Source organism: Cryptomeria japonica, chromosome 4 (assembly GCF_030272615.1).
Source record: "Cryptomeria japonica chromosome 4, Sugi_1.0, whole genome shotgun sequence".
Taxonomy (NCBI): Eukaryota; Viridiplantae; Streptophyta; class Pinopsida; order Cupressales; family Cupressaceae; genus Cryptomeria; species Cryptomeria japonica.
In genome coordinates, this window is record NC_081408.1 from 379,189,033 (window position 1) to 379,333,211 (window position 144,179).

At 38.0% G+C, this 144,179-nt stretch overlaps 1 protein-coding gene across 1 annotated transcript; it reads left to right on the forward strand.

Moving 5' to 3' along the window:
• Nucleotides 1-31,487: 31,487 nt before the first annotated feature.
• LOC131047594 (ornithine aminotransferase, mitochondrial) lies at nt 31,488-110,884 on the forward strand. Its single transcript, XM_057981400.2, has 10 exons — nt 31,488-31,813; nt 75,329-75,437; nt 75,553-75,783; nt 99,265-99,424; nt 99,595-99,650; nt 103,252-103,404; nt 103,511-103,608; nt 103,887-103,967; nt 104,127-104,360; nt 110,423-110,884. Exons 1-10 carry the CDS (start codon nt 31,659-31,661, stop codon nt 110,562-110,564), a joined length of 1,419 nt encoding a protein of 472 aa, XP_057837383.1. The 5' UTR covers nt 31,488-31,658; the 3' UTR covers nt 110,565-110,884.
• Nucleotides 110,885-144,179: the final 33,295 nt, after the last annotated feature.

The following is a 144,179-nucleotide window of genomic DNA, read 5'->3' on the forward strand; positions in this document are numbered from 1 at the left end:
ACTAAGTTGTTATTGTACCTTGGATTAGTGTAAAGTTAGCAGGTAGGTAGAATAGAAAATAATTGCAGTAGAGAGGGGGAGCCTTCCCTTATAATTAGGAGGGGTTATATCTTGCCTTTTGAGAGAATCATCCCATGTGTAGTCGTGAACCACACATTTTGTGAACCTTCATTAGTTTACAAAATTTTCACCCAACAAGTTCAAAAACATGTAGTGGTGTGATCAAATCCTTGTCAATAACCTACATACATTGTGGAAAGAAAGCATTATTTTCAAATGTAAATTCAACTTTTGTTTCACTAAAAGATTGGTTTTTATTAAGAACAAACTAAAGGTCCAGAATAAAGAATGTTTCAGAAATATTTTTATCGAAAAAGAATTGGAGGCATTAAATGATAAAATCATTCAAAAGGGTATGCTTGTTGAAGATGATTTTAAGGAGAAAGGACTGAAGAAATTACATAATGAAGTTCTTGCTAGAGAAGAGGTAAACTAGAGAGACAAATCTAGAGAAAATTGGCTTTGGGCAGGTGACACTAACATAAAGTATTCCCATTCATCTACCAAGGCCCGATGGGATAGGGGTAGAATTGCATCAATCACTCTACATGATAGATCTATCACCCACAAGCGAGAAATCATTAAGAGGAAGGTGGTTTGTTATTTCAATTCGTTGTTGGTTGCACATAACATAAAACATGATGGTCATGATGATGGTATCTAATACACATTCCAACATGTATTGAAGATGATAATAAGAATATGTTAGTGATGTATTCTCGGTAGAAGAGATTAAGAATGCCACTTTTCAATTAAGTTTAGAGAAGACTCCGGGCCCAAACAAGTTCCCTACAAAATTTAATCAGGTTTGTTTGGGGATTCATTGGTATGGATGTGTGGCAATTAGTAAAAGACTTTAGGAAACATAAATAGTTTTTCAGGAATATAAACAATACAATGATCACCCTCATCCCAAAAAAATTATTGTGTGCATCCTTTACATACTTTTGTCCCATATCTCTATGTTACATGATCTACAAGATAATTACTAAAGCCTTAGCTAACAAATTAAAGAAAATTTTGGTAAAAATTATCTCTGAGGAACATAACAAGTTTACTCTTGGTAGATAAATCAAAGATAACATTATTGTTGCTTCGAAGATGGTACACATGATTACTACGTAGAATCTTAGAGGTATGTGTTGGCATTGTGTTGTCATTGATGTCAACCGGTATAGCATGGAAACCGGTATGGGAGATTGATGTGTGTTGTTGTCATTGGTGTATACTGGTAATGGTGTCATTGATGTCAACTAGTATAGCTTGTCACCAGTAAGAAGAGGATGTCAACCAACATTATGGTCATTGGAGTCACCGGTACACAAGTTAGTGTTGGCTTGTGTTGAAGACATAAGTATTGGAGACCGGTATGGTATGACAACCGGTAAGTGATATGTTGGTAGTGCGTTGTTGCCAACTAGCAAGCATATGACTAGTAATAAAGCCAGGAGGATCCAATGAAGAAGTGTAGAACCAGTATGCAATTGGATGGCAATCAATAGGACTCCCACCAGATGAATAGGCTATCATAGGATGCTGATAGGACCTGTTGGTTCCCAAAATCACAGATTGGAAAACCAAAAGACTTGCCAAATCCTCAAGTAATCCAATCAGCCTTGGCCAACGAACAGGGATAGTCAAGGACTAGATCCCTCTGCACTTTAGGCTCCACTGAACCTAGGTGGGTATGCCTCTTCCTCTCAAGCACAAAAGAGGTTATTTATAGTGGATTTAAACCTTTTAGCAAGTTTACACAACTGGCAAATTATCGTTCTGTAACTATGCTTTATTATGTGCTTTAATTGAATGCTTTGAAAAGAAATGATTGTGAATGTATATTAAAAATGAGATTGCTTTCAAGACTTGAATGAAATTTGCATAGATCAGTTCATATGGAATTTGGGAAGAATGTTTCTCTATCAAGGACCTTGAATGCATACAGATCAAACCCTTAAAAGATCAATAACAGACCAGTGCCTATATCCAGGGATATATATGACACTTTATGGACAAGATATCTTATCAACTCAAGAGACAATTTCTCATCAACTATGAAGGTTCAGTACGTGTTACACAAACAATAAGAACTTAATCTTTCACTTAATGCAACGGCATGTGATTCACATCATAGAAAATCTATAAACAGATTTATCAAGAGGACAAAGATAATCATCAACACAAAAGTGTACACAATATTTGGAAAAAGAAACAATGAACCTTGTATATTAATCTTTAGGAAATAATTGCATACATAAGTTGCACTTGCAAATACTCTATTACAGATTGCTTGCACAAAATGATACTTCTTCTTCCTATAGACTTCTCTAATACAAAATGATATTCAATCCTTACAGCAGTATCTTGTTCTTATTATTCTTCTTCCCTTTTACATATAAGAATGACTCCCTATAAGTATGTAAATCAAAAGGCACATATGAAAGGACACACCCTTTCATACACAAAAGGGAGTTACAGAAAGTTTCCTTCCAAAGGACACACCCTTTGGTTTAATAAATAAATACAAATGAGAATCCTTAAAAATACTAAATAATACTTAAATCATATGTCTTTTATTCTCCGTCTTGATAAAATTCCTTAGCAAATATCCATCATCTTCTCATTATCTCATACACACAAAATAAGCCAATCAAATTCCTTGATTTGAAAATTAAACACATTCCACCTTAGCTTTTGGTTTGGAAGCCAATAATCTTTATATTTCCTTATACTTGTTTAAAATAATTCATTTAAATCAAAGTATTTCCATCTTTAAGAAAATAATTTTGTGAACATAACATCCATTTATATAAAATAATGTTTTATCCTAAAATATATATTCAAAGCACTTATTTAGGATTGATATACATAAATTTCATCTTTAACGCACATTCAAATAATAGATAAGGCAGTGTGATACGATAACAAATACTTCCCTTTTATTATTCTTTCGGCCAAACTTCCTCCCTCAGCGAGCTGTTCTCATGTCCTATCAATTCTGTAGTTTCATCGATACCTTTTATTTTCGATGGGACCACTTCTGATTTCTTCGATGAACTTCATGTCGATGAAACTGCTACTTTCGATGAGTCCTTTTAGAGATCCATCACAGTTAAGGTTTGTTTGATAAGTCATTTTTTGATGACATGCCACCTGACTGCCACTTCAGTTGCTAACTCATTTTGCCTGGACCCACCATTTCACTTTGGTTCCTCTTTGTCGTTGATCCGCGATAGATATTGATCGTGCAACTTTCCATAGCAGAATAGCGACAGTCGTTGGGTCTCTTTCAACTTGCACGGTTGTTATCACACCTGGGCTGCCCACCTCATCTGTCAGGCCCACCACGTGTCATCTCTGGATTGGCTCTGGGTCTCTATCCTGCCACCTTAGCATGGCCTCACTAACCGTCGGAATGAAGCTCTCCCTTGTCGCCTAGCTGCGATGAATATTCATTGTGTATCTCTGAATAGCAAATTAGCAAAAACCGTTAGATCTTTTCCAACTTGCTCGCACATTAGCTCCTCCGAACTGCTTCCTTAGCAGACCCCACCACTCGGTCGCCATGTCGCGGTAAATAAACATCACACATCTTCCGATCGCGGTATAGCGACCACCGTCGGATCGAATCGGCCGACCGTTCGATCTTCCTTATCTACTCAGCATTTAACCTTGCCTGAGCGGCTCTCTTTTCTCTTTATCCATCTATGTCGCGTGTCAATCTTTGGTTCGCCCACGGATCCACCTACCCACCACTTGGACCTGGGTTCTTCTTCTGCGCTTCGCCACGTGGCACATCCTGATTTGCTTGCAGATCCATCGGGACGACACCTCATCTGCCACCTTGGCGGCCGCTATGTTGCAACGGATATAGGTCATGCAACTTCCTATTGTGGTATAGAGACCGTCGTTGGATCATCCGCTCGATTATTAGATCTGCCTGACTTGCTCGATCTTTAGCCTCCATCCTCGCCAGTCTATCACAAAACTTTAGTTGCCTCGAGATGTGTGTCCGCATGCGGATCCACTGGGTCGCTGAGCTAGCTTCTTGTCAAAAGCCTTTAATCTTTGACACTATGGATGTGTGTGACTTTGCATTTAAATATAAAAAATATCCTCTCTACAACCAACGTGGGATAAATGGTTTTATGCCTCCCCTGCTATTGCATGTGTTCTATGCCTGAGCCTTTGTTTTAAAACTTCTGAGCCTAGTCTACAGCCACACGACCCCTGGCAACTACATTTGCTTGGAAGTTTCTAATGTCTGGTCTACTACTCCATCTGCGCACGCTCAGAGGACTGGCAACACCATTCATGAGGCATTTGATCTTTTGGACAACTCCATTTTCTTCAGTTATGCTCCTGCAAAACGATTTACTAACATCCGACTGGCTTGATTCCGGAATTTGTGAAACATATACATACCTCGAGTTGACCTCTTAATGGATGCATCAGACCCGGTCTCTGCAAGTTAGAATTGAACGAACTTACTTGATTATAGATGTTACACATGATTGAGCATAGAAATCTGCTTTTTGGCATAAATCTGGAACTCTAAAATTTGAAAATTTTAGGGTTCCAACGATAGAGTTTGGACTGTTGCAAGTTAGTATGGTAGACAAAGGGGATGTCTACTAGGTTATGTACCTAGTTGAAGATGTGTCTTCTCAAATAGGGAAATTATATTAGTGCAACACCGAAAGAAGACTGAGCGCAATGTAATGAGAACTAGTTCACACCAATCATTTGTCAACAGGGGACAAGGATCTACTTCCATTGGTAAGTGGTAATTCAGAGCTTATCCCCCAGTATGCATGGAATGCATTATAACCTTTTGGGACAAGACAAAAGAGTAGAAGGCAGGTGATTGAAGGCTCACACTAGATGAATAAGTGAAGCACAAGGATGCCTCAGGTGTGTGAAACCAGAGATGTGCATTTGATCAACAAGAGTTGGCATGTTGAGCTACCGGGACAAAGAATGAAGAGTAAAGAAGTGATGAGTTTGTCACTTTGACGAACCGGTTGAGATGATGTCCGGGTTGATGAAGATGAAGGTAAGGTTGAGCAGCTGCAGACATGGACTCACATCAGAATGCAGATGGAGATGGTTGAATATTGATGGCATGGTGTCATCAAGGTGGTTACCGGTAAGTATGTCAACCGGTAAGCGAGCAAAGTGCAGAAGTGAAAGCCTCCTATCCGATGAAAATGAGCATGTGGTGGATTGGTATGTTTGGTAACCGGTTAATGTGTTCCATCACCAGAACAACAAAGTGCAGGCTTGAAGGTTGACCAGTTAGGGTATAACCGACAGGGTTAGTGAACCGGTAGATAAACATCAGCTGTGTGTTGTGGTTGGTGACAGAGTCTAAACCGACATGGTGACTAAGTTGAGGTGCATGCCAATAGAGATGCCACGTGGGCTCCAGGTTTCAAACAAATGGATCGTGCAGTGTCGGTGAGGTTGTTGGTGATTGGTCGATATTAATGTTGATGGCGTAAATTACAGGTCGAGAGTAGAAGTATGCGGCTTGAGACTAATTAGAGGACAAAGATCTGATTCGTTGGCATCATGATTGATGCAGTGTGTCTAGGTGTTGATCGGGGTAGGTGAAGCTAACTACGTGATCGCTTCATTGTGATTGACAAGTGCAGACCGACAAAGAGGCCGTGTTTGCTAAAATATGGCAAACGTGTTTTGGAAGCAACATGAATGGTGGTGATGGGTGATCGATTGTAGGTTGACTATCTCAAAGAAGAGATCCAATCTGGTTAGATACGACTCATGGTTGATGAAGGAACCCTAGCGCGCCAAAGGTTTGAATGTCAATCATGGGGAGAAAACTCACATATAAATATGCTCACTAAAGACCAAAGATGATTGATGATGCTGCCAGATGATTAGGTGTCAGATATTGAAGAGCAAAGAGTGAAAGTGCAGCAAAGAGCCAACCAGTCAGAGACTTCATTGAAGATCCTCGAGACTGAGTGTTGGAAGTGCAACTGGGGAGAGGGCTTAGCAGAGGTTTAACCGGTAAGTTTAGAGTGACTAGTATACTACAAAGTGTATTGTAGCCATGTGAACCGGTGGTGCTAGAACCTATAGAAAGGCAGTAGAAGGTGTGGTAGTGCAGTGGAAGTGTCGGTGAAGATCCGACAAGGAAAGATCAGAGCAGGGCCTAACCGGTAAGCTGAGAACCAGTAGAGATCAAAGTGGACAAAACCGACAAAGTGAAGAGAATCGGCGGTGACAAGCAACAGTATGTTCGAGTGAGAAGAGAACCGACAAAGAGTAGAGAAGAGGAAGATCGGTTGAGAAGAGTAGAACTGGAAGAGAGATTGCAGAGGTTACATAGCTCATTTGTAACTGGGAGATTAGTTTTGCATTGTTTACAAAATTTGTAATCACTGAGTTAGAGCTCGGTGTAGGGGTTGGTGCCCTAAACTTTGTAATACAATGTTTATTGTGAGGATGGATTGGAGTAGTAGACTCCATCAACATAAATCACTGAGGTTTTTCCTATGTTGGGTTTTCCTTGTACATTCGGTGTTATGTGATGTTCCTTTTGTGTGTGCTTGCATTTGAGTCATTTCCCTATCTCACCGATATATCCACCTTGTGTTAGATCTGCTAACCGGTACACACACACTTAGGATTAAAAGGGTTAAGTTTAGAAACCACTGATTTACCCCCCTCTCAATGGCATCTTGTGTTTAACAATTGGTATCAGAGTCTAGGTTTCCACTTAGATAAGTTTTCTCCAGCTTGGGTAGATTCTGGTTTTGAGAACATAATGGTTTGTTTTGTGTCATCCCCTACTTCGGTGTTTGATGGATCAAACTTTTCTATTTGGAGTTATAGGATGGAAGTCTTCCTGTCCTCTTTAGGGTATGATGTTTGGATGTCGATTGTAAATGGCTTCTCTAGTTCTGTTAGTCCTCCCACTGGTCCTGAAGCAAAAAGAAGAAATGGATGTAATGTTGAAGCAATGAAGGCTATACTCAGTGGTCTTCCTGGTGATGTTTCTTCACACATGCACAGATGCAAGTCAACAAAGAGTCTGTGTGATAGACTGGAGAAGCTCTATGGAAATGAGCCTACCATTGCAGAACCGGTTTATGAGAACAAGAAGAGAAATGTGTCACATGAGTCTGCAGATGAAGATAGATCAGTTAGCAGTAGAAGCAATGAAGAAAAAGGAACTCACCTCTTCATGACTCAAGAGACAAAAGGTGAGATGCACACATCATAAAGTGATCATGCAAATCAATCCTACTGGCAAGATGTGTTTGGCAGGGATGATGAAGAAGAAGATGAAGCAGAGGTAGATCTTGAAGGAGCACTGGTGAGTGCTCTTGATGAACTCAACAGAGTATGAAAAGAATATAAGATGTTCAAGAATGTTGTTGTTGTGGAACAAAATTGGTTGATCAAATGTTTTGAAGAATCTAAGGAATGTATCTCAGAGTTGAAGACTCAACTAGAAGACACCAAGAAGTGCAGGTGCAAAGATCTAGAGTCTGAGCTAGACGCCAAGGACAAAGAATGTCATACTCTAATAATTGAAATGGAGAATATTCTAAATGACCTTGAGAAATGTCAGGATGAGCTCAAGGTGAGGATCCGGTTTGATGGCAGTAGTGATGCCTTGGAAAAAATTTTGAGTAAACAAAAACATTCCAAGGATACTGGAGGATTAGGATGTGGTGTTGGTGAATGCTCCACCAACAAATATGTCTTCCCCAAGGAAATTTTGTTTGCCTCCACAAATGGAAACAACAAGGGACAAACCTTCACTATCCGAAATACTCCCAGGAAGAAGGTTGATCTAACCACAACCAGTGAAGATATGAGGATGAAGACCGTTGTTGCTACAAGAAGGAAAAATAATGTTGATCCCAAAGGAAAAGGGAAGTTGAGAGAAGGTAGCTTCAGTAGAGGTAAGAAATTGAGAGGACAACCAAGAAGACCTCTTGTCGGTGGAAGACAAAGAGATGTTGTTGATCCCAAGAACAGTCCCTGGAGAAGCAGAAATGGAGAAGCCAAACCGGTAGGTTCCCCTCATGTTTGGCAGAAAAAATTTGTAAGTTATGAGCCCCCTTTCTCCAGTTATTGTTTTGCATGCAAAGATTATGGTCATAGGACATATGAATGCAAAAAGAGGTCTAGGAATAAACAAAGTGTTTTTCCTAGATATAACAATCCTGCCTGTCAAAGATGTAATGGTTTTGGCCATAGAAGTCATGATTGCAAAAAGAAGAACCTGTTGTCATATGACATCTAGTATAAAAACTATGCTCAATATGGAAGTGGTCATAAAGCACATGAAAATCAAAGACCTGCATGAAACCAAAGGAGAAATGCCCCTGCGGGATCAAGGAATAAACTGATACCAGTAGCTGGTTACAATAGCATGACCAGAAGAAGATGGTCTAAACAATTTGGCAGAAGATCCTCCAATCATGTGTTTGGTATGAACACAGTCTTCTTCTACAACAATGCTTCTGGTCATCCTGCAAAATTTGGTAGAGAAAGGACAAATCAGCAGAAGAAGGTAAGACCTGCTCCAAAGACTGCAAATGAGAAGAGAAGTGAGACCAAGCAGGTATAGAAGAAGAAGGAAGAAAGTAGAACCATGGATCGACATTGTGCATTCAATGCATAGTTGATATCTCCTAAGGCTTAAAGGAGATGTAGGACCTTAGGGGGAGTTACTTATTGACCATATTATTCACCCCCTTAGTGAAAAGGACAAATGGAAGAACAAGTTGCTGTCGGTATAAAGGAAGAAGATGAGATGGCAGTGTGTGTAGTTGTTGCTTTGGCTACACATCTACCTATGAGAGATGGATTGATTCCACATATGTCAATAGGATGGTTAAATTCCCACTGGGATCAGAGGCACTTGACACAAGAAGACAAAGTTTAGAGGAAGGTGCTCCGGTGGAGATGCTGATCCAAATTAGTAAACCAATATGTGCAGTATGTTAACCGATATGGATATTAACCAGTATTGTAGGTTATGTAAGTCAATGAGTTCCGGGATCATTGCAGTAACTCTGGTAGCATGGATTGTGGTGATTATGTCTCAGGTGATATTAAAAAAGACCTAAATGACATGTGTTGGCCCGGTAGTAGATCATATATGCATGCATCATTTTGATGTAACCAGTTTGATATTTGCCATGATAGTGATGTGATGTGGCATTATGTTCAAGGTCATGTCATAAGTTGTGATGGATGTCATGGAACTGGAAGATCACCAGTTGATAACTTATTCACTCAGCTCAACTGGTGTAAGGTGCAGATTGGAGCATCGGTTTAGGACTTGACAAACAATGAAGACCTAAGATCTATGATTCAGGGGGAGTTCACAGCCATATTTTATGATTTGTATCATACATGTTGGACACAAGGGGAGAGCAAGTGTCTATGGCTATAGCAGTATGATTGAGACTTTGGGATGTGTTCATCGGTCCATGTTTGTGAGGTCTTTCAATGTCTACTCGATTTGTACTTAATAGAAATCACAACTGGACCACTGGGAGAGTTGCCTACAAAGAGGGAGAGTTACCTGGATAGGGGGAGAACATACATTTGGTATCGGAGAGGATACAAGTGATATCAAATTGGTGTCAGTGTCAGTTTCAACACTTGGTATCAGCAAATTGGGGTCAAAATAACTTTTTGCATATCAAAGTGGAGATGATGTAGTCTGACCAACAGGTAAGTGAAATTCACTGACACATTTTTCCTACAATTGGTATCCAACTTGTATATACAATTCGTATCTGGTTTGTATATATATTTAGTATCTAAGCAATTGGTGTCAGTTGGTGTTTGAGCCCTCCATCTCAAGTGTTGTTGGATGAGAGGATGCAGAGTAAATGGTCAAAAGAGGGAGAAGCAACCGGTAGAGAAAAGGGGGAGAGAAACTTTGTCAGTTCCCTTTACCATTGTTGTCAAAGGGGGAGAGATAATCTGTAGTATACCGGATACTACAAGTGTTGACATCAATGCCAAAGGGGGAGATTGTTGGCATTGTGTTGTCATTGATGTCAACCGGTATGGGAGATTGATGTGTATTATTGTCATTGGTGTATATCGGTAATGGTGTCATTGATATCAACTAGTATAGCTTGTCATCGGTAAGAAGAGGATGCCAACCAACATTGTGGTCATTGGATTCATCGGTACACAAGTTAGTGGTGGCTTGTTTTGAAGACATAAGTATTGGAGATGGATATGGTATGACATTCGGTAAGTGATATGTTGGCAATGCGTTGTTGCCAATCGGCAAGCATGTGACCAGTAAGAAAGGAAAGAGGATCCAATGAAGAAGTGCAAAACTGGTATGCAATTGGATGTCAATCAGCAAGACTCCCACTAGATGAAGAGGCTATCACAGGATGTTAATAGGATCGACAGAGTTCAGACTACTGCAAATTAGTATGGTAGACAAAGGGGATGTCTACCGGGTTATGTACCTCGTTGAAGTTGTGTTTTCTCAAACAGGGAAATTGTATTGATGCAACACCAGAAGTAGACTGAGCACAATGTAATGACAACTAGTTCACACTAGTCATTCGTCAGCAGGTGACAAGGATCTACTTCCACCGGTAAGTGGTAATTCTGAGCTTATCTCCCAATATGCATGGAATGCATCATAACCTTCTGGGACAAGACAAAAGAGTAGAAGGTGGGTGATTAAAGGCTCACACCGGATGAACAAGTGAAACACAAGGATGCCTCAGGTGTGTGAAACCAGAGATGTGCATATAATCAGAAAGAGTTGGCATGTTGAGCTATCAGGACAGAGAAGGAAGAGTAAAGAAGTGATGGGTTTGTCACTTTGACAAACTGGTTGAGATGATGTCTAGGTTGATGAAGATGAAGGTAAGGTTGAGAAGCTACAGATATGGACTCACGCGGGAATGCAGATAGAGATGGTTGAAGATTGATGACATGGTGTCATCAAGGTGGTTACTGGTAAGTATGTCAACCGGTAAGCGAGCAAAGTGCAGAAGTGAAAGCCTCCTATCCAATGAAAATGAGCATGTGGTGGATTGGTATGTTTGGTGATCGGTTAAGGTGTTCCTCTAACATAACAATAAAGTGCAGGCTTGAAGGTTGACCAGTTAGGTTATAATCGGCAGGGTTAGTGAACCAGTAGATAAACACCGGTTTTGTGTTGTGGTCGGTGACATAGTCTAAATCAACATGGTGACTGAGCTGAGGTGCATGTTGAAAGAGACGCCACGTGGGGTCTAGGTGTCAAACAAATGGACCGTGCATTTTTGGTGAGGTTGTTGGTGATTGGTCGACATTAATGTCGATGACGTAAATCACGGATCGAGAGAAGAAGAATACGACTCGAGACTAATCAGAGGACAACGATTTGATTCATTGGCATCATGATCGATGCAGTATGTCTAGGTGTTGATCAGGGTAGGCAAAGCTAACTGCATGATCACTTCATTGTGATTGACAAGTGCAGATCGACAAAGAGGTTGTGTGTGCTAAAATATGGCAAACATGTTTTGGAAGCAACGTGAATGGCGGTGATGGGTGATCGGTTGTAGGTTGACTATCTTAGAGAAGAGATCTGATCTGATTTGATACGCCTCATGGTTGATGAAGGAACCCTAGCGCGCCAAAGGTTTGAATGTTGGTCATGGTAGGAAAAATCACATATAAATATGTTGACTAAAGACCAAAGATGATTGATGATGCTACCAGATGATTAGGTGTTGGATATTGAAGAGCAGAAAGTGAAAGTGCAGCAGAGAGCCAACCAATCAGAGACTTCATCGAAGATCATAGAGACTGCGTGTTGGAGGTGCAACTAGGGAGAGGGCTTAGCAGAGGTTTAATCGGTAAGGTTAGAGTGATTGATATACTGCAAAGTGTGTTGCAGTCGTGTGAGCCGGTGGTGCTAGAACCTGTAGAAAGGCAGTAGAAGGTGTAGCAGTGCAGTGGAAGTGTCAGTGAAGATTTGACAAGGCAAGATCAAAGAAGGGCTTAACCAATAAGCTGAGAACCGATAGAGATCAGAGTGGACATAACCGACATAGTGAAGAGTACTGGTGGTGGCAAGCAGCAGTGTGTTCGAGTGAGCAGAGAATCGACAAAGAGCAGAGCAAAGGAAGACCAGTCAAGAAGAGTAGAACCGGAAGAGAGACTGCAGAGGTTACATAACTCATTTGTAACCGGGAGATTACTTTTGCATTGTTTACATTCTTTGTAATCACTAAGTTGGAGCTCGATGTAGGGGTTGGTGCTCCTTGGGTTGGTGTCCTAAACTTTGTAATACAATATTTATTGTGAGGCTGGATTGGAGCAATAGATTCCAACAACATTTCTCACCAAGGTTTTTCCCATCTTGGGTTTTCCTCGTACATCCGGTGTTATGTGATGTTCCTTTTGTGTGTTATTCTATTTAAGTCATTTCCCTATCTCACAAGTATATCCACTTTGTGTTAGATCTGCTAATCGGTACACACACACTTAGGATTAAAAGGGTTAAGTTTGGAAACCATTGATTCACCCCCCTCTTAGTGGCATCTTGTGTTCAACAGTATGCTCATGAAATTGGATGTTAGTAAAGCCTATAACAAAGCGCGATGGGATTTACTATTAGTTGTCGTGATAAAATTTGGTTTCAATAAAAAGTGGTTGGCATTATTTTTGCATGCATTTCAAAACCACGATATTCAATTATTGTCAATGGTTCAATGTGTGGATTCTTTGAAGCTAATAATGGTTTTAGGTAGGGAGACCCTCTATCTCCTTTCCTATTTGTAATCATGGCGGAAGCAATGGGACACTACTTTAAAAATTTAAGGACAACTAGATGATGGAAAGGAATTCGGTCGATGGGTGGTTTGGAAGCTATCTCTCATATTCAATTTGTGAATGACACTATGTTGTTTAGGTATGCCTCTCTTAGGGAGGCCAGAATAATAAAGTATGTGATTAGTTACTATTCAAATGCCTTTAGACAAATTCTAAATAAGGAGAAATTAGAGATTTACTTTTTCAACACAATGAAAATGGTACAAAAAAAGATAGTAAAGGAACTGTGGTTCTTGATTGGTAAACTCCCTTCCAAGTATCTCAATGTGTCACTTTTATTCGAGCTTGTAGAACATCACACTGGGAAGAAGTGATCAACAACTGTAGGAACAAAGCTAGTGGTTGTAAAAGAAAGTGATTGTCATGGTTGGAAGGGTTAATGATTAAGATGGTTTTTGCAACAGTTCCAATATATATTATGTCGTGTTTCAAGATGACATCAAAAGCCAATAATAGTTTGGAAGGATGTCTCAAATGTTCCTATGGGAAGGTGCCAAAGAAGAGAAGAGGATCCCATTATTAAGCTAGGACACTGTGTGTAGACCAAAAGATCCAGGTGGTGTAGGGCTTAGGAGGATGGAACCACAAAACACCACTCTAGGAGCTAAACTTTCTTAGAAAATGCTCCAAGTCCTTTAACAAGCAGTGGTGTTGAATAATGCAATACAAATACCTCAACTGTGAAGACCCTAATCGAATCATTACACAAGAAAGTTTAATTGGCGGCTCTCTAATATGGCATTTTGTATGGGATTGTAGGAAATTGATAACTGAACATATATCATGGAAAATAGGGAATGGAAGGAAATAAATTTTTTGGATTGATTCCTAGAATGAGGAGATCCCAATAATCGATTTATTAGTGAATACATGTTATCTACCATCAATAATATTTACGGACAATGAAATTGTTACTGATTACATTATTAGTGGAGGTTTTGGGCTCAGAGAAGAGTATGGTTGGATTTCATTTAGCAATGTACCAATTTCTAGCATAAACATAAATAAACTAAAAGAAAGATTAGCCAAGAGAAGATATATGTTGATAAATATGGATGACAAGATAATATGGTTAGGTTCCAAATTTGAAAATTATTTCTTCAATCTCAATTTTGAAATCCAGCATGCCCAAGTCTTGGAGAATACCTGGCTGAAAAATCTTTGTTGGAATAATAGTTTGCTTCCTAAGGTTGAGGCCTTTTTGTGGACAATTGTTACACCGCCGAATCCTTACTAGTGATAGGTTGTGCACTATTAATTTTGAAGGCCCAAATATATGTTCTATTGTATGTAAAATAAGGAAAGCATGAATAGTTTACTTTTAAAATGTTGGGTTGCCTCCTAATGCTAGGACTAGTTCATGAAAGAGGTTGGTTGGGTCTCGACTAGGCAAAATGACCTTTTCCAATTTTTGCAAAGTTGTCCTTCTCTAGGTAATCATGGCACCTAGGGTGATGTATGGACTATTGTGCCATTTATGATCATATGGTAGATCTAGAAATAATGTAATAGAATGATATATAAGGAACAATGATCGGAGTCTGTAGAACTAATTAGAAGAATTGAGGAAGGTATATGTGAAAAAGCTAATGCAAATAAGCTAAATAGAAAGTTCATCACTCGTCCGACTGGGATAATATTTATTTTTTTTAAATGGGGTAGGCTACAAGTTCCATTCAACAACATCTCATCCAAAACAAATAAGAGGAGAGAGGCAAAACAACTGGGCTAGAGGTAGATTGAAGCTGAACTTTGACAGGGTGGTGAAGGGCAACTAGGGCCCTGTCTATGCAGGATGCATAATCAGGAATGAGAAGGGTGATTGTGTCTGGGCATACTCTCAAAAATTGATGCGTGCCATTAATAATGAAACCTAACTTGAGGCGCTTGTTAGGGGACTATGGTTATGTATCAAATAAAATTTTATTAATATCGACATCAAAGGAGATTCACAAGTATAAATAAGTGTCATTTGCAAGGATCACACTCAGAATTGGAAATTGAAAATACAGATATCAAAAATTCGATTGAGCCTTGATAAAATTAGAGATTATACAATCTCCCATGTGTATCAAGAAGATAATTGAGAAACGGATCTGCTTGCCAACAAAGGGGTGTCTCAAGAATAACTGGAGAAAATTCATATTTTTTCTAGGTTGGATTTAAAAATTAAAAACAGATCATGAAGGACAAGAATTACTAGGACATGGAAGAAAATGATATGGAATAATATGATTTGATATAATCCTATCACAAGGTTAATTGGGATTTCTAATGCTATCGCTTGCATGTTTAGTAGTATTTGACTGAACTAATTAGCATCACGCCCTCTGCAAAACCTAGAAATGGATCGACTTCTCAATGTGATAAAAAAGGTCATACCATGATAGATGGTTGTTGTTGGATACTTCCTTACGGAACAATACACATATTGTCACATTAATGGTAGTAGTGTCTATCAGTTCATATTTGGGGCCTTAGAGAGAAGGAATATGTTAGGTAGCATCACATGTTTGACGTGTGACTATTGGGCATGATTGCATGACCCTGCATAAGTAGATTATAATCTTGTGAGCAGTCTACCACGTGAAGGAGGAGTGGAATATCTTTTTACCATATGAAGTGGTGGGGTGGTGTGCAATTACTTTCTAGGGGCTTAACTACTATTCTTTGTTCTAACATTTGCTGCACATCTTCTGGCCAACTAAGGTGTGATCTAGGGCAATTTTCTATTATTGTTGAGTATGGCCCTCTTAGTATCTGCTCTAGAAGCACTACCAAAATTATGTTTGGGGATGATGCATTTTGGTGTGACTTGTAATTGTATGAATGAGGACTTGGGTCAACGACTCAAAAAACTATTCAAAATGGAAAGAGGCAGATATTAACAGTGTTGTTAGACAAATCATCAATATCAATATGATGTTTCAACACGATGGTCATGGGCATGATGGAGTACTATTTGAATCTTTCTTCACAAATGTGATACAAGCAACTGGTTGGTATGACCGTGGGGCAAGGTTTTCTTACGGGGTCGTGAAAGAATACTACTATCAAAAAGTCTGGGTTTATTGTTGGAATCTTTGATGCTAATGCAACTGGTAATAATAAAAAAGTGGATGAAGTGTTGAACTATTTAGGGAAGGATTGTAAATGTATAACATGACATCATTTGTAAATTATGTCAGTATTTATGGATATATGTTCTTTGTTGCGCAACTAGACCACATTAATGTACTTGCAGATGGGATCAATACCATCTCACGCGCCATGTAACTTTTTTTCTTTGATTTTCAATATAGGGAACTACCCTCTTTGGTAGCACTTATCTTTAAAAAAATTGTTTTAATTATAATTGATAAAATATGCATTTTTAATAACTAAATGAAAAATAAATTAAATTTATGATTAAAAAATAAATTATTTTGTATATATTAAAATGATAGTAAAGAAAAATATGATTTTCAAAAAGTATTAACAAATAGAATGATGTCAAATTTTTTTTATACAAAATTATAATTATAAAGAATACATACAATAATTGATTTTTTTTACTAGAAATATTTGTTGTGTAATGCTTGTAATGAAATGGTTTAATTTAGGGATGACCCGAAAACGTAGTGGTTAGCTGCGAGCCTCCTACATGGGAGGTCTTGGGTTCGAGTCTACTTGAGGTCCATGTGTACCACACACAGGTAATGGAGAGATTAGGTGATGCCTGGGCATGTAAGACAGGACGACACAAGGAGATATAAGGGTGTTATTGCTGAACAAACATGAGGATGAGGCCCCTCAAAAATGTGGTCTCACTGGTTAATAGCTCCAGTCAAAAGTGAATACCACTTCCGCTATGATTGATAAAAAAATGAAATGGTTTAATTTTTTATTTAACTTAATTTAAATAGTATGAATCATATCCTTATAAAATAGAAAAATCACTTTATTTATAATATTATAAATAAAACTAAAAAAATAAATTAAATAGACATTTCAATCCAAGAAAACCTAAAAGATCTACCATTCCTAAAAATGTGCTTGTATACCATCATTTTTTTTAAACCAATCATAGTGTAGATAATTAATTTATACAGTATATTAAGTTTAAAAATATAAATATCAACTTTATAAAAATCAAGTTTATTTTGAAAAGAAAAATAATAATCGCTTTTGATTAGTGCAAACAACTGATTAATTGGTATATTTAATTCTACTCTCCTTGCTAAGCAAGTATGGAGAACTTTTGGTTGCAAATGAGAATGGAACACTTTGTGGCATACACAAGCACCTTCAATTGCAACTACCAGTTGGATCTCATCTTTGGAATAATATCATCAAGGCTATGGAGGTTGCTTTACTGGGGTCCTGTTGGAAGTTGGGAAATGGTAGGAGCATTCTCTTTTGGGATGATTGTTGGATTGGTAAGACTTCGCTAGCCTTATATCCTGTTTTTGGTGTTTTCAAAGAGGAGTATTGCCTTATTTGGCTTGAGAGTGGCAGATTATTGTGTTGATGGGGGGTGGGTTAATCTATCCTTGGTTAGTTCCGCCCTTGGCCCTCTGCAGTCATCTTTGAATTTCTTTTCTCTGGAGGATGTTAACTCTGAGGATGCTCTGGTGTGGAGTTCTTCTTCTTCTGGGTCTTTCTCAATTGCCTCAGTGGTGTGTCAGTCTATTAACTCATCTCCTTCTCCATGGTGGTCCAAAATATGGATCAAACATTTGATACCAAAAATCAATATATTTTTTTGGCTTCTTTACCTGAACAAGATTCTTACCACAAATAATATCTGCAAGAGAGGTTTTTCTATTCCTAATAGGAGTTATCTCTGCATTAAAGATGATGAATCTGTTGATCACTTGTTTTTGCACTTCCCTTTCACTGCTGATGTTTGGAATCAAGTCTTTCAGTGATGGGAATTATGCTGGATCTTTCCTAAATTGGTTAAGGATCTTATTTTCCAATGGAAGGAGCCTACTAAGAACCATACCTTACAAATTTTGTGGTCTTTTGTGTTTCCTCATATATCATGGGGTATTTGGAAAGAGCACAACAACCGTATTTTTAGGGACTGTTACCTTCAACCTAATATTGTCTTCAGAAAAATCAACCGAGCCAACAATGACAACATTTCTATTGTGAACACCTGGTCGAATTTCAATAGTAGATTGGTCTGCAATGACTATGAGCTTAGAGTTGCCAAGGCCTGGGAGGTGCAAGTGGATATCTTTGTGGCCTTGAAATCTAATCCCAAATGCAAAATTGTTAAAGCCTGGAGCAGGCCCCCTCAGGATTGGGTCAAGATTAATTTTGATGGGGCGGCCAAAGGTAACCTTGGGCCAACTGGATGTGGGGTAGTGTTAAGAGATCATAATGGTATGCTCCTCTCAGCAGTGGAACTCCCCTTGGGAAACCAGTCCAACCACCTCATTGAAGCCATTGGGACTTTCCAAGGCCTAAATCTTGCTAAGCAACATAATTTCAAAAATGCTTTGATAGAGGGAGATTCCAAGAATACAATACATTATCTCAAAGGTATTTCTAAGTCGTCATGGAATGTGGAAGGATGGATAAATAAGGCTAGAGATATCATTAAATCTTTCGAGAAATGTTTTATTTCCCATATTTATAGGCAATCAAATGTTGTGGATGATTACCTTGCTAATAAAGGTGTTGGGGGTACGAGATAAGTGACATGGACCAAGGAAGATAGGGTGGAAACTGAATTTAACATGCTAATTTTCCATGATAGAATTTGAGGCGAGATTATTTCCTTTAAGGAAAATGAGTAAGGAGGCATTTATTACAAGAATTGATTCTAGAAAGATCGTCCTCCTTTTCTACTTGGCACACACTAGTAGAGGGCCGATTAATTATTGGCCAAAGTTTGACACACGTCCATTTCACCTGCTTGGGCCTTTCTCCTCATTTTATTTGCTACTAATTTTCTGAGCTCCAGGGTTAATTTCAGAATGGGGGGCGTTAGAAAGCGGGTTGAGCTTTCAAATTGTGAGCATCTGAAGAAAAATCAGGACATCTGGAAGCTACTCGAGAAAAGGGGTATTGTCCCTTACATTAAAAGATTGCAGGGAGTTAACAAAGATGTCACTGGGTATTTTGAAACGCATTGGAGGGATGGGACCATTATCTTGCATGTGCGCAAGGTGACAGTGGATGAAAATTTTATTGCGGAAGTCACTAGCCTTTCTTCTGATGGTATGAAGTACTATAGGGACAGGAACTACACTGATACTGTGGTGCATAAATTTGTGAAAACTAAGAAGTAAAGGGAGAAGATGCCGAAGAAGACTTCCAATTATTATGACATTGGTGTTCTCAAAGACATATGGGCTCAACTCCTTAAGACTGTTGATGCGATAAAAATTATGGTGAATAATCTTGATAGTGCTCAACATGACAAGATGTTGGTTAACCTAGAGGAGGATAAAGACAAGAATCAAGTGGATTCTAACCCTTGTAAGAGGACCAGGGGGAATATGAAGAGGAAAGCTGCCTCCTAGACTGTGTATTATCGAGAGTTAAGATTTGTTGCTAATAAAATGAGTCAACTGGAGGCTGAGGTTGTAGAGACCTTAAAGAGCCTCATGTAGTTTTTGTTCTTGTTCAAGGTTTTGTCTCTGTCTCAATGTTGGTTCCTGGTTCGTGGTCGGTGGTTTTTGGTGCTTTTTTGGATTTTTGCTGGTTTTTTTGTTGCAGTTTGTACTGTTCCATCTTCAACAACCTATTTTGTCTTGTTTTTCTATTTTGTGTTTAATGCTTTGATTCTAAACCTTTTAGAATCATCTTTGTAAAGGGTTTTAAGGTCCCCTCAAAACCTGTTTTTGCCTTAATCCAAAATAATTGATTAATTGGTTAAAACATAACAATATAGCAACATTACAAAATTATTAACTGCCCATTTCCCATTAGAGTTGGAAAAGTATGAGGAAGGGCCTAATGGATTGACATCTCCCTCATAAGTACTCCATGGATTACCCCCAAAATTAATTTCCAAAGAAGTGTTTGCAAAGAAAAAGAACATACAATTAGAACATTGTTCAAATAATCTAACAATGAGCGGGTTGAGCGGGAATGGAAATTCAAACAGTAGCAAGGATGGTGATAGCGAATCGAATCCTGAAGATGATGATGATGTGTTACTAGAGGATGTTTTGGTCCTTTTTGGTGCAGAAGGAGGTTTTCGTTGGGGATCTCATACTTCTAGTGTAGGTAGAATTGGGAGGAACTTGTTGTTCTCCTTGCCTACCTGTGGTATTCAGATCGAGCCCTTTTCCTCTGCCCAGGTTGTTTGGTTGTCTGGGTATCTGTTTGGATTTTTTGGAAGCTATGTTGTGACAACTATTTCTTTACCCCTGTCGGTATTCGTGGCTCCCATTGCATTCTCTAGCAGGTGGTTTAGCTTTGGTTGTGTCCGGGGACTGGTTGTGGTTCCCACTATCTCAGTGGTGTTGGATTTTCCCTCGTAGGCTAGTTTGACCCTTTCTAGGCTCGTTTTGAGCGTTGGTTTTGGGACTTCTAGGGGTGGTGCTATTCGATCTAGTAATGTTTGGGTTTGAGCTCACCTCGTTGCTCGTCTTTTGGGGAGATGTTGATGTTCTTGTTGGTTGGTGTTTCCTATTATCTATCCCTTTGTCTGGGGGATTTTTGTGCACACCTTTGGTGCTAAGGGACATGGACTTGGCTCCTATCCTTGTGTGACCCACTTGGAGCTGGTTGCAGGTGCCCATTGGGAGTTTTTTGGGGTCTTCTCTCCTCCTCTTAGAGTATTTGGCCCTTGAGGTTCATCTATGGGCCCTTTTTCTGCTACAAGTTTGGGTGTGGATAGCTCTGGTGATTGGGGTGGCAGTAACGAACAGTCTGTTACTATGCAAGCTCCTAAGAATGGGTATCTACTACATGGGCATCTCAGGATTGTTATTATGTTCGGGTGTAGTTGCTGGACTCGCTTGTTGTTGTGTACAGTATTGTTTGTGTTCAGGTGTATGTCTTTTGGCCTCTCTTACTTGAAGGTATTCCTATGGTGCTGTTGTGGTTTTTTTGGACCCTCACTAAAGATAGCAAGGTGGGGTGTTTGTGGCTCTACCTTCAGTGTCATTCTCAAGAGCTCACTTGTTGTGGAGGACTGTTTGCCTGGCTCTTGTTGGTGGTTGAGGTTTGTAGTTATGGTCTTACCCTATTTTTGGGAACCAATGATGTGATGGATTGTGGTAGTGACATGTTCTATATTGAGCTAACTAGACCCTATTGGTGGCTCAGGGTGCACACTGAAGATGAGGTTTGGTATCCCCAAGTGTTCTCTCAGTCTGTCTAATGATGGTGATTGTTCCTGATTCGAGTGGTAGGTTATATACCCCTTGGGGTTGGATTGTGGTGGATGTTGCCATCACTATTGGCTTGTTTTGTGTTGTTTCGATTAGACTGTCCTTTTTTGGTTGGTTGGGCAATTGTCTTGCTTTCTCTGATGGCTGGGCATTTGCTGAGAATTTTCAAGGGCACACCCTTGCCTATGATTGTTTTTGGTTATGGATTCACACTCGGATCAAGATTGTGCTCGCTTCTCATATTCTTTTGGCCATGGTGAGAGTTTGGCCCTTTATGTTCCTTTCTTCTTCCTTCATGGTTCTTATGGAGGTGGGAGCGTCCCCTATGGAGGTGGTGACTTGCTTCACAATTAAGGATGATTGTAACTCTTTGGGGTCTTCTCTTTTCAGTGGTTGTTGCATCTCTATGTGGTCTTCTCTCCTCAATGGCTACTTGGCTATGATTTGGGTTCACAGTTGGTTCCCTAGTTTGATGATCTTCTCCTTTTCTACTCCTTTTGAGGTGGGCTTCTTTTCTATTGAGGTGGAAAGGGGTTTTGTTGAAGGGGGGTTGACTCTTTACTAGGATATTGTTGTTGTGATCTTTTGGTGGGCTTAGGGAGCCTCTCATATGCCCCTTGTAAGGTTTCCCCACTCTTGTGGGTGGTTTGCTCATTGTTTTGTTCTGCAAGGAGTCCTTTGACCTTGTGTTGTTTTTGGCCTTGTTGGCCTTTGGGCTGCATGCCTCCTTGTGGTCTCTTATTCCTTCTGCAACCTTTTGGTTGTTGTTGTTAATGACCGTTTGGGCCTATGTGTTATGAGTGCCCTCTCGTGGCCTCTTTGGGGCGAGCACCCCTGTTTTTTCATATAAGGGTCAAGGTCTTGTAATCCCCACTTTCCTAATAAAAAAACAATACTATTATCTTAATAATAATTTAATATTAATTACAATATAATAATGTAACAACTTTTAAGTGGAATAATGAACAAATATAATATCTTTTTGCATACTTTACCTATATTCTTTTAAAGACAGGTATAAATGTTACATATTAATATAATTACTTAAAATTTTAGCTATGGTAATTATCAAGTTACCTAAATTTATATTCAATTTGACCTTTGTCCACAATAATCATTAGAAATATTATCTAATCACATATATACATTAAATATATATAAATATTAAATAATTATTATAATGGTCTGAGTGAGTTAACAAAAACTCTTTACATTTTATCTTAAAGTTGATATGAATTGCTAAATCAAAATATTAATATTTGATGATAAAAATAATATTTTCAAAATAAACACCAATCAAAAAAATATTTTCAAAATAAGTAGCACATAAAATTTATGTCAACCTATATATAAATACAATATTCTTAAAATAAAACAAAATGATTTTTAAGTAAATAAAATAACTCCAACTTAATATCCTTTATCAATTATATGATAAAATTGAAGATATTAAAAATATTTAAACTTAAATTACATAAAATAATAATTACGTCAAAAAATTCTAAACTATTAATCGAGACAAATTGATATTATAAATCAACAACAAAGAGATAAGAGAATATATAACGTGGGTCCCACAAACTATTTGAACCCATAGACATTCGTTGGTTCATTCAATGTTTCCACCAGACGTTTTTTTTTATTCACAAGCATCGGGGAACATTCACTCAGTGCGTACACAGTAAACGGTCCCATTACCTTTGTTTTTTGTTAAGGAAATCTTGTCGTGTACGTAACACAAACTTAGTCTTGCCAAAACACCATGCAGCCGCTCGTTTTTGCATTCCAAGAAATTTTTTTGACATTTACTGATAAAGACAAAAATCTCGCGTGGGTATCTAAGTATTTTAAGTCATATTCAAAATTCGATGAAATAAACAATGTCTCTTATTCTAAACTAAATCACATGAATAATTTATTGTAAAAAAAATTATTTTAAAATCAAATCAAACCAAGTACATTGAATTAATTTTACTTTTAAATAAGTTTTCGTTTTTTATTTTTAATTATTTGTAATTTTAAATATAAAAACTAGAATTTAAATTTTAACAATATTAATAGTTTTTTTTTAATATTTTATTAGAAGTATGGTTTTTTATTTTTAAAATCTAATTTATTTAAGAATGTAATTGGACTTATATGTTCAATTTTATGAAAAAAAAAAATATTTATTATTATCGAGTTTATCTTTTAATATTGCTTGTAATATATTAATTATACTTTTTTACATAATTTAATAATATTTCAATTTTAATAAATTAATTTTATTTTTAATTTAACTATTTATTAGTTTAATAGATTTATTATTTATTATTATTTTTTTGAAATTATTAATTTTATTAATATTTAGATTTTGATATATTTTGACTTTGTATTTAGTTTATTCTATTTTAATTTTTAATTTAGATTTATCTTTGAATTTTTTTTACTATTTGTGTCTTTTTATGAAATTACAAATAAACCATTAAAAGTTATTAAATTAATTTAATTCATAATTATTTGTCTTGTAGTATAATTATATTTTGAATTTTAAATTTTATTTATACAATATAAAATATAATGATAATAATAATTTTATTGAATTTTGATTTTTTATTTATACATGATAAAAAACATAATAATAATTAATATAATATTTGAATAACAATATTTTTACAATAAAAATTGAAATACTTACAAATATTTATACTGTAAAAGATCATTATCAATGCAGTTATTTTTGGATTCGATTGTGTAAACAATTTTTTATATCAACGTTTTCATCAGGATGAAAAAAGAGAGCAAAAGGATGTGAGTTGAAGATCATTATTATTATTTTGTTTTTGATTAATAAAGCAGTGAGAACAAGGGCACTGACCCTTTACATAGCAAAACTATTAAAAATCATAGTGCAAAAACAACACTATAACAACAATTAACAACAACTATCAACAAAAAGGAACCAAGTCTTTAGAAATCAGAAACAATAGCAGAAAACAAAAAACAAACTACAGGGTGCCTTGTGCACCCGGTGGCATCCATAGCACTATTCCATTCATTGGACATGAACTTGTAGAGGTCCCTAGCCTCCTGCTTGTCCTCCTTAGTGTCCGCAAAATGTTCCCTCAGCAGAGAGAGGGTGAGCACGGAGCTATGTAAAACCTGCACATGGAATTTGTTAAGGCCCACCATTTGGGCTTCCCAAGCCTCCATCTTGTTCTTGAGCCAGTTGACATCGTCCTTCATAGTCTGCAAATCAAGCACAGGGTTGAGGTTTTCAATTCTCTACGTGATGTCCAGCACATTCGTGCTTAGCTTTTCCATTTGTTGGAGAGTAGGGACCTCTTGGGGGTTCTCAACAGTCATGTCATCCGTAGTTTCTTCAGTCTTTTTGGGCACACCACCAACAAGGGAGTTATCACTATCATTAACCAGGCCCATCAAAGGGATAGAATGCATCACCTGATCAGCCATTTTTAATTTCGGGTCCAAATTACCAAATTCCAGGGCTTTGCTATCAGAGATTTCCACGCCCATAAGACCCTCAGTGCCCCTGTTCATAGGGGTCGTATCCTTAACATTAATGGGGTCCTGGGTTTGTATTTCAGAGATACTCATGTCATCGACACCAACAGTGGTCAGAACCATGGGGTCCCCAGTCGTATTCGCATCCACAACATCCCCATCAGGACCCCCATAGTGGTGTTAGGGCCCTCTTCCTCCTTGTCCCTCCTCCTCGGAGTCCAGATTCTCGATCACCAGGGCCTTCTTTTTGCGGCTTTTGGAAGCAAGTCTGGAGGATCTCGTTTTAACCTTAGAATCAGGGGAAGGATTGTCGTTCTTAGCATCCTCAGAGGAAGAATTGTCATCAAAGACAATGTGTTTGTGTTTAGCGGGGGTTTTGCCTTTGCCCTTGGACATGGAGCGGGAAGCACTGGGAGAGGCAGATAGAGTTAAACTAGGGGAGATCGTCGATAAGGAAACAACTAAGGCATAAGCAGGCAGGCACATGGTGGCCATAGCAAAGCCCTCATGGGGATATTGGAAGAATCTAGGGAAAGCCATAGACAGGGCCGCAAGCTGCTGGGGAGTCGACATGGGGGGCTGAGAGAGCGAAATATTTTGGGGGTGGCAGAGAGCCTCATAGAATTTATACAACATGTAAATGAGGCCCTAGTGGAGGAGGTAGGGTGGCTTATCCCCATGCTTGGGGTCCATGGTGTCTTTAACAGAACTCTCTATAGAGTGCAGTAAATAAAATGACAGACAAAGCAAATCATTGTTACGGAAGTGATTGAGGAGGGGAAAATGATAGTAGTAGAATACCTTATGCCTGCCTTCGAGAGTGAAGTACTTCATGATCATGAGGCAGATCATGTTCCACGGGTGCTTGAGCTCCTCCCGAGCAAACCCACCTTGCAGCTTGACGGGTTCTTCGCGGTTACGAAAGAACCATTTCAAACTTTCGCTGTTTGCAACATGGCTGGTATGCTTCCAACGGCGGCCATCAAGGGTCAGCTTCGTAGCTTGGGCAATAGTCTCCTTAGAAACATCAAAGACAATGTCGCCAACTGAGACCCACCTCTCAGACCAGGAGGAGGCAAAAGCAGCAGAGAGTTGCTCATCATGGCCCTTCAGGCAATCCAAAAAATCGGCAACCCCACCTTCAACACATAAGTTCCAGACCAGGGGGTCATTTTTAAAATCATCTAGATTATCTGGTTCATATCTAACTTTGTCGCCCCCATGTCCTCCGCCAACAGAGCTTCTTTAGTCATGAAAAAATTAGCACACAGAAAGTTGCAGAGACCCTTCGAGAAGCAAGCCAAGAAGAGATAATGGGAAGTGTGCGAGCCCGACGTCAATAAATGAGAAATGAAGTTGGGTGCATGGGAAAAAATGAAGTCACTTTTAGATATGATTTCTTGGTTACGAGGCATTAAGAGCCATCAAATACCGACGACAACCACCACGTTTCCAATCCAATCGTACCTCATCATGACTCTGCAAGCCCAAGGGAATTGCCAACACAACAATACGTGTGTCATCACCAACCTAGCCGAACAAGTCACCACCACATCAGAAGGGATCAGAGGGATATTCCCAAAATTTGAAATAATGAAACCACCACCTCCAGACTGCCCCGACAGAAGAGAGGAGGGTAAGGGAAGCACTTGGCAGCCGCTCAATCATTAGTAAAGATTTTGGATTTCTCTTCCAAGAGAAGGAAGTTAACATGGTCCGGGAGGGAATTGTGACTCCTCCAACATCTCAAACCTGAGAGGTTTAGGCCAATGGCTGCCATGGCATCCGCCACACTGTTGCCTTCCCTGAAGATATGCATAATTTTGAATGAGTCAAGCCCGAAGATGAGCCTCATGGTGTCCCTGATGGTTCCCTCAATTGTCCAATTAAGCTTATTCCGCCTTTTGACAACATCAATGATAAGCTTGGAGTGCCCCTTAATGTCCATAATATCGATTCCCATGGAGAGGGCAATGCATATTCCCCAGTCTAAGGCCATTTCTTCAGCCTGATTAGAGGAATTCCCATTCAGGTTACCCACATAAGCAGCAACAAGGGCCCCCAGATGGGTTCTAATAACCCCTCCACCAGCAGTTAGGCCCCCTGGTAGCCCCATCAAAATTGAGTTTAAAATTTGTAGTCGGGGGGGACCAAACCGTGCTTTGTCTTAGTAGTCTCTTAGAGAAGTCAACAAGAGAGAATGAGGGGGGAAGGTTCCAGCATCTAGTAATTTCCTAGTCCCAGGTAGAGGGGGGCTTGGACGCCATCCGGGTTTTAGAAATAGAGATATTCTCTGGAACCAATTTAAGGAATCGAGCAAACACAGTTTCCACAGAGGCCTCTTTGTCTCTAAATATCTTGTCATTCCTTTCCTTCCAGATACACCAGCTCACGCGGGGGGATGGATAAAGGGGTTGGAAGAGGGGCCCCTTCCAACTCCTGAGACAGATTTAACAAATTATCATTCATTATCCAACATATATTAAGCTTACTGTAGACCATCCCCCATAGCTCCCGAGCGAAGGCACAATGGAGGAAGAGATGGGTAGGACTTTCTTTATCATTTTTGCACAGGATGCATCTGTTAGGGAATTGGAATCCCTGCTTGACCAAGCTGACTTGGGTCAAAAATTTGTTGAGGAGAGCAGTCCACCAGAAGAAATTAACCTTGGGGAGGAGTTGGGGATTGCAGACCTCTTTCTAGATAGAGGAGTAAATAGGTTCTCTAAGTAAGTTGGTGTAGGCAATTCTGACAGAGAAGTCTCCAGAGGGGTCCCACTTCCAAATTCTATCCTCCCTAGGAAAGAGGGGGAGGGATATACCGGCCAAAAGCTTCTGGAGCTCTCTAGCAGCAGGGAGGAGGAAGGGATGGTCAATGCAATAGTCCTCCAAGGCCCTCCAAGTGGGGTTGTTGAAGTAATCACTAACCCTTTCACCAAAGAAGCCTTTGGTGGCATCCTGGAGTCGTCTCAGGGATGGGGAAGAAGTAAGGGGTCTCTCTCTTAACCAGCAATCTTCCCATAAGAGAATTTTCCTGCCATTTCCAATAAGCCACCTCAAACCATGAGATAAAGGGTCCTTGTAGCTCAAGATGTTATTCCAAATTTTGGAACCCCTGGGAAGGCCCTCCTCTTTTAGAACAGAAGAAAAGTCCCCATTACCCAGGTACATGGCCCTAATGATCTCACTCCAATCCGTATCCTTATTCAATAGCTTCCAGGCAATTTTAGTCATAAGGGCCTTATTGAACCTTGAGATCTTACGGGTTCCCAAGCCGCCCATGGCCTTGGGAAGACAAACTTTGTCCTAGCCCACCAAGGCGAGCCTCTTCTTTTCTTCCATTCCCGTCCAGAGGAAAGTCTTTTGGATGTTTTCCAGCTTAGCAGTCATAGCCGCATATATCTTGAAGAGGGAGAGAAAGTAAACAAGGATCCTTTGGAGGGAGGAGGAGAGCAGCTGCAATTTCCCAACACTACTCAGGAATCTACCTTTCCAACCAACCAGTTTCTTCTGCATTCTTTCAAGGATGGAGATCCATAAGGAATTAGAGACATCTTTAACAGTCAAGGGGAGGCCCGGGTAGGTGCTAAGGAGGGAGGCCTTTTAACAACCAAGGATTCTGCAGACTTTATCTTGGAGTTGGACATTAGTGTGAAAGAAGTAAATGCTGCTCTTTTCATAGTTAATGTGTTCGCCAGATGCCAGAACATAGGCATTGAGAAAGGATTTCTAAGCCTTAGCTTCCCAAACAGAGGAGATAAAAAAAAGAATAGTGTCGTCAACGAACTGCTGTAGAACATTAGGGGGTGCTATAGAGGCAGGTTTGATGCCCAAAAGAGCGCCCCTGCAAACCATAGAGTTCAAGTTAGAGGCCAACACTTCAGCAAGGATGATGAAGAGGTAAGGGGATAAAGGATCCCCTTGTCACAACCCTTTGGAGGCCCTGAACTTCTCTAGGGGGCTCCCGTTTAGCAGCACAACGTAGGTGACAATAGATATGCATTCCCCAATAAGTTTGATGAGTTTGTCTCCAAACCCCATAGCTTTGAGAACTTTTAAAAGGAAGTTCCAACTGACCCTGTCATAAGCCTTGGAGATGTCAAGCCTGAGTACCATCCCGACTGGTGACACTTATCCATGGAGTGAATAATCTCATGAGTAGAGATGACTGCATCAAGAATCTGTCTACCTGGAACAAAACCCTTATGGGAGGGGCTAATCAAAGGATCCAAGAAAGGTTTGAGCCTATTGACAAGAACTTTGCTAAAGATTTTATAAATAGTGTTGCAGAGGCTGATAGGGCAGAAGTCCTTAAGAGTAGATGCCTCCTGAGTTTTAAGGACAAGGGCAATGAAGGTGTGATTGAGTTTGTTAAGGAGCCTTCCCGATCTGAAAAAATCTCTAGTAGCCAGAACAACATCAGGGCCCACCACATCCCATAAATCTTGAAAAAATGTCAAGGGGAAACCATCAGGACCCGAGGCTTTGGAGGGGCCCATAGAAAAAACAACAAACTTGATTTCCTCCTCAGAAACAGGGGCCAAAATAAGGTTGTTATCTTCCACCGAGAGGGGTGGTGGGAGGCAGTTGAGAAGATCCTCCCCAGCAAGGCCCCCCAGGTCACCATCGTCCCTAAATAAAGTGGCAAAATAGTTGGTAGTCAGTCTGCTCAAACTATCAACATCGTTGACCACCTGATTGTTGTCATCCATGAGGGGGGAGATGTGGTTTCTACGCTTGTGGATAATAGTAGATCTGTGGAAGAAAGTTGTATTCTTATCACCCTCTTTGAGCCATTGAACCCTGGATTACTACTTCCAGTAGAGTTCCTCTTTGTGGGAGTTTTCCTTCCATTTTCTTCGGAGGGTAGCCTCCTCCATATGGGTGGCTTCAAGGGAGTCACCTTGGTCAATACGCTCTTGGATAACAGTCAGTTTACTGTTGAGCTCCTTTTTTTTGCTTGAAGATATCCCCAAAGGTGTATTTGTTCTAGTCCCAGACGTTTCTTTTGACCAAGTCGAGCTTCTGGGAAATCTTGAACATAGGAGTACCAGGTATGTTGGTGCTCCACCATCTTTTAATGCAATCCTTGAACTCCGGATGAGAATTCCACATAATTTCATATCGAAAAGGATGATTCGTCCTTGCAAAATTTGTGGTATTCCAAAGGAGCAGGGGGTTGTGGTTAGAGACTGTTCTGGGGAGGGCAGTGAGCTTCAAGGCGGGACCAATTCCCCAGTTGCTCGAGATGAGAAATCTATCAAGTCTGACCTGAATAAGATCCTTTCCCTTCCTAAGATTGGACCAAGTAAATTTTTGCCCCAGTAAATCCACATCCATCAACCCGTTCCTACTAATGAAGTTGGCAAGATCAGTCATATTGTCAGAGTACTCTGGAAGGCCTCCCAACTTCTCAGAGGGGATCAAAGGAGAGTTGTAATCACTCGCAATCAACCAGTGGGCATTGGCATTATTTTGTATTAGAGTAGTTATGTCGTTCCAGAGATTTAATCTACTAGGTCTGACATTGGGGGCATAAACATAAAGAAGAATGCAGGAGTCCATCAGGGAAGAGAGTTCAGAGACCAAAAGGTTGGCCGAGGAGGAGAGAAGACTGCCAGAAAAATGGGAGGGGTCCCACATGGTGACCAAGCCACCAGAGACTCCAGTAGCATCACTAATAACAAACTTAGCACCAAGCCAATTTTTCCCAGCAACAAGGGAAAAGGAAGACATAGACATCTTAACTTCTTGGAGAAGAAGGACCATAATTTTATTTTCAAAAATACACTTCTTAAAAGCATATTGCTTTTGGGGGATTGTTAAGGCCCCTCATGTTCCAGGAGAGGACCTTCATTTCTTACCTTTTATGGACGTCTCCAAGGTCCGCTGCCTGCCATTAGCAATATCCCTTGCTGCTTCCTTTTGTCTTGATAGTCTCTGCGATGGCCGACCCACTTTGAGGTCCGTCCCCACATCAGGCTTTGCATTCCTGGTCTTGCGTCTTTGAGTAATCAAACCCTCATCAACAGGAATCATGCAACCATTGGATGACGTACCAGGAGCACTAGGTGAGAGGATGCCCTGGTTCGAGGTGGGAAACATCAACGGGGAGCGAGCTGTCTCCGAGGCGAGAGAGGGGTCCCTTGCAATCTCACCATCTTCCAGTTGATCAACCAGTGACACCGAGCTGACCATTGGGGAGATGCACTGTTCCTTCCAGGCCGAATTAGAGGCTTCCTCCACATTCTTTGCAGGAGATTTGAGAAGGTTGTTAATACTCTCAGCAAAGGGGTATTCTTCCATAACCGGGTCCTCGACTGCTAAGGGAGGCAAGCCCGGGCCAGGAGTAGGAGTCCCAACAGGCCCCACAACCAGGTCTTGATGAATAATAGGAGCAATTGACACATAATCTTCCACCAGGCCTGAGCCCTTAAGCTTGGGAGGCAGGGGGGCCAGAGCCTTGCATTGGGAAATAACATGCCCAAATTTGCGGCATTTTTGGCAGAAGAGGGTGGCATTTTCATAAACTAAGGCTTGAGTCCAGCTACCAAGCCTGTTAAACTAGACTTATATTATAAAAAAAATATAAACTTTTTACTAATTAAAAATAATAACTATTTAAAATCATCATTACAAGAGTGAGTTACCCGAAGAAAAATAGGAACATGTGAAACGGATTCCGTGTGTAAAACGGACTCCGTGTTTTTCATTTGCCCTAACACAGGTAAAAACGTATGCGGCCTAGTTATCGGAGGCGGGGGATACCTACAAATTGTACGTTGGAGGAGATAAAGAGGAGCCACAAGGGAGGCGGAAGAGATTAAAGATAAACAAAGGAAGTGTTCAACTCATATGTAGTATACATTTCGAGGCAAGGCAAGGCAAGGCAAGGCCACAATGAACAACATGACAATGGCGATGAGGAGGCGACCTGAAATCCTTCGATTGTTGTGTCGCACTATAATGTCAGCGTCTTCCTCTTCTGAGCAGATCGTTAAGTCTTGCTCTTCCGATGAGATGATAAAGTATGAACAAGAGTACAGTGCTCATAAGTAAGTCCCTCCTTTCTTCATTGCCAACACTGCTCAGGGTCACCTTCAAAAATTGAATGGAACCATTTAGAGAAGATATCGTTTTTTTCCTACTGTTGAAGTAAAAATGACACAAATTTGTGTTACTTTCAAATGATGCATTTGTAATCGATGTAAAGTGTTGAGTGTTTGTTTGTAGTGGGAATATAACTTTTGATCCCGAAGTTGTTGATATCTGTTTTTGAAATTACTGGAAGATCTACGTCCATCGTATGTAGTTGAAGTCACTCATGCTTCATAACGAACTACTTTTCTAAAACTTGTGAACGATTTGAGGATTTGAGCTAAACATCTGAATAGTTCCTCAAAATCTACTTGTAAATTATGATACGGCGACACTGATAACTAAAATTACTATTTAAAAATTTTAATCTGAAGGGACAGACTTGCCTGGGGAAGGAAATCCTAGTTCCTTATTAGAGGTTATGGTCTTGATAACGTCTTGTCTGGAAAGGCATCAGTGGGTTGGTCACTCCAGAAAGATCACGCATGGGTAGCAGTACTCTTTGTCTCAAAGGTCAAAGTAGTTATAGATAGTAATTGCAACTCCGGAGATATGAAAGGTCCGCACTTACGCAACCAGAAATCGAGCAAGCATACACAGGGAAAAATACTTAGCAACTTTCAATCATTTAATACGTCTAGTAGAGATTTGCGACAATCCACCACTGCAAAATTTAATTATAATTGTTGTTGACTAACCAACAATATGTTAGCATTCTGATTAATGTAGTGACAGTAAACTACTCAAACCTTAAGTTTGTATTCTAATTTGCAATAAAAAAATGATGTAAGCATTGACAATACTTATGTATAATAGATTTAAAAGCTTCAAAGAAGAGATAAAAATATAGATATACTTTAAAAGATTGTTTTAGAAACCTTCTTATTATTTTTCTAATGTGCTATTTTTTGGCTGCGATTGTCGACAGATGGAGTAGCACCTAGATTAACTCAGGAGGCTCTGAATGCTAGTCATACTTTGACCCTTACCTTAAGGTTTAGTAGGATTTTAAACCCAAATGCTCATATTGAGGATTCAGTAATACTAAATACATGATCCTGAGTCCGTTGAGGATTCCAAGAGCATGCATAATCTTACTAAAGACATGCTTATACACATGTTTGTGTGTGCGCTTTTTCACTTTTCACCATGTTCTTATGCAGGTGTAGAGAAGGTTTGTAATAGTACTTGCATATGTGCTTCCTAGCAACGTATCACATCAAGATTTATATTTCAAATTTATTTATTGCATATAGGAATCAACTAGAATTCTATATGCAAGTGAAACTCAAAGTTTTAGTAGTAAGTTGCATTATGTGATGCCTCATGATTTGTTGGATTTTATAGACTAGAATTTCTCCACTTGTTATTTTTAGGTTCGCTTCTCTTCTTTTGATTTGATTAGATGATTATGTGTCGACGATGACTTAATAGTGACAAGACAAGTATAAATATTGAAGTTTTTATTTTATTACGAGGGCAATCAAATAGTGCTACATTTTGTTGCACATTTCAATTGCCAAAGAGGCTGATATCTGTCATGCTATCCACATAGACCCTTTGGATTATTCCACGTGTCACATAAAATGGTCACTTTAAAGAACCCCAACCACACAAGGAATGAAGTTGGTAGGATTTGTGTCAAAGAACTCCCCCTCCAAGGTGAAAGGTGCTACTAATTGGGGTGTATGTTTGACCAATAATGTTGCATGTAGGCATACAACTGAATAGGGGACAAGGCCCATTCTATTAACGTTACCATGAAATCATTAAGTGAAGTGTCATTCCACCACTTAGCTCCACTACAAAAGAATCAGTGGTTATTGCTTTGATAGTCATGCCATTCATTTGTTTGTGCTCCTCTCTCCTTTGGTCAGTATGTTATGTCACTTGTAGTTGTGAGAGGTTCCATCCAAAATTTAAAGCTGGGGGAAACTTGAACTAGTAAATTAGAGGTCAAATCAAGGAAACTTTCTATATGTAAAATGCTAACCTTTGCTATTTTTTGCAAGGAACTCCCTCTTTTAAAATGGTTATGCCACTTGTAGTTGCTATTTTATTTATGTAAAAATGGTGTTCCGCTAGGAACTCCCTCTTTAAAAAAAGGGCTGATTTGGGGATGGAGATTGAGAAGAAATGCCTCCTTGCTACCTCCTCCTGCCTACCTCATCCCCATCGCCATCTACAAGTGGAGATTTTTGTGTGCAGCCTTTTGCAAGGGATGTTGGGGGGGGGGGGGAGGGGCTCCTTGATGCCCGTAGAACTGTCAAAGAATGCTTAGATGTTCCTTAGGAGTTCCCATGAGAGTGGAAGTTTCTCTATATCATGATAATGATTTTAATTTGTGTCAAAGGTTTGAACAAATAAACAATGTGATGGCTTGCACAAATGGTTACCTTGGAAGAAAGAGGGAATACTTACATGTTGTTGGAGCAAAATAGGGCCTAGGCTAATAAAGTTGAGCAAAACCAAAAGGTGAGATCCTCTATTCACACTATTGGTTCTTTAGTTTGGAACGTGGTTCAAAGCTTTAGGAAAAAGAATAGGGTCTAAAATCTAGTTAAAGATGTTGGACAGATTGGGTCATTTGGAAAGCACATCTCAAGATTTGTGACTAGAAAACTCTTTTTGTTGAAAAACCAATGTATTATGATGCATGGTAGTGTGTAAATTGGACTACAAGGTAGCATGGATGGTTTGGAACATCTTTGTTGCCTTTCATTTAAGTTGCAAACATCATCGTGAGGTCGAAAAGGCATTTTTCCAAATTCATTGCTTCTAGTAGATGATGAACACACTAAACGTCACAATGAATGGTTAGTTGTTGTGGCAAATAGTCAATCCTAGTGGTAGGCTTGTTTTGATATAGCCAATGAGTGGAATTTGAAGAGGTTTTGCAATTGAATTGATACATTTCACATTCTTTTCACCTTTTTGGTGCAATGGAAGGGTGGAGAAACACTATGGTTGTTGTATTCTTGAATTCCCAAGGTTTGGCTCAATCAGATAACCTTCTATTGATGTTTAGTTCATGTTTGCAAGTGGAAGAGCAAAGTTTATAGGGTGTAATGCCCCCTTGCATAATCAATTTGTGAACAATTAGCTATTTTTCAAATTTTCTCGTAGGAAAATTGATGGACAAGGGAGAACTCCAACTTTTTTGTTGATTTTATGATCAGACTGATAACAAAGAACATAAAACAATAAACGCAATACACATAACACAGTAGTACCCTGGGAAAACCTCCCTCTTGGAGGTGAAAAACCCAGCAACAATTATCTCAGTTTATATTAGATCAAACACAGTAGCACAATTACAACATTCCCATGCTAGGACAGACTTATCTGAAATGCTATGACCTTGACAATCCTTCAAATGCAGATCGCTGTCACTGTAACTTCATTTGGCAGCACTGAAGGATGTTCGCTCAGCTTGGAATACAAGTTCGCCAGCCTTTAGACAGATTCAGGAACCCTTCGTGATTTGCTGATTTGCAGAGATAGGAAATTTGCTGATTGTATTGATGTTAGAATGATCACAAATCCTCTTGTATATATATGAATTAATGCCTCCAATAGATCATAGTTGGCCTTGTAGTTTTGGCGCCAAGAATAGGATCAGACCTTTAATTACAAGTTACATATAGGTCGGCCCTAATTACAAGTTACACATAGGTCGGCCCTAATTACAAGTTACATAATTGCACAAGGGGTTCGCCCATTAGGGTCAGACCTAAATGCTTTACAAGTTACACAAATTACATGCTGCCACCCATGATTACATAAATAACTTAATCTAGAATCCGATTCTAGCTACATATTTCAACATTTTTTGGAGAGCACATTATTGATCAAGCATTGGTTTGGTTCATGGTATTGAGTTTAGGTGATCTTGGTGAGCCTCATGATGCTTTTAGAATGCAATTCCATCCTTTTGGGAGCTCTCCAAACTTCTTGGAGAAGTATGCCATTTTTTAGATTGACACCAAGTTGCTTTAGTTCATTGTACTAAGTCCTCAATGACATATTGGTATGGTCAGAATTTCATATTTATCATTTTGATGGTTTCCACATCTTGGGTGATTTATTAATTTATAAAATAGTTATAATTTAAGTTGCCCTAAGAATAAAATCAACTAAGTTATAATTATTTATAAAAAATGTGTTTAAAGTTGTGCTTTAGGGGGGGCACCTAGGCAAAAGGGAGACTTTGCTCTCTTAAAAGGTTTATTATTTAATTTGAAACAAAGGAGTTTTTGGAGGGAAAAGAGGTATTTATTATTTAATTTCTTCCAGAATGTTATAAAAGGAGGATGAGATCTCATTGCTGAGGTTAGACATGTTATCTTATTGCTTTTGTATTTGAGAGAATTTGTGTTCATCTCTGATTTTTTTGAGGACAAAAACCCTCTTGAAAATACTAGTTTTGGGGACCAACCCCCCACCTTCCTGGAGGTTTTAGTGGTTTCATATAGGAGACATTGCTGCGCTTGCAAGAGAAGTATTTTTAGTTATTTTTGAAAATGGATGATTTTGACGTGTTTTGATTTCCTGAAGGTATATTGTTGTTTGCTTAAATTTTTTAGAGGTTTTGGAGTGTTGTTGGGCAATTATTTGGAGGTCTTGTTGCTGGCTGTACGCTCTCCATTTCTGGCTATACCTCTTGGGAATCAACTTGTTGGGTATATACTTCATTCTCCATGATGTTATAAGTTGTTGCTTATGACATAATTGCAGGATGTACAGCTTTACAGAAAAATATTGCTGAATTTTATGAGCCGTGCTTATTCTAAGGCGATTGTACCACAAGGAGAGGGGCGTGTGGGTTTAGTAGCTAAATCACCCCAATTTCTATGCTCAAAATGCTTTGTTAGAAGGCATCTGAGCTAATTAAATTGCTGCGTCAACTTTTCAGGGTGGACTTTGATGGTAATGACAAGTCATGATGATTTTAGTGTTTGCTGGGCTAGCAGTAGAATACCCTGTTTCAGATCCACAAGCATCTGTGAATGTCTAACAGTCTAGTTTGAGATGTTGCACCGTGTGTTGGGGAGTGTTTGTCAACATTTTGGAGTGACTCTTGGTGAATATTTACTGTAGTGGTTGTTGTATCAACATTCTGAGGTGTTGGCTAAGCATCGCCAGTTATAGCAGACCTGATTTGACCATGTTATCAGCAAATTAAAGAGTTACTAGACTGGTACTAGCAACATACTTCATTCTTATGAGGTATACCTGTTTGTTGGTTCTTGAATACATTGTTTACCCATTTATATTGCTTCAGTTTGGATAACAGTCTAGTTTGAGATGTTGCACCGTGTGTTGGGGAGTGTTTGTCAACATTTTGGAGTGACTCTTGGTGAATATTTACTGTAGTGGTTGTTGTATCAACATTCTGAGGTGTTGGCTAAGCATCGCCAGTTATAGCAGACCTGATTTGACCATGTTATCAGCAAATTAAAGAGTTACTAGACTGGTACTAGCAACATACTTCATTCTTATGAGGTATACCTGTTTGTTGGTTCTTGAATACATTGTTTACCCATTTATATTGCTTCAGTTTGGATGTTTAGCAGTTAAGTGTGTGATCAAACTTTATATCAGCATAGCTCAGCAAGTTTATATTCTCTAATTTTGATTTGTAATGCATTTCATATTATTCTGCAGTACCCGGGATGGTAGTTTCGTTAGTGACTTCATCTTTCACTTTATTGTATTTGCACACCCCATTGAATATGTGGAAGTAGCTGTGCCTGTTGTAATTGCACTCCGCTGAGTAAGTGGGAAGTGACTGTGTTGCGCACTCCACTGAATAAGCAAGAAGTGACTGTGCTGTATAATGGCACTTTGCTGAATAAGTGAGAAATGTCTGTGCTCATTGTAATTGCACACTCTGCTGAATAAGTGTAGAAGTGTTTTCCTTTCAGTTCTTCCATAGCATACTCCATTGAAGTGAAGATTTGGCCGGCTCTGCTGCCTAGTGTGTTTCTTTTGATGTTGCTGCATTATAGATAGTTTGGTGTGGTCCTATACACCATATGCTCTCACCTGTTTTTTATTGGGAATTGGGTGATCAGAAAGTGATAAGGACATTGCATTGTAGCTTTAAATAAGTTGAAAAAAAATTAGAAAAAAATTGGGGTGGTTATCACACAGTTGCAAGGTGGGAGAGTGAAGAAACTACAAAATGTTGTTAAAGTTTTGATGATTCTAAATGGCAATGTAACACTTGTGTTTGATGTTTGACATAGTGATTAAGATGCCTTTAAAATACTCTTCTGGTTTTCACCCAAATTAGGTTTTTTCTAGAGGAAAACTTTGTTTTTTGTGTCTATCTTGCATGTTAGATCTCTATCTGCATATTGTTATTTGATCTCTATTTTTGCCTTTTCCTTGTTTTAAATTGTTGAATATGTTATTGCTGCATGGCAAACATATTGAAGTGACTAACAATAGTGTTTGAGGGCTACATTGTTGAGTTGCATTGAAATCTGTTGTTGGTAAGCACTTGATGCGTAACCTCAATGTCTCATGGATTAAGTGGTGTTAGAGCCATATCATGTGTTCTAATTGATGTGGCGAATGTGGTATGCCATTTACTAGGTCTAGTGGAAGTGGAAATCTTAGTCCATATAAACTTAATATTGGCCCAAGAGAGTGGACAAGAGCTAGAAGAGAAATGGCACCAAATGAGTATAGTGGTGAGGCTTGTTTCTAGTGGTTAGAGGATGATGTTCCTAGAAATGCGAATTCGCTTAGCAAGATATATAGGTTGGAGAACATCATGCGTGCTCTAACTAAGAAACTTGGTACAAGAAGGTTCCATGAGGAAGAAAGAGATTTGGAAAAGTCCGAAACCAAACAAGGGGAGTCATCTAGAGGGATATTTTCAAGGTTGATGTGAAGATATACATAAAACCCTATGATGGAGAGATAAATGTTGAGAAACTTGATTAGTGGATCTCCTATATGGAGGTTTACTTTAGGCTTACAAACTCACACCCCTTAAAAAGTATCATTTGCTAGGCTCAAACTAGCTAATCATTTATGGACATGGTATAGAAGCTATACAATGTCCTTGGAATGTTGGAAAGTACCTCCATATCTTGTTGGAAAGGCTTCAAAGGGCTACTTAAAAACCAATTCTATCCTATTTTCTACGAGGAGGAGCATGTGATTGCAATGCACTTTTTCTTGCAAATAAAATGTCAAAGTGTGCAAGAGTACACAAGTGAGTTCCACAAAACTGGTTCAATTAGGGAAGGACACCATGGACAAAGAAGTTTTGATAAAGCACATAAGAGGGCTGTTTGGGTACCTCAAGAGGCCTGCTCTTATAGTGAAGCCTCAAGATATTGATGAAGCGTGTATTCAAGCACACTATCTAGAGCTTGGTAAGAAAAAAAGTTTTCTTTATTCAAGCTAAAGAACAAGGAGAGGACAGCAGCAAGGATGGCTAAAATAAGGACAAAGATAATAGAAAGTCCAAAAAATGGCCAATACTTAAGTTGAAAAGAAGGAATAAGGGGAGGAGAAGAGCAAATTCCAATGTTCACATTGTGATAAGTATAGTCATTTGGATGAAAGGTGTTGGAAACTACATTTGGTGTTGGCACCTTTAGGGAGGAACAAGAAGGAGACAGACATCACCTTCTAACAAAGACAAGGAAATCAGCAGGGTGTTTGATTTAGATGACAAGATTTCCTGTGGTGTGGAGAGAGATTTGTTTAGTTGGTAAGAGCTCCAAAGCTAAAGAAGAGGAACTCACAGAATTGTTTCATATCAAAATCCAGTTAAAGGACAAGAAGGTAGATTCACTGTTTGGTACTTCCTTTTGTGCAAATCTTATTTCTCAAAGACCAATTGGTGAGTTGAGGTTGCAAACCATGGATCATCCCCAACCCTATTCACTTGGATGGCTCAAGCAAGGAGTGGTTATCTCTGTCAAAAAGCAATGGAAGTTGTCATTTTGCATAGGGGCTGATTACAAGGATGCAATTTTGGTTGATGTTATTCCTCTTGATGCATGTGGGGTTATCTTTGGAAGCCCATATTTGTACATGAGGGAGGCAATCTACTTTTGTAGGCCTAATCAATATCGGCTTGTGTTGGATGGGGTTCCATAGAATGTTTCAGAAAATAAGGTCAAAATTGCCATGTTAAGTGCATCTTAAGCCAAACGGTTGATTATTACTAGTGGGAAATTCACACTTTTGTTGTTAAGAGGAAATGGGAAGCATAAAAGGGCTGAAGTATAGAGGCTTTATGGGTTGCACACTCACCAAGAGCATCAATAAATAAGTTAGTGAAGAAGTTTTCAGATTTGTTCTTGAAGGCTACAAAGGGCTGCCTCCAAAGTGTGCCATTGAGTATAAAGTTCCAACTTTTATTGGATTGTCCTTTGCACAAAATTGGCCTAAATTGTCAGAGTGTGATATAGGCTAAGGAAGTCAAAGATCAGCTAAAGAAACTTTTGGAATAAAGGGTAATGAGACCCAACACATTCTTTTGTGGTTCTTTGATAGTGATTGTGCCTAAAAGGGATGGGAGTTGACATTTGTGGATTATAGGGGCATGAGTAAAATTACCATAAAAATTGAGTATCCGCTACCCTGTATAGATGGTTTACTTCAGCTCTAGCATGCTAGATTCTTCACCAAATTGGACCTCAAATCATAGTATTATCAAGTTAGGATTAGAGGAAGACATATGGCAAACTATTGTCCTCATTTTTGTTTCCAAAAATGAAGGACCACTATGATGAAATTTTTGTGAAAAAATGAAAATTTTTACTCTATGGCACGCTTCCCGAGGCAGAATTTTGACTAATCCTTGGACTGGCTTAATCCTCAGTCCATTGTCGAACTACGTTTCGAATTTCGTCCAATTCTGGGTTCGTTTGCTATGCCTTTCCTTCAATTTCGGGTTTTAAAACCTAGACTGCAGGTGGAGAATTTTCTTCAAACTGCAAGTTTTAATGATATTCATTGTTATGGTCTTTGTAGGGGAATTTTTGATCAATTACATGTGCACTTTTGTTTAAAATATGTCACTTGTAATTTATTTTAAGTTTCCCCTTTAATGTTTTTATCTTTTTATTGTTTTTTGGTCATTTTTAATTAAAATAGGGGTTTTTTGGCTCAACTGCAAGTAAACTTGCATTTTGTTCAAAAAACCCCTACTTTAATGGTTTTCGCATGTAATAGGGATTTTAAATCCCCATTACATATGTGCAAGTGTTTTTTACTTGTTGTAGGGATTTTATTTCCCCCTTACAAGTATTTTTAAACTTGCAGTTTGTCTTTTAAAACCCGATTTTGACATAAAAGTGCATTTTTGACAATTTTAAACTTGTCATTTGTCTTTTAAAACCCGATTTTGGTTTGATGAGTGAAAAAGTGAAAAATTAAACTTGTCATTTGTCTTTTAAAACCCGATTTTGGCATGAAAGAGGGAAAAGCGAAAATCGAACTTGTTGTTTTCTATCTAAAACCCGATTTGCTTCATTTTGAACAAATCGAACTTGTCTTTTGTTCCCAAAAACCCGAAATGCAAGGGAAAAACGATTTTTGACCATTTCAAGGCGAATTTTGTGGAGAAATTGTTGGAGGAAGGAGGCGTTTTGGTTTGCGTCCTATCTTCATGCATTGTTGGACATTTCTCATGCCATTTGGAGGATACATTTGCTGGTTTTTACCCTAAATCAGCAACCACGCTCTTCTTTAATGCCATGTTTTGAGGGGTTAAATCTTTAACAACTTGCAATCTCCTAAGGCGTTTTGCCCTCTCTCACCTAGGCGTGGAGTATGGGATAGGTTTCAAGACATTTAATGATCCATTGAATTTGCATTGAATACCACGTTTTTTGCAAAAACGTGATTTCCTTTGGCTGCGTTTTTAACCTTTGGCGTCATTGCCTCCAACAAATACCTTTGGCGTCAATGCTCCAACAAATACCTTAGGCGTTTTGCTCCAATAAACTTGAAATGCACACTTCCATTGGCATTTTGCTCCTCCAAGTTTAAGATTGCTGCCATATTTGGGGCATTTTTACAAAAAACGTGTTAAGGGTTTGATAGTCCGGTTTTGCTTCTTCATCTCAAGAAGTATTGCATTGTTGGAGAAGCATTTTGCATTTCTAATAAAGGTATGTTCTTCCTTTCTTCTCTTCTTTTTATTATTTTCTTGTTTTCTTCTTTTTTCGTTATTTGTTGCATTTTTTTTTTTTTGGCATGTGATGTTCTTCCCCTAAAAATTGGTTTTCGTGAAAGAAATCTTCCCTTTGAAATGCAATTGTTAAATTGCATTATTCTTCTCAAAATTCCATCTTAGCTTGTATTCGGGATTTTTAATCTTGATTGCAAGTTCGCTGGAAATTCTTGTTTTTCCCCTACGGTTAAGGAATTTAATCATTTTTGGTTAAAATTCCAAGCTTGAAAAGTGTGAAATACCCCTCTCTTGCAAATTCGGGTTTTGAAAACCGGTTTACATTTTGAAAAGATCTTCCCATTTTCATGAAAATGACTATCCCGAATATTCCCGTTTCTATCCATTCACGTTTCCCATATCCGTACTTTCCATTTCCATCATTTCCCGCAAGTCAAAATCCCATTTTTCATCCATTTCTCCATTTTCGAATTTACAAGTGTACTTGTATTCGGGTTTTAAAACCCCGATTGCATGTATGTACTTTCCAACTTGTATACTTACGAAAATTCTCCCAAGATCCGAAATTGGTCAAAGTCAAGATTTTCCCATTTCTACATATCTCCCCTCTTCCTCTCACAAAACCTTGAAATTCAGAGATCAAAGTTTTACCCATTTGAAAAAGAAAGAATGATATTTGCAGCTGATTATGATGTGGCCTTAACTCTTTTAAGTCTTCATCACAGCATTCCAGGTTCACAATCAATGTCAGATTTGCCGGCATCGCCTACTCCAAAGAAAATGAAATACAAATATGACAAATACCAGAATGAGGTTACACCTTCCCAGGTATCTTCTCCATTGGATCGCATCAGGGACACAAAAATAGGGCACGTTGATATGGCAGAATTCATTCACAGGGTAGAATATCCACAGGATAACAACTTGCAGCGGCTGTTGGACAGCCATATCCATCATGCATCTTCTTTCCCAGTGGCTGCCCTAGAACCTGAGTTTGTTCTCGCATGCGCCCATCATTTTGACAAAGAGTCGAGAGTCATAAAAAATGATGATGGTGAAGCCATAATTCGTCTTGATGCGGATACAATTGAGAAAGTCTTCAAAATACCTCCTGCACCTGTTTATATGGAAATTACCAAAGAAAGTGCAGCAGAGTATTATGTGAAAAGAGAAAAAGATTGCAAGCGTCACATCAATAGGTGGATTCATGAGCCACGTCCTTCCTTCTCAAGATGGGCAAAGTTGTACCGTTGTGATTTCAAGTGGGAGATAGGAGACACCATCACTCTTCTTAGCAGAATGTTGGGCCTTGAGCACTCCAATGTCTTTGAGCCATGGATGTATCAATTCATCATGTTCATACGGCAGTCGCATCACATTTCATGGGGTGAAATCATCAGCGATGCTTTGTGCGAACAACTTGCAGCGGTTCCTACCACTATGACCTTCTTCATGAATTCTTATTTGGTATATTTAGCAGCATCACTTAGACACTTTCCAGGTCTTTCTACCAAGGGTGATCGCTCGCTTATACCAGTTTGGGAATATTATGACCAGTTGCCTTTGAAACCTAGCAGACTGCATTTCAGAAGAGTCCAAGATGCATTCTTTGGATATTTCATGTGTCAGTTTGACATGGATCTCAAAAATAAAAGAGTATCAGATGAGGCATGGGTCAAGGTGTCTGAGTATGGGTGTTTATTCCTGCAATTTCCCACTTTCACCTACATGAGGATTGGGTGCTATGATGGACAGCCATACATGCTTCCAAGATACCCAACCGATAAGATAATTCTTATGGAGTTGGGAAGACAGATTATGGCCGTTCACACTCTTCAGTCTGCTAGACACAAGGTTGGAATGGGGATCTCCAGCACAAATCCATTGAAAATTGGTCGATACTCCCTTGTCACATCTGTGAAGGCTAAGGCCATGGAGGTTGAATTGCAGGAAATCAAGCTTAAGAGGTTCAAACCTAGAGCTGATTTTGATTATAGAGGTATGAAGGAAAAGATCAAGAAATCCTTTGTACATGTTCATCGCATTGAAGACATCTGGGCAGATCTCCGCACAGAAGTCGAAGTTCTGAAGATGGATTACTGCAGGCTCACTGTTGAGCAAATTGTTGACTTGAACTTGGCAGATATCCCACAAGGGATGATCGATGACGGGCATATACTTGATCCTGAATACACTTCACGAAGGGTTGAGGAAGCTCCACTTCTTTTGATCCAATGGTCACACAAGGAGTGCGTCTCCATTCTTGACAGATTTCAGCCTATCTTGGCCAACACTAACGCATGGCTGAAAAGTAATGCTGTTAGACTTATCAAAATCAAGGTTGGTAAAGAAGATGATTCTACAGGGCCTCTTGGATGGAAGTCTGAGATTCAGATTGATAATAAGGAGGGTGCTTCATCTTCAGGCACAAGGATCAAGTTACGAGTTAGTCGTGCAGTAGTGCTTCCTCTTGAGGAGACAACTACTCGTGGGAAGGAGAAATCATGGTTCCATGTTCAGGTGATCGATCTGGATAATCCAGAAGAGGGGCAGCAATCTGATGATGCGCCTAAGTCTCCATTTTCAGACACGCCTCACGAGGTCATTCCTCCGGTTTCCATTGAGACGCCTCTTTCTCCTCCTGATTTGCTCATTGATGAGTCTCCTCAGAATGCAGTTCCCATTTCAGCATACGAGCCTTCTCCTGATCAACAACGAGAAAGCATGTTGAAAGTTCCTGAAGATATTCCCACTTGCATTCAGTTATCAGAAATTGATACTTCCACTTCTGGTTTTGAAGAATTCATGAGGCAATCTTCATGTCCATTGGTAATTGAGCAAACCGTGGTCGCTATTCAAACAGATATTCCTCCCAGGGTGACCACGGTAATTCAAACAGAAACTGCTTCTCCTTTGCCTACGGCTGCTACTGGAAGTGAGTTGATGACTTTGCCTCCATGGCTTAGTTCTTTCACCCCGAAAAGAAAGAAGCAAGAGATCTCACCTGATGCCTTTGACTACCAGCAACTCAAATAGTCCAGATCAAAAGTTGCTAAGAAGGCAAAGACTATCTCTAGGGTAACTGTTAATAGCAACAAGATGAAAGTAGCTGAAATTGTGGAACCTATTGCAGATAAACCACTTGATGAAATGTCAGCTGCTGATTATAAGGTTACAAGGGTAGAATTGGGCAAGCAAACACATGAGGTCATTAAACATGATGCTCAGTTTTCTGTTGCTTCACTAGTGCAAAGGTGTGACGATCTTCTTGCAAAGAAAGACAAGCTAGAAGAAGAAAACCGACAGCTCATGGCAGCCATTCATAAAATCACAAAACCTGCTGCTGAAGGGAGTAACTCCATAGGTTCTTCTGGTTCCCAAGAATCGATTCGTGGAGTGGAAAGGGCTGCTCAGAAAGTACAAGCACTGGATTCCTGGGTTGATCAGCTTCATGATCAATGTATTCAAGTGGTAAAAGACATTTTTCAAATAATGTCTAAGTTGGAAACCATTGAGAAAAAACTGGATCAGACTTCTAACACTTTCAAAAAGAATCTGGAAAGTGTTGAGAAAAGTCTGGCAATCTGGCGTACCATGTCCCAACAACAGCTGAGTATTTTGTAGGAGCACGCCATCATCTCTTCCAGGGTCATGTACTTGGAATTTGAGGAACTCATGGAAAACAAAACCCTTGTTCTTAAATCCCTCATTGAGGAGATCAGTGATGCAAGGAGATTCCGGGATGAAGTCTATCGAGGTATTGTCTCACATTGTGAAAGGGCCTCTTGCAATATAGTAAGTCAGGATGGAGAGCTGATTCCAGAAGAAGAAGTTCTTGCTGATTTACAAATGAGGATTCATAATGAATGGAGGAGCGAACAATTCTCGGCAGCTTCGATTCAAGCATTGATGAAACACCAAGCCTTTTTGCATGAGATCCAGCCTATCCTGGATAAAGACAATTCTGCGCTCCTCCGCTGTCACGACACTATTGTGAAGACTATGGTTGTTGCTAAGAACACCCATGAACCAAATCCCGAGGAACTACAAGTGAGCATCAGAAAATTTCAAGGATTCGTGTCTTCACAAAAGGCAACTTAAGTGTTTTTCAACACTTAGTTGAATTTTCCCTCTTTTGTAATCTTTAGTTGTAATTTCGTTTTGACAAGTTACATTAAAAGTAATTTTTGTAAAATACAAGTTACACATTACTTGTACTTTTGTAATTACATGTAAGGCAACTACAAGTTGTGTCCGATTAGGACTGTAGTTGGAATAAGTCTTAGTTAGTTAGAATAACTCTTAGTTAATTAATGAAGTCTCAGTTATTTATTGAATGAGTCTTGGTGGTTGAGAGAATCTCTCAAGTTAGTTAGGATCCTCCCACCTTTTTTTCAAGGCTCCTCTTCTATAAATACTTGAGAGGTCCATTGTAAATATATCTTTTTGAAAGCAAGCAAAAACTCTGCCAAATTTACAGCAAGAAGTCTTTGAGCTTATGTATGTGAATTGAAGGTTTTGAAGAATAAGAAAGAAAGATTACTCAAGTTTTGAGTCTTTGAGCTACATGTTTGGGTTTGAATCTTTTATTTCTTCTATGCAAAGTGTTTCTAAAGGAGCTTAGTCCAATCTGATTTGAAGTCTTTGAGCTGCAAGTAGAGAAGATTAATTAAAATAGGAAACTCTCTTGAAGGAGCAGCAAGTCTTTGAGCTTGCGTCTATTCTTGAGGAAAAATTACTGTTTGACAAGAAATAGCAGCAAGTCTTTGAGCTTGCATTAGTTCTTGTCTTTGTATTAAAAGAATAGATTATTTCAGTCTTTGAGCTGTTATCTTTTATTCGTTGTAAAATTTAGTATAGCAAAGGGTAGATAGGACTTCCAATAGTCAAGTCTTTGAACTTGATATTGCTGTCCCGTCCCGAAGGAAGTGACGGAAGTCTTTGCGCTTTCAGGAAACTTCATTTCCTTTCTCTCATTTCACTTGAAAGTAGTTACTGTTGTTCGTTTTCAATCGCTATCCTTTTCTGTGAAGAGAAAAGGATATTGTCTTTCTTGAAGAAAGAAGGAAGACTGCTGTCCCATCCTGTTTTTATTTCAGTTTTAGTTAGATAGGGGGAGCTTTCCCTTAATTAAGAGAGTTTTTACTCATGTGCTGTGGTTGAAACCACAATTTTGTATATTTCCCCCAAGTGTACAAAATTTTCAACCAACACAAACAATTTTCAAGACAAAGCAATGTCTCTTCTAGTGGTTGGCATTAGCTTTTGGTTTGTGCATTGCCCCAACCACCTTCATGTGCTTTGAGGTATGGGATCTTCAATTAATTCACGTGTCATTGTGTACTTAGATGATATCTTGGTATATAGTAGAACTTATGAAGAACATCTCTCATCTTGAATTTTTTTTTGAAATCCTTTAGGAGAACAAGTTGTTGAATGCTAAAAGTTGTGAGTTTGTAAAGACCTCATTGATGTATCTTAGCCATGTTGTTGGCAATTGAGAGGTGAGAGTAGACCCTCTAAAGTTGAAGCAATTGTGAATTGGCCAAAATCCATCACCGTTTCTAAAACAATGGATTTCGTAGGAGCAATTGAATACCTCCAAAAATTTGTGAAAGCATTTTCCTATGTGGCTGCCCTACTACATGCAATCATGGGAAAGGCGTGAAATTATACTGAGGAAGTAAACAACAATAGGCTTTTGATTATCATAAGCACAAGATAAGTACAACTCGAGTTGTAACACTCACGAATTTTCAACAACCATTCAAATTGGAAATTGATGCTAGTGACCATGCTATAGGTGTGGTGTTGTTCTGAGGAGATAGACCCATTTGTTATCATTGAAAAATGTACATGGGATATTGTAAAACATAACACATATGACAAAGGGTTATTGTGAATCAGGACATATGATAAAGGGCTCTACACCTTAGGTTCAATGTTAAAGAGGTGAAAGCACTATCTCATGGGGAAAGAAATAGTTGTGCTTATTAATTACCAACCTCTGCAATACTTACAATCTCAAACCATATTATAGTCATGCCATTATAAGTTGATGGTATTCTTGCAACAATTCCATTTGGCCATCAAGTTTGAGTAGTGTAACTAACAAATTGGTGGATATGCTCTCTAGACTACCTCTTCTCTTTGTAGTAATCTCTCTTGCAATGTTGGAGCCATTTAGTGAAGAAGTTAATGCTGAATATTGTTTGCATGATGAAGACTTCAATGAGGTATTTAGCCAACAATCAAAGCTAAGCATGATGATTTTGAGCCTCAAATGTATGTATACCTCATAGATGGACTTATTTACGAAGTGGGGAATATTTGGGTGCCTTAAGAAAGGAGGCTCATGCTCATAAGAGAAACACATACATCATGGGTTACTAAAAACTTTGGTGTGACCAAAACGATTGCAATCCTATAGTGGTATGTGTATTACGGTATTTGCCCTACTTACAAGTAGATGCTTACAAGTGGTGTGGTATAAGCAAGTCCAACAAGAAAGGAGGCTTATGCTCATAAGAGAAGCACATAATCATTGGTTACTAGAAACTTTGGTGTGATCAAACTATTGCAAACATTTAGTGGTATGTGTATTGGCCCAGTCTACAAGTTGATGTTTATAAGTGATGTAGTATAAGCAAGTCCAGCAGTAGGAAACTTGGGCCGTACCAATGTTTGCTGGTGCCTAAGAGGCCATGGGAGAGCATCTTGATAGACTTCAAAGGTGGGTTGCTGAAGACAAAGCATGGTATGTTCCATGTCTTGCAAAAAGCACCAGCTGGGTATAATGCAATTGAGCTGTTCCATAAACATGTGTGGATACATTTTGGTCTCCTGCAAAATATCATATCACATAGGAATGCAATGTTTCTAAGCAAGTTCTGGTGCACACTTCAGAGGAGCATGAATATCAAGTTGAAATGGTCTATGACTTTGCATCTCCAAATAGATAGACAAGAGGTAATGAACAGAACATTGGTACAGTCGCAAGCTGCAACCAGTGGTATCCCAAGGGTTGGGATGAACATTTAGAGTACACAACTCTTTTATAACATGGTCATTCACTCGTCAACAAATTTATCTTTGTTTGAGGCTTGTTTAGGCTACTTGCTACCTAGCTCTTTTGATGTTTGTTTGGGGCAGTCAAGGGAGGTGCTGGAAAATGGGATGTATAGAGGTGGAAAAGGCTAACAAACTCATTGATAGGGTTGTACAAATACATCTGTGAATGCAAGAAAAACTTTAGGAGTCTCAAGTGTAGTGTGGAGGACAAGTTCCATGTTGTTGTTAGAGTATGGGTATACTTGTGTAAAGAGAGGCTTCAAGGAACTTCACAGAAGCTCAAACCTTTGAGATATGGTCTTTATGAGATTATAGAATAGGCAGGTCAGAATGCTTTTGAATTAGATTTGTCCAAATACATAAAAATCTTGTCAATCATAATGCCGAGAAATTGAAGTTGTTTGAGCATTCTTTGTTAGATGAAGAAATGATGTTGCTTTGCCCTGTATAGAAGATTTTGCACTTGTGGATACAAAGAACTAGAAAATGAAAATGTTATCCTTGACAAGGTGTAATCTGTCAAGGTGAGCACAAAACATCATTTAAAGGGAAAATACCTACTAAGGTAAAATGTCTTTCCAAAGAAGTGAGAAGAAGGTTCCCACACTTGAGTAGTTCCTAAGATTTTGGGGACCAAATACCTCTTATTGGGGAGAGGAATGATTAAAAAATTCAAACATGTTGGACCAATGAGGTCATTTGGAAAGTACATCTCAAGACTTGTGAGTAGGTGACTCCATCTCTTGCAAAGCCTACTATTTTATGATGCATGTCAATGTGTAATGTGGATTGGAAGGTGGCAAGGATGGTCTAGAACATCTTTCTCATGAGTGCTAAGTGGACCATTCACTATCATGATAGATGGGTTTGTGCGAACCACTACTCATGAGATGTGTCAATGAGTTTGTCTCAAAAAATATGAAGTTGAATCCCAATATATCACATAACTTGACACTTTGTGGAATATGCCTCCTATTTATCAATTGACGAGCTAAAGGGGCTCTATGGTGAATGGTTCATAAGGCACAACTCTTATTGAGGGTTTTGCAAATAGAGCAAGTGGGCTTGATCTTGGGGGAAACTCTATGGTTAAGCACACTTGAGTTTGAGTTCTATTGGGATGGGTGACCTCCTAGGAAGTCCCAATGCTTCACCCTTGTGAGCATCACCTAGATGAAAGTGCTAAGTGGACCATTCATTGTCATGAAAGATTTGTTTATGCAAACCACTACTAATGAAATATGGGTCAATAAATTTGACTCAAAACTACATAGTTGAATCCTGATATAAATATCATGAATTCAATGTAGTCGACAATTCACTTCGTGTAGAAAGAATTTGATTCCTTGTAAGAAGACCCAAACAAAAGTTATAGGAGCACACAATCTTGTTTGCCTTGAAATATAGAGTTTGAAAACGTTCTTTTTGTGTTCCTTTCTTAAAATCTGTTGTGAAATTTATAGGAATTGGAGCCTAGATTCATATCCAATTTGGTATGGCAACGACACCCATAACAATAGAACCTGGTAACTTAGACTATCAACTATTGTATTCTTGCTTTCCCAAGGGCCGGTTCGATTGGGTAATTTTTTACTGATATTCAATACATATTTGCAAGTGGAAGAGCAAGGTTTTCAGAGATGCAAGGTTGGAGAACAGGTGTGAAGGAGCTACAAATTGTCATCAAAGCTTCAACGATCCTGAATGGTGATGTAACACTTGTGTTTGATACTTGAGATAGTGATTTAGATGCTTTTGGCATACCTTTCTTGGAGATTTTCACCTGAATTGGGTTTTCAATAGAGGAAAACTTGGTGTTTTTTAATCTATTGTGCATGTCTGATCTTCGGTATTGCTATTTCCATGTTGTTTTAAGTTGCTGAACATTTTGATAATGCTTTTATAAGCATATGGAATTGAATAACTGTAGTGTTTGAAAATTACATTGTTGAGTTAGCTTTCCAATCCATTGTTGGTAAGTGCTCAGGCACACTCTGTGTTTTATGGATCAAGGGAAGTCTTTGCTCATTCAAGCAAGGAAACAAATAACATATAAACAACTTTTTTGATTACTAAACCTTCGTACACCTTGCAAAGATAGGATCAAAAGCATGGAGATCTTACCTCCTAGGCTCTGATGTCATGTTGGAACATTTATTTAGATGTGTTGGTTAACAAATTTATCACCTAACTCTATATTCTCACGCCCACAAAGGTGACAAATGTAACCACAGTTAAACTAGTCTAACAAACTATTTATTGACCGATTCTCTGCTTATTTTACAAGGTGGCAGCTACCTTCATATGATATTCAATGAATAAAGAATTAACCAAATGCTTTTAACCCGAAAGCAAATAAGGAAAGAGCTTTTAACCAGAAAGCTTTGCAAAGACATGCATAAGATACAAGACACTATTATTAGATTTTTCAGATTTTGAATCAACCAGATTACCACAAAATATCTTTCACAGATAATACTCTTGCAGTAACAAAAAATATGAACCATTCACCATTTCAAATATAAATCCATCCACTGATAACCATTCAAAGAATAAAAAGCATCCCCACACCATAATTCAAAGATTACAAAAATATCTAAAAGCCACCAACAATTTATCTATATTCAAAACAATAAAACAAAATGTGCTTAAAGAAGTTTTTGCTCTTAAGAGTAAAACAAAGTTTGCCCAAAAGATCCAACTAAATCCACTAATAAACTTATTTATAACTATTATCCGAAGACTTTTCCGTTTCAAGAAACGGTTTCTCTAAAGATAACGGTCTTGAATGTGACTGTTCTCAAAACAAAAAAAGATCCACTACGCAACAAAAACACAAAACCACAAGGCTATAAAGTCACCAGACTCAGGGTCCAGCATTGGGTGTCGGGTGTTGTTCTGTAATCCGTTTGTCAATCTTTTCCGCTATTTCCTCTTCTTCAATCAATGTCAAAAGGAGATCTGTAAACTCTTCCTCATCGATTATAGTAGCTTGAAAAAAGTTAGTCAAGTCTACAAGGATATCTTCCTGCAATTCCTCAACATCTGGCTGCACCACAAGGCCTTTCTTAGCTTTAAGCACCATCTCGTTAAACTCAATTATCCGAGTTTCTTCTTGTTGCGAGCTCGTCCTGCAAGCGTTGTTTGTGGTTTTCAGCTTGCTCTACAATCTTTCCTAATATAGCAACGACCTTCCTATATTCACTGAAATCAGTACGTGCTTTCCATGCAAAAGATCGTAATTGTCGGACTATATCCTCCTGTTCTTCCTCTGGCCAATTCAAATCTGGGTTGTGAAATGGCAACCCACTGTCATGAGGCAAAACCATTCTAATGCAGGCGAATCATGACAATCTCCTCTTTGGCTATCTTTAATGTTTTCTGTGAAAATGACAGCATCAAAAGTAGTAACGCATGCTGCCACCTTTTTTCGTGTCCTTAGTTGCTTAATCACCATTAATGATGATACTTTGTATATCTTCCCTTGATTTGTTTCTTAGAAGTAGTGCATGACGTGGTAGCTGATGAGGTCGAAAGAGTAGCGGTGGGAGGCAGTTATTCTTTCGACCTGATAGGTTTATTTAATTTTGGCAGCGCCCAAGCATGACATATCTTTACCATTACTCGTGTTGCCACCCCAATAGGGTACTGAATAAGCTTGAGACTATATCATCAAGAACGTCCTTTTTGAAATTGGAGGTGTCCTTTAAAACTTCAGAGAAGCCTAACCTTTACACAATATAAAAGATATCGGATGATCGGGCAAGTTCACAACCATCGAACTCTTACAAAGACAACCACAAGTCCGACTTTCTAATGGCGCCAACTTCCTGCAGCCTCCCTTAAGCAAGTTGGGTGGTCGGGTAATTCTAAAAGTTAAGGACCCCGCGATAGAGGTTAAGAAACGCAGAAAAGCTGCGACAAGGGGGAAAAGGAGGGGAATCAATAAAGATTTACGACTTACCAGTTTAAAAATTTATAGATAACAAGATGGAATAAAATCAACAAGCTCCATAATGCAATTAAAGAACACAAGACACCAATTTGTTGAGGTGCTAGATAGGCTGGACTACCTTGTACAAAGAATAAAATGATTTCAAATTGAAAGAATAATGAGGTATACAGTCCAATTATATATAATAGATATTTACCAAATCTAGCCTTTTTTACAAGGAGAGATCAGCCACATCACAAATATTAATGGTGGCATAGTCTCAATGTAATGATAAGGTAGGTCCATATCTATGGTAGAAACACAGAGAATGGTACAAACATAGATACATAGGATACTACAACATGCTAACCCTTTGGGTCCTAAAGCAATAGCACCAAGGATTACTACAAACCTTGTAACTTGAGAGGGCTTGTTAAGTTGGGTTTACACCAGTGCATGGTGCTTGCTCTAACACCAACATGAAAAAGTGCATTGCTTACCCCTTCATAAGAGGATGCTAACATTGTTTCATTGCCAAGCATATTAGATTAACCTCTCTGTTACATGTATTTGAGTTAATTCTTTGACTATACCATGTTTCTCCAATGTGGGAAGATATTATGGATTAGCCTTATGAAACCAATAGATATTATATGCTCTAAATGTGGAGTATATAACCTTATTAAACCTCTTCTCCTTTGAAAGACACTAATTTGCACAAAAATTACTTCTAAATTTCCTTGGCTGATAGACATTAGATTTTAAATCATGTGAGGATATATAGAAATGTATTGAATGTGATTTTGTTATCTCCGGCTTGCTTTATCTGAAGTTTGGAACATTTCCACAACCCTCTAAATTTGATCTGCTGTCGCTAAGGTTCACAGTTTTTGACTGATTTGCCTCTAAATTTCCTTGCCTGGTGATTTGAATGATAGCCATTAAATTTGACTCATGTGAGGAATATATAAAACAATCTCAATTGTGATTTTCCTACCTCTAGCTAGTTTGGTCTAAACCTTTCTGTGACCCTCTAAATGTGTTATGCCATCACAGAGGATCACATTTTCTGATTGAGTATTAACTTCAACGAAGGATATAAACCAACTTCAACAAAGGATATAAGCCAACTTCAACAAAGGATGCAAACGAAACCTTCTTGTCATTCACATATTTGTTGCTACCAAAATCAAATAGCTTATAATGCTATTAAGATGCTGAGAAACGAGTCAAATAATGAACTTGAGGTTTTTACAACGGTCATATCAAGGACAATTACTCTTGATGCCTGATTTATTGAGGTGAGGATGAAACCTTAAGCCTCTTGCCGAGCATTTCCACCTCAGGAAATTGCACAAGAATTAACTAGAGTTGTTTGATTTCAGGAAGGAAGTGCAATGGGGAGGCATCTTCTCAGATTGTGGTTCAGACTTAGCATGTATCAGTGTGGAAGGCCAAAAGGTAGTTAGGGAGGTGGTTAGATGGTTAGGTTCTGCCGTCATCATACCCTAACTCAGATCTGACCTATCGTAGATCATTGTGAAGGGTTTTGAAGCACATTGGAGGCTATTTTAGATTTTTTAAACCTGCTACCAGCATACCCTAACAGCAGTTCAGGAGATTGCCTTTTCTGAGGAGTAATCGAATTATTTTTGGCCCTGAAATCCCTTGAAAATCATAGGGTGCACTGGTCAAAGAGGCACACACTCTATAGTTCATTTACCAGCACCAACTGGGGAGGGAGTCAGGTTGGGTATGATTTTATGGATAGAATGAGGGCTGAGTATGTTTCCATGTCATTAACGGTAACCAGAACAGCCTGGTAACCCTTGCATCCCAGCCATAATCACATCTATCAGAAGCTGTATCAGATTTATAGTTATTTTGTGAAATCTGGGTTACTAGTATGTGCACGTAATTGCATCTTTTAACAGTAATGATTCAGACAAATGATTTACAAATTGTTATTTTAGTTAGTTAATGGTATCCAGTTTGGATATCATTTTATATGTCTTTGAGGAACTTATCCGATAATAACACTAAATAGTATCTGTATCAGATTTATAATGATTTTCTGAAATCTGGGTTACTAGTATGTGCAAGTAGTTGCATCTTTTGAGAGTAATGATTCAGAAAAGTGATTTACAAATTGTTATTTCAGTTAGTTAATGGTATCCTCCAGTTTGGTTATCATTTTATATATGCTTTTGAGGAACTTACCCAGCAGCCCTAGGACCTTACAGTCCATGATATAGAATAGCAAGCTTCTAGAAAAGATTGTGCATTTTATTTTTCATCAATATTTTGGATCACAGTCTGTAATCTGTCATTGGGATGAAGAGATAAAATGCACACAGTTGTTTTCAGAAGCTTGTTATTCTAAGGTAGGTGAAATATCCTCTAAGGATTTCGCTCAAAATTTCCAGCTTTTCTCTTCAAGGAATTTTATTAAACAATTCGCATGATATTGAATTGGTGAATACTTTCTGATGGTGTCTTGACAACACGAATATTGCTCAGAATTTTTAGGAAATGCATGGGAACTGAATAACTAGGAATACTGATGCAAGCTGAATTAATAATATCTAGAGTTGGATTGATAATGGTTTGGTGTACAGTTTCAGTTTTGCCAGTAATTCTCAGAATAGCAGAACTTAACAAACAAATAAATTACTAAGACCATATTCTTTCAGGATTGCAAGTTCAGAACTGAATTGCATATATCAACCCTTTCTTTTATTCTGATATTAGTGTTGTTCAGAAAATTACATCAGTAATATTGAATTTAAATATTTTCTGAGTACAAAATATAAGCTTGCACCTTGGATGCTTCTTTCTTCAATATAATGTGCATGTTCAGTAGTGCTATTAACAGCAGCAGTAAAAACAAGTATCATCCATCTCATTTGAACCCCAACATGCCACGCCTTATACCATTGTTGACCCCTGTAGCCGCTTTCTTCTTAACAATATCCCCAGCCAGTAAGGACCACCTCACACCAGAAAGGAAGATCCACATCAGGAATCTGCTTCACGCCATGTCAAGGGATCTCAATGCTAAGGTGAAAGGGGATCATGCTTAGTGTATCCAGCAACAGCTGCACCTGACCAAGAAATACATGCCCAATGAATATGCTTTCATGCCAGAACGGGAAGTCGCACCAAACCCAAACCTATGCTGAAAAAAGGATATGAAGTAGCCAAGACATATGTGCCACGAAGGCTCAAATTTATATTATTTATTCAAAATTCTTGCATCCATCAATACAAAGAATTCCACACACTATAAAAACATTATGACTTCCTCCAAATAAGCCTCACCTCTATATAAATTTTGATTGGCTACCACATGGATTCTTTGATTTGTCTTATTATCTCCCTTCACGCCACTTTGTCTACTATTGCCACCTACTCATATGGTTCCAAAATTGAAGTAAACGGAAAGGATGATATCTGAAACTCTTACACCAAAGGATGCCGTGAATACAAGGATCAATATTTCTTTAATTTTTCCATTCGTCCTCAATAATGCTATTGCCCAGAATAGCCAACCATTCAAGAAACTTTAATTACATTATTTATCTAGACTTCCTAATCCTCAGTGATTAAGGCAAATTAATATCATTTGATGATATTCTTTTCACAACGCCCATAGTCATGCATCCCAAATGCTTTCCTTTAGTTCCCAGGACTCTTGCTTATGAGGGGTGATATATTAACAAACATTGACGCCTCATATTATTCATAAATCTCTGTCTGAAGTCAACAACATATATTGGTAGTAAAAGCAACTGCATATAATCGACCTCAACAATATAATCATCAATCACCCTTTTTAAAAGCTCTCCACACCTAAACAATATAATATAAAAGTTGTTTCATCATAGCCAATATAATATTCAGCAAATAACCTTATATCTATATATCCTTTAAAATCTGCAATTTATTTGAAATTTGTCTTCATAGAAGACTTCACAAATTTCCACTATAAAGCCCAACCGTGAATCCTGATATGAATCCACCCCAAAGATGAATTGAGTTTTTGTCCAATCCACCGAGAAATCCCAAGGGTTTCCATCCTTAGGCTTCTTGAACCGAAAGCTAGAATCTCTTCAAGAGAAAATAACAAAACCAAGCCTATCTGAAATGAGCTTCTCCATACTCTTTTATAGCCAACTGGAGAGACTCTTCAAATTTTCCTTTTAATATCTTTCAAATTTCTCTTTTTTTTCGTTTCATACTTCCCTCTCCTTTTAATTTGAACTTTTAGCTTGGGAAATAAGAAAGTAGCCCTCTTATAATTTTCCATTGAAATAAAAGAGGTCACTTAAAAGCTTAGGAATTAATTATTTTTATGACCTTATTAAATAATTAAAATTAATCATCATAAAATTTACTTATAGTTGACAACATAATTTTAATCATTTAATTATATTCCAAGTTCAAATAAAAGGGGACATTACATAAGGCAAATTTATCTTCATCATCATATTCAAAAAATATTGGCCTAATTATTATTGGGCTTCAAATGTTTCTTCTTTTTTTCATTACAATTTTCTTTCTACAGTTTTTTAAGGTGAGCCATCTAACCACACAGAAGGAACACCTATTATTTTTATAGGTTTGTGGTAGATGCCTCATTCAAATGTTTTTCCTTTTGATACCTGGTGTGCTTCTTTCCCTTTGACATTGGAGACAAAGGCTCTTTCGGAAGAAATACCTTTCTTTTAGAAATTTTCATCTTGTATTTTGGTAATAGTTTGTTACACAACCTATCAAAGGCAATGTTAGAAAATTTGTCATGTGGTGGAACTTTATGTTACTCCTGCCAAGTGGAGATTTCGCTTACTCATGCAAAGCAGAGATTTCACTTACATGTGCCAAGTAGAGATTTTTTTCACTCAAGCCACTCCAAAAGCCTAGGTGGAAACTTCGTGTCATTCACCATCTTTTTGCATCGCTAAGCAGAAAATTTAATAACTTATGCCACTTTTTTGTTAGGCAGAAAATTTTAGTGGCTTTGCTATGCTAAAAGTATGCCTTAGACATATGAAGCAGAATTTGAAGACACTAAAGTTACTTTTGTAAACTTGGGTAGAAAAGTTGGATGACCAAACCATTACTTTAGCCAGGCAAGTTAAGTCATCGTGTCAATTTCATTTGCGTTGTTAGGCAGAATACTTGTCCACTTAAGCCAATTTTATGTTAGGCAGAAATACTATCACTTGTGCAAAGGGGAGCTTCAGAATCAGCTCATTTTGGGCAGAACTTTCTGATGGCTCAACCTTCTCATTTATTTGTTGCTTAAGACATTTTCATGACAATTGACGAAATTTCTAGGCGATTGAACCATGTTGAATGTGTACTTGGGGTGTCTTTGCTAGGCAAAGGGTAGCAAACAATGTGCCATCCATTCCTTAGACATGCTTCTCTTTCTTCATTGATGCCATCAACAACCTTCAAACCTTGTTATTATTTCATATTTAAATAACTACAATCTCCATAATCCTGCAAAAGTTGTTAGTTGAAAAACAAAGGATATGACCCGACAACCTTCCATATTGGCTAGGAAGACCACAAATTGAACTTGGTTGATAGTTCAAGAAGATCGATCTTGACAATAATTGATAGAAAGCAAGTATGAACATTGAGTTTCATTGGGGTGCAATGCAAATGCTCAAATATAGGGATCTATATGTGCCTCAAACAAGACATCGTAAACCATCACGAGCATGTGATCGAAATCATCATCAACATGCATATGCAATGAGAGATGTAGTGATGAGAGAGAATATTATATTAGTGACTTTTGCAATAGATCCAAGTGAACCAAGGCTAAATGAAGCATTATTATCTTTTGGAATAAGACCTTGTAAAGGAGAAAATTTTAGGTGCAAATTCTCTATTGTGGCTTGTTCATCATTAGCCTTAAAGATTGGTTCCTCAACCTTTCTTGAAAATGCTATGCTCTTATCCTATAGCATGTATTGGGATGTGTGATAATAACAAATGTCTCACATAATCCTTAATTAAGTCATTTATGATTCCTAAGTATAATTATAGTATGCTAGGTCTACCTCATTGGGATTAGGGTACTAATATTACCTAACGATGGGTATATATGGGAGGTAGTGAGTAGTAGTTATCATCATATCATGAATTTTGTTCTTTTTGAAGATTTCTAGAAGTTTGCCCCCTCAAAGTGGCCTATTATGTATTTTCATCTTATTTCCTATAATATTATTCTCATCTGCAAGTAATTTCATTAACAAATACATTTCTCTCATTAGAAGATTTATTGCAAGGAAAATGAGACTCACCAAATAGAAGTTGAGACATATTTTTGGCCTCTTGAATATAGACCTCACTTGGAGACTCATCATTGGGGTGCGAGGGGGGAACAGCGGGAGAATCATCAAAACATATACTGAACATGATTTTCTTCATTGCATACAAGAAGTTCATCAAACATGAGCCAAAATAAATTATTCTCATCCAACTTTAGAAATCCTTATACCATTTCCATGCAGCGATCCTCCAAATCTAACCATGCTTCTGTTTCCTTTTTATATGCCCGTTTCAAATCCAAATAAAAACAATTTAGTGGATGGATATCAAATACATTCGTTATTGTTTTCAGTGCTTCCTTCCTAATCTTCTTTGAATGCTACTTGCTCCTTGTGAGATTTTGCCACGATCAAAGGCACAATGAAAAGTATTAAAATAGAGACAAAAGAATGACAAGAACAAACTGTATTCTCATCAATATGAAAATGATCAACTGGATTCACCAATACAATGAATATAGGCCTTCTTATATAGGAAAGGCCATATGGATGTACGAGCACACAATCATGACATGTGGCTCAATGAGAAACAAGAGTAGGTAAGAAATACTAGGGGTAGGTAGGAGAAATAATATAATATTCCACAAGAGGTGGATGACCCACCGAATGTGGAGTGTAATGTGATGTCCCCTTCTAGTTGACATCTGTCAGCTGAGTAGATTAGCCTATCACTGACCCTCGTAGGCTGATGAGGTTGGGTAGAGGGTCCTCCATAGTTTGATTCACCACCTCCAGAGCAAGCACTCCAGGTCTGGTCTTCGTTTGAGGTCTCCAAGACTCCGTTTGAGATACTTTCTATTTTTAGCAGTCCTGCTATTTATAGCCAGTAGGTTGGGCAAGGACAAATTATGGTTTGGCAGTCTCCAATTCAGACGGCAGGCATTTCTGATGAATACTTAGAGAGATATTAATATATAATTATTTTTAATTAAATATTAAATGGCGAACTTTAATGTTTTAAAAAGTCACTTTAAGTTATAACTTAAGTGAGGGTCTATTTCTCATCAGATGGGGTCAGTTTTTATATTAAATGGAAGATGATTTATTTTTGACATTTCAATAGTCAAAAATAAATAATAAAAGTTAAAACATCATTAAAGGCCAAGTCGCACCTTTCTTGGGAATTGCGCCAACCCTAAATGGAGAAGATTAAAGAAGATTTTAGGTCTTCTTTTTCATTATGCTAAGTTTTGATAGTTTTGTTTGGAGCTTTGAGAGGAGTTTTGGCCAAGGGTTTCAATAGAAGATTCTTTTGCAATGATCAGAGGTATCGGTACAGGAAAACGTGGGATTCTTGTGCAACAGCATCAGAGGTTGTGAAATATCAGCTGATCTTGCTCTTTCAGTTGGTTTTATCCAGAAACCAAGATTGGACAGATTGGAAAGGGGTTTATTAATCTTTATGCAAAAGATTGATTGCAGCCGCAGAGTCAGAACATAGGCAGGAATAAGTGTGTGACAGATGGGGGTTTTGTGCATGTACAACTTGCTGATCTGCCGTACCTTTCTTCCTTGAAAGGGTACGATTTTTGCTGAGGAGTCGTCCAAAAATTCCGAAACAAATGCCAGAAGGGACGCTTTGCCAATGTCTTTCCATCGGGCTAACATGCGAGTATTTCGGGTCAGTTTAAAATAAATTGCAGCTTGCTGTCAGAAAATTTGTGCATGACCAACAATAGGAAAATAAGGGTTTTAACAGAATATACTGGTATTTATCAGTTCTTCTCTAGCTGCTTGTTATTTTTATTTGAGTATTAAATAAATGATGAACGGATATAATGAGGGTTTAATCAGTGTTGTTGCATATAAATTGATTTCCAGCAAATACCATTAGTTGCTTTTTGTGCTTAAGATTGTCAAAATTCTATTTGCTGTCATTATTTGCAAAGAACACACTTGAAACGCAATAGGTTCAGCAAAATGTTAGTTGTCTCAGTTGAGGGCCTTTTGAGGTTTTTACAGTGGTATCCGAGCTAAATCCTGCCATCCTAAGGGTTTAGCAATTACATGCAGTCGCAGGAAACGGGTTCACACAGTTATTACACACGCAGCAAAGCCTTTCGTGAAGGAGAACAGAGTTTTAACAGGCAGTCAGATACCATGGGTGAAAGACATACAGGCAGTCCAACCAGAGGTCACAGAGCTGAGGATGAGGAGACAAGAGAATTCTTTAGGACTATGGCCACCGGGCAGCAGCAGGTTGCTCAGGCTTTACAGGCACTCACCACCATGATGGAGCGTATGAATCCTCCAAATCGAAACAATCAAGAACCAAAGGACAATAGGAGTGTAGCCAATATTCCTAGACCTCATAGGGTAGCTACACGCACAGTTGACAGGCCTTCAAGGCCTAATTTTTTGGCAGAAGAACCTGAGGATGTTGCCAGAGCTGAGGCAGAACCTGTCTTTGTTGATAATGTTATGACGGTACATGATGAGTGGAGTCTTCTTCCACCTGATGTGAGGCAGAATCTGAATTTTGATCAGTTCATGAGGTAAAAACGGGAGGTAGAGAGAAACAAGCAAGAGAGGAGGCCTCGTTCCCAACATAGAGATCTTGAGTTTGCCACAAGCAAGCTCACCCTACCTTATTATGATGGCAGCGGTGCAGTTACAGCTAGATTGTGGATCCATAAATTGGATACATACTTCACACTGAGACCCATGGTTGAAAGGGATGCAATTAAGTTTGCAACCTTACACTTGGACGGTACTGCACATGAGTGGTGGCATAATGGACTCATCACTCTCCAACATGATGAGATTACCACCTACCGGGAGTTCGCTGATTTGTTAGTTGAGAGGTTTGATAAGAAAGACCCTGAGTCATACTTCCGGGAGTTAGCACAGCTGAAACAAACAGGGAACTTGGAGGTGTATGTTTCAGAGTTTTTGAAGCTGTCATGCATGGTAAATAACATGTCAAATCAACGATTAGTAGTGTTGTCTATAGAGGGACTCATGGAGCCTTTGAGAGGCTGGGTAAAGGCATTTGATCCCCCAACACTTCTACTCGCCATTAAAAAGGCACGGAGTATGGATGGGACAGCCACTCAAAATAAATTTGGGACAAAAGGATCAACATCTTTCAAAGATAATAGGAATTTCAGCAAAGGGAAAGAAAAATCAGACTTTAGAAATGATTACAAGCCAAAGCCAGCAGCCCCTCCCTTAGATCGGGAGACACTTAACGATTTAAGGCAAAAGAAACTCTGTTTTTATTGCAAAGGTCCATATGATGCCAACCATGACTGTCCTTTGAGGCCTAAGGGCAGGGCAAATAGAGTAATGTGGGCATATTATGAAGTTTCTGAATCTGATCATGAAGGTCAGCTTGCTGGTTATGAGAATTTAGAGGCTGAAGATGACACACAAGGTCCTCCGAGACTCGACAAAATGGATGCAGAAGGTGATGAGCACCTTAAGGAGGCACTTCTCACGAGTATTCAGCAGGAAGGGTCATTTAGAATGAGAGGAGTACTTGCTGGTCAGAAAGTTATTACATTGCTGGATACCGGAGCCACACATAACTTTATTGATGTCAGGTTGGTGGAGAAGAGAGGAATCCAAACAGAGGAGTTTGAGGGCATTCGTGTGAGGGTGGCAGATGGTTACACTTTAAAGTGTAATAGGATGATCACACAACTCCCATTACGTGTAAACAATTATATGAATTCAAGACTGATTTCTACGTGGTTCAGATGGGAGACACGGATTTGGTCCTTGGTATGAAGTGGTTGCATGAACTAGGCAAGTTTACACTTGACTTGCAGGAGATGGAGATGTCTTTCACCATTGATGAGAAAACACATGTGCTAAAAGCGATTAAGGACAGCAATTCCAAAATGATTACACTCAGGCGGATGGAGATGCTTGTACGCCATGATCAGACTGAGTGGCCAGCAGAGTGTATGATCATGCCCATACAGCAGGATGCTCAAAAAGTTGAATATCATCCGGACATTCAGATACTGAGAACCAAACATAGCAAGGTTTTCAGTGACATACCATCAGGGAGGCCACCCGATAGGGGTTTTGAGCACATCATTGAGCTAGAGGAGGGAGCGAAGCCAGTAATGATTACTCCATATAGACATCCGAAGCGCCTAAAAGATGAAATAGAGAAAACCATACAGGAGCTTCTGGCCATGGGACATATTCGGCCTAGTAAGTCCCCCCTTTGCTTCTTTAGTTGTTTTGGTGAAGAAGAAGGATGGCACATTGCGGATGTGTATTGATTACAGGGTTCTTAATAAGCGGACGATCAAAAACAGATATCCCATCCCGCGTATTGATGAGCTCATAGATGAATTACATGGGGCCTGTTATTTTTCAAAGATTGATTTGAGATCAGGCTATCACCAGATCAGTGTTAGTGAGCAGGATATTGAGAAGACTGCTTTTCGTTGTCATTATGGACATTTTGAGTTTGTGGCTATGCCATTTGGGCTAACCAATGCTCCTGCTACTTTCCAGTCCACAATGAACAAAGTCTTCAGACATCAGTTTAGGAAATCAGTATTGGTGTTTTTTGATGATATACTGGTTTATAGTCGTACTTGGGAGGAGCACCTCAGTCACCTAGATACAGTTTTGAGCATTCTGAGCAGGGAGTCCTTGTATGCCAAGGAATCCAAATGTGACCTTGGAATGACTGAGTTATTGTACTTGGGCCATATTATCAGTGCAGAGGGAGTGCGGATGGATCCCGAGAAGATCTGTGCTATTGTAGATTGGCCTACTCCAGTGAACCTCACTCAGTTGCGTGGGTTCTTGGGCCTATGTGGTTTCTACCGTCGTTTTGTTAACGGTTATTCGCGCCATGCGGCGCCTTTGACAGACTTGATGAAAAAGGGTGCCTTCCTATGGACTCCTGAGGCCCAGGAGTGTTTTGAGAGGTTCAAGGAGCTCATGACATCATGTCCAGTACTTGCTACACTTGACTTGTCGAAGTCATTTGAGTTACAATGTGATGCCTCTGGTGAGGGCATTGGGGCGGTGCTTATGCAGGACAAGCACCCTATTGCTTATGAGAGTAGGAAACTCCGTGGACCTGAGAGAATTTACAGCATTTATGATAAGGAAATGTTGGCGATAATGCATGCACTGGCCAAGTTTAGACAGTACTTAGTGGGCAGAAAGTTCTGCATTAAGACTGACCACAATAGTTTGAGACATTTCCTTGGGTAGCGTGACTTAAATGACAGGCAACAAAAGTGGGTCAGCAAACTTCAGGCTTACAACTTTGATATTTCCTATATCAAAGGCACACAGAATGTAGTTGCAGATGCCTTGTCACATCGTCCCCACTTGAATTCTATGGTCTAGATAGCAGAGGATTGGCGGCATATTATAGTGGCAGAGTACGCCAAAGATCGCTGGGCTGTAGGTGTGATAGAGGGGTCAGTAGTGGACAGCAGGCATACAGTTGTAAATGAATTGATCATTTACAAGAGGAGAGTGTACTTGATCCCAGGATCGGAGTTGAGGAGTAGGGTACTGCAGTTCTGTCATGATGAACCGATAGTAGGACATCCCGGGTTTTTCAAAACCTATAGACAGGTGCATGAGCGCTTCACGTGGAAGGGGCTCAAGGCGGATGTTCTACAGTATGTTAGAGAGTGCCCTGTTTGTCAGCAGAATAAACAGGAGCATACATACCCTATTGGTTTACTTCAGCCACTTCCAATTCCTGACAGGAAGTGGGAATGTTTGTCTATGGATTTCATCACAGGGTTACCAAGAGCGCAGGGACGTGATTGCATTTTGTGGTTGTGGATCGTTTGACGAAGTATGCTCACTTCTATCCGATCACCACCACTTATTCAACTATTCAGGTAGCAGAGTTATTCTTCAGGGAGGTATTCAAATTACATCGGTTGCCTCAGACTATTGTCAGTGATAGGGACACGCGGTTTTTGAGCCACTTTTGGCAAGAGCTTTTCAGACTCTGTGGGACCGATCTTACACCGAGCACCAGTTACCACCCTCAGACTGATGGCCAAACTGAGATAGTTAACAAATGGGTGGAGGGATACCTCAGGAACTATATTTTAGGGCAGCAAAAGGCGTGGGTGAAGTGGATTTACCTCTGTGAGTACTGTTACAATACCACTCACCACATGTCCATTCAGATGACTCCATTTACAGCACTGTACGGGTATGAACCTCCCAGTTTCATTGACTTATTGCTGAGTGACAGTAGGGTGCCTAGTGCGGGAGACATGATACAGGAGAGTCAGGACATTGTGAAGACTCTTAAGGAAAATATAGCCAAGGCACAAAATCAGCAAAAACAATATGCTGATCAGAAGAGGACAGAGAGATCATTTGAGGTAGGAGACATGGTGTATTTGATGTTGCAGCCTTATTGACAGTCTACTCAGGAGGAGTGGAGTAGAGAAGCTCAAGCCTCGATATTATGGCCCTTTTAGAGTAACCAGGCGTATAGGTGAGGTGGCTTATGAGTTGAATTTACTGGTAGATAGCAGAGTACACAATGTGTTTCATGTGTCACGTCTCAAAAAGGCATTGGGACACCGTATTGTTCCTTCCACGGTCTTACCACCCTTGGATGATGAGGGAAAGTTGATACTCGTACCTGAGGCTATCATTGAGTTTAGGGAGAGGAATTTCAGGAGACGAACTATCACAGAATACTTGGTGAAATGGAAGGATTTGCTGGTAGAGGATGCTACTTGGGAGAGCGAGGAGATTTTACAGCATCCGGAGTTGAGATTGCTTGAGGACAAGCAATTTCGGGAGGGGCGGACTGTGATGTCCCCTTCTAGTTGACATTTGTCAGTTGAGTAGATTAGCCTATCACTGACCCTCGTAGGCTGATGAGGTTGGGTAGAGGGTCCTCCAGAGTTTGATTCACCACCTTCAGAGCAAGCACTCCAGGTCTGGTCTTCGTTTGAGTTTTCCAGGACTCCGTTTGAGATACTTTCTATTTTTAGCAGTCCTGCTATTTATAGCCAGTAGGTTGGGCAAGGACAGATTATGGTTTGGCAGTCTCCAATTCAGACGGCAGGCATTTCTGATGAATACTTAGAGAGATATTAATATTTAATTAAATATTAAATGGCGAACTTTAATGTTTTGATGTTTTAAAAAGTCACTTTAAGTTATAACTTAAGTGAGGGTCTATTTCTCATCAGATGGGGTCAGTTTTTATATTAAATGGAAGATGATTTATTTTTGACACTTCAATAGTCAAAAATAAATAATAAAAGTTAAAACATCATTAAAGGCCAAGTCGCACCTTTCTTGGGAATCACGCCAACCCTAAATGGAGAAGATTAAAGAAGATTTTAGGTCTTCTTTTTCATTATGCTAAGTTTTGACATTTTTGTTTGGAGCTCTGAGAGGAGTTTTGGCCTAGGGTTTTAGCAGAAGATTCTTCTGCAATGATCAGAGGTATCGGTACAGGAAAACGTGGGATTCTTGTGCAACAGCATCAGAGGTTGTGAAATATCAGCTGATCTTGCTCTTTCAGTTGGTTTTATCCAGAAACCAAGATTGGACAGATTGGAAAGGGGTTTATTAATTTTTATGCAAAAGATTTATTGCAGCCGCAGAGTCAAAACAAAGGCAGGAATAAGTGTGTGACAGATGGGGGTTTTGTGCATGTACAGCTTGCTGATCTGCCGTACCTTTCTTCCTTGAAAGGGTACGATTTTTGCTGAGGAGGAGTCCAAAAATTCCGAAACAAATGCCAGAAGGGACGCCTTGCCAATGTCTTTCCATCGGGCTAACATGCGAGTATTTCGGGTTAGTTTAAAATAAATTGTAGCTTGCTGTCATAAAATCTGTGCATGACCAACAATAGGAAAATAAGGGTTTTAACAAAATATACTGGTATTTATCAGTTCTTCTCTAGCTGATTGTTATTTTTATTTGAGTATTAAATAAATGATGAACGGATGTAATGAGGGTTTGATCAGTGTTGTTGCATATAAATTGATTTCCAGCAAATACCATTAGTTGCTTTTTGTGCTTAAGATTGTCAAAATTCTATTTGCTGTCATTATTTGCAAAGAACACACTTGAAATGCAACAGGTTCAGCAAAACGTTAGTTGTCTCAGTTGAGGGCCTTTTGAGGTTCTTACATGTAACAACAAAATAAGACCACAAAAGGTGGAATTTCTCCTACAAGCTCTATCCCTATGTGCACACTTCCCTAAGTGTCTCAAATCCAAACTACGAAGAGATGCATTACCCTAAGTTAACTTAAGTAAAGTGTAATAATATCCATAATGAATATTTATTTACACCAACACCCCCCCTTAAGTGTAACTTAGGGGAATGAAGACTTAAGTCAACAATGCAAGATGGGTCCCGGCTAATAGGCCATGATAGGTACCCATGTACAATATGCAAATGCAAGAAAAACTACGCAATGCAATCTCTCACAAACGAAGAAAAGGAGAAAACCCAGTGGGAAAAAACTCCCCCCCCAAAAGAGAGATGAAAGTACAAAAGACTCTCAAAGAAGAAGGACAAAACCTCAAAGAGGAAAAAGTCCCCCCCATAAGAGAGGAAGGAGAAGTCAGCTGACCCCCCTAATGACACATCCCGCACCCCTAAGAGAGCTCGCAACTGCTGGAACTTACTCTCTGTGAAAGGTTTGGTGAATATGTCAGCAACCTGCTCCGCTGTAGGACAATACTGCAAATCAATGACCTGCTCCTGAATTAACTCTCGGATATAGTGCATATGAATCTCGATGTGTTTGGTCCGCTGGTGCTGGACCGGGTTCTTCAAGATTGCAATAGCACTCTGATTGTCGCAATGTAGAACTGTTGGTCGTGGAGTGGTGAACCCAAACTCTGTGAGAATTTGCTGAAGCCAAATGGTCTCAGTCGTTGCGTTAACAGCACCTCGATACTTAGCCTCAGTCGAAGAGAGAGCAATAGCATGTTGCTTCTTGCTTTGCCAACAAATGGGGCTTGAACCAAGGTGAAAATTGTAACCAGAAGTAGACTTACGATCATCAAGATCGCCAGCCCAATCGGAGTCTGTGTAACCAACCAAGCGAAGTCCTGTGCCTGCTGCATAGTGAATCCCATAGTGATGTGTACCCTGGATGTAATGGAGGATGCGTTTGGCGGCTTTCCAATGAAGCTCATGTGGTTCCTACATGAAGCGAGAAACCATGCCAACTGCAAATGAAATATCAGGGCGTGTATAGGTCAAGTAGATGAGACTACCCACAAGTTGACGATACAAAGTGGCATCAACTGGTGGAGAAGAACACCGAGCCTCAAGCTTGACTCCTGAAAGAAAGGGAGTCGGGGCAGGCTTACAATCAGCCATATGAAAGCATGCAAGTAGATCAAGAGCATACTTGGGCTGCGATAGTGTAATCCCGGAAGGTGACTGTGAAATCTCTATCTCGAGAAAGTAGTGCAAAAGACCCAAGTCAGTCATAGCAAATCTGTCATGCAAAGCAGATTTGACCCTGCTAATGATGGATGCAGTACTCCTTGTAATGATCAAGTCATCAACATAGAGCACAAGTATCAAGTGAGAGTCATCCTGTCGCAAAATGTAGATATTCGGATCGGAATGACACCTAGTGAACCTGCGGAGAGGAGAAAGGAATCCATCTTGGCATACCAAGCCCTGGGGGCCTGCTTAAGGCCATAGAGAGATTTCCTTAGTTTGCAAACCAAGGAAGTATCCTGGATGAAACCCTGCGGCTGCTCCGTATAAATCTCCTCATCAAGGTCACCATGAAGAAAAGCACTCTTCACATCCATCTGATGTACAACCCAACCATGAGTTGCAGCAATAGCAAGTGTCAAGCGAATGGAGTTCATCTTGGCTACGGGCGCAAAGGTCTCAGTATAGTCAACACCTACAACCTGAGAGAAACCTTTTGCAACAAGCCGAGCCTTATACTTATCCACACTACCATCCGCAGCATACTTGGTCCGATAGATCCACTTACATCGAACCATCTTTCTCCCCTTAGGGAGTTGGACTAAATCCCGTGTGTTGTTCCTCATCAAGGAACTATACTCTTCCTCCATAGCTTGGTCCCACTCAGGAACCCCTGATGCTTCCCAAAATGTCTGTGGATCGGAAGCGGTAGCAATGAATGCATGTGGAAGATCTTGATATTGTGATCGAGTTCTCCGTGTATCTGAAGGATCCCCAACAAGAGAACCCGCAGACTCAAGTGTCTGTCGAGCCCAACGAGGTCTAGGTGGAGGTGGAGAACGAGGCTCCTCAACTGCAAGTGGACCCTGTGGAGGTGTAACCCTGCGAGTCGGAGTTGAAGAAGTCTCATCATCTGAATCACTAGCATCACTATCCACAATGGAGGAAGGTGGAGGAGGTAGAGAGGCTAAGCTAGGAGAGCTTTCCTCAAAGTGAACACTCCTCTCAATGAACACCTCATGTGTCTCACGATCCATCAATCTATATGCCTTAACACCCTCAGGATATCCAACAAATATGCAAGGCCGACTCTGAGGCTCCAATGCCTTGCGTTTCTGTGGAGGTATGCGAGCCCATGCTGGACACCCAAAGACTCTGAAATGTCTCACAATTGGTTTCCTACCAGCCCAAGCTTCAAAAGGAGTAATACCTTGCAAAGCTTTGTGAGGAACCCGATTTTGGATGTGTGTGGCACAACTGATAGCCTCTGCCCAAAAAGCGGGATCAAGAGAACGTGCATGAATCATACAACTAGCCATTTCTTTGAGAGTTCTATTTTGCGTTCTGCAACTCCGTTATGTTGTGGAGTGTATGCTACAAAATGCTGAAGATCAATCCCCTCAAATGTACAAAAATCCTCAAGTCTCTTGTTCACATATTCCCTTCCATTATCTGTATGAAGAATCTTCACCACTTTCCTGGATTGCTTCTCCACACGAGTCTTGAAGTCCTGAAATCTATCAAATACTTCACTCTTATGAATAAGAAAGTAGACCCAAGTGAAGCGGGAGTAGTCATCAATGAAGGTGAGGACATAGCTGGCCTTACTAAATGAAGGTGCTGGAAATGGACCTGCTACATCGCTGTGAACAAGTTGAAGAACTTCCAAAGCTCTCCAAGCTTTCCCCTTATCAAACTTCTCTTCGGGATGCTTGCCCATGGAACAACCTGAACATACACCCTCTGAAAAACTGATTCGAGGTAGACTTGTGACCATGTCTTTAGTGCTGAGCTGCTGAAGATAGCGGTAGTTGAGGTGACCAAACCGCTCATGCCATAGCTTACTTTCTAAATTTGAATGAGTAAGCAAGGCCCTAGAAGGTGAACTTGGCACAAAGTGGGAGAATGAATAAAGCCTTGAGTTGTCATTGACTTGTCCCACTGCTACCAAGGCATCATCATCAAGTTCCTTTACCACAACTGAATCTGGTGTAAACTCAACCTTTTTCCCATTCCCATAGTGAGTGATTTGGTAGATAGAGAGAAGGTTGGTAGACAAGTTAGGAACATAGAGAACATTCTCAAATGTTCCATCATCCATGTCAATTGAACCTTTCCCTTCAACCTCTACTTGTGTATCATCACCTATGTAAATGTGAGGTACCTTAGATGGCTCCAATGAACAAAACTGCTCCTTTGTAGAACCCATGTGATATGAGGCACCTGAGTCAAGTATCCACTGCTGTGAAGAACTTGTTGTAGCCACAAATGCTTGCCCTTTTCCCTTAGACTGTGAGGAAGAGGAAGGAGATGAATCCTTCTTTGTGTAGGCGGATGGCAAGTTGATGTTGTTTTTCTTAAGAAGATTAGTTAACTCATCAACTTGCTTTGTGTGGCATCGATGCTCATAACGACCATACTTCTTGCAATATGCACAAGTTGGCTTATCCTTCTTAGGTGGTGTCCCCTTCTTGGAAGAGGATGAAAAATCGCCTTGTGATGGAGAGGATGATTGTCCTTTTTCCTGTTGTGGCTGTGACTTAGAATGCTTCTTCTTCTTGTTGGAATCTTTGCCTTGACTTCCTTGATTCCCTTGATTAGCCACCAAAGCCTTAGACTTTGAAGACTTGAGAAGCCCCATGTTCAACAACTTAGATTGTTCCAATATCAACATATCTGTGAAAGCATCAAATGAAGGCATAACATAGGAACTCCCTACTGTCAAACGATGAGTTTGGAAGCTAGACACAAATGCTGCATATTCCGGTGCAAGCTTGTCCAACAAGTTGAATATCAACTGAGCATCCTTTTTGTCAATTCCACAATCCTTAAGCTTTGCTCTTAGCTCATTTGCTTTGGTGACATAATCTTGGATTGTATCAAAACTCTTGGGATCCAACTTGGTGAGCTCATTGTCAATCTTATAACCTCTGATTTCATCAACTTGACCATACAATTTCTGAAACATATCCCAAGCATCTTTGATTGTAGTACACTTTTCAATATGAAAGATGAGGTCATTTGATACATACTTGCGCAAAGTTCCAAGAGCCATGCAATTCTTAGTGAGCCATTCTAATTGAGCATTAGGATCAGCCTTAAGATCAGGTGGTGCTGCTATTGTTCCATCTATGTAATGCGTGAGACCTTTTTCCATTAATTTGCTCCATACTTTAATTTTCCATGATGCATAATTATGTGGAGTTAAAGGTGGAAATTTATGAGGACTCATTGCAACAAAAATGAAAGAGCACAAGGAAAGAGAGGCACAATCACACAAGACACCCCCCCAAATTCACTCAATCAAAGAACCCCCCAAAAGTGATGATTTGACACTTTATACTTAGTGCATGTACAATGGGCCACTTGCAAAAAATGGCAAAGTGGACTTCTGATTTCAATTTTACAACTGCCTCAATAAGGCCAAAAAAGACTCAAACTAATAATGCAAGAGATCTAAACTAAGATCCAAGCAATTTACAAGTACCAAATAGGCCAAATAAGACCAATATCTGAAAGTACAATTTCTACTTAAAATCTCTGAAATCTGATCATAGATTATGAAAGTAGATGAAAAAACATGCACTTTAAAAAAAAACGGCACCTGAAAAGGAGGTCGTATGAGCTCAAACTAGGCCTTTGAAGTTGCAAAATTGAGGATTGGACAGGTACAGCTAAGAGAATCTGAAAATTCCGAAAACCCTGTGCACCAAAACCAGAAAATAACCACACTACTGTGAAGAGCACAAAAAATTAGCCCAAATAAAAAAAATTGCACCCAAAAAGGAGCAAAATTGAGCTAGTTATGGGCCTCCACAGTTGACCCAAAAATCCAAACTACTCAATGGAGAGGGGTCTAAAAATTCCAAAGAAAATGCTGACTGGGCGCTGACTATGCGCTGCTAACTGGGTAGAAGGTACGGATCCCAAAAATAATTTTCAAATTTTTTTTTTTCTTTTTTGAAAAAAAAACCGAAAATTCCGTACCGTACCGTCCGAATTGGGTAGAAAATTTCCTCCACACCCAAAAATCGATTTTCGCCAAAATAGGTCGAATTCATACTCGATTTTTATGGAAACGGCCTCTCGGATGCAATGGTGAGGTCGAAAACACTCTAAGATACCTACAAAAAATGCAGTCCCTTAGATCCGAAAATAGAAGCCTTCCACGATGTCTCCAAAAACCAATCAATGAAGCCCCAATGGCTCTGATACCATGTGAGATTTTGCCAAGATCAAGGGCACAATGAAAAGTATTAAAAATAGAGACAAAAGAATGACAAGAACAAACTGTATTCTCATCAATATGAAAATGATCAATTGGATTCACCAATACAATGAATATAGGCCTTCCTATATAGGAAAGGCCGTATGGATGTATGAGCACACAATCATGACATGTGGCTCAATGAGAAACAAGAGTAGGTAAGAAATACTAGGGGTAGGTAGGAGAAATAATATAATATTCCACAAGAGGTGGATGACCCACCGAATGTGGAGTGTAACAACAAAATAAGACCACAAAAGGTGGAATTTCTCCTACAAGCTCTATCCCTATGTGCACACTTCCCTAAGTGTCTCAAATCCAAACTACGAAGAGATGCATTATCCTAAGTTAAGTAAAGTGTAATAATATCCATAATGAATATTTATTTACACCAACACTCCTCTTCAATATTTGTTCCTAGTCTAGGGTTTTGATCTTAAATATAACATTAAACTTCAAGTTTATTTCTCTTCAACTATTTGTTAAAAGACCATGAGTCTACATTAATTTGAAAGCTTATTAATTTTAGTTTCCAATCCAAAAACCAACACCTCAATTAGATGCCTAAGGTGAAAGTTATTGCTCACTGAATTGAGGGTACTAGAAATTTATGATATTCTAGACAGCTCCAAAATGATTTGTGGCTGCTAGATCTGCCTCTACAAAAATAAAAAAATTGACAAATTTATGCTTGTATGTATTGGCTCTAATTCTACTTCACAATGCAAAAAATAAGCATATCAATCTGATAATTTTGCAGAAAGTTAGCCTCCAATACAAGACTCTTTTTATGCCTTTTAGATTAGAATATAGTTTTGGTATTGTTTATAGTTAAGTGCAAGATACACAACTCACAAAAATGAAAAGAGGGAAACGACGGAGGCACATGGACTCCCAAAAAGATTGATTTCATCTGTAAATCCAGGAAAACAATGGAGGAAATACTTCTCCAAATAATGTGAAAATATTGTTCATAATTATTGATATGAAAATAAATTGATTACATAGAGAGGGGTAATTAGTTATCTATAACAAAAATCAGAGCTTTGCAGACAGGTTACCTTTAAAACAACATTGACTAGACTCAATTAACCTTATAGTATTTTCTTACACAATTCACTTACCCATATTAATGATATACCGAACACCACTACAGTGTCAATTACAGAAATACATCATTTAACAAAATATGAGTATTTATAATGAAAAAGTTCATTGCATTAAATAACAAACTATGTTGCGTTTAGGAACTTGATGCACTACGTTTAAATTGTCCATCTCATTGATTTTGAAATTGTTGGTTACTCTAAGCTATCAACTAGCTCACAACTATGAATCAACCCACGACTACCAAACAATTTATAATATGAGCCAAGTCATTACTGTTATGACCATTACATATATTCAAGTATGTAATGGTTCTGTTGAACTCACACTTGGGCCTTTGGGTTTCCTTGATTTTTCCATGATTACTTGTATTAATTGATTATAATGTGTACATCAAGCTCAGAACTTTATAAATAATATTTAAATTAATACATCAATTTTTTCCAGGAATAATTCCACCCAGGCAAATATACCATGACTTAGCAAAACTAGACGATTCCATATATATAAATTTCAGTGCAAAATCACCTTGCATTGTCTTCAAAATTATACATGCTGTATTGCTTAAAATTGGGGTATTAGTAATTATAAGATTGAAATCAGCATCAAAGGAAATTGAAATCAGTTTCTCTTAAGCAGCAAGGCCAAGCACTGATTGATTTTGAAAGTCGAGGAATGGATGACTAATATGAAAGCTTAAACTGTAAATAGTTTGTTTATGGGTTCATGTGTACTGCAGCATGGTCTGTTCTTTGGTCACAGTGGTAGCTTGGTCTTTAGCTGCGCTTGCGTTTGTCGCTTTGTCTATTTTGGGGGGTTACTTTGATCTGCCCAATTTTTGTTGCACAAAAGTCTATTTTTATATAACTAAAATTTTTTAGTTTAATACATGAAAGGTGAAGGGGAAATGTAAATGGTAATATTTTGACGTGATATAGTTTACTGTAAATTGTTAAGGAGTTTTTAATAATGATGTTAAAAAGTATGTTTTGTTCTTGAAGTGGAATCTTTTTATCTATTCTAAATAGGACTGGCATCCCGAAGTGGGAACAATGAAATTTTTGTTGTGTTTATCGATTTTTAATACATTTCAGAGTTAATGTTTCACGAAACAAAATGATGATTGTTTTGTGTAGTTGCACTTTAATTGGAATCTTGTTTTCAACTTATTAAAGGTAGTGTTTATGCAGTTATCATCCAATTCCTGTGGTTTTTTCCAAGGCAAAGGATGTACATGTATGGGATCCTGAGGGTCGCAAGTATTTGGATTTCCTTTCAGCTTACTCGGCGGTTAATCAAGTAAGATATTGCATCATTTTATTACAGAAATATGGATGAAGGAATGTCCATGTTTGCTCTTCCTCCAATCCTTTTTTCAATTACAGAATGATAAATGCCAAATGTTATTTTGTAGGGACATCGCCATCAAAAGATTTTGGATGCATTAGTTGAACAAGCGCAGCAGATGACTCTCAGCTCTAGAGCTTTCTACAATGACAAATTTCCTGTCTTTGCAAAGTATCTTACGAACTTGTTTGGCTATGACATGGTGCTTCCGATGAATACTGGAGCTGAGGGTGTTGAAACAGCTCTAAAACTGGCAAGGAAATGGGGTTATGAGAAGAAAGGCATTCCAAAAAATGAGGTAAATATATTAGATGGAAGTTTATCAAATGTTTTGTTGCTGCTTGTATGAAGTGCCTGTTTTTCATTGTACTGAAGTAGAAAAAATATGACATCAATATTTGAAATGATGAATAAATATTAAGATAGATCAATCATTATTGACTTACATGACTTTTATGTAGGGTTTTATATTGTCCCATTAGGACAATGGAGATGGAACAGCTTGCAAGGATAAACCTTTCATCAAATTAGAAGGGGAAGCTCCTTGTGACTAAAAGCTAAACTAAACCCAAGAACTTATGAAGATGAACTTCAGTTTCTTAGAACATGTACAAGATAATAATTTTGGGGTTTTCAAGCAATGCAAACAAACTGAAGAAAATACCTTTTTTTTCAGTTCTCAAGTATGGGCAGGTGTCATGTCCCCACCATTTCACTAGATCAAAACAAGTTATGTCAAGAGTGTTGAACCGTGAATTGATTTATTTAAAAGTGTGTTAGAGGTGCAGCCATCCAAAATGAGTAACTGTGATAATGAGAACAATATATAAATCATATGGCAGTATTAAGAGCAGCCCAAGGAACACAATTAATCTACAGTCAGCAATGAACAAGAGCAGCCCTCGATGAAATTGCCACCCCATATTCATGTTTAAAATATAAATAAAATATATTTGTTTGAGTTTGTTTTATGAGCACCGATCCCTCATTCTTAGCACCCCACTTTGTGCCTTATGAAAATTACAAATACATTATTTATGGGGCCCACCTCCTTGCTAGAGCCCCCACTAAAAGACAGACTAATCCTACGTAAGAGTGATAAAGCAGTAATCTAATAATTACTAAAAGGCATAGATTATTAATACTTGGCAATAAGAATAACCAAGGTATGATTAGCAATTTAAAAGGAATGAACAGAAACGTGTCTATGAGAATAGTCAATAAAGTCACAGATTAGAACATATAAACAATATATGCAGTGATTAGATAGCAATATAAGAAGGAAATGGCTATCCCTATCGCCCAAGGAAAGGTCAAGTAATTAAATTACAAGTGAATAAAGTAATGCAGCGACTATGATCAGTAATGCAAGACAGCGATTAAGAATTTAGGCACAATTTGTGTAATTAACCAATGTCTTTAAATAGCGAATAAGTGCGATTAAGAAAGGATAATGACGTGTCCATTCCCAAGAAAGGCATGCAACTATTCAATAACCAAGATATTTAATATGGATGGGTATTTATTGCCAAGGAGAGGATAGGTAGAAAAGGAACTCAGATCTGCATATGGGGGATTAAGAGGCAGAGGTGAGGAAAAGATATGTTGATATCATATCAGATTTCCAGAAGAAGATAGACGTGTTAAGTAAGGAAGAGGACAAAAAGAACAGCAAGTGAATAACTAAAAGAAGAAAACTGTGGTAATTAGAAGAAACATGGGCACATCAGAACGTAACAATCTGAGGAGGAAAGATTACTACTGCAGAAAAGATCCCATTGGAAGGTGATATTCAGTAAAAGTATGACATCTAACCACTCTGCCATTATTGCATAAAACTAAGGTATGAATAGATATTTACTGAGTAATATGCTGTTACTTTACTATGCATATCTGAGTGAAGACATAATAATCTATATGTAGATTCTATTGAATGGTATCTCTGTTAATCCACTGGAATATGCATTAGCTATAAGAAAACAAGTCTGTAATATGAATCATATCAGACTGTAACTGTTGATAATATAGCGACTGGTTTATTAATGCACTTTCACTTCATATGTATGGAATAAGTTTGTTATGCATCTTGTGAGGGATGGATAGGGGTGTATCCAATTGCAACAAGGGGCTCACAAGCTGTCATAAGGACCCTTGGAGTTAAGGAGCTAGATTGCACCCTCTATGCCAAACCCACAAGGTAAGACGTGTATGGGTAATGGACTTGAAGGGCAATCCACATGGGCTGTCAAGTCTAGCAAGGAGGTTAGAAGTAACCATTCCTTGGGCTTGGTAGACAATAGACCTGTGCAACCCCTCTCATGTTCCGACTACCCAACTCTAACTGTTTGAATGGATTAGATCTAATTATAATAAATGAATATGTATGTAGGTGTTTGCTTTCTTGGGTGCAGGTTGTTCTTCCAAGGCAACATGCTCCCAATACAAAGTAAGTCGCAATCTTTACTTTTAATTTATACACTGTTGTTAGTATTCAGAAACAACAGTATTAATTTATATGATTGAGTTAAAGAACATAAGTTGTTTTATATATTCTTTAAAAAAAAACTTTAATTAAAGACATTATATAGTATTTGTCTCCTCGTTAATTATTTTAATTCAAGTTATAAATGTATTAAAATAGAAAAATCATTGCTAACAGGCCTATAACAAGTAGGGGACATTACAATTGGTATCAGAGCATAATCCTGCCATCCTGCGTGACAAACTACGTAATCGCCATACAACTAGGGTCAACTGTTCAACCCCTTTGTAGTTAAATCAAAGATCAATGTGTCATAGTCGAAAATCTCAAAATCATAAACAAAAGACCATTTACCAACAACACAGAAAAAAACGTCATAGTCTCAAGTTTATACTAAAACATATAAATTACTTGTACAGAAATTGCAAAAGATCGTTAAAAAGTCAATCATTTCTGCATCGCTTTTGTAACTTCCTAAACGGTGTCAACAACGACTTTGCAACAGAATAACAGAGATTAGCAGCTTTTGAGCTACGAACAACTTTGTCACAATCTTTTAACCAAACATTTCATCCATAAATGTGACATTAAATATATAAAATATGAGATATTTTTCCCCTACTTGTTATAGGCTTGTTAGCAATGATTTTCTCATTTTAATACATTTATAATTTTGAATCAAACTGATTAATGGGGAGACAATTACTATCTAACATCTTTAATTAAAGTTCTTTTAAACGAATTTATGAAACACCTTATGATCTTAACTCTATCATACAAATTATAATTGTTCTTTCTGAATGCTATCGACAGAGTATAAATTAAAAGTAAAGAATGTGACTTACCCTGTATTGAAAGAATGTAGCCTTGGGAGAACAACTTGCACCCAAAGAAGCAAACACCTACATATATATTCCATTAGTATTATAATTAGATCTAATCTATTCAAATAGTTAGAGTTGGAAAGTTGGAACATGAGAGGGTTTGCGCGGGTCCGTTGTCTACCAAGCCCAATGAATGGTTGCTTCTAACCTCCTTGCTAGACTTGGCAGCCCATGCAGCTTGCCCCTCAAGTCCATTACCCACACAAGACCTACATTGTGGGTTTGGCATGGAGGGTGCAATCTGGCTCCTTGACTCCAAGGGTTCTTATGACCCGCTTGGGAACCCCTCGTTGCCACTGGATTACACCTCTATCCATCCCTCACAAGAGGCACCAACAAAACTTATTCAATACATATGGAATAATAGTACATTAATAAACCAATTACTATATTACCAACAGTTACAGTCTGATATGCTTTATATTACAGGCTTATTCTTTTAGGCTAATTCATATTTCAGTAGATTAATAGAGCTACTACTCAGTAAAATCTACATATAAATAATTATGACTTCATTCAGATATACACAGTAAAATACCAACATACTGCTCAGTAGACATTTATTCCAAATAACTGAGCATATGTAATAATGGCAGATTGGGTAAATGATATATTGTTTGCTGAATGTCCTCTTCTAATTGGTCTGTTCTCTGCAGTAATAATCCTCAGATTGTTACGTGCTGGGCCAGTGTCTCTTTATTTTCTGCAGATTCCTAACTCTTTATTTTCTAACACTTCTACACAAGATGAGATATTTTTGATCTTTCGACTTGAAATGAATGACCTGATCTATGGTAGCTAAATACACAATCACTTTTCAGCTAGAAGTAGACACTAGAAAGGGTGCATGCACAAGAACTGAAATGATAAACAAAGACAAGATTCAACAAATGGAATGAAGGAAGTTGCATATAAGGCTCCAATAAGTTATAACCACTTAAATGAAAACTGTGTGCAAATTCACTAGAAGATATTCAATTTACCAATTTAACACACACAAGATAACACAAATGAACTTGAACAACAACTTCATCCGCAATTTGATGTAAAATTATTAACTCTTAATCAAAGTGCCTGATATATAAGTGCTTTTAAAGTTTTATTTTTTCATGCAATTTAATTTATTCAAGATAAGTACAGAATAAAGTTATAAACTTATGAAGTTCTATATTGAAAATAGAATGCGTGCACACAAAATAACTTATTTGAAATAGGTATCTGAATTAATGAAATCTATGAATAGATTTCTACTTTAAATATGAAGTTTTCAATAGCCATTCTCCAAAAATAGTAGTGCCAAATAAAAACAGTGGCTTAAAAATAGCTAGGATCAAGCATCAATCTACTGTGATAATTTTGGCTTTGCAAATTTTTTTTGGTACTTGGGTACTTCATTTTAAAAACTTGACATTTGTCATTTTACCATTTTTTAGAAAATACAGACTGGGTTGGGCTAACAATTTGTAGGGATTTTTTGCACAACTTGTCTAAAATGTTTGTTTCCTATCTCAGGAACCTAGATCATTGTTTTTATTTTGTGAAGAAACAATTTTTTCTACTTGCAACAGTGACATACTTACTTTTATGCCATTTTTCACCTTTTTTTTTTCCATTTTTAGACCATAATTGAACTTTGGGGGTAATATGTCACTTTCCAACTTCGTAGATTAAAATTTCACTGTTTAACCTCCTTTGCTACTTTTGTCATGAGCAATTTGGCCAAACGCATGTGCTTCGTTCACTTTCGCCACTTTTATTAAAGATTTGTGCAAATTGTACACCAACTTATTTGAGTCCTCTTTGTCACTTTTTGGGAAATTTTACACTTGGTTAAGTTGCCTATGCCACTTTTGTGCTTAAAATTCTTTTGAGTCTTTGACTCATTTAGCCATTTTTTCACTTTACACTTACACACTTTTTAGACCAAGCGAACACTTGTTGACCTCCTTTGTCACTCTTGTTACCATAAATTGCACTTTTCGACTTACTATGACTCTTTCAACATTTTGGTTAAGTGTATAAATGCTGTATGCTTAGACACCATACTTATAAAGCTTGAATTTTGTTGTTTCACCATTTTAGAGAATCTATGAACTGGCTTGGGCTAAAAGATTGCAGGCACGCTCTTCACTATTTTTTAAAAATTTGTTTTTGTATCAGAACCCAGATCATTGTTTTTATTGTTAAGAATAAACCATCTTTTCTACCAGCAACAATGGTGCCCCTACTTTTATGGCACTTTTCCACATTTTTTTTTTTTTTAATTTAGTTTCAAACCAAAATCAGAACTTTGGGGTCATATGTTACTTTCCAATTTTCTAGATCACACACATGCTTTTTGACCTATTCTGCAATTTTCCACTTTTCACTTATGCTTTTTTCACTTTTGGGCACCCCTCTGGTATAGATTGCACCTTTTGGACTCTCTTGCCTCTTTTTTTTTGTTTAGAACATATGTTTTGTCCATCAAGTGTATTGGCATGTTCCTCACCACTAGAGTGTTGCTTTGTCACATAAAACACATTTTTTAGTGGTCTACTGTATTGGCATGCTCCAATACAGTGGAGCACCACTTTTTCACTTTAAACACATTTTTGGCATTCTGATGTATTGGCACAGTTCTAACCATCGGAGTGTCACCTTTTCCCTTCAAAGCATTTTTTGGCAGTTTAGAGTACTGGTGGATACCTCACCGCTAAGTACCACTTTTTACCCAAAACACATTTTTTGGCAGTCCAATACATTTGAATGCAAACCTCTCATGACTTCGATAATTTTGGCTTTCCTCTTGCATCCGAGTTTTGTTCTTTGTCTTGTCTAATGTGTTGGAAAGTGCCCATCATTGGCTATACAATGACATTAATTGGAGCTAAAAAATACAGGATTATGAACATGGGAGACAAGCATTCCATTATGACTAATTGGATGAGAAATGAATAGTGTTCTGACATAAAAAAACTATACAATAAATTTCATATGGGTACAACAAGAATGACACTTTGGCAGGGCTATTAATAACTTGCCTTGGTAATGGAATGGGGGTGATGCATGCGATATGATGTTGATGGACAAGAGACATCTTATGACAACTATGGATATCCTTTTTCAATAATAGGCATACAATGACAAAGATCATGAACCTTTCCTAATCATAGTCTCAAAAGTCACATGATGTACACCCAAGATGCAAACAATTTTGAGAATTTGATCATTGTTGCCACTTCTGCTGATGTAGGTGGAGAAACCAGATGCCTTTGCCAACATAAAAGTGTGCCTGGTTTTAGTTTCCCTCCTTTCCTTGCATTTTTGGTGGAAATTTTATCTACTTAAGCACTTGGCAGCAGGTTCAAAGGGCTAAGAATGCACAAAGGTTAACTTGTCATCATTTCATTGTGCTGGTGTGGAGGTTATACTTAAAGTTTGCCAACTTTTAGCAACACTTAGAGAGAACATATCTCCACATGTGCCATCTTTTACAAATGGTACTAAATGGCCTTGCATGCTTGTAATGTCTCCTTGTTGAAATAGGATTTATTAATAAATAATAATAATAAATTGACATATAAAAGAATAAAAATAAAACTTAATATAATTAAAATTTATTTAAGTTTAATGGATAGTCAAAAGGCATGAAATGAAAAGTTGTGACTCCCTCAAACTCGAGATATAAAAGGGAGAGAAGAGAACTTCATTTGGGGAGTGTTGATGTGTGTTTTATGCACATAACATTTCAGAATAAAATACCAAGGTAATTTACCCTCTCTTGAACAAAATCACCTCAGATGCTAAGGATAAGATCAACTAAAATGATTCCAAGGTTTTTACATGTCAGGTCTTGACGAGTGGGTAACTCAATGGTCGATGTGAATTGCCGTGTTCACTTGGGGACTTATGCAAATGTTAGGATTATCTTCTTCGATCATGAAATATGTGGAATAGATGTGCTGACAACTTAGGATTTAACAATGTAGCTGTGGATTTAATTCTTACTAAAAAATGGGCAAAAGGAATAGGGTTCAGGGAATCTATTGTAGGCCTAAGAATGTAGGAAATCATGAACAACTCTAGTGGAATCAAACTAGGCAAGGTCTCACAAATAGGTATTGACACAAGCTTAGTGCAATCGTCTAAGGTATACTCAAGGATTTTCAGCCTATCACCATCAAACGTTGACACCATCCAAGTTGATGCTTGCCAAGGGACTCGTAATAATTGAAGTTAAGCTTACTCAAATTTTCAGTTGACCACAAAAGGCGTACTTACCAACGGCAAGAGGCTAGTGGTATGGATTAAGGATTCCACACAAATATATTCAACAAATCTTTCACTCAATCTAACAAACATGAAAATAAATTCTAATCTAAAATTCTAATCTAACTTGGAGGAATTGAGAACCATGAATGCAAAGACAACATTTGAAGAGCAAAATCACCAACAATTGAACAATGATTTAGATTCAAATAGCTGCAGCATATACCAACAATTCTACAAAAACTCTCTTACAAATGAGAGACAAGGAGGTATATATAGCGTCTCTTACAAAAATGGATGGCCAAGATTGATACAAGATCAACGACCAAGATCATGCCAACAAAACCCTAGAATTGCCCTAATTAGGGTTTACATAAAAAATGGTGCCACCAACATATGGTCCAATAAAAAGATACCTAGTCATCAAATATGGAATCTTCCAAAAGATTCCTCCTTGCATCTCTCTCTCCTAGCATACTCCAAGAATCTAGCCAATACAAAATCTAACTCCTCTATGGAAATGCTAGGCAAGGTATCCTGCTGCAAATCAATCACGTCCAGTGAATCTGAGCAAGCGTCCAAAGTGTTCTCCCAATTTGGCATGAGCTTCTGCGAACTATGAACATGAATCAACAAAGAGACCAAGTCATCCATCTGACTCTTCTTCAAAGAGTCCAACGGACAAAAATACATAAGTTTCATCTTGTCTCTTAATTCGGCTAAGTGTAAACCACTAGCATCACTGGCATCAACACCTAATAACTCCTCAATTGAGGCAAGGATCTTCATTTGAATGTCCTGAATCAATCGCTCCATCTCCATACAACTCAACTGGGCATTCTCATAAGTTGATCTCTTCACAGCCAATGAACAATACCAGCCATGGAAATCGTATCTGTCTCCACTGTGCACAATGTTCTCGCTGACCAAAGTGGAATTATGAATCTTCTTTAAAGCCTTAAGGCGTAGAATAGTCTTCTCCTGAATAGGTCAGAATTCTTTCCAAACTCCCTCCAAATACTGGATTCTAAATACGAGCCCTGTTGTCCTATCATATGCCTGGACAAACTGAGTAAGGAAATCATCTGCCTGTTTTCTTGCACTCTCAATCCACTTTTCCACCTCCGAGAGTGTATCTCTTGCTGCCTCATAGTGTGAACGTAGTCCATGATCAACTGCAATAGGGTAAATAAGGGTGGGATTCTCACGCCTTATCCCTGCAATATACTCTCTAAGTCTGATATTCTTTTCTCTGTACTTTTCCTTCTCTTCAATTTCTCTATCTAACTTGGCGTTGGTCGCCTTAAGGTTATCACCAACCTCTTGAAACTCTTGCTCTCTCAATGTACGACCAAGGGCAACCAAAGTAATTTGAAAATCCATAGGAGTAGCAATGTCCGCTGTCACACCTCCAATAGGAACAACAACCCGCGCAATCCGCATTCCTGTCTCATCTCTAGCTATGTGCGACAAAATCTCAGCTCTCTTGAGTTCTTTCTCCTTATTGCTCCTAGCTAGGTAATCATCAATGTTATCAATAGGTTGTAATCATTTCCCAAACTAACCTCCAAAAGGACAGTAGGGGATCCTGACTAATCATCATTCTCATTTGGTGGAGCAGATGTTGCGGTGGCATGTAACTCCTGAATATTCTCTGGTAGTATCACTGTGTTGGAACATTGCTGGGTTTCCTTATTCTACTCTCTTATTTCAATTACCTTAATTGATGAGACATTGAGAGGTGGCGAAGGAATGATATGTGGAGGAATGATAGTCTTTTGTTTCTTCTTCTTCATCTCCTCAATCTTCTTCCCTTTGGCCTTGACTCCTCTTGGCATGTTTTTCCTTCTCTTGGGAGCTTGACTCTCTTCATCTGCATGAATCCTGACATCACTGACAGTCCTCTGATCATCTTCAGAAGTAGATTCTTCCGGCTTCATCTTTTCATAAGTAAAGGAAACACCCATATCAACTAACTTATTCATTTGAATATCCACCCATGTGTAGGAGAAACTCAAGACCTCTCTCATCAATACATTCAGATCAATCTCTTCTTATTTTGACCAATTAGGCAATAAGATTGCCTTCTTCATTTCATTTTCATACTATGGATGCGTATGATCCCTGCCATCTAACACTTGATCAAGAATGAGGAAAAGTCCACACTTCCTCATGAAATCCACTGACTTTGTGGACCACATTCGTCTTTTCACTGCTTGCTTGTCCATCGGGTTGGCCCAATAATCTCCTATGTCTACCTTGTGGATGAAAATCTCTCCCCTGATCCTTCCAACTTTCTTATCTGGATCAAATCTTTCTCTTTTTTTGAAGGTTGCAAATTGATAGAATGCAAGCTCTTCACTCGCAGTGCTAGCGGCTAAGGCAGACTGGCAAACCTCCAACGTCTTCCCAACTGAAATAGGGAATGTCATGCCTGTCCTATGCTTCCCTCTCTGAATGGAATCAAACTCTAGAAGTTGTCTCACCACTTCCAACAAGATCATTTTGTCGGACGGATACCTAGGAAGCGTGTAGGGTTCGAATTGAAACCCATGAATCGTAAGATATGTGAAAGTGGGAAACTGAATATACCACGATCCACATTTCTCTATTAGTTCTGTTGCCTCCTTGGACAATCTTCTAAGGATTCCGCCTTGTAGCATCTGTGTGATGTACATGGTGAATACATCGTTCACCCTCTTATAGTCTTCAATTCTATACATGTTTAGTTGGGGATAGCACTCTGTTAGTGAATAGATTTTGTCTTTCTTTTAATTGAATTAATTCAAAGCTTCGTTACCCTCTTTGAAGGACAAAAGTTCAACTAGACAGCTGGGTAAGTGTGGCATACATCACTTCCCTCTGAATTTTAGATAGGTACAGCTCCCTCCATTAGTTATTCAGGGAATAATCTAACTAAATAAAATTGATATGCTTTTAGTCTGAAAGCACGTAAGGCTGCCTACTTCATTCTTAGATGAGAGACCGGTAATATGCAAATATTTTAGAAAAAACTTTCTTCAAGATGCTTCACCACGAAAATCAGAAGTAATCAAAGCAAAGTTCAATAACACTGATTTCAGCACTTCATAAAAATGAACAAGAGAAACAAAGTCTCTTTTCAACCAAATATCTTTCTAAACAACATAGAAAGAAGCTCCAGATTAATAATAGCATTCGCGATCAGAAAGATAATCACAAACAATTTGACTGGATTAATATTTGCAAAGAAACATTACTCCATGGATTCAAACTCGAAGATTTAAAACCTCAAATTGCATATGATCTTTATATGTATATTCTATGCAACAAAGACATAAAGATACACACATAAGTTCCTTCCAATTTCAGATTCTGGGAAAACTGATCACTTCCTTCAGACAAACAAAATTTCTAATCTCTAAGTCTACTATTCTAACCCCTTCTAAATCCTTTTCATCTAACTTTTAGTAGTCTTTTTGAAGAACAGAGGAGGTCTCCCTGAAAACCCGACCTCCTCTGAAACAGTTATAAAACTAACAGAGTATTTAGGGGACAAATGTCTCAAAGTAATTGCAAGGTTTTTGAAAAGCTTTTAAAAATAAAAACAAAGCATAAGCGTCAAATTATGCTTCATCTCCAGCGTCATCTCCTCTTCCACTTTTCCAGGCATCATGGGCGGTTGTAAGCTCCGGAATCATAGACTGACTCGGATTCTTCATGGCATTAGTTTTCGCCTTTGCAGCTTCCTTTTCCCACCTGTGTTTTACCATTTTCTCGGCATGTTTAGGTAACTGATCATTGCCAATGAACGTCATGGATTCAATTCGGGCAATTTGTGTTATATCTTCAAAAGTAAAGTTTCCTTTGGCCCTAATTTTCTCCATGTGCAATTTAAATGCCTTTACCGCGTCCTGTGTGTTCAGCCCATAAAGGCCTAGTTGCCAATCATGATCTGGGTTAACCACTTTATTATCATTGTCCAAGCTATATTGAAGTTCCTGGAGCTTGTAAATGGAGGCTTTGGCATCAAAGATTACAGCCTTGAATGTAATTACCCGCCACGCTATGGTTTTCTTCAACACAAAGAGCTGGCACTCATCAGTTACCAATTTTATTGAGTTTTCTATTAAAAACTCAGTGGCTCCATATTTTTCTATCTTGGCGAACATGGGTAATACGTTTTCCCACTTACGCTCCTCCTTTTCCCATTGCATAACTTGATTTTGGATCTCCGCAATGAGGTTTTGAATTTCATCGCATAGCTTCCTGGAATTTGTAATATATTTTTCGCCATCCTTGATCACCCCTTCAATCCATTTTTCTACGGCCCCTGCGATGCTCTTGGCTCGCTGAACTTGATTCATCAGTTTCTTGTTCTCCGGTGAAGTGGGATCAAAGTTTTCTGAAGCTTGTGATATAGGGAGTGCTCCAAAACAGCCTAGGCTATCAATGAATTGGGCTAAAACCTTGATGTGCTGTTTCAGTTCCTTTTTCTCTTGTCCATCTTTCTCTGACCTGGTGAGAATTTTCTTAGCCATCACCTTGAAAAGGTGGTTATCAGAGTCTCTGCTCATGTTTCCTAGATCTACTTTAGTGACTTCAAAATCTTTTGCATTAATTTTTTTACTTTCATCCTTGGGTTTATAGGAAGCAATTTCAGCAACCCATCTCCCGGTCTTTTCATCAGTGTCCAACTTGGTGGTTGTTTTGAACTTCTTCTGTTTAGGACCTTTTTCCACGTATTTGACCACCATGTCTTGAATTGGGATAGACATTGGGATCGAGCTCCGTTTCTTACTTACTGAAGTAGTTAACCATTTGGGAGTTGTGCTTGAACTAGCTGTTCCTCCAGTTACTTTAGGTGGCGGTGTCATGGCTACAGTGATTGCATGGGAATCTGTGGTGGTTACAATATCTCTATCAAGGTCCTCGACCTCAAAAATTTGAGGGTCGAGGGCCTTGTCTTTCACCTCTGTGTCTCTGACTAGGTCCATTTTCTTCTGTGCACCACTCTGTGACCTTGTAAATCTAGGAGCAGGACAATTCAAAGCAGGATTAGTCTCGTGCTTGGTGTGAGATGACTTCTTATTTTTACCTGCATGAACAGGCATAGAAGTGGGGTTAGAAAAGCTTTTTGGAGAACGTAGAGAAACCACATTATCTCTTGCAGGACTGATCCTACTTGATTTCATTGCTCTTTTCTTATTAACCCAATCTACAGTTCTCTCCAAGACTCTTTTTGTTCTGAGCTGTATATCATCTTCTTCTTCCACATCCCAATTAATAGAGAATGTTTCAGGTTCAGTTTGATCGAGATACCCAGGTTCAAATAGCTCTAGATTATCTTCTTTGATCCCACTTATATCAATTTTCACCTGCAGTGAAACTATCTGTCCCAGAACCATTCTTATATTTTCTCTCCTGAACACTTCAAGTTCATCACAACAATCTTCCCAAAAGTCTTCCAAGTGTGAGATAGAAAGGTGCACCATCAAACCAAGGCCCTGTGAAAAACCTTTATTATCAAAGCCATTCCTTCCTTGATACAGTTTGAAATTAAAATTATTCAAGTCAGCTCCTATACTCAACGCATCTGACAGTGAACTACAAGATAAAGCGCCTAATTGAACAGGGAAATGATCTTCCCATTTATCTTTGGGTTGAGCTTTCTTAATTACAGCAGACAACTGTCTACAAATCTCAGCAAGGACAAAGCAATCTGAACAAAAATGAGGAAGTCTGAAAGGTTCTTCTTCGAAACCACCTACCCTTATATAACAGAAACGAGGAAATTGAACAAAGAAGCTTCCATATCTTTTCACCAAGGCCTGGGCGTCTTCAAACATTCTTTTTGATTTCATGTTCTTCAATTCGTAGCACAAGTCCCCCAGGAAAGCATTATGCACTCTCTTGAAATCTTGTAATGCATTATCTCTTTGCAACATGGGGTAAAAGTCATATACAGAAACATCCCCTTCAGTAGGCTGCCTAGGAATTACCATTATCTCTTTGGTACATGCCAAACAATATATCAAATAAGAAGACATGAAGAAATTTTGTTTGAACTTCTTTGCCATGCTCAGCTGTTCTCTCATAGAGTCAGCAATAAGCTCTGCCCAGTCAAGGAACTGCTTTCCTTCCAACACCAGTTGCACATAACAATAAATCCAGTCATCAAAGCTGTAGGCTTCAGCTGAACCTCTAACTCGGTGTAACAACAACATAACATCATGAATATGGGGAACCATGTGATTTTTGTTGGGGTGTTTAGGTAGCCTAGAGCCACCTTTCTGAGGAACTATCAACCAATGCTTCACTATATTGTTCCGGTGTCCATTCTTGTCTGCATTGAACTCGGTGATTGATTGGGCAGGGGAAAAATTTGAGAACTTGTAATCTGACAATTTGAAAGCAGAAGAAATGACTTCCCTATTTATCGCGAGGAGGGTTTCACCATTGTCCCTCTTGATAGTTTCAGAAATAGGGTCATATCGCACAATGCATTCCCTAACTAATTCTGGGCAAGGGATAGCAGGTGGGAAAGCTGCCGCCTCTATCAGGCCATTACTTAGAATTTCTAGACCAAAAGAACCATCAATACCTTTAAACGTCCTTTCCTTCAAGGCTTCCAAATTCTCCCCTTTCAGGTCTGTCACTGACAATGGGTTCTGTGCAAGCAAGACTAAAAATATTTCCGAAAAGATGCAGAGTGGACTTCATAATTTATAACCAACAACCCTTCTCTCCAAGCAATTTTATTACGAGAGAGAAAAACAGCTAAAAATCACTGAAGAAGATAGGAATCAAAATTCACCTTCACGGTTGAAACCAATCGAACGACTACCAGCAGACAAAACTTCGACCAGACACTCCTCAGCAATGAAGAACAGGTTTCAAAAATAAATCACTTCATACCTTATAACAAATGAAGCGCCAAAGCTCATTTAGTGCATTAATTTTGGCCGTCAACTCAAATGAGCCGAGCATTGGGATTTGACATCACGTGTGTGTATTGAATGCAGGATAGCGCTCGTCGGCGTAACCACCAATTCCCAAAAATGATTACTTGCCTTCAAAAATCAGCTGATTGACGTCACCCGAGATATGGCCAGATCTTCATCACACTTAGCAATAAATACACCATCATGTCGTTTAGTCTTTTCTATGGGACCCACCTGATTTGAACATTCATGAACCATTTGAACTGACTTCATGAGGGTTCAGGTAGTTCAAAACATATGCTACGCCAAGGAGATTTTCCTTTGGAAAAGATTAACTTTGTTGATTGCCGCTGATCCTTTGAATTTCATCAAACATTTTGAACATCACTGAACTGTTTGAACTAGGTTCAAACGGTTCACAGTCTGGAGAAAGAGTATATAAAACACCATCCGCGACCGTGAAATAGAGTTGCTGCAAAACACTTGATATGAATGTTAGCCTGAAAATGTCTTAGACACAACTTAGAACTTGCGGTACCTAAATGGACACTATGAACTCTTTTCAGGATGGTTCAAGGGGTTCATGAGGTTCAACCCGACCATTGAAATGTAATGCTAAGGGTTTAGAAATGATTTACAGGAGGATTAGGAATTGAACCAACGAACTTTTAACAAGATTTCGGAAAAAGAGGGAGAAAAGGACTCAACTATAAATTTTGCAAGGCAACTCACTCTTGTTATGAGGACGAATATCAAGGTAACACACTTATGACTCCTGAATTGTCCTTGCCCATTCCCGACTTCACCTTTGCATATCAATCCTTTGTATGAAACAAACTGCGCAAGCAGGTATACCAAGTAGGAAGTCATGGCGAATGACTTGGACCGCTCTACATTCCTCAGCTGAAAGTCCAGATTGTCACTTATGATTCTAGATCAATTTATTAATGTCCCTCTAAGACAATCTTGGATGAAGTAGAACATCTATCCATCGAATATTGCACCCTTCGACGTCCCCATCACTCTGTTAAGCAGGAATACTAAGTCACTATATTCCTCTTTGAAGTCTGTGCACATGAGTGTCTTGGGAGCCTTGGAATGATGAAGCCTAGGCTCAATCATCCACTCTTTGTTTATCATACTCGTACACGCATCCATCTTCTTCGTGTACTGCTCTTCATGTTCATCCTTAGTTGCATCCTTCATATCTGCTCCGCGTGGAATTCCAAACACCTCATCAATCGCATCCTTAACAAGGTAGGCAATGGCAATGCCCTTAGGAGTCATGATCATTCGCGAGCGAGGATCATAACATCATGCACACTCTAGGATAAGCTCACTGCATTGTATGGATTGTGGAAATCCAACGGCTTGAAAAATACCACTCTTCATAATGTTTCCATATGCTGGGGAAGGAATCTGATTTCCGACTTTGAACATCCGCTGTTGCATCAGGTTCAGGCTCAGGAAATGCATGTTTGTATCCAAAATCTCCTTCCATTTGGATGACATCTTAGACTCTGGATAGAATAGAGTCTCCAATATCTTCTGCTGTTCTCTTCTTTCTTTAAATCCGGACTTCTACATCGCACCTGTATGAAGCTTGAAGGTAGAACTTAGGAAAAATATAATATTCTTAATAGAATTCCTGACTTCCTAATGATTTAGGCTAATTAGAGCATGAAGTTAGGAAAATAGTCCACACTCTAGGTAGATTTTAACAATTTAAACATAAAATGTGACAAGATTAGGGTATGAAACCCTCATGAAATCAACACCTCCTTATACCTAGAAATTTCGTGCAAATCATAGTGCAAAGGAGTATACCGGATTAAGAGTGACGAGGGAAAGGTGTGAAAGGTTGTGTTTTCACAAAAAATATGTCTGAAGGCACCTTCCACAATCAACAATGGAGGTCACAAATCTGAAGACAACCTGCAACTATATGAATAAACTTCTGAAAACATGTTGCAATTATCTAAATGTGCATAAATTTGATGAAAATCAACTTATACAATGAAATCAAGTCAAATCCGGGAATAATGGTATGACTGGTAAGCGTTAAATTTTCTGAAGACAAGCAGCCATGGCGAAGTTGCAGACCTGTAACAGCCCTCAAATGGTCAAATGATTAACTGAAAATGACTTGGAAAACCCTCCCAAAGGAAAATCGTTGAAGCTGGAGCTGGCTGGCAATGAAAGTTTAAGTCTGAAAATAGATAACCAGCCAACAATGGAGGCTGAACCAACTGCAATAATGGCGTTAAGACTCAGATCTGAAGCAATATCAGCAAGTAGGGAATAATGGTGACCACCAAACATGAGGTAATCCACCCAAAAAGGAACAAAACTCTTGCCAAATCAAGATCGTATTTTTGCAATCATGGCGCCAAACACTTAAGTCTGAAAATGTCTTCAAAATTTACTTCAATCTGCACACAATCTGCACAATGGAGGTCTGAGAATAGGAAGCAATGATGGTGGAGTCAAGGAAAAATCCCCAAAGTTCGCCAATACCAAAATCGCTACCATTCACCAAAAATAGCGCCAAACTTGGAAAAATCGTGGCACTAAGCCATTAATGGCAGCCACCAAAAGGTTGCTAAGCTGGACAAAATGGAGAAGAATGGAGTCCTCTACCAATCGCTTCACCAAAACATTTCGCCAAAATTCACCAATAAGAGAGAAAATCGGCTTTGCATGGAGACACCTAGCAAACTTAATAATAAAATAATGCTGGACTCCTCCCTTTAAACTTACTTTCATCACCAATTTTCACCACACAAGCAATGTGGGATAAAACACTTGCTCTTATACTTGCTTGGGTGAAACTAACTTGCTTCTAGAAGGTTGAAAACATTAAATCTTCATTGCAAATCATTTATTAATTGCTTTCATCTTTTAAATAATCATTGTCTTTCATAAAAAACAATTAAAATGAGGCTCATTTATTAAAATATTTCAATTTAAATCAAAATGGGCCAATTGGGGAAAATCGATCCCAGTCTGGATGAAAATCCAGACTCAAAACTTATCAAATGTGCACAAAATGGGGCTAGGGGAAAATTGATATGAGTGTGGAATGAAAATTCCACTAAAAAATTAAGTCATCACCCAAAAATACCCCTCTGGTGGAAAAACGACCTCAGACTGGATGAAAATCCGGACTCTAAATTATGAAATGCATTCCCAGTGGAAAATTGTTATGAGTCTGGATGAAAATCCGGACAAAAATCCTCAAAAACTTGTCACAAATACTTGGTGGAAAATCGACCCAGGTGTGGAATGAATGCAAACATTATTAGCAACCTATCCATACCTCCCTGGTGGAAAAACGTGGGTAGTCAGGATAAATCCTGACACTTAGTCAAATTTTAATGCTTCCATGGGCAAAACGACCCTAATATGGATTAACAGTGGTGGAAAAATGGAGCAAGTATGGATTTAAGGGGAAATCCATTTCCAGTCTGGATTCTGAGAGGGGAAAACCATGGGTAGTCAGGAATATGAGGGGAAAAACACCTCTAGCATGGAATTTTGACCTTTTAACCCTTAGAATACAGATTTCACTCCAGAAAATGATGATTTTTCCACTCAAAATCACTTAGAAACTCCAAAACTTAATAAAACTCAACTGGACTTAGGCAAACTCATCAGAAATTGGAGTGTGATACAAGGAAATCTATCGGAACAAAGTGCAAAATCAACTTGAATAATTCCCTAGGAGCGATAAAACAACTCCAACAGGTCTGAAAACACCCTAGCATTTAAAATCACCGATGAGGACATTTAAAAACACGTTAATGCTTCAAAAGGGTCTACACTTAGACAAAACTAGGATCATTAAAATCTCAATTTATGTGCTTGATCCGATAACTTCAAAACCCTAAATGGCACTAGGCACAATCAAAACTCCGAGACTCGGGCACGGGGAACACAAAATTGCCCACTAAGCAGCCAAAACCCTAACCTAACAACGCAGAAAGTAGGAAAAGAGGGGGTCCCTGTTAGCAATGGGGCGATATGTGAAAAGGTCACATCAGGGAGAAAAGGGATGAAAGAAGAAAGAAGGGAGCAAAGGAATTAAGGAAAGCATTAATGGGAGTAAGATAAGGAAGTGACTCTTTCAAAGGGGCAGCAATGATGAAGGGCTGTGATCTTTTCGAAAGGGTGGTAATTGTGAAAGGTTGTGACCACTGTGAAGAGGTGTGACTCTTCACATTGGAGGATATAAAGGGGAGAAGTTTTTATTTGAGGAGGAGATAAAAAGGGGAGATCGTTTGGGGAAATAATATGCTATTCTCAAGGGCAACAATGAATAGTGGTGATTCAATTCCTAAGAAAGGTGGTGACACTTCCACCAATAAAGTATAAAGGAGAATTCATTTTGAGTATTGAAGGGGACTTACCAATCAATGGAGGAAATCAATACAGTTAACATCAATTCATCTAAGAAAGCAAATAATCTTCAGCAATCAAATACAGATCAAACCATTCAGCAATAGCACTCATCCAAGAGGGCAGCGTTCAGCTTTCAAAGAATGAAACAACATCGAATTGAATCTGTCCAAAGTACCACAACAGACTGAAAATACATAACCTGCAATAATTCTGCAAGTATGGTGGGCAAGATTTAGTGTCCTCCCAAAAGGGGACATTACAATGCTATTGATTTGCTTTTGTTTCTGCCCCATGATTGCCCTTGTTCTGCTTTGTTGCCTTTGATGTTTTCTCTATCATCAGCATTTGCTTCTCATTGGGCCCATAGCAATCAGCATCACCTTGCAAAAGCATTAGTTGAAGCATATAGACTGTGACATGATGATTTAGCAGACTGGCCAGGCAGACCACAACTGACTTGGATTGACACACAAATGATCGCTTTAGCAAAAAACAAGCAGAAGGTAAGATATAAACACTGAGTTTTTGGGGTATAACTTCTGGCTCTTTCTAGGGACCTTGGGACACGGGGCCATAGGAGAACCTTAGAATCTCTGGTAAAAAAATATCCGATTTTGTTGTGCAATAGAGTCAAAGCCTATTTCTAGAAACCTAAATATACAACTAAACTAGACCAAATAATAACAAAAGGAAACACATTACTGAAAAGTGAGTGCTGGAAAAAACACCTATGGACAAAAGGAGGTATGTGTATATATATATATATTACTGAAAAGCGAGTGCTGGAAAAAACAACACCTAACTATGGACAAAAGGATGTTGAGACATGGACCAGCTAGGACTCGAACCTAGGACCTTCCATATGCTGCTGGAGTGCTCTACCACTGAGCTACTGGCCCCTCTTGGACCAGTCCATCGTCGGTCCGGGTGTGGCTTATTTTCAACACCAACAACCCCCTTAAGCCACACCTCTCGTGTGCTTTGGGGCTCCTAGCTTGGACCTGGCTCTGATACCATGTTGAGACATGGACCAGCTAAGACTCGAACCTAGGATCTTCCATATGCTGCTGGAGTGCTCTACCACTGAGCTACTGGCCCCTCTTGGACCAGTCCATCGTCGGTCCGGGTGTGGCTTATTTCCAACACCAAAAAAGGAGACACACACACACACACACACACAGACACACACTAGTATGGAATGCCAGGCTACAAGATAAAAGTAAACATGGTAAATTTAACCATTGTGGTTGGGACCATACAACATTGTGAATTCTCATGGATAGGATTTGTATTTTATTGAGAGTTTAATTGGGGATAACTCCTCCATGACCAACATCATGATTGGTGGTGTGCAAAACATAGTGCCAACTGGCTAGATAACACGACATACTATAGAAAACATGAATAATTAAATCTACATACATACATTTACTCTACATGGCACATATCGCCATACCAAGTTTTGTTGAAGTCTTGAAGATCAAAATGTCAATAAGTTAGATTTCAAGAAAAACTTGTTATTCTAAAGGATTTTAACCATTTTTTCAAGATTAGACATGTCCTTCATGAGTTCTACTAAACACCAAGATATCATCTAAAGCACACATTGACTCATGAATCAGTTAAGGGCCTCTATACCTTATTCATCAAGCACTTGAAAGTGGCTAGAGCATTGCACAAACCAAATGGTAACACCAAACACTTTAATAGACCTTGTTTTATCTTGAAAGCTATCTTCCATAGGTCTTCCTCTTTGATCCTAACTTGATGATACCTTGATTTGAGGTCCTATTTTATGAAGAACTTAGCATGCTGGAGCTGATTTAAAACCATCTATATGGGGAAGCAGGTACTTATTTTTTTTGGTGATTTTATTCAAGCCCCTATAATCCATACCCATGTGCCAATTCCCATCCTTTTTAGGCACAATTATTATTGGAGAACCATAAGCGGATGTGTTGTGTCTTATCGCCCCTTGTTAAATTTTTTTCTTCAGCTGATCTTTGACATTATTAGTTTCTACCATACTTAGATACTATGGCCCGATGTCGGGCAAATGACAATCCATTAAAAGTTGAATTTCATGCTCAATGGCATGCTTGGGAGTAGCCTTCTGTAGGCCTCAAGAACAGATCTGAAAGCTTCTTCACTAATTCACCTATTTTTTGATGCTCATGGTGAGTGTGCAGCTCATGAAGCCTCTGTACTTCAGCTCCTTTATGCTACCCATTTCCTTGTAACAACAAAAGAGAATATTTCCTACTAGCATTAATCAACCGTTTGGTCTGTGATGCACTTGCCAGGGTAATTTTTGTCTTATTTTCAGAAGCATTCGAAATACATTAAACTCCACTCAATGCATGCCTATATTGATTATGCCTAGAAAGTAGATTGCACCCCTCATGTACAAATATGGGCTTCCAAAGATAAACCCCACACACATCAAGTGGAATGACATCAACCAAAACTTCATCCTTGTAATCAGCCTGTATGGAAAATGACAACTTACATTGCTTTTTGACTTACGTATCCAATCCTTGCTTGAGCCATCCAAGTGAATAGCATTGAGGATTTTCCATGGTTTGCAACTCCAACTCACCTATTAGTCTTTGAGAAATAAAGATTTGCTTGAGAGCAAGTATCGAACAATGAATCAACCTTCCCATCTGTGTGTGTATGTTTATACATACATGTATATAACTTAGTGTTACAAGACTTGGACCTGCCCAAGACTCGGCAAGCTGATTTTTGACTTGCCCAGACTCAGCACCTAGACTCAGTGTAGACTCGAAAAATTGAAAAATCCATGAAATTCAGAGATTTTTAAGGATTTGAAACTTGTTTCATGCACCTTAAATAGATAAACCTTAAAAACTCAAAAAAGTCATCAAATAAAAGCTACTTTGATCACATACGTATGAATGCAAAATTTAGTTAAAGGAAATAACACACACACACACACACACACATTGTTAAATGCATACAATACTCATGGAATATGAAATCCATGGCATCAAAATTCAAAACAAATACCAAAACAAAAACTAGAAGTCTATGGCTCAGATGAGCTTGCATCACTCGGCTCAATATTACAGCAAGTCTTCGTAGTTGTCTAAGATAGGTCCATGATGATAATGCAACCATGATATCTGCCTGTGTCTTAGTGACAATCACACTGACATTCAAGGTATCTGCTTGTGCTCTATCCTCCTCTTCCATGGCTACCGTCTCCACCTCTCTATTCACCCGGTGAACCCAATGAAGGTCTTCATCACTAAAGACAGAATCTTCATCTTCAATGATCCAATCTGATTGTGGATCAACAACCTCTAGTGTGATGGGTGATAAGTCGTTTATGGTGAAGGCAAAGGTTGTAATAAACATAAACTAGATCATTCTACCTCTGTACTGTTAGTCTATTGCACTTCTTGGAGTGTATGTTTTCAAACACACTCCAATTGTGCTCACAACCTGAAGCATTGCACGGTTTGACAAAATGCTAATATACAACAAACTAACAACAACAGCAAAAATCCAAAAGAACCCACATAATCCTCTACCAACTGGATGACTCCAATGCCCAAGATTTGCCAGTTTTTGCTCTACATTATAAAATATTCTTCTATAACTTGAGAGAGGTGACTTGGAAACTCTTGGGAACTAAAAGTATTGCTGTACAGCGCTCACAACAGCAAACTTATCCTCACCAAAATCTGAAAATTAATGCACACCAAAAGCATTTGAAAATCTTGCAAACGAACACATTAAAATCAACAAACCATTCCAATAAGTTCATGTAACCTCTGAATGAGATTGCTCTCAAGAATCAAAGGGGCTATTTCCTATGACTCCTAAAACCAATGGGTTTCATCCACTGATCTCTGTCATCCAAGGGTTTTCATTCTCAGATATCTGTAGGAAAAGGAAAAGATCAAACAATTTCATAGAAAGATGAATTAACAAAGGCCCCACAGAAGAAATCATCCTCATATAAATAGATGCCTGTAGCTCAGTTTGGGCCCCTGAAATCCTAATGCCCATCTTGAGAAAATAAAATGAAATTAAATTTCTTTTTAGTACTCACCATAACTGCTGGCTAAAATTTGATTGCAACACCCAAATTCACCTGTCATAAAATAAGAGTCCAAAAATGGCATAGAATCTACTATAATCTGCCTTGGTGGTTACAAAGGCTTCATGAAGAACCGCACACCCCAACTTGGGGAGTATAATTATTAATTTTTAATATTTAATTGACCAAGGAAAATAAGTTCCTCAAATTTGCAATTAAATTGTTAATAAGTTGTTTCCTATTTTCATACCCTAGCTCACCGGCAGTAAGGAAATGTCAAATGAGCTAATATAACTTCTGATAGGAAATAATTAGAAAGGGTACATTACATATGAACTGTGTTATCGGCAAATTCAGTAACACAAGCTTTCCATACAACCTTTTCCATAGCTAATGGCTAATCAAGGACTCGTCTTCAGCAATGCAAAGGGTTGGGGAGAGGGGAGGTGTTAACATATTCTTTGTTGAATAATTTATCCAATTACCTAGATAATTAATTAAATAAGTGGAATATTTCTAGCATATATAGCTAAATTTCTGTCTACCTGACATTCAAGACATGAAATACGAACTTTTCAAAGTTTATGCCACTTAAAAATGATTAGTAAGTATGATATTCAAAAAGTGATATTGGCCGATCTGCTTTCTTCCAACTACTAAGATTGTTGTATTCAATGAAGTTGAATTCTGGTCAATGTATTCTCTATTTGGTAGCTTGCAATATTTCTTTTTTCTCTTGCCTAAAAGAAACTGTATTTTTGTTCAGGGAATTATTGTTTCTTGCTGTGGCTGTTTCCATGGCCGCACTTTGGGTGTAATCTCAATGAGTTGTGACAATGAAGCTACCCGTGGGTTTGGGCCGTTCCTCCCTGGTCAACTTAAAGTGGACTTTGGAGATGTTTCTGCCCTTGAAACTATTTTTGAAGGTATCCATTTAAGTACATTTCTTAAAGCAAACAGTATTTTTTTTAAAACTTACATTTGGTGACTTAATTTCACAAATTTCCTATTACTTTCATGCCTCATAAGGCACGTTTTCATTATCCTTGTGGAATAATTTGATTTCTAATTTTAGTCATGCTGGTTGGAAATGCAGTGCATGGGGACAAGGTTGCTGGATTTCTCTTTGAACCCATTCAAGGAGAAGCAGGAGTATGTGTACACTTAATTCATAATTGCTTCTTTTGAAATAATATATTTAAAATACAATTTGAGCTAAAAAGGGAGTGAAAACATTCCAGATGAGACATTTAATGAAGGAAAATACATTTATTCGCATCTGGGGAAGTTTCACCTAAATCATGCTCTTAAGCTGTTAAATGTTGGGACTAGTTTATGAAGACCCGGTCATATCTACAAAATGTAGCCTACATTCGGCTTGCACGACTTACCTTATTGTTCATTGCAAAATTTCAGGGGCAACAATGCTATACTAAACGAGATAGTTTCGTGAATCCTAAAATGTTGTACTATTGCTAAAAGAATTAATGTTAGGATATAAATTCCTTTTTTGATCAATGATTGTTATAGTTTTTGTTTTTGATGCCATCAATATCCTAATCCACCATTTAAACATTTTATGCAATGATAATGATTAATTATAAGTACATTGAAAAACAAACCATGGAATAAATGAATCTTTGATTTTGTTATTAGAAAAACTAAATAAAATATAGGGGCAAATTCATGTTCCATGAATAAGAAACTTTAAAGTTCGAATCGGGAGCAAGGAAATGACCAAACAATTTACCATGACAAATCAAGACATTAACAGTGATATAAATAAAAAATCAACATACAGAATGCTAGTAACTAAAGTCTAAACTTGTGGTTCTCTTCCTCTATGTGCAGAAACCAGTGTTAACAGACTGAGACTTGGTAGGCTGATTTTTGGTCAGACTTGGACTTGGCAAAACTTGGCAGATTTTGAAATTCGGAAAACACATGATACATACTGTTTTTAAGGGAAACACATGGTTTTCTATGCATTCTTCTCTAAATCAACTTTAAAGACAAAAAAACTAGTCAATGACATGCTACTTGCGCACACAACAGCTACACATAAAAAGGAGTACAAAAGCAGATTTGTGTTGGAGGGAACAATATTTTTAAATATATTGAAGTCCTATTTTTTGGGTGCAAAAAACATGGATTAGGATATTGATGGCGTCAAAAACAAAAACTTGGCTGAAGATACATTTCTTGCTGGTCTGGAGGTTGAGGGAAACAAAATGCGCTCAAAATGTTGATGGCATGAAGGCTTTGGATTTTTCTGTAAACGGAAGGGATCAAGAAGTTATTCAGCTTGTAATTACTTTAAAGTCCCAAAATGCATCACATACCCTTCAAGTGACCATGAATGGATTTGCATGATAATGGTATAATTTAATGTCATAGCAATTGGGAATTTTTCCTCCGCATCAGAAGTAGTCTAATAGTTTTTTCCTGCTATGACAACCCAGTTACATGTCAAAAGAAAATGGGTCTGGAATAAATTGAAAATCATTTTGGTTTGCATTAAAGAAAAAGCTCCAGAGGTCTAGACTCTAAACAAATGCTTCTTGAGTGTCTTAGCTGAATGATTTGAATTTCCTAAATAGTCTTAAGACAAAACTCATTAAGTCCTATAAGGATATTGTGGCAGATTGAGACAAGGTTATGGAAATCATCGAGACATGGTTGCAAAAATGTTGTCAAGGCTTACCAGAAGTTTCATTCGTATTGATTTTTCTGACATCAAGCATGCTGCTGAGATATATCATAAGTATGCATCTCTTTTATTTATTTCATTATATGGCCTTATCTAGGGTTCCAATGTGAGTCCTTAAATGGTGCAGATTGATTTTTGCAAGTCAAAACCATGAATTCAAGAGAAAAGATGAGAGAAATGAAGCAGGTTTAAACAGCATCTTGGAAGAGTTAGCTAAAAGTTGTGGTACTGGTTATCCCAGAGGATAGCTGTTGTGAAGATTTTTTTGAAACTAGAATAACTGGTGAAAAGAGGAGTCTTCAAGATTTTTTGCAGAAGATTGATGATAAAATGAAAAATATTGCGTTTCTTTTCCCAGTAGTTTATTTTGATAGTTAGAAACAATAAATAAAAGGCAACAGTGTTCATCTGTACGTAGAAAGAACACGGCCAAAGGCCTCATGGATTACCAGTATGGTAATCAAATACATGAAAGGCTGCCAAGGATAGATATGTTTCATTAACCATGATTTTATTAAACCATATCAAAATAAGGTCCATAGACATCAACCACAGCTTACTTCTATAGGGCCATGACAGATCAACCTCTTATCAGACTCCTGTGACAATAAAATGAGACCATTTGCAGAACAGAGTGGAATTCAATATACAATCACAAGTGGAGACTTTTGTGGGAACTCTGATAGAACCTCAAATCCATTTTCCTCAGAAAAAGAGCATAATACTTTCTCAGTCCATACCGAAGGTTCTTTACAAGGGCCCCCAGGGTATCAATCTCAACAGGAGACAATGGCGTGTCAAGATATTCTTCTTCAGCCTTCCTAAATTTCAATCAATTCATTCCCAGCTCACAAAAAGAGTAGAAATATATCTCATCAAGCTTATTCTTTTTAACCCTTCTAAATTTCAATCATTTCATTTCCAGCTCACAAATGAGTAGAAATATATCTCATGAAGGTTATAGTTCTTTACTCTTCTAAATTTCAATCAATTCATTCCAAGCTCACAAATGAGTACAAATATATCTGCAGTATAAAGGATGCAGGTAAATATAGTTTTTTAGGTCATTGCTGAGTAAGGTATCCAATTGGCGCATGAGATCTGCCTTATTCGCAAGGTGTACAACCCTACCCCACTCTGGTCTTGAACAGATGACTTCCACTCTGGAGTGCACATGCCTTCATCATCAGGCCAACTCAGGCTCAGTGACATCCACGATGTATTAGTATAACAAAGCCCTATGAATTTGTTTCTTTGCCCATTAGTTGATTTATGCCTTTCACAGTATTCCGAGTGATTGCGAGAAAACTCCTTGACCATTACTCATCAGAATTGTTGTCTCAACTGTTTCATCAATGTGGACGAAATCTGTTATGCACAGCTTATCAAATTATATTGAACTCAAAATTATCCGTTCATATTATTGAGGGATAGGTCCATTGCATTTGTGCAAGGACATTGCTTTAGCTTCTAATAAAATACTAGAAATCAGTGGCTGAGGCCAATATTCTTGGATTGCTGCAGTATTGATTTGGTAAGAAGAGTAAGTTGAAAGACATAATCTAGAGTTTTGAATCTGAAGAAGAAAGGGTAGAGACTTGAATGAAGATTTATTGAACCTGGTTCACATTTGAGTAGAAGGCAGCCAGTATGACACATGTTAGTTTTTTCCATTTAACTAAGTGGATGCATGGTAAATGAACAATATGATGCTAAAAATGAGATGAAATGGGCAAAAGTTTGCATGTGGAGGAAATTGACTGTAAAGAATTTTAGCTTCTAGCTATTTTTGAAAATTGCAAACTCCAAGGGAAATTTGTATATGGTATTGAAGGCCCTGCAAAGTCAGTTCTGGGGGATGAAGCCTTGCTTTTCATGTTAGGATAGGATAACACATGGAATGAGCCTGTCTTAATGAAACATTTTCTTATAATGTCCAATTGAAATCTGTAATATGATAATACCAAAGCAGTAGTTGCCCAAGTTCTGTTTTCTATCACATTTCTGCTGCCTCACTCCAACACATTTTTTGGTTCTATGCAGGTCATTCTTCCACCAGAGGGCTATATCCAATCGGTCAGGGAACTTTGCTCAAAATATAATGTTTTGATGATTGCTGATGAAATACAAACCGGCATTGCTCGGACAGGAAAGTTATTAGCAATTGATTGGGAAGGTGTCCGGCCTGATGTAGTTGTAAGCTTTTATATATCAGCTTGATCAATAGAATATTCAAGATTCTACTCCATCCTTTTCCATTTTTCTAATATAACTGTGCCTTATACAAATAGCTTGTGTACAGATTCTAGGAAAAGCATTGGGTGGAGGAGTGCTCCCAGTAAGTGCTGTGCTCGCTGACAAGGATGTGATGCTTTGCATAAAGCCTGGTGAACATGGAAGGTCTGATTTTCCCAGCTTGTGATAACATTATTATTCTTCATGACTTGAAATTCTTACCATTGGCTTATTTGACATTGTTTCTCATGATATTTAACAACTAAGAATGATCGTTACTGATCAAAATTATTACAATTAAAGGGAATTATTGAAATAGATTCCATATAAATGACATTTTTGAAATATTTAAATTAAGCTGTTTAGATAGGCCTTATCTCTGAGATATTATCTAATTTTTTGGAATTCCTGATCTTTGATGTAAATAAACTGTTCAAATGCAGTACGTTTGGAGGAAACCCACTGGCAAGTGCTGTCGCTATAGCTTCACTTGAAGTTGTTGTAGAGGAAAAACTGGCTGAGAGGTGTAAACTCCTGCTGCTACCCAATCTGTTTTGGATTTTCAATCAAATGCATTTATTGGATGAGATTTAATTTTTAGAGACTTTCAATATAAATAGACATAATGAACTTTATTTAATGCATGCATCGTGAGTATAAAATTCACTTCATGAAATCTTCAGGGCTGTTGAGATGGGACAAGTCTTTAGGAACCAGTTCTTGGATCTTCAGAATGCACACCCAGACATCATAAAGGAGGTCAGAGGACGGGGATTGCTAAATGCTGTGGAATTAAATGCAAAGGGATTATCTTCCGTTTCTGCTTTTGACATATGTCAACAACTGAAGGAAAGGGGAATTCTAGCAAAGCCTACACATGACACTATTATCAGATTTTCTCCTCCTCTTACAATCAGGTTAGTGCCAATACATTACATTCAATTTAAAAAATCTGCCTAACATACTGAGCTTTTTGAATTCATAATCACTACATTGTTGTAAATCAATTCTTGGAATCTTTTTATTTCGGTGTTACAAATGTTCTGTTATCAATTTGTTCTCTAGTTTTCAAAGGATTTAGTTCATATCATAATTTCATATACAGGTGGTAGTTGTTCATGCTTTATAGCATATCTGCCATTGGGTTCTATTCAAATGAGGCTCTGTTTCGTCTTTCACAATTTCTTTGATTCAGTTGCCATAAATTCAAATTCTTTATTTGATCTTTGGGTTGAAATTATTGTAATCAAATTGGAGTAACTGAGTGAAGCATAAGTAGTGCTAATCAATTATTAAGATCAATTTATTTCAGAATTACAACTGTTCTGTTAACTATCTCTCTAGTTTTCCAAAGATTTTTTGAATGTTTGTGTAAATGTAAAATAGACTGTTATTGTTTCTGGGCAATCAGATTTGCTGTGGCTTCAATATCTGATATGTTGAGTCAGATCGAAGAAATGAAAATCGATTATGTCTCTTATCGATTTGCCTCTGTAGGTACGAAGGCAAATGTATATATATATGTCACCGGTGTCTTCTAGTTTTTCTTATCCACATCGAACACCCCGTTAAATAGGAAGGATGGCGTATATATATTATTGTCTACATGGAATCGTGCCCCCACAGGGGATCATGATCCTATGTGGAACCACGTGGTTCCACATAGGGTCGTGACCCCTATGTGGAGCCACGATCCTCTACACCGGCGTTTCATAACTTTAACCAACCTTAACGTTTGCAAAGTGAATTTGTTAGTTAACACTAACAAAATTCCAATGTTTATTAAATCGTAAATAACAGAATGTGCGCTGATACAAACAGATTTAGTTTATGACTGAGACTATAATTTAACACTCCCTCTTAGTCTTAGGAGTATAGGCCTAAAATTTTAATTGAGCTCATCACTAATCTCATGAGAATCACATCACCTAGGTGTGAAGTATCAAGGTGTGATACTAAGGATATACTCACTTTGATATCTAAGTTTAAGTATCAGCCTGTGATACTAAGGATATACTCACTTTGATATCCCTGTTATAGTATGTGCACTGACATTAATCTGCTTACATAATGTTTACTATAACTTATCATGTTACTGATATTCAAATTGTTTGATTTTAGTTTATATGATCTTCCAAACATTTATAAGATCGTCACCTTATAATGTTAAAATACAAGTGTTCATTAACTAAAGAATCATCATCCTTTAGGAATGAACACAGGGAAAGGTTACATACTTCATATACTCAAATATATGACCAAGAAGTTTACATAATTTTAGACATCAATTACATTTTAACCATACCAAGATACCTCCTGAAGTGATCAATTTTCACTCTTGCTAGGGGTTTGGTGAGAATGTCAACTGTCTGATCTCCTGTATTGACATATTCCAATCTTATTACCTTCCTCTCTGTCATGTCTCTTACATAGTGATATGGGATCTCAATGTGCTTGGATCTATCATGGAAAACTGGATTCACTGAAAGTTTAATGCAGCTCTGATTGTCACAATGAATGATAGTAGGCTTCAGACTTTCACCAAACAGTCCTACTATCAATTTCCTCAACCATACGACTTCCTTAGCTGCCATGGATGCAGCTATATATTCAGCTTCTGTGGAGCTCTGAGCTACGGATGATTGTTTTCTGCAGATCCAAGATACCATAGCTGATCCTAAGCTAAAACAGCATCCTGAAGTGCTCTTCTTGTCTATCACGCTTCCAGCCCAGTCTGAATCAGAGTATCCATGTAGGTTCAATGCAGTGTGTTCATAATGCAGTCCATAGTCCAAGGTACCTTGTAGATATCTCAATATATGCTTTATTGCAACCAAATGTATTTCTTTGGGTTCAACCATGTGTTGGCTGAGTGCATTTACTGCATAACATATATCAGGTCTGGTATTGACTAGGTACATTAATGATCCAATAATCTGTCTGTATAATGTTGGATCTGCAAATTTGGAATCTGCTATAGCTTCTTTTAGTTTATGTAGGTTTGTTTCCATAGGAGATGACATTGGCTTACAATTCATCATTCCAAATCTCTTCAGAATGTCAATGGTGTATTTACCTTGGTTTAGATAAATACCATTTGGTTTTTGCCATACTTCTAATCCAAGGAAATAATGGAGTAGACCTAAATCCTTCATCTCAAACTCTGAAGCTAGTTCTTGTTTGCATTTTGCAATGAGATGATCTTCGCCTGTAATTAATAAGTCATCTACATATAATATGAGTATCAACATTTCACCTTTGATTATTTTGAAATACAGATTTGGATCAGCAATGTTCTTAGAGAAACCTATCTCTAATAAGTAACTGTCAATTCTTTCATACCATGCTCTGGGAGCTTGTTTTAATCCATACAGTGCTTTCTCTAACTTGCATACATGTGTTTTAGCATTATTTATCTCAAATCCCTCAGGTTGCTCTAGATATACTTCTTCTTCAATTGTTCCATTAAAAAATGCAGTTTTTACATCTATTTGATGAACTTTCCATCCTTTAGATGCAGCAATAGCCAGGATTGTTCTGACATAAGTGTATTGTGCAACAGGTGCAAATTTTTCTTCATAGTCAATTCCTTCTTTCTGTGAGAAGCCTCGAGCAACAAATCTTGCCTTATGTTTTTCTATACTGCCATCAGCAGCATGCCTAATTTTAAAGAGCCATTTAGAAGATACAACTGATTTTCCTTTAGGTCTAGGCACAATTTTCCACACATCATTCTTTAAGATAGATTGATATTCCTCTATCATGGCATCCTTCCATACTTGCTGTTTAAGAGCCTCTCCGGCACTTGAAGGTTCAACATTTATGAGGTCTGTCATTAGAGTAACATAGCTAGAAAACTTTGAAGGTCTTTTGCTTTCTCTAATTGTTCCTCTAGGTGCTGCAAAGGATTCTGCTTTTTGTACTGTTTTAGTGGCCCATAGTGGTCTCTTCCTGGGATTCTTTGTTGCAGTGTTCTCAAGTTCCAAGGTGTTATCCTCGGGATGCTCCCTTTGAGTTTCAGAAAGAGAATTTTCTTCCAAGTTAATGGAATTAGTTGGGATTTCAGGTGTGATGGAACTCCTTGTTTTGTTAATAGCTATATTTTCCTCAAATATGACATCTCTGCTTAATTCTATGACCAGAGATGAATATTTGGTAGGCTTTAGATGTTTCACTATATCCTACAAAAATCCCTTTCTCTCCAGTAGGTTCTAATTTAGTTCTTTTCTCCTTAGGTACATGAATATAAACAGGACATCCAAATATTTTGAGATGGCTAATATCAGGTTTAATTCCAGTAAAGACTTCTTCAGGAGTTTTGTCACCAATATGAGAGTGAGGACATCTGTTTTGAATGTATACAGCGGTATTAGTGGCTTCTCCCCAAAGTGCAGTTTCTAGGTTTTGATCTATCAACATAGCCCTTGCCGCTTCTACTATTGTTCTATTTTTTCTTTCAGCAACCCCGTTTTGTTGAGGATTGTAGGGTACAGTGAACTCCCTCTTAATCCCAGCATCTTTGCAAAACTCTTTAAATACTTTTGATGTGTATTCCCTACCATTGTCAGTCCTAAGAGTTTTGATTTTCCTACCAGAGTGATTTTCTGTAATAGATTTGAACTCTTTAAATTTCCTAAGAATATCTTCAGACTCTTTACTTTTAAGGAAATAAATCCAAGTTTTCCTAGAAAAATCATCTACAAAGATTACATAGTATAATGCGTTTCCTAGTGATGGTTCAGACATAGGCCCACATAAGTCAGAGTGAACTAGTTCTAGTATTTCTTTAGTTTTTCTAGAACTGCAAGGAAAAGAGCTTTTTGTGTTTTTCCCTAGTGCACATCCTTTACAAACATTTGAATGAATTGGCTTTAGTTTAGGTAGTCCTATGACTAATTTCTCCATAGAGGGTAGAGCACGAAAATGTAAGTGCCCTAGTCTTCTATGCCAAATTTCCGCTTGGTCTATGACTTCATGAAGTAAGGTTTGATTTGGCTCATTACACAATTCATATAGGTGTCCTTGTCTGTAACCAATCACTTGTGCTCTTTTGAAGGTGAATGTTTTTGGCCATGCCATTACCTTTCCTTCTATGAATGAGACTCTATATCCGTCATCCTCAAGTGCAGAGATAGAGACTAAGTTCCTTTTGATGCCTGGTACAAATAGTACCCCGGTGAGTTGGATTGAGATTCCAGACTTTAGTCTGATTGTACATGTCCCGACACCTTTTACAGGATGTGCAGAGTCATCCCCTATTGTTACCTCTTCATTTGATCCCTCTTCCATTGAGTCTAGTAATTCTCTGAATCCGGTGACATGTTTTGACGATCCACTGTCTATCACCCAAGTGTTAGACTTGTTTGAAGCTTGACTTGATAGTGCTGAATATAATACAAATTTCTCAGATTCAAGTTCTGTGTTCCTCTCTACTTTGGCGAATGATGCCTGCTGTTTTACTGTGTCAGGACAATTAAATGACATGTGTCCGTACTGATCACATCTATGACATTGGATTTTTGACGTCTTTCTTATGCACGCTTTTCCCATGGTGGAATTTTCTCTTCTTGAAGTTTCTCTTCTTGCCTTTCTTACGGGAGTCGGTATTCAGAATGTGGAGGTCCTCATCTTTAGTTTTGTGATTTCCCCCTTTCATTTGCCTTGACTCTTCAAGGAGGCAGTCATCCCTTAGTCGATCAAATTCTGTAAATTTATCCCTTGCATTTATGCCTCGTTTGAATGATTCCCAGGATTCAGGTAATTCATCTAGAGTAATCATTGATAGTTCTTGCTTCTTGACATGATAATCAAGTTTTTGCAGTTGATCTCTGAGTGAACCTATCCTCATGAAGTATGAGTTTATTGTTTCACCTTTATTTATACTTATGTGGTTCAACTGTCTTTTTAGAGCTAGGGTTTTGCTCGGATTGTTTATCTCATACGTCCTTTCAAGGGTTTTGAACATTTCATAAGCGTTGTCATATTTTAATATAAGTGGTATTATGTGATCCCTTACTGCATCTATCACGATTTTTACAGCTTTATCATTTCCTTCATTCCACACAGTTTTCTCAGGATCGTCTGCAAGTTCGGGCTTGTCTTCTTTTATGAATTTGATTACTTTGTTCTCTTTTAATACTATCATAATTCTGACTTTCCAAGCCACAAAATTTGCTGCACCTTCGAGTCTATCCTCGAATCTGATTGTGTTCGCCATTTTAGAAATCTTCGATTTGCAATGTAAACTTCGCTTTTAGTCTATTCGGATCTTAAGTAGTTAGGCTCTGATACCATGTAAATGTAAAATAGACTGTTATTGTTCCTGTGCAATCAGATTTGCTGTGGCTTCAATATCTGATATGTTAGAGTCAGATCGAAGAAATGAAAATCGATTATGTCTCTTATCGATTTGCAGGTACGAAGGCAAATGTATATATATATATATGTCACCGGTGTCTTCTAGTTCTTCTTATCCACATCGAACACCCCGTTAAATAGGAAGGATGGCGTATATATATTATTGTCTACATGGAATCGTGCCCCCATAGGGGGTCACGATCCTATGTGGAACCACGTGGTTCCACATAGGGTCGTGACCCCTGTGTGGAGCCACGATCCTCTACACCGGCGTTTCATAACTTTAACCAACCTTACCGTTTGCAAAGTGAATTTGTTAGTTAACACTAACAAAATTCCAATGTTTATTAAATCGTAAATAACAGAATGTGCGCTGATACAAACAGATTTAGTTTACGACAGAGACTATAATTTAACAGTTTGATTCATTCCTTGATAGTAAATGTAGTTGGTAGCTGTGCTTATTGGATTGTATATCGGTCATCAACCTCATAGTTTCTTCATTGGGTTCTATTTAGATGAACTTCCAATTCTTCTTTTACAATTCCTTTTTCACAATTTCTATGATTGCCATATATTCAAATTTTATATTGATCTATTGGGCTTAAATTTTTGTAACCAGATTAGAGGAACTGAGCGAGGCAGTCAAGGCATTTAAAGAGGTTCTGGAGCATGATTTACCCAAGATGCGCCAACAATTACAGGGTTCTGTTACTGAGCACAAACCTAGTGCATGTGATCGTTGTGGCCGGCATAAATACTAAGATACCAGCAACAGATCTTTGAAGAGGAATCAAATTGTTTTCATGAGTATAAATAATATCCTCGAAGCAAGCTCTTTGTTTGTAATCTATAAATAACACATGGTTGAGATGAAAGTACTCTTATGGGTTTGGTATTTACCCTTTCCATTCCATGGACTGATTATTAAAATTATGTATCTTGGGCACTGTTTTGAATTTCGTTATTTGCGATCTCACTTCCAAATACCCTTCCAAGTATCATTTTTATATTGATTTCCATAAATTTGTACATCCTTATATATAATGATATAAGCGATGTCAAGGGCATTAAATTTTGTTAATTCGTGTGAATTGCGTCTCTGTAATCATCGGGAAAAAGTTTAAGACTACTGTAGTTTCAGAATTGTTACTATAGGAGATTTCATTGGCTTTGTAAAAGCATATATTTGTTCGCTTAGTGTGAGACGCTTGTATGTTAAAGAGGAAGAGAAAGTTATTATAATAAACGGGATTAATTTCCAAAATTGCAGAATATTTAAACCTCATTACTGGATCGAGTCAGAACTGAAAATGGATATGGTATGAGTCATACAACCACTAATAATAGAATATCATAGTAGCAGGTCGGTTCTTTTTTGGCATCACGATAATAATGGAAATCATTTTCTAATTTGCCATCTGCCAAGGGTGAGCATCATGTTTTCATATGGCACACGTTTTCCCTGGTTTTGTTAAAAATATTTTCTCAAAATATGTAAGGATAATAAATTGAGTTCGATCTCACATTCTCTAGATATATTAAAGCTGAGCATGACTAGGAACATGACTAGATACGCTGAAATCGAAATGAGAGGGAATTGGGTCGTCTTTAGAATTTTATGAAAGATAAGATCTTGGCCACAATTTGGTCCAACTAGTACAATTATATACATATGTTGCAATTTCATCTTTTATATAATCAAACCTCAGATTCCTATTAAAAGGGTTTGTCTTGATATGTATCATGGGTTTTCGTATGCAAGGTTTAAAGTTTAGAACTTCTTTGGGTCATAGTCACCCTCAAGATTGAGTTAGCAATGATAAGCAAAGAGTGACATTAAAGTTGGATGTTGGTTTGAAATCTAGCACATCAACCATCCTATACAATGTAATTTCTTTTCCCCACATTTTGCACCCATTAACTTAGGGATGGGATTTGGAAACAAATTTAGGAAGATCTCTACATTTGTCCATGACACCATTTTCAAGTTCTTGCGGTGAGTCTTCTCTTGCAAAGGGGAATAAAGTCTAACTAAAGAAGTTGTATATTGAGTTGTATCCATAGATTGGGTAGGAGCAAGAATCCTTGCATATTCTACAATCAAGGCAACATAAATTGATGTATGAGAGGTTATAATTTTTTATAGAGAATTTGCATTCATGGGATGATGAATCCGCTTGGTTCATACCAACCGTAGGGCCAACCATTGCAAGAGAATTGTGAACCATCATTGTGGGGTAGGATAAGGATCCTCAACCATCGAAGGGGTAAAGACAATAGAAGAATCCACTTTCCAATGGTTAAAGAGGGCATTCCTCCACTCAGTAGTTGATCCCATAGTTTTGTTTTAAGAGCATGGACACTCAAAAGTAAGATTTCTAGTTGTGAAGCACTATCTATACCAAAATGCTAGGCTCTACTTGAGCCCATTACCTATCCCTTAATAACCAATTATTTGGGTCCATTGCCTATCCCTAACCATCAAAATGACATCCCCATAAAGAGCCATGGATATGTGAACATCCACAAATTTTCCTTGGAGAAAAATTGGTCAAATCATTTAGTGAATAATTGTTTGTGAAACAAGTGTGAGATGTGAATGTAAAATTGAGTGAAAAGTATCCCCATGGTTTTGCTCTTGAAGTGGTAGGGTCAAGCAGAAAACATAGTAGAACATGAACATAACATACATACAATATGTAACATCAAGTTAAAGGGAAAGGAGAAGAGAATAACCAATAGATTTATTAAAATTAGTCGAGTTTGAGCCTATGTCAATGGGTGAAATGAATATAGGATAAAAACACACATTGTTGTGTCACTTTTATAAAGGCACCGATCAACATAACTAAAACTATTTAACTTCGATCGCAGAAAAGTGAAATTTCTAAATTGAATTTTGAAATGATGTAAATTGATTAAATGTAGAAATATTAATAAAATATATATCTATTATTTTTAAAATTTTTTAGGAAAAAAATTGATATTTTTTTTATAATTTCAAAGACAGATTTTTCATTGCTGAAAAATGCTGAAAATCAGGGGTTCTAGTCGGGGCCACACAAAAAAATGAAAATGGACTTATTTTTTTTTCTTCCAAGTAGAGAACACATATATGCAGTGTTAAATAATTTTTAAATTTTTTTTTTGATGTATATTTTTCTCGTTATAATATTTTGAAGTCCAACATAGCTAAATTCGACAGTTTTTGGTCGGCGCCCTCTTGACTAGTAAATTTATCATTAACCAAAAACAAAAAAATACCTTTTTCGAGAAGATTCTCTCATCTCGTGAAAAATTATTTTTTTAACTTTTTTTAATTTTATTCAATATTTATTTTTTAATTTCGAATCACTTGAAAAAGCTACTTGCAATGTTTAATTAATAAAAAATATTCAAAATTATCAAAATAGTAAACAAATAATGACCGGATTTGTGACTTCGAGATCTGCGAAAGGGTATTTTTTGTTTTTTGAAAAAAAAAATTCAAATTGTTGAAAAATTAGCTAGAAGTTGAATCAGGCAAAAATGCACAAAAAGTGGCCTTTTTGGTGCCACATGGCAGGCCACATAGGATAGTTCTGCCGAACTACCTTTAGTTTCAACATTTCAATTTTTAATTTATTTTTAATTTATTTTTTATGGTGGCTTTTCAACTAAGGGAGTTCGATCGGAACTCCTAGTGCCATTTCGATGCCACAGGCACCATGTGGCGCCACGCAACCGAGAAGTAGTTCAGCCGAACTACCCTCCGTTGGCCCAAAGTGTGACACAACTCCATGCTTTTGCCCTATATCATTCAAATTAGTGCTTCTCACAATATGATATCTTAGAAAACTATGCTGCATGGATGACAAGATATGGTCATGGGTTTTTCTATGAACAAAAAAGAGGTACATAATGATGCCACTTGTAACCTATACTTTGAAAGAACTAGCTTAGGTGTTATAATTTGAGTTACTTTCATATGTATCTTTCCTTCATACTCATTATGTGTGATAGCTTATTTTATAACCAATATATGGCGAGCTAGTTGTATCATTAGAAGTGTCTTTGAAAGTAGCAAACTCATCTTCACTAGTATTGAAAGGTTCCTCATACATTTCCATTTTATGGATTCATTATTTGAAGGTGCAAAAGATGTATTCACATGATCATGAATATCTTCAACTTGTACCACATTTCTTGAATTTTATGTTTTAGTGTGGTGCATGTACTTGTCATATGTCCATGTGTTTGATGCGAATCACAAAGCTATCTAACCTTTGAACCATGTTCGAACACCTCTAGTTGCATCAATTGGCTTAATGATAGGTTAAGTGCGAAGTTTTTGTTGCAAGGGTTTTTTTCAATATAGCATGTAATGAAGTATCTAAATCTTTTTAGTTTGATGTGTGTATGATGATTGTTGGTTGAAAATTTCGTACACTTGGGGAAATATACAAAATTGTGGTTTCAACCACAGTGTGTGAGTAAAACTCTCATAATTAAGGGAAGGCTCCCCCTATCTAACTACAACTTTAAAAATAAAATAGGATAGGACAACAATCTTTCTTCTTCTTTCAAGAAAGACAATATCCTTTTCTCTTCACAGAAAAGTGATAGCGATTTGATATAAAACAATAGTAACAACTTTCGAAAAGAAATGAGAGAAAGGAAATGAAGTTTTCTGAAAGCTCAAAGACTTCTGTCACTTCTTTCGGGACGGGACAACAATATCAAGCTCAAAGACTTGATTATGTGAAGTCCTATCTACCCTTTTCTATACTAATTTGATTAAGAACAAATTATAACAACACAAAGACTGAAATATCTTATCCTTTCTACATAAAACAATGGGAAGTAGTATAAGTTCAAAGACTCACAACTATTTCTCACAAAATCTACTTACTTCTAAATTATGTTAAGAACAAGTGTAAGAACAAAGTCTTACAACTTTTTCCCAATAGAACCTCTACTTTAACTAAATTAATCTCCAATACTTGCAGCTCAAAGACTGCAAATAAGATTCGATTAAGTTCTCAAAGAAACACTTGCAAGAAAGGAAATATGGAACACAAACTCAAGAATGTAGCACAAAGACTCAAAGCTTGAGCAATTTTCTTCTATTCCTTTCAATTATTCAATTTACACATAAAAGCTCAAAGACTTCTTTGTTGCAAATTTGGCAGAGATTTTGCTTGCTTTCAAAAAAGATAAAGATTACAATAGACCCTCAAGTATTTATAGAAGAGGAGCCTTGAGAAAAAGGTGGGAGGATCCTAACTAACTTGAGAGATTCTCTCAACCACCAATACTTATTCAATAATTAACTAAGACTTATTCCAACTACAGTCCTAACTGAACTCAAACTGTAGTTGCCTTACATGTAATTACAAAAGTGCAAGTAATGACTTATCTTGCAATTTACAAAAAGGCTTTTACATGTAACTTTGTCAAAAGAAAAACTACAACTAAAAAATTACAAATCTGAAAAAATTCAACTAAGTGTTAAAAAACACTTAAGTTGCAGTATGTGAAGACATGAATCCTTCGAACTTCTGGATGATCATTCGTAGTTCATCAGGATCCGGTTCATGGGTGTTCTTGGCCACGATCATGGTTTTCACGACAACATCGCTGCAACGAAGGATTGTGACATTATTTCTCTCAAAGGAAGACTGAATTTTTCGCAAGTAACCTCGATAAGTCACTAAGGCTTGAATGGATGATGCCGAAAATGGTTCATTTTTCCAATCTTGACGCATCTTCAACTACAGATCAGGAAAAACCTTTTCTTCTATCAACAATTCTCCATCCCGACCCATGATGGTGCAAGAAGTTTTCTGACAATGAGAGACCATATCCTGAAAAACTTCCATTCGCAGCCTCATAGCATCATCAATATCTTCAATAAGTGACTTAAGAACAAGGGCTTTGTTCCCCAAGAGCTCCTGATATTCCAAATACACAACTCTTGAAGGAATCACCTGACGTTCTAGAAGAACACTTAACTTTTGCTGAGGAATTTTAAGCCAAATAGTCAAGCTGTCTTCTACCTTTTCCAAGTTCCGCTTGAAAGTATCATAAACTTGGTTCAATTGTTCTTCAATGGTTTTCAACGTGGCCATCATTTGGAAAACCTCTTTCAAGACTTGTGCAGATAGATTATGAAGATGATCAACCCAAGATTCTCGTGCTTGTACCTTTTGAGCAACTCTCTCAACTCCTTGGATTGATTCTTGTGCCTCAGAAGAACTTGTAGGATTACTCACTTCACCAGTCAGTTTTGTGATTTTACGAACAGCTACAACAAGTTGTCGGTTGTCCTCTTCTAGCTTATCTTTCTTAGCTAGAAGTTAATCATATCGTTGCACTAGTGAGACTACAAAATGCTGGGCATCATGTTTAACCACTTCATGCGTTTGCTTGCCCAATTCTACCCTTGTGACTTTTTAATCAGCAGCTGACATCTCTTCAAGTGGCTTATCTGCTAAAGGTTCAACAATTTCAGCCACTTTCATCTTGTTGCTATCAACAATTACTCTTGAGATAGTCTTGGCCTTTTTAGCAACCTTGAGTCTAGACTATTTAAGTTGCTGATAATCAAAGACATCAAGTGAGATTTATCGCTTCTTCCTCTTTGGGGTAAAAGAACTAAGCCATGGAGGTAAAGCCATCAACTCTCTTTCAGTAGCTGCTGAAAGCGAAGGAGAAGCAGTTTCTGTTTGAACAGTCGTGGTCACCCTGGGAGGAGCATCTGTTTGGATGGCGACCATGGTTTGCTCAGTAACCAATGGGCATGAAGATTGCCTCATAAATTCTTCAAAACCATAAGTGGAGGTATCAATCTCTGACAACTGGATACATGCAGGAGTATCCTCAAGAATTTCTAACACACCCTCTTGTTGATGATCTAGAGGCAGCTCATATGCTGAAATATGAATGACATTTTGAGGAGACTCTTCCACCATTATGTCAGGAGGAGAAAGAGGCATCTCAATGGAAACTAAGGAAGGAATCCCATGAGGTGAGTCTGAAGCTAGAGACTTAGGAGCATCATCAAATTGTTGTCCTTCTGGATTATCAAGATCGATCACCTGAACATGAAACCGTGACTTTTCCTTTCCACGAATTTTCGCCTCCTCAGAAGGAAGCACTACTGCTCGACTAACTCGCAATTTGATCCTGGTGCCAGAAGATGATGTACCTTCTTTATTGTCAATTTGAATCTCACACTTACGTCCAAGAGGCCTTGTAGAGTCATCTTCTTTCCCAACCTTGATCTTGATAAGTCTAACACCATTATCTTTGAGCCAAGTATTGGTGTTAGCCAAGATAGGCTGAAATCTTGCAAGAATGGACGTGCATTCTTTATGCGACCATTTGATTAAAGGAAGTGGAGCTTCCTCAACCCTTTGTGAAATATATTCAGGATCAAGTACATGCCCATCATCAATCATCCCTTGTGGAATATCCACCAAGTTCAAATCAATAACCTGCTCAATAGTAAGCCTGCAGTAATCCATCTTGAGAATCTCCACTTCTGTGCGGAGATCTACCTAGATATCCTCAATAAGATGCACGTGCACAAAGGATTTTTTGATCTTTTCCTTCATAACCTGGTAATCAAAATCAGCATTGGACTTAAACCTTTTGAGTTTAATTTCCCGCATCTCAGTCTCCATAGCTTTGACTTTGACGGAAGTGAAAAGAGAATACCGACCAATTTTCAATGGGTTTGTTGTAGAAATCCCCATTCCAATCTTATGTCTGACAAACTGATGAGCGTGTACAACCATGATCTGTCTTCCCAACTCCATAAGAATGATCTTATCGGTTGGGTATCTAGGAAGCATGTATGGCTGCCCGCTATAACATCTGACTCTCATATAGGTAAAGGTTGAAAATTGAAGGAACAAACACCCATACTCATTCACTCTTTCCTATGCCTCATCTGACACCCTTCTGTTCTTTAGAGTTCTGTCAAACTGGCACATGAAGTAATCGAAGAATGCGTCTTGAACTCTTCTGAAATGCAATTTGCTGGGTCTCAAAGGCAATTGATCATAATATTCCCATACAGGTATAAGCAAGCGGTCACCCTTGGTAGAAAGACTAGGGAAATGTCTGAGTGGCGCTGCCAAATACACTAAGTATGAATGCATTTGCTATCATGTGGATCCTCCACCCTATTGACAAATTTTGACATGTCCACATGCCCTATCTGTGTATCTTTTATGCGATCCAAAGGAGAGGAAACTTGAGAAGGTGAAACCTCATTTTGGTACTTGTCATATTTATACTTCATCTTCTTTGGAATTGGAGATGACAACAAATCTGACATTGAAGGACAACCTAGTATACTGCGATGAAGACTTAAAAGTGTTAAAACAACATCATAATCAGCTGCAACTAACATTTTTCCCTCTTCAAATGGGAAGAACTCCAACCCTTGCACTTCACGTTTTTGTGAGAGAAAGATGGGAAATGCTAGGAATCTTGACTTTGACCAATTTCGGATCTTGGGGAAAATTTTACAAGTATACAAGTTTGGGAAGAATGCACATGCAATCGGATTTTTAAAACCCGAATGCAAGTATACTTGTAAAATGGAAAATGGAGAAATGAGTGAAAAATGAGAATTAGACTTGCGGGAAATGACATGAATGAAAAGTACAAATATAGGCGATATGGATGAATAAAAATGGAAAGATATTGGGAATGACATTTTCATGAAAATGGGAAGAACTTTGAACATGCAATCCGGTTCTAAAAACCCGATTTTGGAAGGATCGGTATTTTTCATCTTTGCAACTTGGAATTTCAACAAAAGATGGTTAAAATTTTTTAACTGTAAGGGAAGAACAATGATTTTCATCCAACTTGCAATCGAGATTTAAAATCCCGAATAAAAGTAAAGAGGGAAAATGGGGAAGAATAATGCAATTCAAAAATTACTTTTCAAAGGGAAAAATCTCTCTCACAAAACCGATTTTTGGGGCAAAATAAATATATACACAAATTTACAACTAGAAAGGAAAAACAAGAAAACAAGAAAACAAGAAAACAAGAAAATGAAACAAAGAAAGGAAAGAAACCATACCTTGCTTCAAACTGAAAATGCCTCTTCAAAAGAAGATTAGTCTTTGAAAGAAGAAAGGATAGCTCTTAAATAGAGATTAAACCAAATTCAAAAACCCTTGCCATGTTTTTACTAAAACGCCATAAGCAGCAAAATGTGACACCAAATGCAAGTTAAATGGCACAAGAAGTGGCCAAATCTCCCTCCAACTTTAACGCCTAGGTGAAGGAAGGCAAAACAACCTAGGAGATTGCCACTTTGTATAGTTTGAATCCCCCAAAATGTGGGTTTTAGGAATCACATGGAAACGGTTTTTGCAGAAAATAAGGGTTGAATCATTCACCAAAACAAATGCAACGTGTTCTTCAACTCACATAAATCGCCTTACAACAATATTGCCTCCTTGCTCCTTGAATTTCTCCACAAAAAATTGGGAAGAATTTGTGGCAAAATTGGCTTAGGATAGGAAAATCGGGTTTTTGGAAGAGAAATGCAAGTTTTAATTTACATGCAATAGAGAAAATCGGGTTTTATTTCCCATATAGCAAGTTTTAAATGTCACTTTTCTCTCAACAAGGCAAAATCGGGTTTTGGAAATGAAATTACAAGTTTTAAATTCCCCAATTTGCACTTTATGGAGAAAATCGAGGTTTTTTGGGCAAAATAGCATGTAGTACCCCTTCTCGATCGAACTTGTTAGACTTATATTTTACTGCAGTTGACTTTTCAGTTGATACATTACTGCTATACTTTATTCAAACTTATTCGATGTTATTTCATGCTTTAACTGGACATGTGATGTACGCTTTCTTACAGTATTTCAGTACTTGTGATTAATGCTATTTTTTATGGATTATTGTCATGGACTGACACTTTTACCTTACATATGCAATGTGTTATTTATATGTTGCATATTTGCAAGTGTATGGGATGCAAGGGGATGATTTTCCTTCACTCACTCCGGTGAGACAGGGAACGTCATGATTCTCCTCCATTGGTGTGCGTGCTATGTATTCTTTATATCTCTATATGCATGTGTGGTTCGTTGATGCAGAGCATTGCAGGTACAAGTATCGTGTAGGTACGAGGTATCGTCTCCACCTGGCTTCACAGGTCTGAGCGTACCTTATTTGTCCGATGGAAGTGGAGGAGACAGTTGTTGACCCTCATTTTTACCCTCAGTTGCACTCATGTGAGTGTCGTCAGTTGGTCGTCCTTTCTGTTTGTTCGACCTTCGAGTCTTGGTAGTTTGACCTTTTCAGAGTCTTCGTGTGGTTTTTCTCGGTTTGTGTGCCCCAGTGGGTTAGAATATTTAATTGATTTTATGACGTCATTTCATAGTTGGTGTCTTTAATTAATTTATTAATATGCCTTTGTGTTATGGATTTAGTTAATTGAATGAGGTTATTAAATTTAATTTGATAATTGCATTATATTGGAAAAGTGATCATATTTAAATCAAGTAGAAAAAATAAATAAAGTTAATTGCATGCTCTTGCTTTTTAGATTTAAAAAAATAAAAAATGAAAATAGAGTTTAAATTATTGCCTTTATCACTTTTTAGAAAAAGTTGATTAAATACCATTGAGAAAAGAAATGATTTGAAAAAAAATAACTTTTCCATTTACCTTTTTGGGAGAAATTAGAAAAGTAATTTTTAAATTGAAAATTGTGATTGGATGAGAAAACTTTTCAAGCTAAAAGTTTAGGTTAGAAATATTTTTCTCCATTTATGCCTGAGAGCTCACGGGAATGAAGGGGATGAGAAATTTTGGAGGCCAGATTGGAAACCAGAACTGGAGCTTGAAGATTTGATTCAGGTTGTTTGTAGAGTATTCTTCTAGGATTGCTATCACATGTTGGGTGTTTTCCCCTCTTTATTTGGTTTTGAAAATTTTAAATTTAGCTTTGGAAATACCTCTTTGTGTGTTGATTTCTTGAAAGATCTCTGTTTGGAGAGTTTTAAAATTTGTTTAAACTTGGGAAATTGAATTTTTTTTGGCTGGTTAAATTCTTCCCTGAATTAGTTTGTCAAAATTTGAAGAAGATTGATTTTTAATTTAAAAAATTTGATTCTTCCTGTGTTTTATTTCAAGTTTTAAAATTTGAGTTTAAATTCCTTATTTCCTGGTTTGGGAAAGGAATTTGTTTACCTATTGTGTGAATTTGCAATTTATGGTGAAAATAAAGTTATGCTGTTAAAACTTTTGGGAATTTAGTGTTTTTGTGTCTTCCTGTATTTGGGTTTAAAATTCTCCCTTATGACTTGTTTATCCTCTTAATTTTTCCTAAAATCTACTCTTTGGGAGTCTTCCATTTATTTGGTATGCCCAAAAATTTTGTTTGAAAGAAATTAGTTTTTTTAATTTTTTTTTTCCTGAGATTTTATTAGACTCTGTTTTCTTTAAAAAAAAATTAAAAAAAGAAAAAAAGAAAAAAGAAGGGAGTTAGGGGGGGGGGGGGGGGGGGGAATAGTAGCAGTGCTACTGTAAGTAGCAATGCTACCGTATGGTAGCAAGGCTACCAAAATTTATATTTGCCTTTCCTGTTGCGTGCTCGCTGTTTTCACAGCGTTGCAGAGAATTAGGAAATTTGTAAATTTTATTTTATTATATATATATTTAGTTTAAAAAAAAGTTATTATATTTTATTGTTTTGGAATATTTGGGAATAGAGTATATTTGTGGAATTTAGTTTTTACGTTTTAATATATATATTTATATGGTATATATTCGATGAATATATATTCATATACATATATTATATTATTATATATATATTTAATTCAAAATTTATTTTATTTTATTGAAAACATATATTTGGGTTTCTTTTATTAATTAATCATGAATATATGAGAGGGGGTTATTTTTATTTTTTTAAATGTGGTTAATTTTAGTCTTACTGGACAAATGACGACTCTGAATCTCTTTTATCAACCTAGTTGTATTTTCTATATTTCTTGAATATCGATATTTGCAAGTATTTAATGCTTTTGACTGTTTTAAAAAGATTGCCTGTATTAGGATCTTTAGTGTGAATGGTATCTTTGGTAAGAGCTTATTTACGTTGCAATTCTTGTTTTGAGTTGTCGTCATGTCGTAATGGTTGTTATACCCTATTGATCAGGTATTGTTTGTGTAACCTTGTTGATGTGAACTGTTGTGTGTTGTGTTTTGTTCCAAGTGGTCAATCCTGGGTTATTGATTTCTGTTTCCTTCACCTATATTTTGTCAAGATTAGATATGGCTGTCAGCTTTGCCATAGGGTCTTCGTAGAGAGATTGTATTTGTTAGTGTCCTATGAGTGAGTGGCTTTCGAGCGGGGGCCGCACTCGAAGTGGTTGGCAGGATAACCCCTCGAAAGTTAGTTGATAAGTGATATTCTAATAATTGATTAGGGGGTGGGTAGTTGTAATGCTAATTAAGATATTATACCCCACACATGGTTGAGTTCTTGTATAGGCTCAAGATGTAGTGGGAAGGTCTGGAATGACAAACCTACCACCTTGTCTTCACAAAGGGTTGGTAGGGTCCGCATGATACTTAGATGGAGCCGGGGGTTCAAGAAAGGTTACCGGGATAACCTAGGATGGGGGTCGGGACCTATGGAGGCCTACCTAGGGTAACCATCTTAAGCCATGCGATGACACTCTCTCTTTAGGGTCACTAGTGTTTTGTGAATCGAGACATGAGTATTGTGGAGTCATGTTGTACTGTCGTACTTGTCTTGTTTATGCTTGCTTGAAGGTCTTCTGCTATCTCCAATCACAGTGGGGTGATTCCATTTTGGGATCACATGGTCGGGTGGTAGTGCCACTTCCCATCGGATATTCTTGTTCGTAACTTCATGGGAGGATTGACTTCGTTGGTGTACCTTTGGTTCATGATTCTTGTATCAGCTCATGTTCGTGATTATTGTACATTTGAGACCCATGTGGTCATTGTATCAGTAAAATATGTAACCTTGGCATTGTAATTTATGTATTTCATTTGTACTATTGGAAGCCAAGTAATTATTGAATATTATAATCTTAATTCATTTGAATGCATGTTATTCCAGTTATCTTTATTCTTATGTGTAAATTCTTCTTTGAAAGTAAATATATTGTATCACCTTAAGTCTTTCAATGTGGAATTCAGTTTTATGAATATGATTTAATTAATGTGGTTGAGTTCCCTAATTAGATTGATAACCGGATTAACCTTATGATGTTTTTTTAGTTACAAAGTAATCTTCGTTGGTAACCCTTTAGGATTTCATGTGTTAGACTTCCGCTTGTGTTATTAAACGTGCAATGTAATAATTAATGCAGTTAATCTTTTAATTTTTTTTTTATTTCACCTTTTAGTTGCCTTGTAGTGTTGTTTTCCTTTAGGGTTCATGGCGGGGCATTACATTTGGTATTAGAGCCCATGTTTCAACACTGGGTACTCTTGGATTGTAGTGAGCCCATTCAGCTTGAACTTTTGTGTAGGTCTTAGTGTTTGTGTTTCCCTTGTTTTTATCCTTGTTGTAGATCTGAACTGTTTTCTCTTTTGTAGTGTTCGGTCATGGCTAGGAAATCCAAGGGAGGTGGTTGTGTTGGTGGCCGCAATAGAGGAAGAGGTGGGGGATAGGGCCGAGGTTCAAATTGCCATAGTCTTTCGCCACCACCCACTCATGTGAGTGTGGATCAGGAGCAGTCTGTTCATCAGGATGAACAACATACAAGAGAACAAGTTCCTAAAAGGGAAGAGCTGAGACAAATGTTTCAAGAGGTTCTAGCCAGGCTAGGCCCCAGGCCTAAGGCTGATCAGCCCATCCATGCTCAGGTTGGGGAGTCGCATCAGTAGGTTCTAGAGGAGAGAGAGAGAGGTCCCAATTGACTAGGACCCAACTCCCATGGGTCACATGAGGGACTTGATGAGGTCCAACCCTCCTTTATTTGATGGTAAATGTACCGGTCTCGAGGCAGAGAACTGGCTTATCAGTTTAGATCGGTGTTTCGCCATGTTCCCATATGGTAGCAACACCAAGGCGAGATGCGCTATCATGCATCTCGAGAGTTTTGCATCTATCTGGTGGAGAATAGAGGAGGAGAGGATCGGTGTGAACATTAACACCGTATCATGGGAGATCTTTCTGGAGAGATTCAAGGCACGATTTCTCTCAGCCCAGTGGAGGCAGCCTTGGGCAGACGAGTTCTACACTTTGCACCAGTATGGTTTGTTAGTAGATCAGTTTGAGCATCAGTTCTACGAGCTTAAACAATATGCCGGAATTGGTAACGATGAGGCGATGCTTGTTCAACACTTCTTGAGGGGTCTAAATGACCACATCAATGGAGGAGTGAGGGTGTTTGAGCTTGCTTCAGTTGAGGTAGTTGTGGCGAAAGCCAGGTTGGTAGAGAAGAACCTTAGCTGGGCACATGGTGGTTAGTCCGGAGTGCACCTTTCAGTGGGCCCAGAGTTCGTGGGAACCAGTCCTAGCCAGCTGCACTGTTTAGGAGTCCTCAGACACCTGCTAAGGGTGGACAACACTAACAACAGTAGCCGCCGAGACCGAAACAGTTCTAGGGCTAGCAGGGTGGCAATTCTCAGCATAGGAGGAACAAGAACTGGCAGAGGAGCAGACAAGGTCTTCCAGGGCAGCCCTCTCAGGGTGTATCTCAGGCCCCTAGTAGGGGAAGCTTCCAACAGTCTAGTGGGCTGACTGGAGGTAGAGGACCAGGTAGGGGAGCTTGCTTCTCTTGTGGATAGTTTGGTCATATAGCCGCTCAGTGCCCTCAGCTTTCTCACCAGACGGGGAGTTAGAGACAAGCAACATCAGAGCCGACAATAGGGGATGCAGGTAGATCCCATAGAGTTTTTGTAGCGGTTGATGATCGCCAGGTTGAGCATCAAGGTACAGTTATTGAGGCCGCAAGTGTGTTGTGTGGTATTCCTATCTCTGTGCTTTTTAACTCTGGTGCTTTAAATTCTTTCATTTCTTCTTCCATTGTTGAGCGATGCGGGCTCGCATCTACTAAGCAGGCAGATAGGTGGCAAGTAGAGTTGGCTACTGGGCTGCGTGTGTTTAGATGCCTTTGTTCCCAGTTGTGAGTTGAACCTAGGACCCTTTGTGACTTCTGTTGACCTTCGAGTCATTCCTTTGGGATCCTATGGAGTAGTGTTGGGGATGGATTGGCTATCATCTCATAGTGCTCGTGTAGTCTGTCGTCAGAAGACAATAGAGTGTTTAGATGACCATGGCAGGAAAGTGGGGATCACTGGAATTCAGACATCGATATCCTTACATATGATTTCTGCTATGAAACTTAAGTGGTGTATGCGTCGAGGCTGTCAGCTTTTTGCAGTTGCTCTTGAGGATGTGGATGAGGAAGAGAGTCAAGAAATCGCTCTTGATGGTCACCCTATTCTTCGAGAGGATGCTGATGTGTTTCCGTTGGATATTCCTGGTATGCCTCTGAAGCGAGACATAGACTTTTGCATTGACTTGGTTCCTGGTGCAAAACCTATTTCGAGAGCTCCATATCGGATGAGTACTCAGGAGTTGAGTGAGTTGAAGTTGCAGATGGAGGAATTGTTGGCCAAAGGGTTCATTTGTCCTAGTGTTTCTTTTTGGGGTGCGCCTGTTATCTTCATAAAGAAGGATGGTTCTCTTTGGTTATGCATTGATTACCGACAATTGAATAAGGTAACCATCCATAATTGATATCCATTGCCTCGTATACATGATCTTTTCGATCAGGTTAAGGGAGCCAAGGTGTTCTCTAAGATTGATATGAAATCTGGGTATCATCAGTTGCACATTCATGATGCAGACATTCATAGGATGACATTTCGTACTCGTTATGGTCACTATGAGTTCACAGTGGTGCCATTTGGGTTGACGAACGCGCCTTTAGTTTTCATGAGCCTCATGAATGGGGTTTTTCACACCTACCTTGATCATTTTGTCCTCGTGTTCTTGGATGACATATTGATTTATTCTAGATCTATGGAAGAGCATGAGGGTCACTTGCGACAGGTATTGCAATGCTTGAGAGAGAATCAACTTTATGCCAATTTAGCAAAATGTGATTCTTCCAGTCAGAGGTGAACTATCTTGGTCATGTGGTTTTGGGAGAAGGTGTGTCTGTGGATCCTTAAAAGATCCAAGCCATAGTGGATTGGCCAGCGTCGACCAATGTTTCATAAGTTCGGAGTTTTATGGGTTTGGCCGGATATTACCGTTGCTTTGTTCAGGGTTTTTCCCGGATAGGTCACTCGATTACTTCTCTTCAGAGGAAAGGGAAGAAGTTTGTTTGGTCATAGCAGTGAGTCAACTTTTCCTACCTTGAACGAACTCCTTGTCAGTGCTCCAATTTTGGCAGTCCCTGATCCATCCATAAATTTTATGGTATGCACAGATGCCTCCTTAGAAGGTATAGGTGCAGTGCTTATGCAGGATGGACGTGTGGTTGCCTATGAGTCTCGTAAACTCAAGGACCATGAGTTGAACTATCCAGCTCATGGTTTGGAGTTAGCAGCTGTAGTGCATGCGTTGGTTAGATGGTGACATTTTCTGTTGGGGCGTCGGTTTGAGCTGCATAGTGATCACCATAGTTTGTAATATATTTTCACGTAGCCGAACTTGAATGCTCGACAAGGAAGATGGATGGAATTCCTCTACGAGTATGATTTTGAGGTTCAATATATTCAGGGGAAAGAGAATGTAGTGGTAGATGCTTTGAGTCATAGGCGGCATGAAGTTTCAACATTGTCCCTTGGAGTTGACTTGAGAGAGATAATTCTTGGAGTTCTTCCTTAGGACACTTGATATCAGGATGTTAGAGCCCTGACGGAGTCTAGAAGGCCATTAGAGGGTAGATTTTCTGGATATACCCTTGAGGCAGATGGTCTTCTTCGTCATCTTGGATGGATCTATGTACCTTCTTTGGAGGGTCTTCGCATTTTGATTATGACTGAGGCCCATTGTGCACCTTATTCGACACATCCAGGTGTCAAGAAGATGCACACAGATCTTAGACAGATTTATCATTGGGCTAGTATGAAACGTGACATTGCTGATTTTGTGTCGAAGTGTTTAGAATGTCAGTGGGTGAAGGCGAAGCATCAACACTCTGCAAGGCTTTTACAACCTAATTTGGTATCGGATTGGAAATGGGATATCATTTCCATGGAATTAATTGTGGGGTTGCCTGTTTCTTCACGTCGTCATGATGCCATCATGGTCGTTGTTGATAGATTGACCAAGGTTTCCCATTTTGTTCCTATTCGATCTTCTTATACAACAGTAGTGGTGGCACGAGTCTTCTTGGAAGATGTGGTGAGATTGCATGGGATCCCAAGGCCTATCATTTCTGATAGAGATCTTGTCTTTACCTCAACATTGTGGACTTCACTTCAGCATGCTTGGGGGAATCAGTTGAACTTCAGTTCAACTTATCACCCAGAGATTGACGGTCAGACTGAGCGTGTGAACCAGGTTTTGGAGGACATGCTTCACATGTGTGTTATGGATCAGCAATCGTGTTGGGAGGAATATCTTTGTCTTGTGGAGTTTTCTTATAACAATGGATATCATAGCTCTATAGGCATGTCTCCCTTTCGGGCATTGTATGGTCATCCTTGCCGTACTCCTTTGAGTTCGGATCGATTAGAGGTTAGGGTGAGGTTAGGACTGGATATTCTTCGAGAGATGGAGCAACAGGTTAAGCAGATTCGTGAACATTTGGTAGCTGCACAGGATAGGCAGAAGAAGTATGAAGATGCTCATAGGGTAGATCGTCAGTTTTCTATTGGTGACTGTGTGTTCTTGAGAGTGCGTCTGCGAAAGAGTCCGATCCGTTATGGAAAGGGTTCTAAGTTGGCGCCTCGTTTTGTTGGCCCTTTTGAGATCCTTGAGAGGATAGGACATGTTGCCTACTATCTTGCCTTGCCACCGAGTCTATCTCACATCCACAATGTCTTTCATGTTTCAATTATTCGACCTTATAATCCTGATGTGACTCATGTTCTTGATTGGAACGTTTTGCAGGTCGAGGACGGGCAACTTTCCATGTAGCCCGTGCGCATTCTTCAACATCGAGATTTGACCCTCAGGGGTTGTACCATCGATCAGGTAAGGGTCCTATGGGACCCAAATGATGAGACCTCGACGACTTGGGAGGATGCAACGAAGATGAGAGAGCTCTATTCTTAGCTATTTTAGGCTTCCAGGAGTAAGCCTAGTTTTGGGGGGGAGAATGTAGTACCCCTTCTCGATTGAACTTGTTAGACTTATATTTTACTCCAGTTGACTTTTCAGTTGATACATTACTGCTATACTTTATTCAGACTTATTCGATGTTATTTCATGCTTTAAATGAATATGTGATGTATGCTTTCTTACAATATTTCAGTACTTTTGATTAATGCTATTTTTATGGATTATTGTCATGGACTGACACTTTTACCTTACATATGCAATGTGTTATTTATATGTTGCGTGGTTGCAAGTGTGTGGGATGCGAGGGGATGATTTTCCTTCACTAACTCCGGTGAGATAGGGAACGTCACGATTCTCATCCATCGGTGTGCATGCCGTGTATTCTTTATATCTCTATATGCATGTGTGGTTCGTTGATGCAGAACATTGCAGGTACAAGTACTGTGTATGTATGAGGTATCATCTCCACCTGGCTTCACAGGTCTGAGCGTACCTTATTTGTCTGATGGGAGTGGAGGAGATAGTTGTTGACCCTCATTTTTACCCTCAGTTGCACTCATGTGAGTGTCGTCAGTTGGTTGTCCTTTCCGTTTGTTTGGCCTTCAAGTCTTGGTCATTTGACCTTTTCAGAGTCTTTGTGTGGTTTTTCTCGGTTTGCATGCCTCGGTGGGTTAGAATATTCAATTGAGTTTATGGCGTCATTTCATAGTTGGTGTATTTAATTTATTTATTAATATGCCTTTGTGTTATGGATTTAGTTAATTGAATGAGGTTATTAAATTTAATTTGATAATTGCATTATATTGGAAAAGTGATCATATTTAAATCAAGTAGAAAAAATAAATAAAGTTAATTGTATGCTATTGCTTTTTAGATTTTAAAAAAAAAAAAATGAAAATAGAGTTTAAATTATTGCCTTTATCACTTTTTAGAAAAAGTTGATAAAATACCATTGAGAAAAGAAATGATTTTTAAAAAAATAACTTTTCCATTTACCTTTTTGGGAGAAATTAGATAAGTAATTTTTAAATTGAAAATTGTGTTTGGATGAGAAAACTTTTCAAGCTAAAAGTTTAGGTTACAAATATTTTTCTCCATATATGCCCGAGAGCTCACGGGAATGAAGGGGAGGATAAATTTTGGAGGCCAGATTGGAAACCAGAACTGGAGCTTGGAGATTTGATTCAGGTTGTTTGTAGAGTATTCTTCTAGGATTGCTATCACAGGTTGGGTGTTTTCCCCTCTTCATTTGGTTTTGAAAATTTTAAATTTATCTTTGGAAATACCTCTCTATGTGTTGATTTCTTGAAAGATCTCTTTTTGGGGAGTTTTAAAATTTGTTTAAACTTGGGAAATTGAAATTTTTTTGGTTGGTTAAATTCTTCCCTGAATCAGTTTGTCAAAATTTGGAGAAGATTGATTTTTAATTTAGAAAATTTGATTCTTCCTGTGTTTTATTTCAAGTTTTAAAATTTGAGTTTAAATTCCTTATTTCCTGGTTTGGGAAAGGAATTTGTTTACCTATTGTGTGAATTTGCAATTTATGGTGAAAATAAAGTTATGCTGTTAAAACTTTTGGGAATTTCTTCTTCCAGAGTGTTTTTGTGTCTTCTTGTGTGTGGAGAAAATTAGAATATTTGGGTTTAAAATTCTTCCTTATGACTTGTTTATCCTCTTAATTTTGCCTAAAATCTACTGTTTGAGAGTCTTCCATTTATTTGGTATGCCCATAAATTTTGTTTGAAAGAAATTAGTTTTTAATTTTTTTTTTTCCTGAGATTTTATTAGACTCTGTTTTCTCAGAGTGCTGGGAATGAGATTTTTTAATCTTTAAAAAAAAATTAAAAAAAAAAAAATAATAAAAAAGAAGGGAGTTTGGGGGGGAACAATAGCAGTGCTAGCACTGCTACCGTATGGCACCAAGGCTACCAAAATTTATATCTGCCCTTCCCTGTTGCGTGCTCGTTGTTTTCACAGCGTTGCAGAGAATTAGGAAATTTGTAAATTTTATATATATATATGCGTGTGTGTGCGTGTGTGTGTGTGTGTGTGTGTGTGTTTAGTTTTAAAAAAAAAGTTATTATCTTTTATTGTTTTGGAATATTTGGGAATAAAGTATATTTGTGGAATTTAGTTTTTACGTTTTAATATATATATATTTTAATATGATATATATTTATATGGTATATATTCGATGAATATATATTCATGTACATATATTCATGTACATATATTTAATTCGGAATTTATTTTATTTTATTGAAAACATATATTTGGGTTTCTTTTATTAATTAATCATGAATATATGTTAGGGGGTTATTTTTTATTTTTTTAAATGTGGTTAACTTTAGCCTTACTGGACAAATGACGACTCTGAATCTCTTTTATCAACCTAGTTGTATTTTCTATATTTCTTGAATATCAATATTTGCAAGTATTTAGTGCTTTTGGCTGTTTTAAAAAGATTGTCTGTATTAGGATCTTTAGTGTAAATGGTATCTTTGGTAAGAGCCTATTTACGTTGCAATTCTTGTTTTGAGTTGTCGTCATGTCGTAATGGTTGTTATACCCTATCGATCAGGTGTTGTTTGTGTAACCTTGTTGATGTGAACCGTTGTGTGTTTTGTTCCAAATGGTCAATCCTGGGTTATTGATTTATGTTTCCTTCACCTGTATTTTGTCAAGATTAGATATGGCTGTCAGTTTCGCCATAGGGTCCTCGTAGAGAGACCGTATTTGTTAGTGTCCCATGAGAGAGTGACTTTTGAGCGGGGGCCGCACCCGAAGTGGTTGGTAGGATAACCTCTCGAAAGTCAATTAATAAGTAATAATATAATAATTGATTAGGGGGTGGGTAGTTGTAATTCTAATTAAGATATTATACCCCACACATGGTTGAGTGCTTGTATAGGCTCAAGATGTAGTGGGAAGGCCTGGAATGGCAAACCTACCACCTTGTCTTCACAAAGGGTTGGTAGGGTTCGCAAGATACTTAGATGGAGCCGACGGTTTGGGAAAGGTTACCAGGATAACCCAGGATGGGGCTCGGGACCTATGGAGGCCTACCTAGGGTAACCATCTCAAGCCATGCGATGACACTCTCTCTTTAGGGTCACTTGTGTTTTGTGAATCGAGACATGAGTATTGTGCGGTCATGTTGTTCTATCGTACTTGTCTTGTTTATGCTTTTTTGAGGGTCTTCTACTATCTCCTAGCATGGTGGGTTGATTCCATTTTGGGATCACATGGTCGGGTATTAGTGCCACTTTCCATCGGATATTCTTGTTCGTACCTTCATGGGAGGATTGGCTTCGCTGGTGTACCTTTGGTTCGTGATTCGTGTATCAGCTCATGTTCGTGATTATTGTACATTTGAGACCCATGTGGTCATTGTATCAGTAAAATATGTAACCTTGGCATTGTGATTTATGTATTTCATTTGTACTATTGGAAGCCAAGTAATTATTGAATATTATAATTTTAATTCAGTTGAATGTATGTTATTTCAGTTATCTTTATTTTTATGTGTAAATGCTTCTTTGTAAGTAAATATATTGTATCACCTTAAATCTTTCAATGCGGAATTCAGTTTTATGAATATGATTTAATTAATGTAATTGAGTTCCTTGATTAGATGGATAATTGGATTAACCTTATGATGTTGTTTTAGTTACAAAGTAATCTTCGTTGGTAACCCTTTAGGATTTCATGTGTTAGACTTCCGTTTGTGTTATTAAACGTGCAATGTAATAATTAATGCACTTAATCTTTAAAAAAACAAATTATTTAACCCTTTAGTTGCCTTGTAGTGTTGTTTTCCTTTAGGGTTCCTGGCAGGGCATTACATAGCAAGTTTAAAATGTTACTTTATTTCATTTCTAGGCAAAATCGGGTTTTAGAGAGAGATGTGCAAGTTAGAAAGTTACTTGTAAAGGGAAAATAAAATCCCTACAACAAGTTTTAATAACTTGAACATATGTAATAGGGGTTTAAAATCCCTATTACAAGCAAAAGACATTAAAATAGGGGTTTTAGAAAAGAATTACAAGTTATTTATAAATATGCAATTTAAAATTAACTTATAAGTTATCCAAAAAATCCCTATCATAACTCAAAAAGCCAAAAGGCATCAAGGGGGAAATAAAAGGTAAGTTATGAGTTCTTTTTTCAATAAAGTGCACTTGTAACTAGCCAAAAATTTCCGTACAAAGACCAAAACAAAAGAAATCATTAAAATTTGCAATTCAAGGAAAATTTCCCACCTAAAGTTAGGGAGAAAAAACCTGAAATTGAAGGAAAGACATAGCAAATGAACCCAGAATGCGATGGAATTTGAAATGTGGTTCAAGGATGGACTGAGGATTAAGCCAGTCCAAGGATTAGGCAAAATTCTACTTCGGGAAGCGTTCCATAGAGAATGTTTTTCATTTTTTGACAAAAAAGTTCATGTAATGGTCCTTCATTTTTGAAAACAAAAATGAGGACAACAACTATGATTGCTATGGTTGACATTAGAGTTTCCCATATTGCCCCCTTTTTCTAAATTTCACATTGATTGTAATTAATTCAAATATGTAACTAATTATTTTTCTAAAAATCTAAGCTTGCATTTTTTTAAATGAGCATCAAAGTAAGAAAATGAATGATAAATATTGTAAATTGATTCTTCTTCAAGTATTTTATTGCAAGCAACATTTTGATAAATAACCATAATTTGAATTTTAGCACATAATCATTGATTGTCTCAAGTACTTGTTTACATTGTGCTAGCTTGTTAGTTGTTAATTTTGGACTGAATGTTAAATGCAAATGTTCAATAAGGGCATTTGGTAAGTCTCCAAAAAAGGAATGGAAGCATGCCGTAAGAAAATAGAACCATTCTAGTGCATAACCACTCAAGTTTCTTGAAAATAACCTAGCAAGTGTTTTGTCCTAAAATAAGGTGTTGTGAATCCCACTGATGAAGGATGATTGCTAATGCCAATAGATTATTTAAAATCTCATTAGTGTAATCCTTCTGTGAAGAATTGCAAGTCAAGAATGCAAATTTCTACTTTTCCTAACTTTAAATGGTTGCCAATTGATGGGGATGACTGCACAACATATATGAAGATGACATATTACCAACAATATGCTATAAACATGGTGTTGCTTGCATCCTTATTCTTGTTGCATTTGCTAGTTCTATAGAGCTTTCATCTATTGTATCCAGTGTTTGTGTTGTTGGCATGATACATGTGTTGAACACATAGTTATATTGAGTGGGGTTGGGAGGGGTTGGGGGGCAGGGTGGTGAATTAGTATAACAACAAACTTATATTTTTTCAACTTTATATCATAAGCATATAACTTAATCCTGTAAATATATCCATTGCATATTATCATTCACATAAGATCTAACTATCATGCATCTCAATTAGAACACAAGTTAATGGGAGAAAACCACAATAAATCAATGCTTTTATATAAATTTTTCTTTTACAAAGTTCGCGGGCTCAACCTACTAGATGCGCCAAAACTTCATTCAATTTGTGATTACTTGCCCACTAGAGACACCAACCCCTCATTCAATTTCTAAGCACCAACTCACTAGAGGTCAACCCCTTATTCACTTAGAGGCACCAACCCCGCATTCTAGTTTCCACCTTATCAATGTTGCTTCTACAAAGGATGATGGATGATCTTATTCCTCACAAATTATGCTATAATTCTCTTCTTCTCCTCAATTTTTCTATAAATTGACTATAAGTTTGCCACAAAACTCTCTTCACAAGTATAACAAACTTTTAATTTTTCACCTTTATATCATAAGCATATAACTTAATCTCATAAACATATCCATTGCATATTATCATTCACATAAGATCTAACTATCATGCATCACAAATATAACACAAGATATATGTGGAAACCCTAACGAGAGAAAACCACAAAAAAATAATGCTCTTATATAAATTCTTCTTTTACAAATTTCGTAGGCTGAACCTACTAGAGGCACCAACACCTCATTCAGTTCGTAAGAACCAACTCACTTAGAGGCAACAACCCCTCATTCTAGTTTCCACCTTATCAATGTTGCTTCTACAATGGATGATGGGTGATCCTATTCTTAACAAATCATACTATTGTTTTCTTCTTCTCCTCAAATTTTCTATAAATTGACTATAAGTCTACCACAAAACTCTTTTCACAAATATGGTCTTATATCACCTTTAAATCTGCTTATAAAAACTTAGCATAATCTCTATGTATAATCTACCATATACTTTTGAACCTTTTAGTAAATTTGTTCTTCTATAATTGGTATATATTCTTGATCTATCTTTGAAAACACCACACACATGTCTTATATTTCCGCTGAAAAACTATTCATGAATTTGCCTATACAAAGGCTTCACAAATCTGGAATAATCTTCTCTGTATTCTTCATCATTAAATTTGCACTATTCCTATGAATTATGCTATCTTATCTTTTCATCAATGGCCTTTGGTGCTTTATTGTCTTTGAACACACATGACACTTTCTTCTCCAACACCAATCAACCTCTCTCTATATATGACTTTATTTCTAAGGGTCATACCCTTTTGAATGGATACTTCATTGAAGGGACATGTCTTCTTATAAACACACCTTTTCATTAAAATATACGACTTTAATTATTATTCTCTCAAACTAAAATCATGCCTCTTTGTATTAATATTTCCCTTCAAACAAATTGCACCCCTTGAAATATGTTTCATTCTTTTTTTTTAGTCACCCAGGGTATCCCTGCGACTCAGCCCAGCGACAATGGTTTTCCATTATGGGGCGAGCTGAGGCGAGACTTGTCCCTGGAGATGAGCTAAGCAGCTCGTCAGCCAAGCCCATCGGTTGAATCCAAGCCTCATAGTCGAACCCGAGAGCAATGGGGAGCAAACCCACGGTCCAAGCCATGTTTCATTCTTATTCCTTACAAACCACATCACTTCAAAAAGTATATTAGACTTAACTAATATATGTCTCTGTTATAACAAACCATTGCATATTAATTACTTATATAAATTGTCGCCTTTGTCTTTTAATAAGACAAAATAAAGTGTTGCCTTTTATGCCACCTTTGCATCCCTTCATAACGTCACACCATGTAGATGATTTTGCACATATTGGCAATATGAAATCACACCTTTTGGAGAGAAAACCACTTTTTTATTCAATTTTTTCTTTTTCCTATTTTCTCAAGTTTTACTATTTTGACTATTTTGGTTTTTGTCTTTTAGTTTTTTGTCTTATATTACTTGCTAATCACTTGATAAGATATGATCCTTCATTTGTTATTTTTGGAATATTTTCATTGTTTCCCTTATCATTATTGTTGTTCTTGGTTATCAGTCCTTTCATCATCTTCAACATTGCATTTTCTTAATCTTCTAATCTTTGCTCATGCTGCTCTTGATGATACCATTCCTGTACTTTATATCATCTATGTAGTTAATAACATTATTCTTGTTATCGATTACAACACTTATTACTTGTTGCACTTAAAATATGTAGCTTGTGGCATATATTGTGTTCGATGGTGAGGTCAACCATCATGACAAGAGTCAACGCATGTTCTATGTCCTTACTGCAATAGATAATGTAGGTGAGAAAATCTGATCTGAAATCTTATGAGAGAAGATTCAGATAGATCAATCACCCAACAATGAAGTACCCGCAAAACACACACATGCAAAAATAAAAATCTAAGCTAGAAACACACATGCATGCTACAAAAATCTACTCCATTGCACTCCTTAAATCAAGGTCTTGTGTTTTAAGATTTTTACTCTCAGAGCACTGTGCACAAGAGGCTATGATTTATTGGAGATTTGAGATAATGAATGGAAAGAAAGCTAAAGAAAAGCGAAATTCAAGAGAAGAATGCAAAAAGTAAACTAATTGCTAGATTGCTAGATAGCCTCAAATGAGATAGGGACTGGGCTTAAATAGAAGTCGTCAAGGGTGGATCTAGGTTGTAGGGCGAATGTGGGATAAAAGGTTGGATTGGAGATTTTAGTGTTTATCCCACATGCATAGGTGAGTGTAATAAATAGAGGTGAAATATGATAAATATGGAATGGATTGAGCATGTAAGAGATTTAGAAGATAGTTTTAATAATAGAATATATTAATGGATTAAAATGAAAAATAACAGAATAGTGAATATTAATGAATGATAATTATAGATAATGAAGATGAATAATGGAGAATAATGGGATAATAAGATATTATTTAATTTGGATCCACTTGATAATGATTGGAAAATTGAAATTAAATAAGAGGACATTTTAATGGAAATTTTTTATGTGTCTACATTTTGCTCCTCTTTGAGACAATGCGGCCTGTCGTGTTGTTTCAAAGAAAATGATCAACTGATACATGCCCCAAAGATATATTGGTAGGGGTGATAATTGATTGGTTATGCCCCCTCGAGAGATTGATTGAACAGGTTAATGGAGATTGATCTCTTGATAGATTTTGAAAAGGAGATTGGATGATTGATATTGCACAAGTGATTAAGTTGAGATGTACATTTGATGGAAATGCACAGTTAACGAGGCATAACTGAACAATTGATGGAAATGAACAGTATAGCCGAGTTGATAAGCTAATCAAGTTGATTGAGCTGATTAAGCTGATTGGGATTGATGATAGCACAAGGTAAGGTGATCCAAGGATTGATTGATCCAGGGGCATTTAGCTTGCAAGAAGCAAGTTGATTGATTTGATAAAATGATTAAAGATTCAAAGGTATGCATGTAATGTACCGTACACTTTCTTACCGTATGGCAACACCACCTCCACCATACGGACAACTCCACCTCCATCGTATGAGCAACGTTACCTCCACCATACAACCAACACCCTCCACCATTTGGTCAATACTGTACGCCCAACCCCACCGTACAACCAACAAAACCTCCCACACACCCTCCACCATACAAATACACTCCGTACACTCCTTTCCTTCCGTACGGTCAATTGACTCTCTGTGTACAAACTAATAATCACGGCCTCGGAAAGATGGTTCCATTATATACAATATGTTGGACAATATAATTAGTTTAACATGATTTGGCACAAGAATGAACACAATAGGCAAGTAGAAATTCAGATTCAATAATGATAACACTTTAGATTACAAAAAAGTCTCAGACAAAGGGCTGAGTAGAGTAGGGCGAGGAGTTACTCCCACTGAAACTGTGGATGCCAAGTAGGGAGGATCTTCCACCTCTAAAATGGTAGACGACTGAACTCCAACTGGAATTCATACACACAAAGAACACCAAATGTGCATACCTACAACAATGACTAACTCGGCCATATATATGTCTTCGGGGAAACTTCCCGAAGGATTACAAAAAGAGCTGACATGGACAAAATGTTCCTGTCAAAAGTAAAAAGGGGCTCAAGATATAATAAATTTAATTTTCGGGGCCATACACACAATTATTAAATTATTTAATAATATTGGGGACATTACAGTCCTCCTTGCCGGAGAATTGCTTGCCCTCAAGAAATTGCAGACTTGGATGCTCCAGAATCTGCTTGCCTTCCCTGGTGGCATCCTTCCATCATACAAAGAATTCCTTGACTATGTGCGACCTTAGCTTCTTCTCTCTGACATCGATGATGTCAACCAGTTCCAGAATTAGTTTCCCTTCTTCATCAATGGGTGGTAGGTCCTTCGACACTGTGACACACTACCGACGACCTTCTTAAGGCATGACACATGAAAAAAATTGTGAATCCGACTCCCCTCAGGAAGTTCCAACTCATAGGAAACATTGCCACCCTCAGAACCACTCTGTAGGGTCCATAGAAACATGGCTTCAACTTCTCCTTACCACATATCCTCAGGGAGGATTGTCTATACAGTTGAAGCCGAAGGTATACCAGATCGCCAACCTCAAAAATGCGCTCAATCTGGTGTCAGTTGGCATACATCTTCTACTGGTTCTGAGCCCTCTTGAGAGATCTCATGATGTCCAAACTCTCTTGTAACCAGTCTTTGGCCCTTGGTGCGTGATTGTCACCCAATGCCAGAGCCACGAAAGATGAAGGTTCATAACCATACAGTGCTTTGAAGGGCGCCATACCTATCGACATGTGGTAGGTGGTGTTGTAACAATGTTCACCCTATTATCCTGGATTTCAATGCGACCAAAATCATGAGGCAACCCTATGAAACTGGTCTATTTCGTACCTTACGGTCTTCGGGAGAGCTTAATCGACTTCATCGGTTAGTTTGTTTAGCTCCTTGCTTTTCATTTTTAGTGTTGTCTTGTTTTTCTTAAGTTTGCAGTTTTACCTGTAGTTCGGACTTTAAAGTCTGAATTGCAGAGTTCTTTTTGGGTTATACACATCGGACTTTAAAGTCCGATGTGTGTTTGGAGGTAGTCTTCCCCTGCAGTTCGGACTGAACTGCAGGCTGCTTGGCCGAAGATTGCATGTCAGACTTTAAAGTCTGACTTGCAAGGATTTTTAGCTTGCATGACGGACTTTAAAGTCCGACTTGCACTACGAGTTGTCATTATTTTCACATTTATTGTTAATTTAAGGTTTATTTAGCTATTTTTGGTTTCTTTTCTTCATTATTGTTTGCGTTTTCTTTTTCTTCCGCGCGCCCTCCACCGTTTTTCTCGCCGTAACTTGGATCAGATTGCTCCATTTTTGGATTTTTTGATCATCATTGCCGAGAAGGTAGGTTTTCTTGTTTTCTTTTTGGGTTTCTTTGTTTGCTTTGCTTTCTTTCTTTCCTTTTTTGTTTCTCTCCGGGTTTTGTTTTGTGTCAAGAGGACAATCGGACTTCAAAACCCGATTGCCCTTCAAAGTCATCCTTCTCCAGCCGCATATCGGACTTTAAAATCTGGTGTGCAGTTGGATGGAAGGATCTCCGCACATCGGATTTTAAAGTCCGATATGCGGGAGCATAACCTTTGCATATTTGAATTTAAAATATGATATGCGGAGAGGAGTAGGTTTGGTTGACATGTCGAGTTTTAAAACCTGACATGTCAACCAATTGTTTTCCCTTTGTTTGCACATTGGACTTTAAAGTCCGATGTGCTGGTTTTTCCAATGGCTTTACCTTCGCACATCGGACTTTAAAGTCCGATGTACTAATTGATTTTCCCCGGAATGCACATCGAACTTTAAAGTCCGATGTGCTAATAACCTACCCCAAGTTTGCACATCGGACTTTAAATTCTGATGTGTTGATCAAGGTGTTTGTCATTGTAGTTCAAACTTTAAAGTCCGATGTGCAATTTTTGTTTTCAAAAGAGCATGTCAGACTTTTTTCCCCGACCTGCTGTTTTTGACACTTTTACTCCCAAGCCTATTTTGAGTCTCGTTTTTTGACTCGTTTGAGAAAAAATGATTTTGATAATGATGAATAGCTAATCATCAGTGTTGAATGCAGTCATCATGAATGTCAAAGCTCCCTCACAATAAGCCCGAGTCTTCCTCAAGTCAGTTGGAATCTTCTCCAAGTAAAACATCATCAAGAAAGATGAAGTACAAGTATGACAAGTACTTGAATCTGTACCCAAAGAGTTCAGTAGACTCAAATATCAAGGAGATCTACTAAGGGTGATAGGAGGTTGGTACCCGTTTGGGAGTACTATGATGAGCTTACTATCAAGAATCAAGGTAGTCATTACAAAAGAGTTAATGATGCCTTCTTCATTGTATGGAAGTGCATTTTTGATAAAGGCCTGCAGAAGCAGAGAATATCAAAGGCTGCTTACAACAGGGTATCTCATTTTGGGTGTGTATTCCTACAGTTTCCCACATTCATTTACATCCGAATAGGATGTTTTTCAGGTGATCCCTTTATTCTACCAAGGTTCCCTTCAGACAAAATCGTCCTCATGGAGTTGTGCAGACAACTGATTAATGTGCACGAAAAACAATCACAAGCACATAAGACTAGGCTGAAATTCCCAGAATCAATTGGCAGGTACTCAGTGCTAACTAATCCCAAGGCCAAACATATTGAGGAAGAAATACAGTGGAATAACATGAGAAGATTCAAGGCCTGAACCAATTTTGACTTTCGTGGTATAAAGAACAAACTCAAAAGGAGTTATACTCATGTTTATAGGTTGGAGGATGTTTGGGCAGACTGTCAAAATGATGAGGATATAAGAAGGATGGATTTTGACCGCCTTACGCTGGAGAAAATTGAAAACTTGGATCTAGCTAAGATTCCAATGACCATGGAAGATACAGATGACATAATAGACCCGGTGTATTATGAGAAGAAAATTGCTGACTCTCTGCTTCCTCCCTACAATGGTCAAAGAAGGAGAGCAAATAAATCACTCAAAGGGTTGCTCCTATCCTAGCAAACCCCAATGCATGGTTGATAAAGAAGAATCTCAGGATGAAACAACTTCCTGCTAGTTCACGAGATGATGATAACAGTGATGGTCCAATCGACAAGAAAGCTATAGCCGAGACAATAACAAAGAGCAGGGCAGACCCACAAGCACTATCCTCAGCTCCTGTGATACAATCAAAAGGGAAAGGGCCCAAGATTAAATTTACAGTGAAAGGGTCCAAAAAGGGTGAATCATCATCCGCAGTACAGGAAGCAGTGACTAAAGAGCCAGAACAACCACCTGCCAAAGAAATTGAAGAAGGCAAAATTCCTCAAAAAAAGGAAGAATAGGCTGAAGAAACATCACGCCCAACTAAAGTTGATGCCCCGATTACCTGACAAGTAATCGTCCACTCTATTGACTCTGACTCTGACAAAGAGGATGGATTTTCAAGAAGATGGTGATCGCTATATGGGTATGGAGCAATCAGAGGCCACTAAATTGTTTTTCACAATAACCAACTTCTCCAATCTAGATGATATCCCTTCATCTATTTTTGAATCTACAATGATAGATTTTAATGAAACCTTGGAAGAGGCACTTGCAGAACAAGTTTCAGTAGAATTACTTGTCACTACCACTGTTGGCATTACAATAAGTTGGGAGATTGTTGGCATTACAATAAGGTTGATATAGATGAATGATATAATTGATAAAGGATGATTACTGTCTTAATATTATTATTTTGTCATTGATGTCAAGCAATTGATTTTATGATTCAGTATGATATTGCCATATCTTAAAAAGTATGTTTTGATGAGTATAAAGATGTCAGTAAGTGACACAGAAAGAATGTGAAAATGAAGGGGAGTAATAAGTTATTTAATGGGCAACTATTACCGAGCTTGATAGTGTTGAGATTATGATGTTTTGATTGTTTTGATATCCTATATATATGTATTCAAAGATTGAACAAAAAGGGGAAAAGAGTTCATGTAATAGAATAAGTAAAGGTTTGATACTATTCTATTTTACCGAGCAAAGAGCTAGTCAGTAAACTCCAAGGTTACCAATGTCGGTTAATGAATGAAAAAAGTCACCGAGAAGAGAATGTCTATCGAGTAAAGTTCAGTATTAACCAAGTATCAACCGAGCAGTAACAAAATGCATTAAATAAAGTGTATACATTATTTAATGAAGGATGCCAATGAGCTGGAGGTTTATTGAAGATAGGAATGTCATGCAAGAAGTTTGTTAAGGATCAACGACAATTAAATTTCAAGAGTAAGATCTACAACACAGATTGAACGGTCCTAACCGAGCACAATTACCAAGGAAGGATACAGGTTTCAAGGCAAGATAAAACATTTTTAAGATCGAAGGATACAATGAACCTAGTCAAGTTTGAAGATCTAATGGCTAAGATTAATCACGGGAAATGTGATTAAGGAAATTAAGCAGTTGGGAATTGCTTATAAATAAAGAGTAGTTGAAGAACAAGAAAGAGGAGGGAAAATTGAAGCACAGTGATGCTACAGAGGTGATTACCGAGTATAGAAGATTGAAGATCTAATTGAAGAACAGATTGAGAAGCCCAACTAGGAGAAAGATAAGTCTTATGACAAGATTATCTTGAGCATATTGAGCACATAGGATCTGCTTTAACATTTTAGATGTGAAGTTACAGATATCTTTTATTACTGTTATTTATGTTTGTAAGTGACGGAAATCTCTTAACCGAGTGGACTTAACAGTCTTATTTGTAAATCCTCTTGGAAGGTAACATTCTAAATGAGTGTTTGAAATCCTTTGACAAGGTCACTTCTAACAAAGTGAAGATTCTAACAGATTTGTGAGAAATCCCATAACTGGGTCACATCTAGCAATGTGTATGTAATCTTTAACAAGATTTGCTTTTAACCGAGCATACTCTAGAAGAGTATATTTTCTTGTGGGTCCGAAATCCCACAGTGATTTTTCCCTATTAGGGTTTCCATGTTAAATCTGGTGTGAAATGTGATTTAATGTTTCATGTTTATCTGTTTATGAGTTTGAATGATTTACAGTCATAAGTTGCATATCAAGTAAATGCTATCGAGGTTGAATCTGATTAGAGTAATTATAATTGAGGTTATCTGATTCACTCCCCCCCCTCTCATATAACTAACAATTGGTATTAGAGCTTGGACTCCGGAAGAAAAAGTTTAAAGGTACTTGAGGCAAGATCCGAAGATGTATAAAAGGGATGCACCAAAGTTGAATAAGTCAAGTTTCACCACATGGCAGAAAAGGATGAAGCTGCAGGAATTGGAGAATATGCAACATATTATCTGGAGAATGATTACAGTGCACCTAGCACCTACCTTATGACAATGGAAGAAATAAAGGCAAAGAAAGAACTCATTCAAGCAATGATAGAGATAACATCAGCCTTGACCGACTCAGAGTTTAATAATCTAGAAGGTTGTAATGATGCCAAAGCAATGTGGAATAAGCTCACATCTGTGTATGGTGGAGATGAACATGTTCAAAGAGAAAAAGCAGACAGTCTAAGAGGACAACTTCAATCCATGAGAATGAATGAAGGTGAGAACATAATCCAATACAGTACAAGGTTGAAGGAAACTATCAATCAAACCAAAGGCGCAAGAGGAACTATTGAAGAAAAGGATGTAACAAGTAAGTTGCTGAGAACACTTCTACCTACTTATACCATTAGAGTCTCTGCAATAAATGAATTGAGGTCTGTACCAAACATGCTAGTCTCTTTGGATGCTACTATCGGTAAGCTACATGCTTTTGAGTTAAGTAATTTTGATAACAGTGGGTCTTCGGTAAACAAAGTTGAATCTGCGTTCAATTCTTTTCATCTCAGTGAATCTGAAGATTACAATGATAGAATGTCTAAGTATGCCAAAGGAAATCATAGTGGAGCAAGTGAGACATTTCAGAAAAACATGGAAGAAGTACACAAACTATATGAGGAAATCAGAAAGCAAGAAGAGTTTGAAACATTATTGGCCAGAAGGTTACCGAGAGGCAAAGGTAAGTATAAAGGGAAGTTACCTTTAAAATGTTTTAACTGTGATAAAATTGGACATATGGCTTCTAACTCTCTTGACAAAGATGATGAAAAGAAAGATTACCGAGATGACAGACAAAAAGACAACCAATATAGAAGACACCGAGACTTTAGAAGGAGAGAAAGAAAGTCATGCCTAGTAGCTGATGAGGAATCCAATGATGATAAATCTAATGAGACTGAGACAGAGGAAGTTGTATATGTGGCTATCAAAGATGGATCAGACAAAGGAAGGTATGAAGAAAAATCCCTAATATCACACATAAATAAAAATGATTCTTGGATCATAGATAGTGGATGCTCACATCACATGACAGGTGATAAACACAAGTTTGTTAAATTAGAAGATTATGATGGAGGTTATGTAAGATTTGGTAATGATGCACCATGTCCTGTGAAAGGTAAAGGTTCTATTACACTTCTTGACAATGCTAAATGTGATGATGTATATTGGGTTGAAGGTCTGAAGTACAATTTGTTGAGTGTAGCATAGGTAAATAATACAGGATATCGAATAGAATTTTAGAAAGGAATTGTCAAAGTTCATGACAAACATGGAAAGTTGGCTGCTATCGGGACTCAAACAAGAGATAATACATTTCACCTTGACTCAACTCGGAACAGTTGTCTATATGCAAAAATAGAAGATACCTGGTTATGGCATAAAAGGTTTTGTCATGTAAATTTTGA

Excerpts from the sequence above, each read along its gene's own strand:
- LOC131047594 (XM_057981400.2), top strand. The coding sequence starts at position 31,659 with ATGAACAACATGACAATGGCGATGAGGAGGCGACCTGAAATCCTTCGA. Across the intron at positions 99,425-99,594 it reads CCTTGAAACTATTTTTGAAG|TGCATGGGGACAAGGTTGCT; the intron begins GTATCCATTTAA and ends TTGGAAATGCAG. Across the intron at positions 104,361-110,422 it reads TCTCCTCCTCTTACAATCAG|ATTAGAGGAACTGAGCGAGG; the intron begins GTTAGTGCCAAT and ends TTTTGTAACCAG.